Source organism: Typopeltis vanoorti, chromosome 6 (genome assembly GCF_054136105.1).
Source record: "Typopeltis vanoorti isolate ZY-2024b chromosome 6, IOZ_Tvanoo_1.0, whole genome shotgun sequence".
Taxonomy (NCBI): Eukaryota; Metazoa; Arthropoda; class Arachnida; order Uropygi; family Thelyphonidae; genus Typopeltis; species Typopeltis vanoorti.
Genome location: NC_143554.1, coordinates 124,104,263 through 124,213,442, shown reverse-complemented (window position 1 = coordinate 124,213,442; position 109,180 = coordinate 124,104,263). Strand labels below are relative to the sequence as shown.

At 36.8% G+C, this 109,180-nt stretch overlaps 4 protein-coding genes across 9 annotated transcripts; 3 read left to right on the top strand and 1 right to left on the bottom strand.

Annotated features, from left to right (window-relative positions):
* Positions 1–11,519: 11,519 nt before the first annotated feature.
* On the top strand, positions 11,520–25,539 carry LOC150105899 (acetylcholinesterase-like). Of its 3 annotated transcripts, none has more exons than XM_090394393.1 (4): positions 11,520–11,651; positions 16,243–17,815; positions 20,617–20,789; positions 25,107–25,539. In XM_090394393.1, exons 2-4 carry the CDS (start codon positions 16,293–16,295, stop codon positions 25,130–25,132), a joined length of 1,722 nt encoding a protein of 573 aa, XP_090250519.1. In that variant the 5' UTR covers positions 11,520–11,651; positions 16,243–16,292; the 3' UTR covers positions 25,133–25,539. The 3 variants fall into 3 exon arrangements, with proteins under 3 accessions (XP_090250519.1, XP_090250518.1, XP_090250521.1); XM_090394392.1 differs by having other exon boundaries at positions 11,534–11,692; XM_090394395.1 differs by lacking the exon at positions 20,617–20,789 and having other exon boundaries at positions 11,534–11,692.
* A 4,780-nt stretch (positions 25,540–30,319) lies between these two features.
* Positions 30,320–48,954, top strand: LOC150105898 (acetylcholinesterase-like). The gene is made up of 4 exons (XM_090393661.1): positions 30,320–30,339; positions 38,588–40,146; positions 46,702–46,874; positions 48,793–48,954. The coding sequence occupies exons 2-4, from the start codon at positions 38,624–38,626 to the stop codon at positions 48,816–48,818; spliced, it is 1,722 nt and encodes a 573-aa protein (XP_090249787.1). The 5' UTR covers positions 30,320–30,339; positions 38,588–38,623; the 3' UTR covers positions 48,819–48,954.
* A 7,765-nt stretch (positions 48,955–56,719) lies between these two features.
* On the top strand, positions 56,720–91,284 carry LOC150105897 (acetylcholinesterase-like). Of its 4 annotated transcripts, none has more exons than XM_090393659.1 (4): positions 56,720–56,857; positions 60,810–62,360; positions 62,563–62,734; positions 68,351–68,493. In XM_090393659.1, exons 2-3 carry the CDS (start codon positions 60,880–60,882, stop codon positions 62,732–62,734), a joined length of 1,653 nt encoding a protein of 550 aa, XP_090249785.1. In that variant the 5' UTR covers positions 56,720–56,857; positions 60,810–60,879; the 3' UTR covers positions 68,351–68,493. The 4 variants fall into 4 exon arrangements, with proteins under 4 accessions (XP_090249785.1, XP_090249786.1, XP_090249784.1 ...); XM_090393660.1 differs by lacking the exon at positions 68,351–68,493 and adding an exon at positions 81,518–81,622 and having other exon boundaries at positions 56,734–56,857; positions 60,792–62,360; XM_090393658.1 differs by having other exon boundaries at positions 56,734–56,857; positions 60,792–62,360.
* Positions 91,285–104,569: 13,285 nt separating this feature from the next.
* On the bottom strand, positions 104,570–107,227 carry LOC150105896 (uncharacterized). The gene has a single exon (XM_090394589.1). It carries the CDS (start codon positions 107,225–107,227, stop codon positions 104,570–104,572), a length of 2,658 nt encoding a protein of 885 aa, XP_090250715.1.
* Positions 107,228–109,180: the final 1,953 nt, after the last annotated feature.

Sequence of the window (109,180 nt, the reverse complement as noted above, 5' to 3'; positions counted from 1 at the left end):
ATTTAATAATTAGATATTATTAAATTATTAAGTTCTGCTGAAATTTTTGTACTCCAGGAAATATCGAACCGTATATGAACAGAGATGTCAGAACAGGCAAGTTTCAGGAACAAGGGAGGGAGTGGGGAATATTTGACTGTAGTCACATTGCAAGTATTTGTTAGTATTGATCAAAGCAGTCCGTGGAATTGTGACGAAAGAGGTGGACATACTTGATCATTTAATTCTTTAAAACAGAAGTGGGTGACACCAAGAAGCAGCACTAAAGACGTTTTGCGATACGGACTGGCTCGAGTAGGGGAATAAAAGGGGGGGGATATACATAGTTTTCTTATTATCATATCATATTAAACATGAATAAAACGCAGTGATGTCTTCGCTTTTGGATATTTGAATGAATTTTTTATTTAGCAAGTAGAATACAGGTGTGTGAAAGTTATGCGTTACCAGGGTCCAGAATAAGAAATGGAGGATAATGTGTGTGTAGAATAATTGGGGAGAAAAAGAGATATTTAATTGACCAAAATTGTGAAGCTAAAGACGTCAGTCGGGACACGAAAGTTAGAATTTGCAAGGAATGGTCTTTCCAGCGATGTGAAAGCTGAATCAGTAAGAAGGAAGCCAGAAACTTAGTCAGTTCAGTTGAATTATTATAGACGTAGATGGGCTGCAAAAAATAATTTATAACGTTTGATTCCTAACGGAAATTCTTGCACTTTGGACATAGTATGAAAGCAGATGAATCATTGGAAAAAGCAAATCGGTTTAAGGGGGGGGGGGGGGGGGGGTTGATGGCATTAAAATCAGGAAAAAAAGCGAAAGCGTAGTGGGGACAACGTAGAGGAACTTACATACGTGAAGTCACAGCTGTTGAAAGAAACGGCGTAGGGTGGAGGATAGCCTCTGTTCGTACGTTTACAAAGTGGCGGAAAGGCCCAGGTGACAACATAACAACAAATAAGTCGTTATACTTACTGATTTGTCACAAGTTGTTATACTGCTCGTATTGAGGTGGCTTGTCTTTTCTTTAAGAATATTTGAATTATGTCTGGTAAAACAGAAATCGTCTCTTGTTCAGTATTTGTACGAGGACTGCTGTAGAAACAAAAGTAATAAACGTACGAAGAACAATCGCTCTGCATCTTGAAATTATTCAGATTAAAATTAAATTCCTGATGAACAGTAAAATTTCGATTAATTCATTCTGATGTGTAATTAATAATGAGATTAAGGTATTGTTTCTTAATGGCTTTAACGTACGTAGAGAGAGAGAGAGAGAGAGAGAGAGAGAGAGAGAGAGAGAGAGAGAGAGAGAGAGAGAGTTGCTTATTCTTAAAATTTATTCATCTTCCCACCACAAGTCGGCTGGGACAAAGTATTTCAGTCTCCGCCTTGTATTACTTCAGTTTGGAATGATCAGCCAGAGTGAGGACTCATTACAAATTTGTAACACGTCCAGTTCTGCTACACCAATTTAAAAAATTTAAATTGTATTGATTTTTTTCTTTTCGTATTTCGAGTAAGAAAAATATAAACTTTTGAAATTTTGAACCAGAAAAAAAAAATCATTTTTCGAGTACTATTCCAACAATAGCACTGAAAAGCAAACAGCTTAGAAGACTTGTTAAATGAATCTGAATCGAAGAAAATTACCAATATTAATTGCAGATGGCTTCGGCTAAACGAAATCAGGAGTCACGACCAGCCATGTGCAAGTTTAGCTAATGTACTGATGCAGTAGCAATGAAAATAATGAAATTGAGAATTTTTTGTAATTCTTTGACTGTCATTTTCAGATTCATCGGCAAATATGCGAAGTTAACGAGAGAACAAATTGCATCTTCAGACTTCATCAAAACGATGGTCTGAAGATTAACGATGCGACAAAATAAGTTTGTTTCTTGGGATCTGTCCCATATTACTGGGTTCAGCGAAGGAAGGATCCGTTGCTGCGATACATTAGTATCATAGCAACAGGTGCAAATGGCTTTACCTTCTCTAACATCTCTAGAAATTTTAATAAATTTCTAGAGATGTTAGAGATGTTTCTAGAAATTTTAATAAATTTCTAGTTTATTAAAATGAATGGCATTTTAATAAACTAGAGGATTACGTCATCAGTTTACTTCAATAGAGGACGTTGAAGTCCCTTCGGCGAGTACTTTAATAAACATTACTTCAAACGCATCGAATTTGAACCTCGTGGCAGTTAACAGGCTCATTATTCTTCTGAAGATTAACGATGCTATGGCGGACGCACCAGGAGCAGATATGAATAAGGCCTTTGAACCGTTAGCTTATCTGAACAGCACATCCAGATACATAAACGATGATTAAGCAGTGAACTAGAATTACTTTAACGGTGATTCTAGTTCACTGCCTAATAAGGAAATTTGGAATTATCTCGTGGTGATCGTTCTCTTGAATGATCACTACAACATTTGTCATTTCTTCCAGGCAAAAGAAATGAACTCTGAATTGTTTCATCTGGATGGACATAATCCGTCTAATTCGATGGATTAGACATAATTCTTTTAATTGTATCTGTGAAGAGCAAAACCAGGGAGAAGTGGCTCAAAGCAGAATTCATTCCATTTGTGCTGAATATCTTTGGATCGATCATCAACATGCGAATAAAGTACAGGAGTTTATCGACTTATGTGAATGAGGAATATCAAGCAGAAGTACACCTACATAACTTGCATATGACGGAAAAGGTAACGTATTGGGGTCAGGGCCGTCGCGATTAGATCGCGCCCTAAGGCAAACAGTTAAATATCGCCCCTGATGGATTATAAGACAAAAATATAAGAAAATCTCCAATTACGATTTTGTTTTTATAACAAGGGAAACATTAATGCAAGACTATTGCATAATAATATCAATTAAATGTTTGCTCTAAGGTGATATCGCACAATAAAACTGTTTTATGAGCTCTTCTAAATTTAAATTATAAGTTATGTCCACCATTATCGATCTAGTTGCTAGACCAACCAATCTTTCTTGCGTCACTGCTGTTCGCAAATAGTTTTTAATCAGTTTAAGCTTAGATAAACTTCTTTCCGCACTTGCTACACTAACAGGAATTGAGGCAGGCTGCCTCTATGCTACACCCTGTCGACGGTACTGATTGCGGTACGTACGTCTTAACATTTCGATCTCCAAGAACATGCAGCTGTTGTCGGAGTCGCAGCAATCACGAAACCTCGTCGAAGTACGAAGTTTTGTTTGTCGAGGTTTATGGAACCCGTGTTATCAACGATGCTGTTATTTCAAGTCAATGCGAGGTTAAAAGAAATAATGGGACATGATGATAATGTCTCCTTAGATTTATTACTTGAGTCTTTAAGAAAAGGATGTGCTGCAGGACGCTGATGTTAAAAACAGAATTCAATTGAAGCGGTTGCATCGCTTTTGAATTCTGAACTTCTTGTTGTTTGGGAAAAAATCATTTGAAAAAGAAAAAAAAATTATGACGAGTTATATTTAGAAGAAATAAACTGTACTAAACGGAAACTAATGGGACACTAATGTGAAGGTGAAACTGGCTAAACCTGCCTTAACGAGATGTAGCCAGTTTCCATAAAGCGATCCCCTGCTCTATCACAGAGTAATCCTGCTGGTGAAAGATACCTTCCTACTTACCGGCAGTGGCAGTGGCAGATAATAGGAACCCTTCATTTGCCAGAGACACACCACCCATCCACACACCACAACCACCTTTCTTGTCGATGCCTTCAGGATTTCAAGTTATATTTGGTCCCCAGATCAGTTTCTTAAATAACACCTTATAACATCCATGGTAAGTACATTTCTAAGACACCCTTCAAACATGCTGTGCAAATCCACTGTCCTCCCCAATCTGATCTCAGAGTCCTTTTCTATCTCCCAGTCTTTGCTATTATTCGGGCTAAATAGGATTAAGTTCAATATGAGAGAGGACATGAAAGGATTGCTGGAAGAGGCGAGAGGGAAGAGTGAGAAAGTGAAAATCGTAAGTATATTACCTCGAAATGATAAAAATGAATTAAGAAGAAGGGCTATGATGGCAAATAATTCGATGCGTAGGCTGTGTAGAAGGAATGGATTCGAGTTTTTGGATGTGTGAGTGAATTTGAGGGAAGATTGGATTTGTAAAAGGAGACGTCCTTCAGTTGAATGCGTTTGCTATGAGAGGCGTTGAGAAATTATTAATTGGTAAGAGGCCTAACACACCAAGAGTCAGCAAAACTAGATGATGAATGAATCTTCAGTATCTGTAAGAGCAACAATGTCCTTCAATTGCGTTAATGATGGGAATGTGCATGATCATGGAAATGATTATGAGGAAAATGATGTGGTTGCAATTCTTGTTTTTATAAGTTTGGGTCATTTGACTGGTAAATAAATTTCTATTGGATATTTGGAATTTGCATGCCAGAATGCCGCTTACATCAAATACTCGTTTCCGAAGAAAATGATAAAAATAAAGCATTCATGAAAAACGTTTCGTACTCTTAATTTTGTAGAGTAGTGTATATATCTTCGTGGAATAGGCCTACTGGGGATTCCACGTTAAAAAAAGCGCGCCTAATACTCTACCTCAGAGGTGGTGTGGAAAAGAGTACATCCGTTCCTTGATCTATATGGCTATCCTTAAAACGGCACTGTCAATAAAGAGGCATTTTTCTTATTTAATAACCTTACAAACTAACATGAACTTGTAACAGAACAGCACACCTGAATAATTTTCTAGAATATTTTTGTACTGGTTTTTCTTTAAAAAAAAGTTCATGTTAATATTATATTGTGTCATAGGTTAAAAGGATATCCTGAAAAATATTCCTAATTGCAGTTTTTCCAATTACGGCACACTTCGGATACTTCAATGCTTTTTATATATTATTAAAGAATTCATTTTGAATCTCTTTACAAAATATCTGCAGCAGCTTTAAGTGATTTTTGATCGTTGTTTTTTTCTTAATTTTTTAGTGTTATTCATCGCCAACTAGGTCTGAACATACTTCCAGGTATCTTATTATGTTGTAATATTCTTAGCAATAGGAAAACGTTTGTATTGATAGAAGTAACAAGAAACTTTCTTTAGTATTTTTGATAGTTCTTCGAGATATACTTAGCCATTTTCTCTGTCAAAAAAAAACGACATCAGTTTCTTGGTTCCATGAAAATTCACCGAAAACGAGTTCACCGAAAGACAGTTAATCGAATGCAATTTATCAAACGACAATTTAAGGAATAGCAATTCGTCGAATAGGCAATTCATCGAACGACAATTCGTCGAAAATGCAATTCATCGAAAACTCAATTCACCGAAACCTTTTCGATGAATTATGAAAGAATTCATCGAAAAGTCATTTTTCTTGCAAACTACTGTTTAAAAGCGTTCAGGATTCCGACAACATATGGAAGTGGTCCTTGAAACGTAATAATTATTTTCTTGCATATTATAACACTTTATGTAAGTGTACATACTGCTTCATTGGGCAGATAGCGATTTGCCTGTAGAGAAAAAATTTTGTCCTACCATATTTTGTCACAATAACACTATTCAGACTTAAATTAAAAGTTTAATATATATCTTAAGAGTAAAATGTCATTAAAATTCATCCAGCCAGAGCGGAATTACTAATATCGTTTCGAAACTTATTTACGAAAATGTTATGATAAAAGTGTTGCATTTGGATGGAACTAAAACTGAACCGTAGAAAACTTCATGTACCGACAACTTCTGCTAATTTAGATAAGTCAGCGAGTTATTGTAAAATACACAATTTCGAATGTTTCTTTGTAGCCCCGAATTAGTTGAACTGAAAACTGGAAGTGTTTCTTTTTTTTTTTTTTTTTTTTTGTAACAGTTTCAAATACCGCATCTGAATAAAGTTCATTGCATAACATTTGCTGTGCTGACGTCGCATATTACTACTAGTAAAAAAAAATTAATAATGGAGCTCCCCCCCCCCAAAGTTCAATCAGTATAAACGAAGCCCTTTAGTTAGAAAGAACTGGGTTGGAATCCCCCATGCTGTTCATCAAACCAATTCTGAATCCTGATCGCCACTACCCTCTCTAATAAATTAACCACAACCCAAGAAAAACAGATTGGCGTGTAATTCGAAGTCATAGTCTTATCGTTCACTTTATGAAGAGGAACAATTTTCTTCTCTTTCCCCTCATTTCGACCTTGAGAAAATCTAAGACTCATGTCGAAGAGGTAAATTAAAGCTGTTGGTAACTCTTGGAAACATTCCCTCAAGACACACGGTGAAATATCAACGTCCTACATCCTGATTGACATCGACTTTGCTCAATTCCTCACGTATACCAACAGCTCACTCACCATCAGTGTTCCTCCTCCCTCCCCACTGACCTTAAATTTTACAGGATGTTATTTTCACGAGAATGAAATACCTTTATGAAATGTTCATTTAACATCTCTACTATTTATGCATCAGTGGCTTCACTGCAACCAGTAGAGCTAGTTAACGATGCTTCATATCCAAAACAAAATATTGTCACACATTATCTTCACTCCACATGGCTTATAATTAATTTTTTCGGTGAACTGTATTTTCGATGAATTGTGATTTTTCGATCAATTGCGTTTCGATGAATTGTGTTTTCGATTGACTGCTGATCGGTGAATTGCTTTTTTCGGGGAACTGCCTTTCAATTAAATGCTTTTTTTCGATAATCGGTTATTCTATGAAGTATGTTCGATAAATTGTTTATTCGATAATTTTTTTTTTCCATAAATTGCCATTCGGTAATTGTCGTTCGTTAAATTGTCTTTCGATAAACTGTTTTCGGTGAACTCTCCGGACACCGACATATTAATAGTGATGTCATAATGTGGTTGACATAATAATAATGATGTATCGAATGAATTATAACATTCGAGTTTTATTGCAATTGCCATGGCGTGTGTCAATGACGTCACACTTTAATTATTTCATTTACACAACAGGAAACGTAGACAGACACTCATCCAGGCAGTGCATTCCAATTTAGTGCGTTGGGAAAATAACAATAGAACAGTGAATGCTCAGACACTGCTTTGGAATGTTGCTTGTGGAACGAAGGTTTCCTAGTGGCTATGTTTTTTTATTTATTTATTTATTTTTATTGCAAACTTCATATTCAAATATAATATTACATACTATTGCAATATAATTACATAATAAAATCACAGAAGACATGCTAATATGTACAGAGAAAGTTGCATAGCAATTAATTAGGAACAAAATAAAACGAAATTGTTTAAAGCATTTCAATCTTTTACATTTTACATCTGAAATGGAATGTTTTGAATGCAAATATGCTAAAAACCAATCATTTATATTATTATTTTCAACAAAGCTTCCTCATTTCTGCGTGAAAATAAATACTCTTTGATTAGAGTTTTGTATTTGTTTGGGTTTGTTTCATTTCTTATTGTTAAAGGTAGTGTGTTGAATATTTTTGGCGCTAAATAAATATAATGTTTGTGTATTACTTCTTCATTTGCTTTAGGAACTATATATTTTAGACTCTTAGGTCTACAAAGGAAAGCATCTTGTTTAATATTTACGTATTCGTTGTCTTTTTTATGAATAGTAGTACCCTATAGGCGTATATATATGTAAGGGACAGTATCACACATTGCAGTATCCTTGTATTTCTTTCTAATTAAGATTTCAATTACTTTATTCTGAGTCGAGACGAAAGGTTTCAGCATACTGCGATAGATTCCTCCCCAATTTAATATACCGTATTGTAGTGTGCTTTGAATCCAGGCAGAATATAATATTTTTAACATACTTAAATTTAAGAATCTTTTTAGGTAGTAAAATCTGTTTAACATAATCTAAAAATACTGCTAATGTTAGTTTATATTCTTTTAGGGAGGTATTAACTGTGTTTGTGAAGCTCGGATAAAGTATGTTCTGTGCTAAACGTTTGCCTGAACCCAAATTGATTCTTTGAAAAGAAGTTGTTTTTGTCCAAAAATTTCACGAGTCTAATTTTTACCAATTTCGCTAATATTTTCGAAAAGACCGCTAGAAGGGAGATTCTGTAATTTTTTAAATTATTTTTGTTTCCCCATTTGTAAATCGGTACAACTACGGCCTTCTTTGCACCACTGAACACGATGCTGCATTCGGTGGGGTAATGTGGGGGCTTGGATATTGCGGTCCTACAGTGAAAATCCATCTTGAGAGCCTCGGTTCCGAATGTTTGATGCAGATCGTGTTGCAGTCGCTGCTCGGAATTCCACATTCAATGCGACGTCCGACGAATGGCGATTTTTACATATTATCCTTCGTGGCACCCTGTTGTCACGTTCTGTGAGTGTGGTGAGTCGTCCACTGCAGGTAGCATTTGCAGTTGACTCCGTGCGCTTCCATCTCAGTATGATATCTGACAGTTGACCTGCAATGGCTCCATTTCTTAAAATGCTAATTTTGCTGTTCCACTTATAAAAGTTTATTTCAGTGCGATTTCTTCTATTCCAGTTGGTTTTCAAGAATCCACTTCATTTTTATATCTTAAACGAGAACGTTTTGATGGAAAAAGCATGAAGGGTTTGCTAATAGATATTTACAGTACTCGAGATATCCACTACGAAGATTTCTTTAGGAGTCGTGGGGCTGCCATTACAGTATGTGAAACAGCTGTTCCAAGAGCAGTATTCGAAGGCATCAGGGCATCCCTTGTATTATTTTCCGAACGCATGAAATTGGAATGCACTCCCCTAGATACTCGAATGTGTGTGCCTAAGCTTACTGTTTTGTAAATGAAAGAATTCAAGGGTGACGTCATTGGTGCACGTCATGGCCATTACAATGCAATTCGAATGGTAAATTTCATTCCAAAGTGAATACATTCTTATTATGTTAAGCACATTATTACGTCACTATTAATACGTCTCATGGAAATGAGTAAAATATTGGGGTTCGTTCTGTGTTTCTCTGGGTGAAGAATACTGAAAAGATTCGGTGCATTTTCTTTTGGTATTTGAGTTTGGAGTGGAAGGAATGCGATAGCAGACGACTCTTTACAAGGATCTCTCAGAGAGTTGTGCTGATTCTCAAGGGGGTGCTATTATCGACACGTACTTGCAGACGACTCTCTATAAGCATCTCTCGTCGTACGGTTCTACTGAACTGAGTGTTTATGACACTTACTTGCAGACGACTGAACTACGAGGGCTTTTCATACAGTTTCGTTGGAGCTGAATTAGGTGTTATTTCTGGCTTGCTTTCTTTAAAACATCAAACCATCTTTATTTCTACTCAAACTTCGCCCACTGCAAGTTTGCATACGAATGGTTTCTTATTTGCGATGTTTTAATGAAAGCCCCCATGGAACCATAACCATAAGACGGTTATGGTTCCATGGGGGCAGTTGGTCACCCGCTGACTAACCTGTCCTCGTTGTTGGTAGAAGTTAGAGTAACAGGGCGGTTGGCAGTTGGTTTGCTCGGTGGAGAAGGGAGATTTAGGTTTCTCGAGGTCTAATAAAAAGGCGGAGTTGAAGTCAGTGTAGTGCCGGGCTGTCTTTGCACTTCGCCTCGACCTTTTTCTAGTCTGTTTCAGAGAAGTCGACCCTTTGATGCAGGATGGCAATCTTGTAATCCCGTAAAAATAATAGTATTTATTATTGATTGCTGAATCAAACAAAACAACACCAGCTGTTCGTTCGGAGGTGTGGTGCGGCAGTGTTCCCTACCCAGGTTCTGTGTTCTGTATTTCTGCAGGTCGACGATTTTTCAGTCGACGATTTTTAGTGAAAATGATAAATTAAATATGGAAATAGACAACAGAATCAACAAAGCTGGTATGGTGGGAAGTCAATTGAATAAATTCATGTGGAATAAGAGAGAAATTAGTCGGAACACTGAATAAGCTGTATACAAGACAGTGTTCAAACCAGTTTTAACTTATGAACCTGAGAGGTGTGTTAGATGTAAAACACTTGACCGAAGACTAGAGACCACAAATATGAGAGTCCTGAGAAAAATTAGGGCATGAACAGATGGCATCAATGGCATCATATTAAAAACCAGGATATTAGCAAATAACTTGCTGCTATCAGCATCCAGGAATGTATTAGAAAAGCTAAACTCAGGTGGTATGATCATGAAATGGGAGAGGAAAGATTAGCAAAACAAGTGTTCTCTGCCAGGTTGGCAGGAAAAAGACCCAGAGGAAGACCAAGATATAGGTGGATTGATACGGTACAAAGTGCCTTAGACGATAGAAATATAAGATCTGATAATGTTGGAGTCTTGACAAGTAACAAACTGATTTGTCGGAAAATTGTAGATAGGAAGTTAGTAATGATGTAAATTTTTCATGTAGTACTATCATTTACACTCCCTTGAGGGTAAATGTCAGGAATTTGATGATGATGAGGAGGAGGAATAGGTTCAGAAAAATGATAGAGAAGGCAGAGTATTAGACATCATGTGAGGTACATTAGATACACCTTAGCGTTAATCGCTTTGTTTGAGGCTCATCAATCCATTTGGTTGCACCTCACAAATAAACATGATTCTTGTTTCTTTTATGTTCATTCTCAAAATAATTACACTGCTGTTTTAACTGAATAACCGTTTTTTTTTTCTGTTTTTTTTTAAGTCAAGTTAAAGTACAATTGCAGGAATTGAAATATATTAAGAACAGATACAGAATGTATCTGTTCTGATCATTATTTCAAAGGTCAGTTGACCTTTTAGTATGTTTTTATCACCGACCTCATATCCATGTCCATCCTCTGAAGGCATTGCCTTCATCTAGTGCCAGCTATAGAGGTCCTGGATCCCCGGTGCAATTTTAAATTGAGCACCCGTTACTTTTGTTTTCACGTACTTAAAATTTAAATGTTATAAAATCCAAACATATATTTTATGAAAAAGTGTGGACTTTGAAAATTACATTATCGCACATATATATATATATATGTGCGATAATCCTTAACGCTGAAGAGAACACTTAACCAGATTATCTCGCGATCATAGCTGCGTCCCAGTAGCCTCTAACAAAAAACGCAGTTCGTTGTTCTATGCTGGGTAACTAGACTATTAGTTATATTGGATAGACTAAAAATATAGAATTTATTTTTCTTTTCTCCTTTTATTGTACAAGTTTTAATTCCACAATAAAATAAGAGATTCTTGCATGCTTTATTCGCTTGAAAATATTGCATTATCTTGGAAGTCCAATGTCATTTTTCATTTTTTATGCTAATTTTGACTAGTCGACAATGCATTTTATTTGTTCTGGAAGAAATAATTCAAGATAATTATTTTTAAAAAAAATAAAATTAACAAAAAAACGGGCTGTCGACGTTCCAAATTATGTTATTGTTTTTCAACTGCGAGTTCATTTGAAATACTGCAGAATATAATTTTGCGATATTTTAAAATTAGCTTTGAAATAAGAATGTACTTAAATTCAACATGTTGTTTATTGTTTGTTGTTTAACATGTTGTTTATACGAGGTGAACCGCGAGAGGTGATAGTGAAGCATATCCAGTGCGAAAAACGAATCTTTACGTAATATATTACAACAGTGGTTTACGCTGGTTTTTAGTGTGCAACTCTTTAAATTGAAAGAATGTACCTTTATAAGTGTGTAACTCTCAATTAGATGCTCACTGGAAGTTAAATGTATATATATATTTTTTTGTATTGGGTATAGTATCAGATTTGTAAGTATGAATAGTTGTTGTTAAGCCTAAAATCTCGTTATTGTGGCAGTTGAGGTAGCACGTTATACTTTCATGTATAGTAGGTTTAGGCTGGTTTTTAGCGTACTTCCTTTTAAATTGAAAAATGTTACTCTATAAATGTTTTATATCCATTTGGAAGCTTATTTGAAGTTACGGATGTAATTTCTGTGATAGATATTTTTGAATTTATATGTGTAAAATTGTGTACAGGGTATACTTGGATTGTTTATTGTTTATATCTGACTTAGTATCAGATGCGTAAACATTGGATAGTTGTTGTTAGGCCCAACCTTGTATCTTTCTCATTTGCACATTACTTAAAGGTTACGCATAATAGTTTAATTGCATTATGAGTTAGTTTTTATGAGAGAGTATGAAAATGGAGACGAAGTTGCTTTTGAAGTGGGATCATCAGGCCACTATGTCCAATGTTTATAAGTGCTTGCTTTCTAGTGAAACGGTTGTTGATGTATCTTTATCATGTGAAGGATTAAGTTTAAAAGTTCATAAAATAGTTCTTGCAGCGTGTAGTCTCTTGTTTCAAACTTTGTTTGTGGAAAATCCATATAGGCATCCTATTGTAATGATGAAAGATGGTCGCTTGCCTGAACTTTTAAAAATTTTGAAATGCTTAAGTTGAGCAGCCTTGTACAAGTCATCGGCATTAATTGCCAAGGCTGTAAGGAGAATCGAATTTCATCACAAGTGGATAAATCGGAATCACCACATGCAGAAGAAGATGCTAGGAATATGGAGGAATGTGGTCAAACTTATACACACACGCGAATGAATCGGACTCACGACATACTGAAGAAGATACTAGTGATGCGACCTCTGCTACTTTGTGATCTGCTGGTTTGCTGGATGCTAAGGTTGTGGACGAGTCTGTATTCAGTGGTGGAGAATATCAGGTGGAGTCCTCGGAGTTGGAAGAAGTTGTCCAGACCTTATTAGGAGAAAAATGATCATTACATGACTAGCCACGGATTCTGATATCGATTCGTTTGGCAGATCTGCAGCGAGCGATTACACCGAGGGAATCCACTGTTGCCAGATCAACAATATCAGGCTTTCCCTTGGTGCCTTGCGAGGGAAACTTGCAAGAGGACCTCCAAATCGTGGGATGCTATTTTAGATGGTGGTGGCATTAAAGAAACTGAGTGAACTGTTTTAAATACGCAAAACTCAAATGTATTAGCAACATCATACAAGAGAAAAAAATCAGATTAATCGGGCAAATGGGATTACTGAGACAACGTCAGGCAATTCGAAGGACTTTAGTGGACGTGCGCAAAATTTGATTAATGGAGTAACTGAGAGTACATCTCTTTTTTCCCGTTCACCAGTATTTAAGGATAGAGTGTTCAAAAATAATGTTAGATGTTTTGTTTGTTTGATGTATGTCTCAGGCTTAAAAAAAACATGTGGTATGAGGTTAAGATGGATTTGTATATATGTGAGAAATGAAAACTAATTGAAGAGATGATACATGAAAACATAAAGCAAAATATGGATGAAAATGAGAAAATTCTGGTATGAATTAAGAGCGGAAACGAGATTTTAGAGAGATTTGGGGCTTTCTATATTCGAATTGATATCAAAAAGGCACGGATGGTAATTTAATTACCACAAAAGATTTCCAGCAGAGGTATTTAAAAATTCCCAAAATGCAGTTACTGCAGTGCCAGCACAGAAGGCTTTTGTTGTTGTTGTTGTTGTTGTTATTAATAGAAAAGTTATTGCTTGAAATGTGTACTTCGGTGGAGGCGCATTTGCTTTTACAGCGCTTGGCTACCCAAAGAAAGATCTTAGTTCATTCTTTCAGCCGACAAATGGAACTTTGTTTTTCTAAGCCTTTCTTCGATCGGTTCCCTATTTCTGATACTGGCAAGCGAGTCTTTTTTCTCTCTTGGATTTTTCGTCCCGTAAATGAAACAGAAAAAAAAAATCGAACATATTACCTACACTGTTTCAGGCAATAAATACATTGTGTTAGAGTTAGGGACCACTAGATGGCGCCGCTTCTCTACCGTCTCTTCACTGAATACCGCTTAAAATTAGCGAGTCTTGGGCCGGATCATGGCTATATCTGATTGACTATTTGTGGAGATTAAACTGTCTATGAGTCTCCAAAACTTAGATACTGGTAAGACGGTCTTGTGCACTTCCTATAGGGGAATAAAAGGCGTTGGAGGATTTTTTTTATTGCGAGTATTTTGTGCGCCATTTTGTAGACTATGAACATTTTTCGGCTAGTTGGTGGAGTAATTAGCGTTCTTCTCTCCAAGAGAAGCTGAGGGTTCAAATCTTGCCAAAAATGGGCATGAATGTTTGAGTCGTCTTTAGATGGGAGATGATTTTCTTGCGCAGCTGTGAGACCCTCTCTCGGCTTACTGGAGATATGAAGTGAAAGCTCCATGCTAGGTCTCGAATAATAATAGAATAAAAAAATCAGCCAACGCCTTTTATTCGGTTTAGCCTAATTTGATTGTAATTGTGAACATTTTTTCATATACAGGTACAAATTTAGTTCCTCCTTAGCTCATTTGTATTTAGTGTAACCAAGATGATAATAATAATAATAATAATAAAGATTAAAAAAGCCTTTGCTTACCGACAGTACTAATTTTCTATAGGATTTGTTTACCAATTCTGATAACTCGGGCTCAGAAGGACTCGATCATGGATCCGTATTTAGTGTTTGGAAAATTTAAAATAAAAGAAAAAAAATTAGTGAAAATGATTTTTAATAATAACGTTTAATAATAAACATGTTTTCTAGTTTTTAATATTTTAACCTAGATTCTATTATATCGTGTTAAATACAATCATAATAATTGAAACAAACACTGGAACAACACGTGTTTTGCTGGGAGGAATTTTATTATTATTATTACGGGCGACTCCAGAGAGTCTTTAGACTCATCGAGGGAGGCCCTAAACATCATGTCCACACAACTATTCGACATTCTCACAGTATCTATCACACCTTGCCTTGAACTCGCTCACTGTCATAGCACCCACAACAGACTCTGGTAGCTTATTCCACTCATTTACCACTCTAAAAGTAAAGAACCCAGCTCTAAAACCCTTGCTAACCACACTCCTGCCCAGCTTCCATAGGTGTCCCCTAGTTCTCCAACCACCAGTCCTGATCTCAAAAATATCCTCTGAATTAATCCTATAGAAACTTATTAGCAATTTGAATGTCTCAATCATATCACCCGTTTTCCGCCTATCAACCAATTTCTGCAACCCGCAAATCTTCATCCTGTACTCATAAGGTTCATTCCATAGACCTGCTATCATCTTGGTCACTCGCTTCTGGATCCTCTCCACCTCCTCCCCATCAAGAAGAAACCTAGGTGACCAAATCTGGGCACAGTAGTCGAGATGAGGTCTTATCAAGTCTTTGTACAATAACTTGCTTGTCTCCGCTCGTCAAAGTATTTTTGCAATGTGCCCCCTAAACTTGATCTCCCTATCCACCAACACTCCCAAGTCCCTGACCTCATCAATCTCCTGGACTACAGATCCACCAATGTGGTATACTGCTGCTAATCTTTTCACCCCAAAATGCATAACTTTACATTTTGCACATTAAATTGACATCGATTCTCCTTAGCCTAGAACTCCAATCTATCCAAGTCGTCCTGCAAGATTTTGACATCTTCTGCATACACTATTGCCCTACCCAACTTTGCATCATCAGCGAACAAATGAACTGTTCCTCTTAGATCCTTCCCTATATCTTTCATGAACAAATTAAACAGCAGTGGTCCAAGAACAGAACACTGCGGCACACCACTAGTCACAGGCCGTCTTTTGGACTCGACTCCTGAATAAACTACACTCTGATATCTCTCCATCAACCACCCACCTATACATCTCACCAACCCTATATCCATTACCATATGTTGCAGTTTACGGATTAGAATTCCATGTGGTATCCTGTCAAATGTCTTAGCCAGGTCCAGTAGTATCACTGTAAACCCATTACCCATTACAGTTCAGACGTCACTGTGTTATAAAACTTGAGCAAGCTACTGAGGCATGATTGACCCTTCACAAAGCCGTGCTGTCTCCCCTCCCCTCATACACTATATCGTTTTCATCAATCCATTTCTGTATTTTTCCCTTGACTACTTTCTCCAAGACCTTGACAACGACTCCTAATATGCTGATCGGTCGGTAATTTGCAACAGTAATCTTGGATCCTCCTTTAAACATAAACTATAAAAGCCAAAGCTTAAGATTTCACATAAAAAGACCACCACTGGAACAGAGATAACCTAGCATTTACATGTTACTGAGACCTACTAAAAGTCGCATTTTAATCACCAAATTTTACTTGACTGAGTTCATTAATTTTCAAACACCATATCTTTGGAATACGGTAAAAATTGATGCATGGTTCTCACCCATTTTTTTAATTCAGTAATGATTCGTGATAAACATTATTTGTAATGATCATGGGAATATGGATTCTTTTAAACAATCTGAAAACAGCTTATTTTTCTTATATTTAGAAAAGACGACGACACAAGGACACTGCAAAAAGGACACCGCAAAGATAAGGATGGCTACTTCGGATTCAAAAACCAAGAGACTTGGAAGAATGAGAGTGCCACATTTAATCTTCTGCCTTCTCATCTCTATCTTTGTGTCATCAGCACACGCAGATGATATGCTCATTCAGACAAACAAGGGACCAATAAGAGGGAAAACAATTTCAACAACAAACGGAAAATCTGTGGATGCTTTTCTTGGTATTCCTTTCGCAATTCCACCAGTTGGCGAACGTCGATTTCGTGCACCAGAACCAGCAGAACCTTGGACCACAGTCTTTAATGCCATAGATCTGCCAAAGGCTTGTATACAAACGAAGTCAAATGTTTTCGAAACATTTAAAGTCCTACAATTGAACAGACAAACCAGCGAAGATTGCTTGCAATTAAGTCTGTGGATACCCCGTCCCAGACCACAAAACGCAAATGTTATGGTTTGGATACATGGAGGTGGATTTACAATCGGATATTCAACACTGCCTTTATATGATCTTCGTATTCTAGTATCGGAAGAGGAGGTCATCGTTGTACAAATAAATTATAGAGTTGGTGTCCTAGGCTTTTTGTATTTCGGAACACCTGAAGCTCCAGGTAACATGGCAATTCTTGACCAGCAACTAGCACTTCAATGGATTAAGGATAATATCCAGTTGTTTGGTGGTGATCCAGAAAAGATAACTTTGTTTGGGGAAAGTGCTGGAGCGGGCAGTGTATCTTATCATCTTCTACTACGAGGAAGCTGGAATCTCTTTAATCGGGCAATCCTTGAAAGTGGATCTGCAAATGCCCCATGGGGTTTAAGAGATAAAAATCAAAGTGTAAGTGAGGGATTGACGTTAGCTCACATGCTTAACTGTCCTCACAGTCCTCAAAATATAAAAGCTGTTTTGAAATGTCTGAGGGAAAGAGATATCAAACAAATAGCTGAAATGCAACCACCAATTGAAGTCGTTTTTAAATTCAACTTCGGTCCAGTACTCGATGGCAACCTTATTACAGAAACAGCTGCCCAATCGTTATCAAGAAGAAATTTCAAAAATACTAGTATTTTAATTGGAACCAACTTGAACGAAGGAACTGCATTTTTAAATTTAGGATTCCCCCATATTTTCCCCTTAATTGATAATATTGAAATTTCTCATAAAGAATTCATGCAGGTTGCGCGTGAACTAATTCCATCAGACAATGAAGTTATTCAAGACTTTTTTCTATACGAGTACACGCCATTCAGAGATATCAATAATTCCACTCTGAACATTGGTGGACTCGAAAGACTGCTCGCAGATGGCCTATTTACTTGTCCTTCTGTTGTTCATGCACTACACTATGCACAAGCCAACAATCCAGTTTACCAATATCTCCTCACTCATCATGCTAGGTTGAATGTCTATCCAAGATGGTTCGGAGCACCACATATGTATGAACTAGCTTATGTGTTTGGTCTGCCTTTAAATCCTGAATATAGATTTGCTCCGGAAGAAAAAGTATTGAGCAAGAGAATAATGAGATATTGGACTAATTTTGCAAGAACAGGGTAAGTAGGTTTTTCTATGCTGTAATAAAAATGGATTCTTGCAATTATTTTTCGCAGACAGCTCTTCTCACACTTTTTTTAATTTTAAGAATTAAATCCTTTGGTGACTGATCTTTCCTTTATTATCGTCTAAATTTAGTATGTTTTTTCCGCCATATTTTTGTGTTATTTTTCCTGACAGTATGTTTCAAGGTCAATTTTATTCCACGCATATCAACATCTTCTAGAGCAATAGGTATTCGTGTTACAAAGGGATCTTTATAAATCGTGGTGAGAGGATAACATTGGATCTATGCAGTGGCCAACACCGAAATCCGACCAAAACATAGAAAATTTAAGTAGGAGGTAAAATCCGAACCACTAATTAAAAATAAAACAAGATTTTATTATTTAAGTGGAGCAACTCATTATTAATTTCCACAAATGAAGATATATTTTGATCATGCAGACTTAAATATATGCATACATATTTTTGATTTGATATACACATTTTTCCAATAATTCAATTTAGAAAGAACAGGGTAAGTAAAGTGACAGAAAGAACATGTATACATGTTCTTTCTGTCACTTCTTCCTCCAGTTGGTGGTGACAGTGATCATTACCCAAGTGATCACTTGGGTAATGTCTAGCCATATCAGGACTTTTGTGAGAAAGAGTTATATGTGGAAGTATAAGGCAGGTGATTATGACAAACTCAGGAGATTGCGTAAACCAATATCATGGAATGAGTAATTGCATGGGAAGAAAATCAATACTGCTTTCTCTTCACCTCTACAGTCATTTATTTTACACATGCTCTATTTAATCTCTTGACCTAGGCATACACTCAATATTTGCTGAGTGGAGATTGACATTAGCTCACCGCGCAATCTGGAAGAAAAGGCATTATGTAGGCAGCAGAAGATGAGATAATGGCCACATATCGAAAAGTAATCCTATTGAGTTATTTTTCGATATGTGGCCATTAGGTGGAAGAATAATTATGGGAGGATGATGTGAGTCAGTGATAATGGGAGAATGATAAACACTGAGGAGTAAATATTAGAAGTGTTAACTGAGCTGTTCATTGTAGTATTCCATCCTTGAGATTGTAACATAATGCAGAACTTGAGAGCAGTGGAAATTGGAAAGAACCACTGATCAAAGTGAGCAGGAGGTATATGAGGAATTGAGTAAACTTGATGCAATAAGGCCATGGGACTTGATGGTATAACACCGCGTGTCTTGAGATAATGGTCCAGGGAGTTCACAACACCCTTCATGTACACTTTCAACATGAGTTTTAGATTATCCCAGATCCCAAAGGAGTGGAAAGACGGCAACATCATTCTGCTTCATTAAGAGGTTAATAAGAATAAGGCTTCGAATTTTAGGCCAATCTGCTTCTGGAGTTGTGGTCAAGGTGTTGGAGAAGCTAGCGAGGACAAACATTCAAAACTGGGTTGACAGCAGCAGAATTCTCTTTAATTGAAAAAAGAATTCTCTTTAATTGAAAAAAGAATTCTCTTTAATAAAAAAGAACATCATGTTTTAGCAATCTGCTTACTTCTTATAACAAGGTGACGAATACATTAGACAAGAGGGATGCATATATAAGAGTATAATTTGAGTTTGCAAAGGTTTCTGATAGACTGCCACAAATGCGAAACTAGTAGTTAAAATGGAACATACGGGATTGAATAGAAGATTGGTGCGTTCGTGTTGTATCATTGTAGATTGGCGCGTTGGATTGGAGGTTGGCTGTTTGATATGTATCAGCAGGTTTTGTATGGGGAGAGTGATATTCCAGAAGAGGAACGTCACTAGTGGTGTGTTCCTGGAGCCTGTTTTGGAACCATATTGTTTAATTTGTATGTAAATGGCTTAAATGTTGATATACAGCTTTTTACAGATGTTGAAAAGATCGATCAGGACCTAATTAGAATTTGTAGCTTTGCAAGAGGTCCTAATTAGACCATCTGAATGGGCGAGTGTGTGGGAAGCTTCGTTTAATGTTGCAAAGTGTAAGGTGTCAAGATTTGGGAAGCAAAGATTGGATGCAGAGAACAGGATTGGTGGGGATATTTTAGAGGAGGCAGAGGAGATGAAAGATTTAGGAGTTGTGTTGGATAAGGCCTTGAAATTTCGTGGATATTTTGCCAAAATTGAGATAATGGTCCTGGGAGTTCACAACACCCTTCATGTACACTTTCAACATGAGTTTTAGATTAGGAGGACAGCACAGCGAATTATGGCAATGATGCGAAGAAAACTGACGTGTAGAAGTAAGGAAGTTTGGATTTCATTGTAAAAGGCTTTGATCAGGCTGCATACGGATTACTCTGCACAGATTTTGTCACTGGGTTTTCAAAAGGATGACGAGATGTTGGAGGGTTCAGAGACGATTGACGAAGTTGGTTTCTGGTCTCTGGAATGTGGATTTGAGGATATTGAGAGAATGCAAATTACAGAACCTACTGGAGAGAAGGAAGACGAGAGATATGATCGAGACGTATTAGTTGGTAAAGGGTCATTACCAAATTAACATGCATGAGATTTTTCATAGAATATCTGGAGATGGAGGGAATGAGAGGCTGTCACTGAAAGCTGTTAAGGTAGGTATGTGAAGTAGATTTTTTGCATGGAGAGTGCAGGATGATTGGAATGTATTCCCCGAGAATGTGATGAGTGCATTATACTTCGACTTAAATGCAGTGAATGCATTTAAGTCGAAGTATAATGAGCTGTGCATGTGAGAGTAGGACCTCTCCATGGAGGTCTGTTAATAATAATAATAATAATGTTTTCCGTTATTCGTCAGAAATCCCAATATTTCGCCAGATGGTTCGAACCTCAACGATTGGCCCCAGTATACTGCATCAACTCAAAAATACCTAATTCTTGACGTAGGACGTAAAGATGTAGGAAACAAACTGAGGGTGCGGAGATGTTTTTTGTGGAACAGTCTCATACCACACTTAAAGGACTTGTTAGGTAAATACCTCGTTTGTATCACTGTTATAATGATAAGAATACTGTGGTAAGAATTTTATAGTTAGAAAAGCATTTTACAAAAAATATGTTGTGATGAAATTTCAAAGGGATTTTAGGTAAATTTATAAAAAATATTGAAAAGCCTTTTAGACTTTTAGATTTGTTTTTGTCCTTCCATGCTCATATAAAAAGTTCTACCTGGACAAATTTCATTATCAGGTGGTATTAAATTAAATATAAATAAATAAATTCAGCCTTGTGTAGCTTAGTTAATGTGGTGCTTGCATCCTCTGCGCTAGGCCACCGAAAGATAGGGTTATAGTTCAAGTCTAACTGCCAAATTGAGGATCTTTTTCTATGTCTTTCTTGTACCGGTTCCCGAGTTAGTGGCAAGTGGGTTTTTTTACTGCCAAAAACTCGGGTGTTTTGTCCCGTAAACTCAAGAAAATTGACAGAGATCCCACATTATTTCAGACAGTAACACATCCTGTTAGGTTACGTACCAAGAGATGTCAGCACAAGAGATGTTTATCGGTCTCCTCATTTATGGGCGCCTACAACTAGTGATGGTCACGTGTCAGCTATCTCTGATTGCCCACTGGTTGAGATTGAACTACCCACTCAGTCTCCAAAAGCTGCATATGGCTAAAAGGCCTCGCCTCATCCCTATTAGGGAATAAGAGGCGTTAGCATATTATTATTATTATTATTATTATTATTATTATTATTATTATTATTATTATTATTATTATTATTATTATTATTATTGTAAATAAATCCTTAACTCCATTTATTCCACAAATGGAGTTGACAACCCCAGACCTGTTATAATTTTGAGACAGATCGAGAGTCATTTTCCGTTCTTAGTTTCAGAGATACAGATGGCGGACAAAAAAAATTAAAACCATGACACATTTCTATTAATCTGGCGTTGGTTCGTGTCTTGGGAGTTTAGAACAGCCTGTATTTTTTCAGGGAGAGACTCTGCCAGTGTTTGGAAGTCAACAAGATGAATTTTACAGGAATTTTATACCATTCGTCTGAGAGAAAGTACACCAATTTGCCTTTGTCCTTTGACCTGAGAAACGATGCGTGAAAGTGTGCTCCTAAATGATCCATAAATGTTTTCCAGGATTTACGTTTGGAGGTTGGAATGGCCATGGCTGACAGGATATCTCATCGTCATGTTCTTCAAACCAATGAGTGACCACATTTGCTCAAAGAATGGAAGCATTATGCTGTTGAAACAGGGATGGCTGCGTAAGAGAAAAGCATGCCAACATGGGATGAACATGATCATTATGATTGAAATATAACGTACAGCATCAACATTGCCTTCCAATACAACAATTGGACCCAATCTATGCTATGAGAATGCACCATAGACCATTACAGAACCACCAAAACATTTCACAGTTAGAAACAAGCACTCTGGCTTGTAAACTTCCTTCTGCTGACGCCACAAACGTATTTGTCCGTTTGCAACAAAAAGTGCGAACGTGGATTCATTGGACCATATCACGTCCCTCCACTCTTATGTAGTCCACATCGTATTATCTTTGCGCCATTGGAGATGATCACTTGCGTTGACGGGAGTGATCAAAGTCTTGTGCAAGGCTTTGATCACTCCCGTAATATCCAACTCTGTGTAGTTACCAGCAAGTGGTTATGTTAAAGTGGGTTTCTCATGACCAGTGTTGAATTTTTCACAAAATTGCTCAGCAGTGGCTCTTCTATTTTTTTGTAGTACAGCGCACTAATGCTCAAAAGTCCCTCTCTTGCACTAGACTAGGCGCTTTCGATCACTATTGCATTTCGCTGATGATGTTTATCCTGTCGAATGCTATCCTGACATAACCTTAGAGACTGTTCCTCGACTATCATGTGCAATTTCAGCTGTTCTGGTCACAAATGCACCTGCCAGCCTTCTTATATGTATACGTTGATCAAAATTAAAGTATCCATGTTCAAAGCCTTGTGGAGCACCATGTTGTATTCCAAATGCTACAAAACTTTGCATTAATACATTGTGTGTTATGTGTGAGCGATATCTGAGAAAAATTAATTTAAAAATTCACCACCAAAGGCGCTGTGTGGTGAACTGAATATAAATGTAGTAATTTTTCTGTGTGCGGAAGAATAAGAAATTCGACACAAGCATAAATAATCCATCTTTATTTACTTCTATTATGCATACCCAATATGCCACAAACTGAATCCTTTGCACAGTTTTCAGAGCTGGTCGAGATTAATATTGCGCTTATGCTGCGTTATGCTGTCTTTTAGCTCCAGCTAGTTATCATCCCAATAACCCTGCCTTTGAGAAATCCCAAGAGCCAGAAGTCATATGACGTGAGACAGATGAACCAGGCGGCCATGTCGTGGGAAACATATGGCAGATCACTCTGTCTTCCGTGAAATGTTCTCGAAGAACCTCCTGTACGGACTGATGAATGTGTGGAGGGGTCCAATCTGCGTGAATATGACTGAATCCATGCACAGGCGCTGCTGTAGCTGTCGTACAGTAAAATTGATTACCATATCGTGATTCCCCTCGGCAGTAACTGAACAGGTCACAGGACCCGAATGGCGAATGTCCTCAGAGAAGAATGGACCAATGATAAATGCAGCAGGAAGCTGTAAAACCACATGAGGCAGTACGGTCCGGTGAATGCAAAGAAATTTGTTGGAGAGCATGCGGATTTTGTGTATCCCATCGCCGAAAAGTGTCAGTATTCACAGATCCGTTCAGTTGAAAGTGAGCCTCATGTTCCCCAGAAAATCATCCATGGCCACTCAGCATCCAACTCCACTTGAGCAAGGAATGTTAAAGCGAATGTCAGTCGACATTCAAAGTCGTGCGGGCATAACTCGTGTGTTAGGATTATCTTGAGTGGATGGCAATGCAGAATCTTCCATAAAATTTTCCAGCCAGTTGTGTAAGGCGCATCCATGTGTCTTGATGCAGCACGTGCACTACAGGAACCAACGCTGTTATTTATGGTCTACTTCACAATAGCAGTAGCTGCTTCATTTGTAGTGAATTTATTGGTTTGCGACCTCTGCCAGGTCTAACTCCCAACGATACTGTTTCTTCAAAACTAGTCATTTGTCGCAGAGCACATGGAGATAGCGGACCTCGTGAACATTTGTTCAGGCGACAAAATCCGCAGAGTGCTGCAACAGCATTGCAGTTGTTTAGGTAGCCTTGGTCCAGCTATCTCTGATTGGCTACCAGTGGAGATTGAACTGCCAACTCAGTCTCCAAACGTTAGACAGGACTAAACGGCCCTCCTACTCCCTATACAGGAATAAAAAAAAGGCGTTAGTTCATTTTTTTTTTAAATATTATACCAGGAATGAATCATTTCGCAAATTTTCTGAGCGTGATATTTCGTCTGTCAAGTGCACTTTAAAACCACGCCTCCTTCACCATGGTAACAAAGCTGAAATAAAAGCCTGCGTGTTGTCTCTATTTTAGCACAGTAGGGATTACGTCACAATTTTAATTGCAACTTGGTTCAGCTGGGAGTGATTATGAAGTCTTGTGCACATATCTCCACAGACCAGTTCTCAGCACAAGAACCCTGGGATATCATTGCTGCGTATTTCGTATTCTATGAATGATTTATAAAGATGGAGGACAATTCTCAAACGTTGGATTTGTATATTCCTTTACATATAATAATATGATTCGTCTGATTGGCGTACTTTTTTGTTTTGTGACCAGCGTTAGAAAAGATTTGCGGTGGGCGTAGTGAATCATTTTAATCCAAAATTAGCTTCATCATCGATGACTTCAGTAAGTATTGAAGACAATCTCAAAAAAAATAATAATAATAATAATAAAAATAAATAAATTTGGCAGCAACAAAATAAATCCGAAATCACAAAATATCGAAATTACTGAAATAGTTTTCAAACTAATACCTTCACCTTTCACCTTTTGACTTGATCGGAAACACACACACACACACACACACACACACACACACACACACACACGATTGCTATTAATAAAGATTAGCAACTTACAATGACTGAACATGCAATAGTACTAATCTCTACTCACTTTCATTTCTTAAATCTTTACACAGGAATCTACTGCTTCCTCCTGGAAGAACACAGGATAAATATGCCAATCGGATTTTTACTCTCGACTGTTTTTAGTGATTCATAGTTTGTCGTAGTTTCCAGCTCGCTTCCCACACAACATAAACGATTCGCTCTCTCTCTCTCTCTCTCTGTATCTAATATGTGATCACTATGTGTCCATTTTACTACTTTAGATTTATTTGACTTTTCATTTCTTTTTAGATCAGTCGAAGAGCTGCAAAAAATAGGAGGTCCATTTGTGCAATGCAATATTCTAAAGGATACGCTTTTCAATGAGAAAATCAGTTCATGTTACCTGCATGGTTTTGAACGAACATAGTCATTGTTTTCTTAAATAAAATATTTCAACCTAAGCAAGGATTAAGGACGGGGGGACATGTTCATGCATTTTAGCGTAAAATAGTAGCAAACGTTTATCTACACCAACAATGCAACGTATCTAAAAGAGAACAAAATGTTGTTATATCTGATGATGTTGGAACTCTTACGTAAATATTTTTTTTTCTGGCATGATTTCTTTATTAATTATAATGTAATCAATTTACAGATTTCTGTCCTCTTGTATCACCCATGTGCAGTGATTTCTTCTTTGTATTACAAGAAAAATAATAATAATAAAATAACAGATGAAAAATGTGTGTATTTTCTTTTTCATTGGGTGAACTTACAATGTTATTTCTTTGTATTTTGAAAGGAAAGTGCAAATGATTATTTTCCTACTATTTTTACCAACAGAACATCTGATATAATTATAAGAGGAACATTTTATCATTTTTCTTCCACACACTAGAAAAGGGAATAAGGCAATAATATGGTTGAATCTGTTGAACTTTATTCTAGCGGAAATTTGTATTATAAACCTTTGCTTTGTTGTAATAAAAAAAATATTATTAGTGCTGTTTTGAAATTTTCTAATCCCTGGCACACACTGCTATGAAAATTCAATAGCCAAAGTTTCACTTTTAACAAACTGTGTTCTTGTTTACTAAAAAAATCTTATAATAAGCAAATTTCAAAAATAGTTGCAATAATCGAGATTATGGCTCGCAAAATGTTTCAAAAATTAAGAAATTAAACATCTGAGAAAATGATTTTGCCTAATATTCAGAATTGTTTGGAATATAATTATATATCTATATCTATATATATATAGAGAGAGACAGATATAGATATATATATATATATATATATGTAATAAATTTTTTAACTTCTTGGGGATATTGTATATTAGGATAACCAAGTTATTTTATAAACTTGGTTATTTTAACACTCCTAATCCCAAGTATGCAAACAATTAAGTTTGCACCTGAAACAAAGTTCAAGTCTAAAGATGTTACAACACCAGGGCAACTCATGGTTGAATTGTTGAAATGTTGAAACGATATGGTGTATAAAATTACTAAGAATAGTGATCAGACTTTACCCACCTTTACAATAAGTTGCCCTGGTGTTGTACCATCTTTTGACTTGCACTTTGTTTCAGGCGCATTATATATATATATATATATATATATATATATATATATATATATATATATATATATTATAAAAAATTGAATGACTAGAACCGAGATTTAAGTAAAAAGGTTTTAATATAAAAACACGACTAGTTTTCGGCTTGTAGCAGCCTTCATCAGGTGACATTATGAAAGAAAGAAAAAAGAAAAAACACTGCAACACTGAAGCTTAAATAAACTATGAACATCGTAGACTCTCTACGTAAGAAACAAATAGATTCAAAGGCAATATATCAATTCCTTACATAAGTACAGTTTCACATAAATCATAAATTAGCAAAAGTTCTAAGAAAATACAATACTAGAACCTTGTTCACTCCACTTCCAAAGATCCGTTCCTTAATTAGCCACCCAAAACCTTGTCATCATCAACTCAAATACCCTGGTGTATATAAAATATTGTGTGATTGTGATATTCCTTATTTCGGGCAGACAGACAAATCTGACAAATTGCGTATGGAAGAACATATGAGGGACATTACTTACAAGAGACAGCGAGCGAGTGCATTATCAAGTCATATCCTTTTCTCGGCTAATCCTAATGATGAAAACCACAAAAGTCACAAAGTCTGCTGGGAAAAATCTACTAACATCTTCCGTTGCAATGATGAACTAGAGAGAAAAACTGTGGAATCTAGAGAAATCATCTTCAATCCTGCTCATCTAAATAATAACTCGAGCTACAACCTCCCAGATTGTCATTCAGCTATAATCGTGTGCAGGCGTTCACGAGATACTACTAGCACGCACTTTCCCAACGATTTATTGTCAATTATGTATAGAGACTCTCTACGATGTTCATAGTTTATTTAAGCTTCAGTGTTTTAGTGTGTTTTTCTTTTTTCTTTCTTTTATAATGTCACCTGATGAAGGCTGTTCCGAGCCGAAACTAGTCGTGTTTTTATATTAAAACCATTTTACTAAAATCTCGGTTCTAGTCATTCCATTCTTTATAAAAATATGTATGTTATCCGAGTTAATGATCATTCTTTCGTATATATATATATATATATATACAGTATATATATAGTTGATTTTATTTCACTCGTGAATGAATGCGTGAAAGAGAATAAAAAAATATTATATTATTGTTATTGTTACGTAACTGTCGTTATTATCACTATGCTGTTATTATAGAAGACAGTTTACAAACAATAATAACACTATTTACATATTCCTATTAATTATTCTATTAATAGTTAGAATAGTTATTAGGGAGAACAAAATATTTAAGAATAATTAGGGGAAAAGAGTGCAATATTTAAGAATATTTATTCTTCTAAAGGAACTTTTACAAAGTCTTTTTTCGACCGATTCCCGAATTAGTCGATTTTTGGCAAGGACAAGAGTGTTCCCCCCCCCAGAAACTCGGGATTTTAGTCCCATAAACTCAAGAAAATCGACCGTAGAACCCACACTCTTTTCAGACAGCAAATATAGTGTTAGGATCAGGGACCATGAGATGGCGGCACTTGCCAGTCGCCTCTGTTCACCGGACGCCACGATATTAGTGATAGCCTTGGGCCAGCTAATATATGCCGTATATCCCCGAAAATAAGAACTAACCGGAAAATAAGCCCTAGCATGATTTTTCAAGATGCTCTTAATATAAGCACTACCCCAAAAATAAGCCCTAGTTAAGATCGTCAGCCAGACGGACGCATTTAGTACGTCCGTTGCAACACACGACGAACGTATTGAATTATAAAATAATAATATTAATATATAATTAAATATAAATAAATAATATTATTAACATTAATACTTAAAATAAATGATAATATGAATTATAATTAAGTATTTATTTGTAAATACCCAAGCGGGCGCCTTTGGACGAGAGGTAAACGCCTATGTAAACAGATGAACTCGAGACTTATTGTTGAATGACCAATCGGAGTACAGACACAACGCACCAATAACGTGCGCACTTGATAACGAACGGACGTGGTTGTGCCTAATATGAATCTTCATAATTCAATACGTCGTGTGTTGTAACGGACGTACTTAATACACTCGTGTGAAATAAAGAAATGTTTTTTCTGAATTTTGGTGCCTGCAATTTTTCGTCGCTTTTGTGTGGACCATCATTCTTAACTGTCATCATTTTTGTTGTCACTCCTGTCTCGTAAATCTTCAATTAATACTTGGTTTAATGGTAGATTTGAAGGGAATAACATTTTGACCCCCAGACAAGATGAGTGCAAAAAGAAAGACTTATTCCGTCGAGTACAAGAAAGGAATTGTGGAGAACTCCCGGGGCAAGAATCTTATAGCTTTCTGCAAAGAGAAGAAGTTGGATCTCCGAATGGTCCGAAAATGGCGAGCAGAGTACGATAACCTCAGTCAACAGGTGGACGGGGGAAATGCTAAGAAGCGCAAGTGTGGATCAGGTCGGCAACCATTATTTCCTAAGCGGAAAGACATCATCTGTGAATGGATTACTGACAGGAGAGCAAAGGCTTTGGTTGTGTGCAGAGCTGATATTCACGTACTTGCACTTGCAATGGCACCAGAGTTAGAAATATCCCCAGATGAATTCAAAGCATCACAACATTGGCTGGATGGTTTCCTTCAACGATATGAACTGTCTCTAAGAAGATGGACAACACTGTTCAAACTGGAAGAGATACTAAAGTTATTAAACGTGCACTTGCATTCAAGTTCTTTGTTGATGGCATCGACTTTTCAAAATACCAACTCTCCAACATGGATGACACTGCAGTGTTTATGAGCCAAGGATCACAAACGACAATTGATCAAAGGGGTACCTCGTCAATCTAAATTCCCTCCACTGGTTACGAGAATGCACGTGTTACCTGTATTTTTGGCAATTCGTCTGGATGGCAAGAAAGTCCCGCCTCTAGTCATCACTAAGGGCAAGAAAGATAAGATTGAACGTGTTTCAGGCATTTATGTTCTTGAAGCCGAAAAAGCCTGGTGCACGCAAGCAGTTATAAGGAAGTGGGTCGATTTAATGTTGCCACTTGTTTTGCGAGGTGACCAGTCTGGGAATCAGCCAGCACTCACCGCGCTAAAGACATGAAGAACTTACTTGCAGAGAGAGAGAAGAATAGATCAAATAATGATTCCCGCAGGAATGACTGCCTATCTCCAGACTCTTGATATTGCAATAAGCAAGGCATTCAAGGACCATTTGCTCTTGGAAATCAATCACTACGTTGAAAATAGAATGGAGAGAAATCAGCGTGGAAATTTTGTGAAGCCTAACCTGCAAGAGGTCGCGACTTGGGTGAAGAATTCATGGGATAAAATCACTGACAGCTGTGTTGCCAATACACTATGAGCAGGCTACATGGACAAGAAGAGCCCATTTAAGGAGAGCTCTATTGCTGGACATGACAGATTGGGGCCAATGGTTCTACAGGAAATAGAGTCGTAAGAAATTCAGCCAGGAATTCGGGGTTTGGAAAGTTATGACGATGTTCCAGAAGAAGATGACTGTATTTGAATAAATGTAGATTTTTATACATGAAAAATAAGACATCCACTGAAAATAAGCCGTAATGCGTCTTTTGGAGCAAAAATTAATATAAGACCCGGTCTTATTTTCGGGGAAATACGGTATTAAAATAGGCATGTTTACCCTTTATACCCGTGGTTGCTAAGCTAATGCGATAAAAGTTTATTTTTGTATCTGATTTTGATTAGATGCCCGAATACAAAGAGTGCATGGTGATGATATCTAATTGGACTTTCTACGTAAGATCGTATTTTTTTAACAGAAATACGATCTCAATTAGAGAAAAAGACAATGCATTGAAGTTAATCCTCTGGCATAGTTTCAAAGGTGAACCGAAATCGCATTCCTGATAAACTTCGTTCATAAATATAAGTAGATAATGTGCGTGAGATTATACACAGGTTAAAAAATTTTGCCGCTTAAACTGTGCAGAAAGGTGAGCGTAATTATTTCCACTGAATTTCTGTCAATTTACTATCAAATTATATATTAGAAGAAGTAACTGATTTATTATAATCACTCGTTTCAAAATAATCATATTCTAGTGGTCCTTTTTGTCGTAAATCGGATTGCTTTTTGATTTTCTGGTTGAGCGTGTGACAGGGGGATGTGGCTGGATAATTCTGAAGGTATCGAACGGTAGTTGACGTACTGCATGTCGTTCTCTTTTCGGTTTGCATGTCATGCTGACGAAAAATACGTTTCGAAGAGGAATAGACTCTGGTATCTCCAACTATGGCTGGAACTCATCTTGGGGAATCAAATCCATTTGTTCCCAACTAAAGCACACTATTATATGGGGGTATGGAGGCCCTGCTATCTTTACAAGAAGTCAGGAATCCTTCCTACCTTCTTAAAGACACCGAATGAAGATCAGAAGACATAGCATATCATTCATAAAGAAGAGTTTTTATCTAGAAATCGAGAGAAACTGCTTTCTATATTCGAATTGATGTCAAAAAGGCATGAATTAGAATTTATAATTATCATAAAAGATTTTCAGCAGTGGTATTTAAAAATTCCCAAAATGCATTTACTAAAGTACCAGCAAAGAAGACTTCGTTGTTGTTAATCGAAAAGTTATTGCTTGGCATATGTACTTCGGTGGAAGCGCATTTGCTTCTACATCGCTAGGCTATTCAAAGAAAGACCAAACAAAAATCTAGTAGCAGAAAAGTAGAATTTTTTCGAAGCCTTTCTTCGCCTGGTTCCCAATGTATAGCACGGGCAGGCAAGTCTTATTTATCTCTCCGAAACTCGGGGTTTTCGTCTCGTAATTAAAAAAAAAATCGACCTTAGAACCCACACTATTTCAGGGTTAGAGACCACGAGATGGCGGCACTTCCCTGCGTCTCTTCACTGGATACCGCTTAAAATTAGTGAGTCTGTCTTGGACCAGCTATCTCTGATTGGCTACTTCTGGAGATTAAACTGTCTATGAGTTAGATACTGGTAAGACATTCTCGCTAACTTCCTATAAAAGAATAAAACGTGTTGGAGGATTTTTTTTATTGCTAGTATTTTAATAAACTATATTTTTGGCTATGAACATTTTCCGGCCTGGTTGGTTGAATAGTTAGCGTTCTACTCTTCAACAGAAGCTGAGGTTTCAAATCTTGCTATAGGAATGAATGTTTTGAGTTTTCTTTATATGAGCGATGATTTTCATAATAATAGAAGTGTTTTATAATTTTTAACACTGTTACCTAGATTGTCTTATTTAATTAAAAATACAATCATAATAATTGAAACAAACGTGTTTTTTGTTGGGCTGGATGTAATCATAAACTATTCAGGCTACAGCTTAAGATTTTACGTAAAAAGACCTCCACCAGAATAAAGATACTGTAACTTAAAATTTACAAATACAGGGAACCTGGGCCAGCGGAAGCGGGCATACAGAGCATGCGATGCATGCCAGCGCTTCTACGAAGCAGGAGCCGCAGTCAGGGCACGGATCATAAGTTCATTTTAAGAAACAAAATTTTTATCATGAAAACAAAAAATTCTTAGAATGATCAATATTAAAATAAATAAGGTCGGATACACCGAATAAAAGTTTTGAAAAATTGTATACTGCCGCCTCTTTGATCAGCAGGCTGTTCACAATTTTGCAGCTAGAGCAGGCTAAATGCTTGCCTGTAGAATTTTGTGTCTACTGCAGTCTATCTAAAGTGAATCGGTGGACGGTGTTTATGCGCAGAAACTAATTTTCGTACAAAACATTTGTTGCTAGTTAACCAGTCATATGGTACGCATCTCAGTAGGCTACCGACAGTAGCGCAGTGCGGACTATTATTTCGTCTCTGTGTCGTGTTGTGTAATAATTTCTTGTCGGTATAAAACAGAAATGGAATCAAAAATTGAAAAAAAAACTTATCCGGTGTACAAAATTGTAAGCGTCATGCTGCGAAAGAAGCAGATATTAAGAAACAAACTGGGGCTCTTAATAAATTTGTTAAAATATTTTGATGTAGATTGTAACCAACTCGATACATCAGAAATCAGAGTTGAAGAACAGTGCACATCATCCAGTTTGCATGAAAGTACTGTTGCAACTATTGAACAAGATAACAAGACGCATGATTTAAGTGAAAAGCAGTTAGGAGAAGATTTAGTTGTAGTTGACCACGAAACTAACACCTTTTTAGTCTCTGTAAATTTAGAAGATCCAGGTGAATGGGGAAATATTGATGAAAAATTACCAGTTGTTTTAATGGGAATGGGGCCTGTTCAAAAGAAAAATATAATATATCCCAGAGATACATATGGACGTAAATTTGGTGACACGTATTATAATAGAAAAATGGAAAACGAGGAGCTTGTGCCAAGAACATGGCTCATTTATTCCGAAACTTTAAATTCTGTATTTTGCTTTGGTTACAAACTTTTCGCACCTACTGAATCAAGTAGTCTTGTAGAAGGTTATAAAGATTGGAGAAATGTAAGTACAACTTTGCATAGACATGAGACTAGTTTAACGCACATGAAAAATTTCTTAAAATGGAAGCAACTTGATAAAAATTTAAAAACAAAACTACTATTGATTGATTGCCAGACTCAAAGCATGTATGAAATGGGAAAGAAACATTGGACGAGTGTTTTAGAGTGCTTGATTGAAATTATAAAATTCCTTGGTAGCCAAAATTTAGCTTTTCCCGGATCATCTGATAAATTATATAAAAGGAACAACGGCAATTTTTTTTTAATTAGTCGAACTGTTTGCGAAGTTTCATCCCGTTATTGAAAATCATGTTGAAATGGTCCTAAAATGAAACAATAGAGTACACTATTTGAGTAAAGACAGTCAAAATGAAATATTTGAAACTTTAAGTAACGCAATCAGGAATACAATTTTATTATCAATTCGAAAATTTAAATATTATTCCATAATTTTAGACTGCACACCTGATTTAAGTACAACAGAACAAATGACCATTATTATTCGCTTTGTTTCCTGTGACAATGGAATTGTCAAGATCAGGGAAACGTTTTAGGTTTTGCAGATATATCAGATTCTACAGGACGTGGTTTATGTGCAACAATAATGGAACAACTGAAAAAATGGAACATTCCCATTGAAGACATGCGAGGTCAAGGGTATGACAATGAGACAAATATGAAAGGAAAAAAATATGGACTCCAAAATTTGCTTTTGAACAAAAATCCTCGAGCTTTTTACGTGCCATGTGCTGCTCATACTCTAAATTTAACCATTAACGATGCAGCCAAAGTGAATGCAGATACAATTAGTTTCTTTGCAATTATTCAAGAAATATACAATTTCTTTTCATTCTCTTACGAACGTTGCCGAATCCTTCTAAAGTTTCTAAAAAATTTAACATTGAAACGGCCATCAGAAACGCGATGGGAAAGTAAAAGTAATGCAATCCGCCCTCTATGATATCAATTAGGAGAAATTTACGATACCTTTTGAAATTTTAAATAATGAAAATTTCAATAAAGAAACTCAGCATGAAGCATAAACATTATGTATTCAAATGAAGGACTACAAATTTATTTGCTCTCTTATAACTTGGAATGATTTACTTAACAGAATAAACTCTGTGACTAAAATGCTTCAAGACAAAAATATGAACATTGCACTTGTTTTAGAATCTATCGAAAACTTAAAAATATTCTTACAAGAGTATCGATCAGATACAAATTTTAAAGAAGTTCTAAAAACGTCAAAAGAACTGAGTGAAGAGGTGGACGGAGAACAAGAATTTATAACTGGTACTGAAGTCCGACGACGAAAGAAGACACGGCAATTTGACTACGTGCATCATAACGAAACGCCACAATCGCCAGAAGATTAATTTAGAGTGATTGTGTTTTATACACTTCCAGACGTTGCAATGTTTTCGGTAATAGAATGGTTTGAACAACTAAAAACATATTATGATAATTTCAATTTCTTGTATAGATTACTACAAATTAATAACGAAGATTTACGATAAAATTGTGACGATTTAGAGATTCTCTTGAAGGATGGCGACAATAAAGACGTAAATGCAATAGAACTATATGACGAGTTATGTGCTTTCCGGGATATTTTTAGAAGGATAATTTAAATATTCAAAACCCTTTCGATATTCTTAATTTTATTTTGTCCAATAATTTATCTTTCCTTAACTTTTCAATTGGTTTAAGAATACGATTAACCTTACCTGTTAGTGTAGCGAGCGGTGAACGTTCCTTTTCCAAGTTGAAATTGATTAAAACCTATTTTAGAACAAGTATGCCACAAAAAAAAGCTTGTTAGTTTGGGTTTGGCATTAGTAGCTATTGAAAATGATGTATGTGCGGAATTAGACGTTAAGACTATTATTTCTAATTTTGTGAATATGAAATCAAAACCCCTAAAATTTTAATTAAAAAAGTTCAAGTACATTTACGTAATTTAATTTATTTTCTGTTATTCTGTAAAGATGTTATTTTTTGAATAATTATATTAAATGTTCTAATTATTTCTGAATTCTTTTCTTATTTTCTCATCTATCTTGAGTTTCTTTTATTTTCCTAAAAGATAGTTCCACTTATAAAAATTATTAAAAAAATTTTACAAGTTACTAAGAATTTACTAACTTGTAAAATGCAAGAATTTTTTAAACTTTAGTTCAAATAAATCTTAACTTTAATTAAAATTCATTTTAATTTTGTTAGTAGGGCTTTCTTCGACCAAGATGAGAGGCTCTGGAACTGTCGACCTGGAAGAGGGGGTGGAAGCTCTACTACTACTACTCTGGTGTGAGCCCGACAATGTCTGCTCAGGCGGGTGTGGGGATACTCACAAGCCCCCAGCTGTCAGACTGTGTTGCTGAGTGGATCCCATTGGGGGGACGGGTATGTGTATTAAGGCTTCAGATGAAAAACCATGATTTGGCTGTGGTGCAAGCCTATGCACCTAATCTGGAGTCAGAATACTCTGCCTTCCTAGAGGAAGTGGATGCTGCTTATGACAGGGTGGCAGACATGGAATCAGTCTTGCTAATGGGTGACTTCAATTCACATGTTGGAACAGATGACCAAACATGGAGGGATGTGGTTGGGAGGAACGGTGCCCCTGACCTTAACGTGAATGGGTTGAAATTATTGGACTTCTGCTATACTAATAGCTTGTCCATAATGAATACCTTCTTCCAGCACCGAGAAGTCCATAAGTATATCTGGTACAGGGATACACTAGAACAAAGGTCTCTAATTGACTTCTTTATAGTCTCAGCAGACCTATTTTCCTCAGTGTTGGACGTTCGTATGAGAAGAGGGGCAGAACTGTCAACTGACCACCACCTTGTTGTGTGCACTCTACGGCTTCAGAAACCAGATGCTACCATCAACGCTGGTAGGCCTAAGCAGCTATACCGCGTGAAATGGGAGACATTGGAAAATAAGGCTGTGAGGAAGAATTTTGCAGATGACATTTCCTCCAGGTTCAAAGAGATTCCCAAGCATACTGCAGATGTTGAGGAGGAATGGAAGCTATTCAGAACAGCTGTCACTGCCTCTGCACTCTAATGGTGTGGCAGAAAGTGGCTCGGCGTGGCAATGGGCAGTGAGAAAAGGACACCTTGGTGGAACCAAGAAATCCAAAAAACTGTCCGGGCAAAAAAGGAGTCCTACCTAACATGGCTTAGAGTCAGGTCGCCTGAGATGCGTTTGCAGTATGCTGAGGCACCTAAAGCTGCTGCTAAGGCAGTAAAGACAGCAAAGAAGAAGGCTTGGGAATCCTTTGGAGAAAGATTAGATTCATCCTATGCAAATGCAAAGTATTCTGGCAAACCATCCGCCGCCTTCGAGGGAGGAAATCGTGCACAGCAAGGATAATTAAGGCCTCTGATGGTGCACTTTTAACAACCGAGAAGGATATCCTCCACAGATGGAGGGAATACTTTGAGAGCCTTCTTAACCCGGGTGGCCCAGCAGTTGTGGACATCCAAAATGGGCAGATCGGGGCAATAACTAGTCTCACAGCAGAAGAGGTCCATTTAGCAATAAAATCGCTAAAATCTGGCAAGGCTGCTGGCAATGATGAAATTCGGCCCGAAATGCTAAAAGCCTTAAATCGAGACGGTGTTCTCTGGCTGACTCGAGTGTGTCAGGCTGCTTGGATATCTGGGCGAGCACCAAAGCAATGGCAGACAGGCATAATAATACCAGTCTTTAAGAAGGGAGACCAGAAGGATTGCAGTAACTATCGTAGCATCTCTCTGCTCAGCCTGCCTGGGAAAGTATATGCTAAGTGCTTGGAAAGACGGTGCAGGAGCATAGTTGAGTCAAAGTTCCAGGAAGAACAATGTGGCTTTCGTCCTGGTAGAAGCACAACTGACCAAATCTTCACTTTAAGGCAAGTTTTTGAGAAATCTTGGGAATATGCCAAGAATGTCTACACATGTTTTGTGGACTTGGAGAAGGCATATGACCGGGTTCCTCGGGATAAGCTTTGGCAAGTAGTACAGGAGTATGGAGTGGATGGTCAACTATTAGCTGCCATCAAGTCCCTGTATGAATACCCAGAGTTTTGTGTCAGGGTAAACAGCACAAAGTCTGAACCTTTCACAGTCTCCGTTGGCCTCCGCCAAGGGTGTGTTCTGTCACCCCTCCTTTTCATAATATTTATGGACTGGATTGATAGGCACAGCCGAGGCAGTGAGTGTATCAGAATTGGAAAATATAGCATTAAACGTCTGCTTTTTGCAGATGACCTACTTCTGCTTAGTTCTTCCACAGATGAGCTTGGCCTTTCGGTAGTATTGAAGCGGGAGTTAAGCCAGAAGGCAAAGCTAGCTGTCCTCAATACAGTCTATGTCCCCATCCTCACCTATGGTCATGAGAGTTGGGTAATGACCGAAAGAATGCGGACACGAATCCAAGCGGCTGAAATGAGGTTCCTTCGAGGGGTTGCGGGGCTGACAAAACTCGACAGAATCAGAAGCTCTGCAATTCGGGAAACCTCAATACTCAACCGCTGCTTCTCCGTGTTGAGAGATCAGAGTTACGCTGGTACGGGCACCTGGTCAGAATGCCACAAGAGAGGCTCCCTCAGCAGGCCCTCTTTGCCAAGCCAGAGGGTGGGAGGCCACGTGGAAGGCCAAGGACTCGCTGGATAGATTATATCCAAAACCTTGGGTCAACACGTTTGGGAATCCCCCCCCCCCAGAACACGTGAGCTTGGTGGCAATCGTGACCATTGGAAGTTCCTCTTGCAGCTTTTGCCCCCGCAACCCAATTAGGAAGAGTGGGCCTTGAAGATGTATGTATGTATGTATGTATGTATGTATGTATGTTTAATTTTGTTAGCGATTCGGGTCGGTGAGAAGGCTATAATCCCTGTATCATTATATTCAACGATTAAAGTGAAGTGGCTTTATCAAAATTTGCTTTAACTTTTGAGAATTTTTTGAATATTCGGGTTTTTAATGATTATCCTGCCTAGGCAACCCCCCCCCCCCCCCGGTTCGTTACATTTAGCGAACCAACGTGTGGCTGTACTCTCAAAATTTATTTAAGAAATTTCAAATAATTTAAATTTTTTTTATTATCGTAAAAGAACCACACACTCCCGGATCGGTACCGTGGCGCTTAGATAGAATTTGCATGCGAGCAGCAAAGACCCTAGCGCCGGCTCTGCAGGGAACTATTAAAAGACACATCTTACCGAACAAAACATCCTTAAGTCCGGTAATGTTTTTTTTTTCCTTATTCTTTTTGCTCCTAATACCTGAACCTTAGAACTTTACTCCTCATCGCCCCCCCCCCCATGCAATCTTCCGAGTGATAGCATTAAACTCATACACTTCCAATACCCAGTCACTTCATAATCGAGACTTGACTCGCCATTTACAATACGGACCTAAGACGGAAAATCGATTATAAGAATTTATTGCAAAATGATTAATTTTCAACTCTTTTACGGTTATTCGTAACAAATCCGACACTTTAATCATTAAATTTTAATGATTAAAGTGACATAAAAATTAAATTTTACTTGACTGAGTTCATTAATTTTTAAACACGCCATTTATGGCATACCGCAAAAATCGATGCATTGTTCTCACCCGCCTAGATTTTTTTTTTAAATTTAGTAATGATCATCATTTGATTTGCATTATTTATAATAATCATGAGAATAAGAACTGTTTATAAAAACAAAATCTCAAAACAGCTTATTTTTCTTGTAGCAGGCACGCAGACACAAGGACACTGCAAAGATAAGGATGGCTACTGCAAACTCGAAAACCAAGAGAATTAGAAGAATGAGAGTGTCACATTTAGCCTTCTCTCTTCTCGTCTCTATTTTTGTGTCATCAGCAGAAGCAGATGATATGCTCATTCAGACAAACAAGGGACCAATAAGAGGGAAAACAATTTCAACACCAAACGGAAAATCTGTGGATGCTTTTCTTGGTATTCCTTACGCAATTCCACCAATTGGTGAACGTCGATTTCGTGCACCAGAACCAGCAGAACCTTGGACCACAGTCTTTGATGCCACAGAACTGCCCAACGCATGTATACAAACTAAGTCAAATGCATTCGAAACATTCAAGGTCCTACAATTGAACAGACAAACCAGCGAAGATTGCTTGCAATTAAGTGTGTTTATACCCCGTCCCAGACCACAAAATGCAAATGTTATGGTTTGGATACATGGAGGTGGTTTCACAATCGGGTATTCAGCACTACCTTTATATGATCCTGGTATTCTAGTATCGGAAGAGGAGGTCATCGTTGTAGAAATAAATTATAGACTTGGTGTCCTAGGCTTTTTGTATTTAGGAACACCTGAAGCTCCAGGTAACATGGCAATTCTTGACCAGCAACTAGCACTTCAATGGATTAAGGATAATATCCAGTTGTTTGGTGGTGATCCAGAAAAGATAACTTTGTTTGGGGAAAGTGCTGGGGCATGCAGTGTGTCCTATCATCTTCTGCTTCCAGGAAGCCGGAATCTCTTCAATAGAGCTATCCTTGAGAGTGGGTCTGCAAATGCCCCATGGGGTTTAAGAGATAAAAATCAAACTGCAAATGAGGGATTGACGTTAGCTCACTTGCTAAACTGTCCTCACAGTCCTCAAAATATAAAAGCTGTTTTGAAATGTCTGAGGCAAAGAGATGCCAAACAAATAGGAGAAATGCAACCACCAATTGAAGCAGTTTTTAAATTCAATTTCGGTCCAGTACTTGATGGCAACCTTATTACAGAAACAGCTGCCCAATCGTTATCAAGAAAAAATTTCAAAAATACTAGTATTTTAATTGGAACCAACTTGAACGAAGGAACTGCATTTTTAAATTTTGGATTCCCTCATATCTTTCCAGTAGCTGATAATATTGAAATTTCTCACAAAGAATTCATGGAGGTTGCTCGTCATCTAATTCCCTCAGACAATGAAATTATTCAAGACCTTTTTCTATACGAGTACACGCCATTGAGAGATATCAATAATTCGACTCTGAACATTGTTGGACTCGGAAGACTGCTAGCAGATGGTGCACTTACTTGTCCTTCTGTTGATCACGCACTACACTATGCACAAGCCAACAATCCAGTTTACCAATATCTCTTCACTCATCTTGCTAGTATGAATGTCTATCCAAGATGGTTCGGAGTGCCACATATGTATGAACTAGCTTATGTGTTTGGACTATCTTTAAACCCTGAGTATAGATTTGTTCCAGAAGAAAAAATATTGAGCAAGAGGATAATGAGATATTGGACTAATTTTGCAAGAACAGGGTAAGTATATTTCTTATGCTGTAATAAAAATTGCTGATTCTTGCAGTGTCATTTTATTGTTTTCCACAGACAGTTTTTCGCCAAACTTTTTTTAACATTAAAAATAAATAAACAAATAAATCCTTTGGTGACTCATTATTTCCTTTGTTATCGTTCTCGAAATTCCTGACAGTATGTTTCAAAGTCAGTTTTATGCCACGGATGTCTACATTTTTCAGAGAGATTGGTGCTTGTGTCAGAAAGGGATCATTGTTTATCTGGGGGGGTGAGAGGATAACGTTGGATCATTGCAGTGATCAACACTGAAATACGACAAAAACAAAATAGTAAACTTTAAGTAGGATGTAATGCCTGATCTCATAATTAAAAATAAAACAACATATTATTAATTAGAATCCGTGTGTGGAGGCTTAAATGCTGTGAAATTTTCATGCTGGAGGTTTAATGAAATATTATCAGCACTGAGAAAGGATTAAAACTAATTTTAATGCTTCCAATATTTCGCTGAGTCACAGAGACATCTTCAGGGATTACAAATAACTCTTTGTAACAACACACACAAATGCAATACAATGATAAGTAAAACATGTGAGTGAAACTAACTTCCTATCTAGGTGGTGTGCCCTCTATGGGTGTTTTGCAGGTTTATGGGAAATAAATCAATGGTGCTTGGTCTCTACACAGAAAGTAATGGCACAGGTAATGACTGAGTGAATTCCAAAGGTCAAGAGATTGTATAGAGCATGTGTAAATTGCAGAACTGAAGAGATGAAGCATGCAATATGGAAGAAAAGGCATGATGTAGACAGCATAATATGACTGGAGATAATCAGCTACATCAGGAGTACAAAGAGTAATCAAGAAAGATACCTCACTTCGTAACGGTAGCAAAAGTATGATATGAGGGACAGTTAGCAAACAACGCTAAAAGAATCCTAGGGAGTTTTTTTTTATATGGGGTCAGTAGAAGGAAGAATGTTTATGGGAGGATAATGTTGGTCAGTGATAATGGGAGAATGATAATCCTCCTCAGTGTTATCTGTATTAATTGAGGTGTTAATTGAGCAGTTCATTGAAATATTCCTTCCTTGCAATTGTGATATAATGCAAAACTTGACAGCAGTGGGAATGAGGAGGAAACTCTGATGGAAAGTGAGCAGGAGATATACGAGGAACGGAGAAAACTTGATGACACCAATGCTATGGGATTTCATGGTATATAATGTTGGTCAGTGATAATGGGAGAATGATAATCCTCCTCAGTGTTATCTGGCGAGGTATGATAGATACTGTATGAATGTCAGATAGTTGTGATGAATATGATTTGGGACCTCCCTCGATGAGTCTAATGACTCCCTGGAGTTGCCCGTAATAATAGTAATAGTAATAATAACGCATGCCTTGAGGGAATGTTCCAGTGAGTGGACAACAGCTTTAACGTACATTTTCAACATGAGTCTTAGATGATTCCAAGTCTCAAAGTAGTGGAACGATGGCAAAATCGTTCAGCTTCATAAAGGGGCGATAATAAGACTAAGACTTTGATTTACAGGCCGATCTGCTTGTCTGAAGTTCTGATCGAGATTTTGGAGAAGCTAGTGAGGACAAGGATTCATAACTGGGTTGACAGCAGCTGAATTATCTTTAATGGACAGCATGTGTTTGCAAAAGAAAGATCGTGTTTTAGAATTCTGTTTACTTATTATAACAAGGTGACGAACACAATAGACAAGCGGGATGCTTATATAATAGTATATTTTGACTTTGTAACGGCTTTTGATAGGCTGCCACATGACAAACTAGTAGTTAAATTGGAACAGAGGGGTTTGCTTTGTAGATTGGTGCGTTGGTGTTGCAGCTTTGTAAATTGGTGCGTTGGATTGGAAATTGGATGTATGATATGAATCAGCAGGTTGTGAATGGGGGGGGAGTGATAACCCAGAAGAGGAAAGTGATTAGTGGTGTGTCCCAGGAGTCTGTTTTGAGGTTATATTGCTTAATTTGTATGTAAATGATTGGAAAGAGCTTAAATGGTGAAATACTGCTGTTTGTGGATGATGGAAATTTGAAGAGGACCTAATTAGATTGTCTGAATTGGGGAGTGTGTGGGGGGATGTTCGTTTAATGTTGCAAAGTGTAAGGTTTTGAAATATGGGAAGCAAAGATTGGATGCAGAGTATGGGATTGATTGGGATATTTTAGAGGAAGTGGAGGAGATGAAAGATTTGAAGGGATAAGGACTTGAAATTTCGCGGATATTTTGCCAAAATTGTGAGGACAACACAGCGAATTGTGCGAATGATGCGGAGACCATTGACGTGTAGAAGTAAGGATGTTTGGATTTCATTGTGAAAGACTTTGATCAGGCTGAATGTGAATTACTATGCATAGATTTGGTCGCAGGTTTTTAAAAGGGTGATGAGAATGGAATGTGGAGGACGACTGGAATGCATTGCCTGAGAGTATGGTGAGTGCAGGACAGTGAATGCATTTAAGTCGAGGTACGGTGAGCTGTGCATATGAGAACAGGACCTCCCACAATGAGTAGGGTGACCATATTTCCATGAGACCAAAACGGGACATTAGGATGGCAAAAACGGGACGGTGGTTATGTTCTGGACTGTAAATTCTAGCTAAAATATTACCTTTTTCAAGTAAACTAATGTATGTTTGGAACGTAGACACTTGATCTCTTGTAAATGACAACCACAATTTCAAACAGAGATCTTCGAACAATTTTTGCAACATAACTGGGCGTTCTTATTTTCTTGAGAAAGAAAATAAGAACGAAGACCATCAAACATGCTTACAATTGATGGACTCAAGGACAAAAATCTTGTATTTCCATGCTCTAACAATTCAGCGTAATTGTTTCCTGTAAAGTCATAAATTTTTTTCTGTTCTTCAACTCTGACTGGGTACATATTGGTAAGTAGTCGACAGCACACTGGAGACAAATGTGTATATTGTGTGCCCCGCAACCAATACTGATAATCTGCCTCTTCAGTTCAATTTCAAATTTTTGCCACACGTTATTTTTGCAAGTCTTTTACAATCACCAAAATTGTTGTTTTTGTTATCTGCACACACACACACACACACACACACACACACACACACACACACACACACACACACACACACACACACACACACACACACACACACACACACACACACACACACACACACACACACACACACAAAAACAATTCTGTTTTGTAAGGTAAATTTGTCACTTAGTTCCTTCAACAAAGCATTCTATAGGTCGGATGTTTCACCAGGAAAGGAAATAAAGTATAATTTTGCCTTGAACACCACAATTTGGCAAAAGGTACCGCATAACAATTGGAAAACGTTTGATGTCTTTTTTGTTTATGCCTCTAAACTGACTGTAATGCTTTTTTTTTGTTTTATCAAATCCTCTATTACTTCACCCAATATGTATGGCGATAAAAAGTTGGTAATTATTGCTTCTGATTTGGTACGCGCTGAAGAAAATTTTGGTTCATTGATAAAATTATTTATCAATGTTGACAAGCAATCATTTGCGCAAAAACTTTGGCCGTGACCCACAGCAACAAGATGAGCAACATACGATAAGCAACAAGAGCTTCACTTGCTGCAATTTTATCGCTTTCCCTATCACCATAAACAAGCTGATGTTTTTAACTGAAGCCAAAGTCTTTTCAACATCCTTATGTGTTCTGGTTATGTGGATGTTGGTTGATGTCGATTTTACCTCCATGATCAACGGAAAAATGAACATTACAATGTTGGCATACCACTTTTGTTCCATCACTACACAGCTTGTTCAGTTTAATAAATTTGAATTCTTTCTGGAGATCGTCATCAAAACTGCAGCTTCGCCTCTTTGACATTGCAGGGATAGACTTATAGCTTTAAAAATAAGATTAAAACTTTAAAAATATGAACTTTAAACCACCGGCATTGAATAACAAAGCCATCGGTTAGCATACAGGCAAAACAAAAACTAACGCTACAGAAGAACAGATGCAGCGTCTGAGACGTGCAAGTGTTGCCAACTTTTTTTTATTTCTCTGAATAAATCACTGCAGATATCAAACAATGCGACTCAATGGTACCATGATGTTGATATGCGATTATAAGTTATGAATAATAATTTATGATTGACCAATATTAAAGTATATTTATAGTTTTTATTAAAAAACGCAAAAGGGGAAAAGTAGAATAGACAGAAGTGGTGGGTACAGAGGAGAATAAAGTGGTGGAAATTGGAAGAGGAAGGACCAAGGAATAAGTTTAAAGAAGAGGTATTGAAAGAAATGAAGTTACCAGAGGATGTGGAAGAATGGTGGGACGTTAATAGTCGGAATATTAGAAAAATTGGAGAAGAGGTGGTGCTTGGTATAACATCAGGAAAGGGACCACCTGAGGATAAGGAGGCATGGTGGTAGAATGAGGAGGTGCAGTTGGAGATCAAGGAAAAGAAAGAGGCAAACAAAAAATGGGACATGACTGCAACTAGAGCCGACAAGGAGGCATATAGATTAGCAAAGAAAAATGCAAAGAGAGCTGTGGCAAGGGCGAAAGCGAGGGCAGTTGATGAGGTTTATGAAGAACTGGAGAGAAACGGTGGCGAAGCTCAGTTGTTGAGAATAGCGAAAGCCAAAGATAAGGCCTCGAAAGACATAACATCAGTCAAGCAGATAAAGGATGCCTCAGGAGTAGTATTACAAGACGAGGACAAAATCAGAGGAAGATGGAAAGAATATTTCCGAAAACTACTAAATGAGGAGAATCCAAGAGAGAGGCGAGGATGGAGAGGTAAATGAGAGAACGGTGCAAGACATAAGTAGAGAGGAAGTGGTTTGGGTACTGAGAAAAATTAAGAATGGAAAGGCTGTTGGAGCAGACCAGATACCTGGGGAAGTATGGAAAAGTTTGGGCAGTGAGGGTGTGGATATGTTATGGGATCTGATGTGTAAAATAGCCTAACAGGAAAAGATACCAAAGGAATGGAGGAAAAGTATTCTCGTCCCAATCTACAAAGGAAGAGGAGATGTTCAAGACTGTGGCAACTATAAAGGAATCAAGCTGATGTCACACACATTAAAAATATGGGAAAGAGTAATTGAAGCAAAGTTACGGCAGGAAACGAAAATTGGTGAGGAGCAGTTTGGATTTATGCCAGGAAGAGGGACAACAGATGCAATATTTGCGCTAAGGCGATTGATGGAGAAATATAGAGAGATGCAAGTGGATCTGCACATGGTGTTTATAGGTATGGAAAAGGCATACGACAGAGTGGCCAGGCAGGAGGTATGGAGGTGTATGAGGAAGAAGGGGTGACGGAGAAGTACGTGAGGTTGGTGAAGGAGATGTATGAGAGAACAGAAACTCAGGTCAGGTCTAGTGTCGGCATGACAGAAGGGTTCCCTATTGTCGTAGGGTCAGCTCTGAGCCCCTACCTCTTTGACCTGGTCATGGATGTCCTAGTGGAGGATGTCAAGAAGGAGGCACCATTGAGCATGCTGTTTGCCGATGGCATTGTTCTATGCGAATCATCCCGAGAGAAGCTTGAAAATACCCTGGAAGAGTGGAGAAAGGCATTGGAGGAGAGCGGCATGAGAATTAACCGGGTGAAGACTGAATATATATCAACGGGGAGTGATGAGGATATCGTCATACGACTCCAGGGTGAAAGGCTAATTTCAGGGAAAAAATTCAAGTACCTTGGGTCGGTTGTCGAGAGGAATGGTGACCTGGATGAGGAAATACAGCACCGAATAACATGCGGTTGGATGAATTGGAGGAAGATGAGCGGGGTCCTGTGCGACAAGAGAGTGAGTTATAAGAGGAAAGGAAAGCTCTATAAGATGGTGGTGAGGCCGGCGATGCTCCATGGTGCGGAGACGTGGCCTATAACCAAGGCACAGGAGAGGAAGATGGAGGTAGCGGAGATGCGGATGTTGAGATGGATGAGTGGTGTGACAAAGAAGGACAGAATAAGGAATGACTACATCAGAGGGACGGTTAAGGTGGGACCAATTGGCAAGAAGATACAAGAAAGTAGGCTGAGGTGGTTTGGACATGTTGAGAGGAAGGGTGAGGAGTATGTTGGTAAACGAGTGGAGTATATGGAGTGGGAAGGAAGGAGGAAAAGAGGTTGGCCAAAGCTCAGGTGGAGGGATAAGATGACAGAGGATCTTAGGGAGAAAGGATGGAGTCCGAAGGATGCCCTGGACTGGAGAACTTGGAAGAGGAAGGCTAAAGATTGGTGCGCCGACCCCGTTTAACATGGGATAAGGTAGAGTGAAAGAAGAAAAAGATTAAAAAACGCAACAAAATTGACAATTTTATTAAAACGACGGGACGGCCGGGAAATATGAATAAAATGGTACTCTCCCGTTCAAAACGGTACGTATGGTCACCCTAACAATGAGTCTTCTGACTCCATGTAGGTCTGTTGATAATAATAATAATAATAATAATAATAATAATAATAATAATAATAATAATAATAATAATAATAATAATAATAATAATAATAATAATATTTTCTCTTCTCAGAAATCCCAATATTTCGCCAGATGGTTCGAACCTCAACGATTGGCCCCAGTATACTGCATCAACTCAAAAATACCTGATTCTTGACGCAGGACGTAAAGATGTAGGAGACAAACTAAGGATGCGCAAGTGTTTTTTCTTGAACAGTCTCATTCCGCATTTGAAGGACTTGTTAGGTAAATGTCTCGTTTGTATAATCTGTTAAAATGATAAAAATAACGTGATAAGTATTTTACATTTAGAAAAGCAGGTTACAAAAACATGTTGCAATGAAATTTCAAAGGGATTTTAGGTAAATTTATAAAAAAATATTGAAAAACATTTTAGATTTTTATATTTGTTTTTGTTCTTCTGTGCTCATATATAAAAACTTGACCTGGACAAATTTCATTAGCAGTTGGAATTAAATTAAATTAAAAATCAATACATAAATTCGGAACTTGCATCCTCTGCGCTAGGCCTCCAGGAGCTTTTTCAAAGCCGTTCTTCGACTGGTTCTCGAGTTAGTCGATCTCTGACACAGGCAAGTGGGTTTTTTCTTCCGGAAACTGGGGTTTTTCGTCCTGTAAAGTCAAGATACTCGACCGTAGAACCCACATTATTTCAGACAGTAACATATCCTGTTAGGGTTAGGAACCAAGAGATGGCAGCACTTGTTTGCCGGTCTCCTCATCGGTGGCTGCCTATAATTAGTGAGAGTCATGTGCCAGCTATCTCTGATTGGCTACTGGTGGAGACTGAACTGCTTACTCAGTCTCCAAAAGCTAGATAGAGTCAAAAGCACTTGCCTACTCCATATTAGGGAATAAAAGGCGTTAGCATAATATTATTATTATAAATAAATTCGCTAACACCATTTATTCTGCAAACCCAGTATGTATGTTTTTGGAGACTAAGCAACAGTAGTTTTCCATTAAAAATGTTCAAAACAGTCTGGAGTCTTTAAGGGAGACAATCTGTCAGTGTTTGGAACTCAACGCGAGGAATTTTACACTATTCGTCCGACAGAAACTGGACCAGTTTGCCTTTGTTCTTTGGAGCTGGGAAATGTTGCCCGAAAGTCAAGAATGGCCCCGATTAACCCCTTTCTTTGAGAAATCCACAGAACCAGAAGTGGGGTTAGATGAGGTGAAGGAGGCAGCCATACAGTGGGAAACGCACGGATGGTTACTCTGCCTTCCGTGACATGTTCTCAAAGAACCTCCTTCATGGATTGACCGATGTGCTGAAGGTTGAAGATAGTGAACGATTAATCACTATCTTGCATGAAAATGATTGAATCCATGTACAGCCGCTGCTGTAGCTGTGGCATAACAAAATTGTTTATCATATCGTCACACCTCTAGGCACTAACTAAGAAGGTCACAGGACCAGACTGGGGAATCCTCAAAGAAGAAGGGTCCAATGATAAGCGAAGCTGTAAACCTGCACCAGACATCACCTTTTGGGTGAACGCCAAGGAATTTGTAGATTGCATGCTGGTTTTGCGTAGCCCAGACCCGGCAATTGTGGGTGTTCACAACTCCGTTAAGACGAAAGTGCACCTCATCTCCCCACAAAATCATCGGAGCGGTGTTGCGTTCAACTCCACTTGAACAAGGAATGTCAAAGCGAATGTCGGTCGACTTTCAAATATTCTGTAGAATTTTCCAGACAGTTGTCTAACAGACATCCATGTGTTTTGATACAGCACGTGCACTGTAGGAATCAACGCCTGTTATTCATGCTACTCTTCCAGGTCTAACTCCCAACGATTCCGTTTCTTCAGAACGATTAATCATTCTTCGCAGAGCACATGGGAATACTTGAACCTCGAAAGAAATATGTTCAGGCGACAAAATTCGCGCAGTGCAGCAACAGCATTAATGCAATTGCTTTGGTAATACGAGGACAGTTTCACGAGCAATTTAATCGCTACTGTATCAAGGATAATGTGGTTGGCCCTATGCCTCCCGGTGTGTCCTATGTCTGTAGATGCGTGTGTTCACTGGCCCGTTTGCCTGTGCTGGAAGCCGAAAACTCGATTTTTTCGTCTACTACTTTTACTAATTTTACTACTGTAAATTGATTTGACTTTATTTCATTTATTTTCAGATCAGTCGAAGAGTTGCAAAAAGTAGGAAGAAAATCCTGTTCGTGCAATGGAATATTCTGAAGGATACGCTTTTCACTGAAAACATCAGTTTATGTGATCTGCACTGTTTGAATGAACCCAGTAATTGTATTGGTTTTCTTAAATAAAATATTTCAACTTAAGCAACGATAACTTTCCAGTTCATTTGAAACAGATAAGTTTTCTCGAGAAGTATTTATCTTCGAACATGGATTGGAAGGGGGGGGGGGACATCAAATGAGCGGGATAAAATGGAATTAATGTAGCTATTATGGAATTATTATGTAAGAAAGTAATAGACATGAGAAGAGCCGATGTGGAAATAGAGTTAGATAAAATAGAGGTTTATACGACATTCCTCGTTGTGAATACAGCTATGGGATTAGATGGGAGGTCATCTCGCATCATCACGAGAATGTTCTGGATTAATGGCAGCGCCTTTCACCAAATTGCTTAATTTTAATCCAAAGCGCTGCCAATACCCCAGCACATTCTCGTAGTAGAGTCCAAAGAGTTTTTAAGAGAAGAAAATTAGTTCCCTTTCATACACGAGGCTCTAAGGCTGATGTCGCAAATAATCACTCGAACTGCATATCTGGAAGGTGGTTACTCCATTGAAGAAGTTGATTAAAGGCAAATTTAAGTATGGATGGATGGCCAAGAATGGTATGGGAACAGCATGGTTTTGTGAATGATAGCTCATACTTAAGTAATTTACTTACTTTTTATTACAACAAATTACAGCTAAGATATTGAATAAGAATGCCATCCAACGATACGACTGGATTTTCAAAAGAATTGGACAGAGTATCGCACTGAGCACTCATATAAATGGAAGTAAACTGGTTTCGATATGAAACTGGTTGCATGGAGTGCTTCTCGCCACATATCCAAACGCATGAAGGCATAACACTAGCAACGTCTGTTTCCAAAGGTATTCATAGGGCTTTGTTCTCAGGCAGTGCTATTTCACTTGTACATTAATAATATAAAAATGATCTGAGGGCAAATACTCAGTTATTTATTGATTATCCGTAGTTGCTCTACCAGTTGGTGAGAATCCATCCTAGAATTCTTTATTCAGTAGACTCAACATAATGGATGTTACCACGAACCTACGCAACAACAGTAAAGGCTTTGAATGTGTTATTGAAAAATAACACATTCATTTGCATCTTGATCTGGAAAAAAGTTCAATGCTTCAGTATTATTAATATGTCGTTGACTAAGAAAACCCTTCCGTGATCAGGGGAAGAATATTATGATGCTTTTTCAGGAAAAATATATCTCTCCTGTACTACCTACACATCGGTCTTAGTGTGCTTCATGACGAATTGCCATGCAATATTCTTTCAACAGTAATAATTTTTAGTGGCAATTATAATATTCCTTCATTAGTACCTCGCCTAAAAGTAACCTTCGTGTTAGAAAGCCAACTTAGCCTTCTAATACGAAGAGTTCCTTTCTTAACGAGAGCAAGATAGATGTCGGTCCGTTTCAAACAAGTTGAATATCAAATAAGCGAACAAGTGTCGTTTAAAAATAATAAAAATATATTCAAAATGAAAGACAGCTCCCGGGAATACTAAATATTTTCCAAAAATTCGTTTTTGCAATTGATAACTTCGGTAACTTTTTTTATTTTTGGATGATTATATTTTTAAATTGAATTTTTGAACACATTCTAAATAAATTTGGGCAGTAAAGCTTCCAATTATAACACGACTGTGTTAATCCGAGGAATAAATTCATTTTTAAAAAACAAAATGGTGATAATAATAATCTTTGTGTGTGTGTGTGTGTGTGTGTGTGTGTGTGTGTGTGTGTGTGTGTGTGTGTGTGTGTGTGTGTGTGTGTGTGTGTGTGTGCCTACCCATCGAACATGAAAGAACTTTTCTTCAGCACACAGTGAAGACAAGATCCCTTCCTGAAATCCTCCTGGAACCTATCTTCCACAACACGATGGTAGGGAACCCCCCCCCCCATCACTCAAATAGACATTTTCTTTTTTTCTTTCCTCCGTAGAGCTGGCGAAACATGAGGGTCTTTGGTGACATTCTTCCTCCGAGCCTCACTTGGTATTTTCCAAAATCACTCGCAAACTTTGAATACGGGAATCAGGCCGAGCAGATACACATTGTGTAATCTGCTTTTCAAGCATCTATGGCTGATAGTATAACAGATGAGGGGTCTGAGGCCTCCCTAGACAGAAGACACGATGCTTATCTTTTTGATGAAAAAACCAGCAATGCATGAGAGAGTCTTACACTCTCCAATGGAAATCTAATCTACAGTACCTTAATGCAACAGTCCAAACAAAGAACTTCATTGGATAATCCCCTATCATCCCAGCAAACACCAATACGACGACACCTGCCACTAGAGCCACTAAACCCGACTCTGGCATTCAGTGGAAAATGTTCCGCATTTTCCACTGAATGCCGGATCGCTATTCCCACTCCTGCTATTATACAAATTCAACCCGAATTTTTTGGATAAATGTGTCTTCTGCTCCCGAACAGGGAACAGTCCGGCATGTCTGCTTGGAATTCCTAATAGATAGCAAAATAATCCATTCGCCTGGGGAAATGGCAGCTTTAATCTGCAATGACCTTCATTCAGAAGAGAAATATCTTAATCTTATATACATTCACAGTCAAAAAAAAAACAAAAACATTTGGTCTGCAACTATCTCTTCGGTACACAACAGCAGATAGTAGAATACTTTGAGAGGCAACTGGCCATCTGAATGGTGAATCTCAGTTGCAGACTTTTCTTGCAGCACGAAAAACTCGATGACGGGCCGCACCTCTGTGTCTTCGTGAGGTGTTCATCAGAACTTTTCGTCACCCCCTTCTCCTTGTATACTTCATAGTTCCTCTCAATCTGATTCTCGCGATATTCTATCCACATCATTTTGTTATGAATCTTTCCTTTAATGAGATTACACATCGATTTCTAAACTTTAGGGACACGTTCAGAAACCTCATGATTTAAACATCTTTTCAAAGATTTCCATGCATTGCTGACATTTTTCTTCAGCAACTGATACCGTAAACCCCAATATAGTATTTTGCTGAGTTTGTCATAATTCAAGATTTGTAGTTCAGCATATATCCTGTCCAGATTGAAACATCCATATAGTTGATCACTTCCCACGTCAATACGTCATGATCACTGTCCAACTGAGTGAAAAATAATCACACCCTTAACTGAGACATCTTCTGACACTGTTCACTTCTAACACTTTGTCCTTTAGTTGTTTCTTTCACATTCTGCTTGAGATGGTTGTCACGCAGAAGTTGACACGCTGACAAGCTGTCCTAAAAACGCTAAGGTGGTCGTAGTTACTTTCTCAATTTTCTCAATTGGATAAAAAATTACTTTGTGATCAACAGCAGCATCAGCACTAGTGGCCCAAGGCGAACAGGTCTGATATTAAGCAAAAGCAAAATTATAATCAAGTAGGTTTGTTAAGTGTCTGGAAGAAAAAAATTCCCATAAAGTAGGCTTTGTGATTGGTTTGGAAACTTCCGTTAATTATTCTTTTTTCTAACATATTTCTGATGGAAGAAAGACAGTTTTCGCTATCGTTTAAATTTGGAGTTATAAAGTCACAATTAGAACATGGCAATGTAAATAAACTCGTGAATAAATTGATATTAAAAACAAAAATATTTTATATTTTATCCAAGAAAAAAAAAAAGAGAAAGGGAAGATCTTATTCTTCATCCTAGAACCCATGAAACTTTTCTCCATTCCTCAGGAATCCAGTATCGGTATTCTTGCAACCACTGCGTTTATAAGTGGGAGAAATGGAACTCGCTGAAGTTGGTTGCTGATATATTGCATTCAGAACAGGATACGTAACACTAGGCCTTCTCTCGCTCTCTCTCTCTGGTGATAGATTTCGTAGATCGCTGGAGTTTACTTAACAAATTGGTCACGTGATGTATTTATATAATTTTTAAAATATATATGCTTTATAAAATTCAAAACAAATCATTAAAATATTTTTAAATTCAAAGCCCTCTTTAAGCACTTCCTGCATCGTAAAAGATGGTTATAAAAAAACACGACCATTAAATTTCTTTTTCTTTTTTCTTTATAAGACGTGCCAATGATTATTTCTTTCCAAATGAAAGGGTATCAAAGGGGAATCCTAAATATTATCTATTTACTCATGGCTATAAGGCGACGCTGTAAAATCTCACACGATAACTTCATTTAGTTAAATTATTGAGCTCGGTTTTACAAGGGTGTCAAATCAAAATATTAAAGAAAATTCGATGTATTGTTTAGTTTTAAAAAAATGAATTAACTACTTTGTGTAATGTATTCGATGTTACCTATGTAACTATAGTATAGTTTAAAAACGGCGGAAAGGGATTATGCCTTATTACTATAGTGAGTCAGCAAAAGAAAAAAAAAAAGGATATCAAGGTACCTGCCAGCTTGGTTGGCAGAGTGGTTAGCGTATCCGCTCTCTATTCAAAAGTCTGCGGGTTCAAATCACGCTGTGGGCATGGATGTTTGTTACTAGTCGTGGTGCTGGGCGGTAGATGGCGTTGGTGCGGTTAGAATGAACTGTCGAGTAAACAGAGTTGTAGAGGAGGTGCCCTCCCTCAATGAGTCTTTGGACTCCCTGGAGGCGTCATATAATAATAATAAAAACAAAGACTTTCGGCAAAAGAGGAGAACGAGTGACGTCGTCATGCCAGAGGGTGATCGCGGACACTTAGGGAATTCGAAACAAAGAACGAGGAGGATTTTTAAGGGGCTGACGAGCAAGAGAAAAAAAAAGGGGGGGGGGAAGAGAAGAGGAAGGAAGGCCGAGATGACTGCAAGTTCTTGGCTGAAAGTTCTGTAGCTCGGACGTCGTGACCTTGAGAGTACACTCATGCTTTATCATTGCAGTTTCATCGATGGTTCTTTTTTCTGAAGTTCTCTGGACAGCTCCCAAGGGCACGTCCACCGATGTGTCCTTCAGTATAGAAGGCCGCGCTCCCGGCGATCTGAAGCGCAACAAATCAGGATCCAATGGGCATACGTCGAAGGCGAAATCATAGTATCTCAACTACCTACTACTGTAAAGAACAGGCAGTCGCCAACCGAGGAAGGAGAAAGAATATCGTTTGCTGCTCGGGCCAGGACAACTGCGACGGTATATAGTGTACTGAAACGTCCAATATCAAGGAAAAGACACGAGATGTTCCAATGGAAACTTTGTTCATAGTAAAGGAACTGTTCACAAAGGAAAAACTGTGAGTAACCAAGAGTGTGTCCTAATTCTGTAAAATGCTGAGTAGTGTAGAGATGCGTCTAGGCAGATGTATATATATATATATATATATATATATATATATATATATATATATATGCTTTATTGTGCAATGTATTTTTCTGAAGTTAGTTAAGCTGGGAGAAACAGCTATTCTCCATTACTTGTCTAGTGTGTAATTACGACTTTCTAGTTAAACTAAATGTTTTGATGAACAACATTCTGTTCTGATCATTGCCAATGCACTATGTTTAAAAAAATACTAGCCCGTGTGTTAATTAGATATTGCCACGATCTGTTGTAAGGATAAGAGAAATTAGACTAGATGTTGCCTTTAATCCATTTTTCGATTCCTCACTCTCTATTGTTCAGTTTGACTGGCGCAGTCGAGAAATAAATAAATTTGTCAGACTGAACAGTGTGAGAAATTGAATAAGCTGTAAACGTGTAGATTCTCATAATAATACTTATGTCACTAGACTTCATTAGGCTGAACATAACACTGAAATCAACACATCTCTTACTATGGCAACACCAACACACCAAGAAAAACTTAAAATGTTACGAATTTTGCTTATTCCAAAATGTAGAGTCACACAGAATGTTACCACAGAGGGTTGTAACTGAGAACAGCTTCTGACTAAAATAAGTATGGTCATATCCAGCTTTACGATGTTTCGCTTTAGGGCGATTACGACGCTTTTCAATTATGTTGTCCATTTATACGACATAGCATTCCCTCATACTTGTTGTCTGTGAATCAACTAATGGGCAGTTTTCGTAAACTTTATTGCTCGCTGCATCTGTCTATCTGTGTTTTGGTGTTTCACTATGAATTACAAAACTACTTATAGCTATTATTTTATTGTTGTTAATAATGGTAGATAAAATTCAAAATAAGGGTGCTGTTGCTCTAGCGAAAAGAAAATGTGTAAACTTATTATTCCATTACATGATAAGATTAAAATTATTACATTTATCAACGATAGTGTATAATTTTTAGATTATTAAAATACATAAATATCTTATATATTAATTATATTAAAAAAAATCAACCAACGCCCTTTTTTCTTACCGTAGGAAGTAGGCGAGACCATTTTAGCCCTAACTTTTGGAAACTCAGTTTAATATCCACTGATAGCCAATCAGAAATAGCTGGCACAAGGCTATCACAAAGCAAACATCACTCGGTCAACAGGCAGCTAACGAGTGCCGCCATCTCGTGGTATCTGACCCTAACACAATATTTTTAATGTGTGAAAATAAAGGTCGATTTTCTTGAGTTTTACGGGACGAAAAACCCGAGTTTCCAGAAGAAAAAAATTTGTCCTTGTCAGAGATCGACTAATTCGGGAACCGTCGAAAAAATCCTTAGAAAAAGTGCCTGTAGTCAAGGAGTGTAAACACCACTTCCATTAAGCTACACAGGTGCTCATATATTAACTAATATAAAAATAAAAGTATTTTAATAAAGTAAAAAAAAAAATAAATCAAAATAATTTAAAAAAATATAATTTTTTTTAATTATATAAATTAAATTATATTATATACATTTTAAATTAAAAATGCTGACTACAACTTATCAAGTAGGATAGGAAGACATACTATAGACGTGAGTCTATGCGCGTGCGCACATTGAATTACGTTCATATATGATTACTGACACGATTACGTAATTAAAGGTAATTTTTTTTTAAATTTTCAGACTTCAAACGCGCCAAGTGGCATCATCGGGCAGGTTGAATGAGAAAGTTATAATTAGTCAATTTCTCACAAAGTACTGTTTATACATATTTGTAATGACGTTTGTAAAACAAATAATCAACTACAGCATTGAGTGTATTTTTTATATTACTATGTACATATTTTTGAATATGCATTGTCAATTATATTTTGTGTAGCCATTTCAGGGATTTTTTTTTTTTTTTGTAGTAAATTTTGACATATAACTGTTGTCGCTTACAAAATCTAATCAAAATCACACGGTGATGTAATTTTGATTAGATTCCCTATTTAATCCAAGTTGATGGTGTCTAATCCCGCTTTATCAATAAGATTAAATCCATTGTATTTAACCGAAATAATGAATCAATATTCGAGACAAGCAGCGGACAATGCATTAAGTCTAACCGTTTGCCATAGTCTCAAAGTTGAACAGAATCATTAATCATAACAAACTTGGCTTACAAATATAAGCAGTTAACGGGCAAGCGAAATAAAGGTCAGATAAATTTTGACGCCTGAACGGTACAAAGAGGTGAGTATCCTTTCAGTGAATATCCAACTGAATTCAAATTTAAAGATATCTTAAATGGAAGTAAGTTCTATAGCAAATTTACTTGTCGAATTTCAGTTTCATTGTATTGCAAATTAAATTTAAGCAACTCTTCTCTGAATATTTTTAGCAAGGTCAAGGAAATATGTTTTAAAGTAACATAACCAGGATTTGACATATAACCGTTAACGCTTAGAAAATTTAATCACAATCATACGATTGTGTAATATGATTAAGGTGCTAATAAAAAGCATCCAAGTTGACGATATCTAAATCCTCTTTATCAATAAGATTACTTGTATTGTATTTAAGAGAAATAAACTCAATTGTATTTAGACAAGCAAAGGACAATGCATGAAACTTAATCGTTTGTTAAAGTCTCAAAGTTGAACTGAAATCGCATTCATGATTATAAACTTGGCTCATAACATTATAAATAACGCCCATGCGATATAAAGTCAAGGTAAAGTCTGACGCGTAAACAGGATAGGTGAGTTTATTTCTATTGAATTTATATTATATATATATATATATATATATATATAAGATTATATTATATATATATATATATATATATATATATATATATATATATATATATATATATATATATATATATATATATATATATATATATATATATATATATATATATATATAAATAAATTTATATATAAATATATATATAAATTTTGAGAGGAAACACCATTGGACCTACGTAGGTGGCCATCTGATTCACTTCTAGTTGAAGAACTCTTATAAATGATCCTTCTGTACTATGATTTAAATTGAGCCTAACTCATTTCATCTGAATCTAATTGTAGCCACCCTAACGACTATATATATATATATATATATATATATATATATAAGAAGTGGAAAGATTTTAATATTTAGGTAGCTGGATCTCAGAGAAAGGAACTTCAGAGTTGGACATTAGAAATAGAATAGGAAAAGCTAAATCGGCATTTATGTAAATGAAGAGAATTTTAATAAACAAGAACAGTAAAATAGGTGTTAGAATTGGAATAGTTAAAGCAACAGTTTGGAGTATTGCAAGTTATGGAAGTGTGTCATGGACACTCAGAAAGAGAGAAATAGAAAGAATTAATGAATTGGAAATGTGGTGTTATAGAAAGATGGAAAAGATTAGCTATACAGAGAGAATATCAAATCAAGAAATTTTAAGAAGGATTGGGATGGAAAGGACACTGCTCAAGAATATTATGGAAAGAAAGACCAGATTTCCAGGACATCTTCTGAGAGGTTCTTCGGGACATCTGACAAGAACTATATTACAAGGGAAAGTTGAGAGGAAGAGAAGACATGGAAGACCAACTAGAGAGTGGTTCAATGACATCGTAGAATTGACTGGTTTAAGAATGACGGAGGCGACAGACCTAGATAAATGGAGAAGAGCTGCTCATCTGCTGCAACCCTCTTGCTAGAGGATGCTACCGGAAGACGACGAACGACTATATAGACAATTCTGCTTCGAAAAGGATGGTGCACATTCTGCTTACCTTCAACTGCCAAGCCTTATTATAGATACCCTTATATCGAGCATGCTATCCGGCTGTTTAAAGGGAATCATATGCCGTACAGGAGTTATATAATCATATTTTGCAGAATATTGAGTCGACTCCTGTAATGTGATTGGAGGAAATTCTTATATACTCCTGTGTAATGTCTGTTGTTGTATCCTCGTTTCATTGTTATATTTCTATACACCACCACCACACCCAACTTTGCCCTACTTCATTGCAATCTCCATGAATTATAACCACATTTTCAAAGTGTTTTTTTTATTTTTGTCGAGTCCTGTCATTAATCCAAATTTCCATCAGTTACTTGCAGAATTTTCAAACTGTATTCGCTACAGAACCAGAAAGCAATTTTTTCAACAAAAAAAAGAAGAAAGAAAAAGAAAAAATCAGTTAACTCCTTCTTATTCCCGTATAGGGAGTAGTGAAGGTCATTTTAGCCCACTCTAACGTATTTTGGAGACTGAGTAGGCAGTTCCATCTCTACTAGTAGCCAATCAGAGATCGCTGGCCCAAGGCTATCACTAATTAAGCAGTCGCAGTGAAGATACGGCTCAACAAGTGCCGCCATCTAGTGATCCCTTACCCTAAAACAATATTTTTAATGTCTGAAATAGTGTGAGTTCTACGGTAGATTTTCTTGAGTTTATGGTACGAAAAAACCCGAGTTTCCGGGAGAAAAATCTCGCTTGCCCGTGCCAGAGATCGACTAACTCGGTAACTGGTCGAAAAAAGGCTTAGTAAAAGTTCCTCTGGTTGGCGACTAGATTTGCACTCGAAGTCTATCCTTGGCCTGTTTAGCACTGAGGAGTGCAAACACTTCCACTGAGCTACACAGGCAATTTTTTATGAAAATTTATTACTAGTACTTTCTTCAGTATTTTGATCTGTTATGAACATTTTAAATATATAGCAGAAGTGAAGAATAAACCCTCAATTTATTTTTAATTTTTCCGGCAGTACTTTAGGTGGTGGTACTTTAGCTATTACTTTGTTTTTCAATATATAGCTCTCTCTCTCTCTCTCTCTCTCTCTCTCTCTCTTTAAGTAGTGGTACGAGTAGGACTGAATCATCCAGATGGAGACGGTTCAATAGGATAGATGATTTTTAGTTTATTTTTAGCAAATTCCACAAAAAACTCTTATTTAGTTTATTTGGAAATCGCAAAATATCATACTTCTAAAACATTTCCAAGTTATATAATATGATATTGTTGTAGTCTTACACTTTAAAGAAAACGTGCAATCCTCATTCATTATTTCAGAAGGGATGTCGGAGCTCAGTGAATAACTCACACATTAATGTTAATACACGAACCTTTTTTTAAAATCTTTTTCTAATATTCTAATGTTACATTCGAGTCTTAGATTCGTTTTAGAATTTGGATATTCAAATTAAAAAAAAAAAAAATAATTAAATGTAACATTTCTAACATTGATTTATTTTCTTTTGTGAAAAATGGCAATATATGAATGGGGAGAATTATCACAATGAAGCGAGAAATTCTGTTTTGTTACATCTAAGCCATCTCATGCACTAAGCCACTTGAATGGTCACAACATGATTGGACACTCAACTAAGTCAGGAAATTCATAAAAAGGATTCATTTTATGCCGATACATATATTCGACAATGCAGTGCCATTATCTGCCCAAAAAATTTTAAAAAAAGTCAATATTCTCTTCTCATTTGTAACATTTATAATGATCATGTCACCGTTGTAGATCAAATAAAAAACGCTGCAAGGTGTTCTCATTTTGTTCATATGTACAAGTCAACACCATAATACACAATTCTGTCGAATGCCTTATAAAAATAAAATAACAAGAAATAAGCCCTTAATCCTTTTTATTCTCAGAGGGAGTAATCAGAGATCCTTTATGAGCTTCCCATCTCTATCTTTCTGCCTTCACTGATAATGATCTCAAGCCATTAATAGACTAAGGCATTTCGGAACAGTGCAACAGACAACTGCCGCCATTTTGTGGATCTAATCCCTCACCCAATTATTATCAGACCGTCGAGACAATATACAGTATTATTGTCTGCACGGTGTGAGTTCTATGGAATTTAAAACCCGAGTTTACTACATGAAAAAAAACTAACTGCCTATGTGAAATGATTGACTAACGGGGAATCGGACGAAGAAATCTAAAAAAAAAAAGTTCCGTTAGTCGGCTGCTAAAATCGCTGTGTAGAGGGGGTAACTCTATGTAACAGAATTGCAAAGATACCCGAGATACTTTCCTTCAAAATAAAAAACCAATCGATTTATGTGGTTTTTTTTTAATCCCAATGGGTTACATGTGGTTGCAACATTTATTTTGGGGAACCGAAAACTTTTACCACTTCTGCTAATGTGAAAAAAGTTAACGTTACTGAAATATTAATCTCTTATAATCAAGTGATTATACTTAACGACCAAATACACCTTAAAATTTTAAATATTAAGTAAACATATCAATTAGAAATATTCTCATGCACACTGTTCACTTCCTATTATCAGCTGTTCATCTTTCATCTCAACCAATTGGTGGCGAATGGCGTATTTAATGTCACGGAATAATTTTCACATACGAACAGACGGGGAGGAGTTAAAACAGGTAACGATAAAGAGAAGATTGATGGAATTTTAAAAAGAAAGCTGAATTTCGCGTTCTTCCAAGTAAAAATTTAGTGTTATGCTTCATTCAGACGATTAGTCATCTGATTGTACATCGCATCAGTCAGAATCAGCCATCGCTCAGATAAAACACCCACATTCGTAGTATAAAATCTCTACCTACTTTTTTCTAGTTATGAAGATTTTTGTTTAGAGAGTAATTAAAAGTGTATGCAATTATTTGGTGTGAATTTAAAACTTCTTAATACAATTTCAGTGTACTTACTCTTGTCAGGAACACAGAGATATACATTGCAAAGACAAGGATCGATATTGCAGTTTCAACAACAAAGATTCTTCGAAGAATGATGTCCTATCATTCAGTCATCCCTCTTCTAGTTTGTATTTTGGTGTCATCAGCACAAGCAGATGATATGGTCATTCAGACAACCAAAGGACCAATAAGAGGTAAAACATTTCCAACCTACACCGGAAAATCTGTGGATGCGTTTCTAGGTATTCCTTACGCAATTCCTCCAGTTGGAGAACGTCGATTTCGTGCACCAGAACCCGTAGAACCTTGGACAATTATTTTTAATGCCACAGAGTTTCCCAATGCCTGTGAACAACCTAGAGTTGACCTCCAAGGAATCGCTCTCATACCATTGACCACGCCAGTAAGCGAAGATTGCTTGCAGTTAAATGTCTGGATACCCCGTCCCAGACTGCAAAAGGCAAATGTTATGGTTTGGATATATGGAGGCGGCTTTACTGTCGGGTATTCAGCAATGTCTGCGTATGATCCAAGTATTCTAGTATCTGAAGAGGAAATCATAATTGTACAAATAAACTATAGAGTTGGTGCCTTAGGTTTTTTGTATTTTGGTACGTCGGATGCTCCAGGGAACATGGGATTACTTGACCAACAACTGGCACTTCAGTGGATTAAGGAAAATATTCAGTTCTTTGGTGGTGATCCAGAAAAGATAACTCTGTTTGGGCAGAGTGCTGGAGCAGGCAGTGTATCTTATCATCTTCTGCTACGAGGAAGCTGGAATCTCTTCAATAGAGCAATCCTTGAGAGTGGCTCTGCAAATTCCCCATGGGGTTTAAGAGATAAGAAACAAACTGTAAGTCAAGGATTGACTTTAGCTGACTTGCTGAACTGTCCTCACAGCTTCCAAGACTTAAATGCTGTTATGAAATGTTTGCGTCAAAGAGATGCTAAACAAATAGCTGAAATGCAACCACCTCTTCGAGAGTTTTTGCAATTCAATTTCGGTCCAGTACTTGATGGCAAACTGATTACAGAAACACCTGCCCAATCGTTATCAAGGGGAAATTTTAAAAATACTAGTATTTTAATTGGAACCAATTTGAATGAAGGAACTACATTTCTAAGTTTAGCATTTCCCCATATTTTTCCCTCAACTGATACTATTGAAGTCTCTCATAAAGAATTCATGCAGGTTGCTCGTCAACTAATTCCATCAGATAATGAAGTTATTCAAGACGTCGTTCTATATGAGTACACGCCATTGAGAGATATCAATAATTCAACTGCTAATATTGACGGCCTCGACGGTCTGCTTGGAGACAGCCTATTTAATTGTCCTTCCATTGTTCAAGCACTTGACTACGCAGAAGCCAATAATCCGGTTTACCAATATCTCTTCACTCATCGTTCCAGTGTAGCTATATGGCCAAAATGGTGCGGTGTTCCTCATGGTGAAGAAGTACTTTATGTGTTTGGATTGCCTTTAATTCCTGAATCTAGATTTCTTCCTGAAGAAAAAGAACTCAGTCAGAGAATAATTAAATATTGGACTAATTTTGCAAGAACAGGGTCAGTATAATTATTTCCTTTCTAATAAAATTATATAAATCTTCTACTTTCTTTCATTGCAATCTCCTCAGAAATCTTTTATTTTTTCCACCATCAGACGTTCAATTTGTGAATGAGAAACGTAAAGATTGTGGAGCAACCAATCTTTATGTTTCTCATCCTCGAAGATGTATCTAATATTATCTCTTTCTGTCTTCTATAGAAATCCCAATATTTCGCCAGATGGTTCGAACCTTAACGATTGGCCTCAGTGTACTGCATCAACACAAAAATACCTAATGCTTGACGTAGGACGTAATGATGAAGGAGACAAACTCAGGGTTCGGAGGTGTGTTTTGTGGAACAGTCTCATACCGAATTTAAAGGATTGTTAGGTAAATATCTCGTTAGTATAATCTGTTATAATGATAAGAATAATATGGTAAACATTTTGTAGTCAGCAAAGCATATTACAAAATACAGGGTGTCCCAAAATTCACGCAAGAAGTAATTTTAATAGAAAACACAGGTTTTTAATTAAATATTGTAATAACTTATTGATTCATAAAGTATACAGTATAGGGTTATGCATGGAAGAGCATATCGGGTAAATGGCCTCCACGGCTTTGCTGGCACATACGCATTATTTTGTCGAAATTTTCCATGACCGTTTTGCATAAATGTGGCTGAATTTCGTTGATACAGCGATCAATTTCCTCCTTCACGGCGTGGGTGGTCGTGGGCTTGTTGGCATAAACCTTACATTTCAAAAAACCGCAAAGAAAAAAGTCCAACGGCGTTAAGTCACATGATCGGCGGCCAATTCTGATCACCAAAACGGGAAATTACACGAAGAGGAAATGACTCATGCAGTAATTGAATTGTTTCTCAGGCTGTATGGGTTATGGCACCGTCTTGTTAAAACCACATGTCGTCCACATCCATATCTTGCAATTTAGGTACAAAAAACTGGATTATCATGTCGCGATAGCGAGCACCATTAACTGTTATTGCCTTACCAGCCGCATTTTCGAAGAAGAATGGACCGATGATGCCTCCAGCCCAAACTCCGCACCAAACAGTGACACGTTGTGGATGCATTTGTTTCTCAATAATCACTCGTGGATTTTCTGAACCCCAAATGCGACAATTTTGTGGATTAAACGAAGCCATCAAGATGAAAAGAGCCTCATCGCTGAAGATGATTTTGTTCGAAAAATAAGCATCCACTTGTTGTTGTTCCATAACCCCTTCAACGAACTCTCTTCGCTGTGTGTGGTCAGTAGGCTTCAGTTCTTGAGTCAATTGCACTTTGTAAACATAAAGATGCAAATCTTTCGTGAGAATACGCTGTAGAGAGCTTCTCGAAATGCCCAATTCAAGACCACGGTGCCGAATTTATGTTCCCAAACTCTCAGCAACACTCTCATGAACTGCTTCGATGTTTTCTGTTGAACGACTTGTTGAAGGACGGCCAGAATGTATAAGATCACTAATTGATCCAGTTTCCTTGAATTTTTTAATTAATCTTTTCACAGTTGATGAAGTTAAATCACTGTTCCGACCATATTTTGTACGAAAATTGCGAACTGTAGCTGCCAAACCTTCATTATTTTTAAATATTGCTCAGCAATGAAAATGCGTTGTTCTTTCGTGTAGCGCTCCATTTTTAATAACCCTGAACTGTCAGCTGTCACGCTGTCTTTTTTTTCTCGTTGGCAACACTTTACCGCACAAATGGCGCTAAATTTAAATCTTGCATGAATTTTGGGACACCCTATAGTTATAATAATTAATATATAATAATAAGAATAATAATTAATTATAATTATAATAATTAATATAAGGTACACTAGACTTCATGAACTTTAACTAAAGTAATTGAGTTTAAAAGATGTGTACGAGTATTTGGATTTGTTCATCCATACAAATTTTGCCTCTGAAGGCACAAATTTAATTAAAATTTCATATGAAATTTAAAAAACAAATATTTAAGAAAATTAACTGATAGTACCTTTTATTCCTTAAGGAGAGTAGATGATATCCTTTTAGCCCTGTCTAACGTTTGGAGAGGTATAAAGAATTAATCTCCAACCTTAGCTAATCAGACACAGCTGCCTTCAACTGTCAACATATAAAACAGGCATCCAGAGTAAAGAATACAGCTAACGTACACCTATTGTCCCTTCTCGTGGACACTTTAACCATAGCTTAATATATAATCTGAAATTGTGTGGCTTATGCGGTCAATCTTCTTGTTAATTGCGACTTGATATTAGGGACAATGGCTTTAGCATCCATAGAAATCCCCAAAGAAAGAGCCATCTTAGTTTGATTCTGATTGCTGACTAGAGGTTCTTTTGCTAAGCCTTTCCTGGACCAATTCCAGAGTCTTCCGCAAAGATAAGTTGGGTTGTCTACTGGGAATTCTGGATTTTAATCGACCGTAGAACGTATACTATTTCAGACAATAATGTATTACGTTGTGGTTAGGATGCACGAGTCTTGTGCTTTGTTCTCTTCTGCAGATACCATTTCTAAGCATTGAGACTTTGGGACAGTTATCTCTGATTGGCTGAAAGGTGGAGTTTGACTTCCCCTCAGTCACTTGAAGTTACATAGGATTAAAATGGTCTCATCTACTTTATTTGAAAAATAAAATGCTGGTATTCAACTAGCATTCATTATCCTTATAACTGAACTTAGTCATTTGGGTTTATGGATTATGTATAATATATGCCCACTTTTCCTAATTGGGGTGAAAATAATTTACAAAAATTAATAAAAATATATTTGAAATATTAGATATATGAAGAGCCAAAGGCTTCAGTTCGGTGACATATGACTTGTTTAAGTTAAGGGATATTACATAGACATCATATGGGATGTAATATCCCTTAACTTAAACAAATATTTAAAATATTTAGCTTACCCACTATCATAATTTACAATAGCTTTACAACGTTTTGTGTGGGTGGGTGGGTGGGTAAGTGGGTGTTTTTACTGGATCAAAGTGCTGACGTTGATCCATTAAAAAAAGGTCTCTAATATATTAGTGCTGCCATTTTGAGATCTGCTTCAGTTGCTCTAACACCAAGAGGAACTTGAATCATCATGTTAAAACATCTGAGAAAATGGGAAATGTATTATTTTCAATTTTCTGGATGGGATATTTCTTCTGCAATTTGTATTTGAAAACAACACCATGGCCTTCCCTAACATCTCGTTGACAGTCAGGAACTTTGGGAGAGGGATTAAATTTTATTAAATTTAAATTTATAAAAATTTCTCCAAATTTATGAAATTTTGCAATTTCACTTTAAAAAATTGAATTTAAACTTGTTCGAAGATTTGCAGTCTCATTACATTCTCGATATGATTTCGTACATATGAGCTTATGGAATTTCTTCACTGTATACTAAACAATGCAAAATGGAAATTTTAAAATACTTTTGACTGTTAATTAGAAAGTTAATGGCTACCACTCATGCCAAGAGATGAAAGTTATCTGCCAGCTAAACGGTTTTTACAAACAGTCATAGTATAGTGGGATTCAAACGAGTATTTTAGCTGGAAAGCAGATGTTATCCATTAATACACGGTTGAATTACGATGGTCCTTATGAGATACCAATGGAACGAATGCCTGTTATGAAGCACTTGCTTACATCATGATTATGCCAACAGCAACTTTTGCAGTGGACAGAAAAACCCATTGCATTGCAGGTACATTGTGGGTGACTATATGCATCACAATCATAGCGCATAGGTATAAAAGGAAAAACACACGGGCTTGCAATCTTCATGGACAAAAATTAGCAGTAAAATAGGGTATACTGAAAGTAAGGACCATTCAAAGACTTTCGAAAATTTGTCCTGCAGCAGGACAGAAAATGGGAAATTTCTGTCCTGCTGCAGTTTTCCATCATTTCTAAGTGATGTCATTGTGAATTGGAAACACTTCGTATCGACAACAGCATGACAGCGACTAGCTAGGCCACATGAACTCACAGGAGCTATCCAGTGCTGAAACGTGTGGAGAAATAAATCGCCTTTTCTGGATTGAAAAGGCGCTACTCAGTTCCTAAATCCCCCTTAAAGTAAAGCCAGCACCACAACTGTTCATTGAAGCTGAAGAAAATGGATTTCTCATGGCTGCGCAGCCACACACAAGACCTAACACCAGTAAGGACAACCCCAAACGTCGAGCAGAGTGGTGACAGCTTCATGCCGTTGGTGTCTGGGGCAGTGGAAAAGCGTTCTTTGATAATGAATCATGCTTTACCATCTGTCATTCAGACGGTACTCTGAGTCTAGAGGATGACATGAGAATGCAACCCCCCAAAATGCGTTGTGCTAGCTGTGAAGTTTGGTGGAGGAGGCATCATAGTCTTGGGACTGTTTTCATTGTTCTGACTGGGACATCCTAGTTCCATTTATGGGATCTTAACACTGCTGCCAATAATGACATTCTAGACAATTCTGTGCTTTCAACAGTATGGCAACAGTTCTTCGAAGTCCATTTCCTATATCAACACGGCATTACTCCAGTCCACGAAACGAGGTCTGTACAGGAATGGTTTCAAGAAATCGGTGTTGAATAAGTTCATTCACCTTCACAGAGACCTACTCTCAACGTCATCGAACACCTGCCGGAATTAGAATGGCGATTGAGAGCCAGGCCAAAGCGCCCAACATCGGTGAACTATATCACTAATGCTATTCCAGAGGAATGGAAGGGAATTACCACAGCAACATACCAAAATCTAATAGAAAGTCTTCTCAGAAGATTGAAGACCATTATAGCAGCAAAAGGTGGACCAACTCAATATTAATGTCTTTTGCATCAGAGCGAGAACTGAGATTAGCATGCGTTTTACGAGACCGTTTTAGCCCTATCTAATTTTTGGAGACTGAGTGGGCAGTTCAATCTCCACTGGCAATCAATGAGAGATAGCTAGCCCAAATCTATCACTAAGTTAATCTCCACGGGGTGACGAGACAGCTAATAAGTTCAGCCATCTCATGGTCCCTAATTCTACTACCATATTTTTTATGTCTGAAAATAGTGTGGGTTCGACGGCCGATTTTCTTGAGTTTACGAGACGAAAAATCCCAGTTTCCGGGAGAAAAAAAACCGCTTGCCGGTGCCAGAAATTGACTAACTCGGGAGCCTGTTGAAATAAGCCGTAGAAAATGTTTCTCTAGTCGGCGACTTAGATTTGAACCAAAGCCTTCATTCCTGCGATCAAGCGTCGTGGAGTACAAACGCCACTTCTGCTAAGCTACATTTTTCTCGACTCATTTTTAAAATCTGCACCACTCCTATTACATCATTACTGATATCACCTAAAGTGTTTGTTTCTGATTTTATGAATGATTTACAAAGAAGATGAACAATTGCTGTACATTGCATTCTTATATTTCTGTACATATTATATGATCCTAACTGCTATGAGTGACGTAGTTTTTGTTGTATGATCAGTATTAGGAACGATTTCCAGTGGATGCAGGGATTTAACACTCATAATCAGTATCTTTCCTACACCTTTCAAACAACTCAAAATAATTAAAAAAAATTAAAAACATAAGCAAATTTGGGGAGAAAAAATAAGAAAACGCAAAAAATCTGAAGTACTGAAACAGTTTCCAAACCAATACCTCCAGCATGTAACTTTGACCTGATCGGAAATAGAATTAATTTTGAAGAGGATTACGATCTTATCTTCCATGAGCTAATAACACCATTAAGCTTTGTCCACTTTCATTTCAGCACACACAGTATACTACTTACTCCTGCAATAACACAGGATCCATTTGTCTACATTTTATGCACTGACGACTGTTTTCCGCGATCCATGATTTATCATCATTGCCCCTACCTCAAGCTTCACACAATGTATAAATAAATGACTCTGATTCTCTCTCTCTCTTTCCTTCTACTATGTGATCGTTGTGTCTATACTCATTACCTATATTCATTGGACTTTATTTTATTTCGTTTCTTTTTAGATCGCTCGGAGAACTGCAAAAAGTAAGAAGAAAACATTTGTACACGTAATGTTCTGAAGGATGGATTTGTCAGTGAAATTACGAGATTATTTCAATCCCATGGATTGAACAAACAATAATTGTATTGATTTTCTTGAATAAAATATTTTGATCACACATCCGACCTTGATGTGCATCCACGTTAATGTTGCCATGGGTGCGAAGTGCATTTTAAAATTGCAATTTAATTCATAACACATTGACATATCATGAATCCCAAGCACAGAGGGAATGGTATTTCATCCACATAGACGTTGATGTGGTTAAGCAAGGCTAATCTTCCATTTCATTTGAAATCGATGAAGGTTCGTGAATAGTATAAAACGTCACACGGGAAGAAGGAAATGGAATTTATGCAGTCAAGGTACATAACGCAACATGTGATGGATAGTTATTGGTCACTGAGACTGGATTCTATGATTGTATCAGAGCATTTCTTTTTGTATTGCATAAACGAAGCTCCAAGATTAAGGCAAAATGGTAGGTAATGTATTGGATAAGTTAGTTAAAGGGAAAATTCAGGAATGGTGGAGAGTAATAGGGTAATGTACGGAGCAGCGTGGTTTTGTGATGGGGAGTTCATCACCGGCAATTTACTCACTTTTTATGATAAAATAACAAATAAATTGGATCTCGCGAATACCTATAATGATACTCGTATTCTTTACAAAAGCATTTTCACAAGGTACCGCTAGAAACGCATTGTTATAAACGAGCAAGTGGATTTGGATATCAAATTGGTGACATAGATACAATAATGTAGACATCTGAGAATAATAGTTCGTGAAGGAATAGAATCCAAGAGATGTTTGATCAGAGGTGTGCCACAGGAGTGTGTACTGGGATCAACAATACTTAATTTATACGGGAGTTAATATAGGAATGATTTGAGAGGAAATATTCAGTGATTTGCAGATGAAGTCAAACAAAGTAGAGCAACAGTAAATGTGGTCGATGTGTAGATCTTGCAGGACTATTTTATTAACTCTCAGTATCGGCAAAGATGAATGATTTTCAGTTCAATGCCGAGAAATGTGAAGTTATGCATTTTGGAATGAAAGGATTATCAGCTGTATGCTACATTGCAAAAGTGTATTATGCATTTAATATTTCATTAAATATTTTAACTAAATTCTTCTATCGTTTTTATTATATGTTCTCAAAAAAAAAAAAAACCTAATCACTTTAAAGTTAATTTTTAAAAAATTTCCGTTATAAAATAAAATAATCTTATTAAAATCGTATCGTATTAAGTTTGAGATATATCATCATTATCATCATCATTTGATCTCTATGGAGTCAAAAGACATCGTGGGAGGTCAGTCTGTTCAATACACAGCTCATCCTGTGGGCCTAAAATGCACTCGCCATAATCTCGGGCAATGCGTTCCAATAATCTACCACTTCCCATACAGAAAACCTGGTCCTCACCCCTCTGATTACGTCCTCCTTCTACAACTTCCAGAGATGGCGTCTTTGTCTCTCCTAGTCTTTCCCCATTCTATGCAGAGCTTTATTCACATTAATGGGAAAAGACAAGGAGAGAACATGGCACCATTTCTGGAAGTTGTATAAGAAGGACGTAATCAGAGGGGTGAGGACCAGGTTTTTTAAATTAATTTAAATTTAATTTTTTTTAATTTAATAATCCCTTACCAACATATGTCTCAGTTCTATCCCCTTCTTCTCTAGTGCTAGCCATGTGCAAACTGCAGTTCCTCAATCTGCTTTCAAATTCACTGTTCCGGAACTACAAACCATTTAATCAATCGTCTCTGGACCCTTTCCAGTATTTATTCATGCTTCTGATACTATCATAGGCTGCAGGATCAGAGCTGATACAATGGAACCCTAAAATTCTTACTTCTGTATGCTAGAAGGTAAAATGGTACAGTCCGCTGTGCTATACTCACAATTTTAGGAATGTGTTCCATATCGAATTACGCCCTTGTACAACACCACCTCCAGAATCCTCATCTCCTCAAACTTCTCTAATATATCCCTACAAATTGTATACTCTTCTTCTCTATTTAGCTGCCCAAATTTTAAAACCTTAGCCTTTACGATACCGAACTGGTAATCCCACTCACTGGCGTTGTTCATACAATCTATTCAAGTCCTCTTGCAAATCCACAACACCTATCCACTCATTGTAGCTTTCCCCCATTTCAGAAGAGAATCCATCTTGATATATCTTTTTTTTTTTGCTTGAAATCATGCAAGGAATCAATTCATGAAGTTTTACAGATTCATTCTGACTCACCTTATACATATTGAGGTTATCAAAGTGAAGAAGCAAGTAAATAAATAAGCAAATTAAATAAAATCACAGTAATCTACAACAAAAAGAGCAATGAGTCGTCATACAATGCAGAATTTATATTCCAACTATATAAATGAAATAATTCGGCTATGATCAATGTTCAGAAATGCTATTAGACATTAGGGGTCACCAAAAACATGCAACATTTTTGTGACCTTCAGTGAGTACTTTCTTAATATGTCTAGTTAAACAAACACAAATAGTGTAGCGATTTTGATAACTTAATGATATTTTTTTATTCTGAACACGTAAAATAAAACGAGACCTGTGTAGCTCAGTGGAAGTGAGCTTGCAACCTCCCCCCCCCCTCTGAGCTAGGTAGTCAAAGAGAGGCTTAAAGGCAAGTCTAGTCACTAAATGGGGGAACTTTTTCTAAATTTTTCATAGACTGGTTTCGGAGCTAGTCGATCTCTGGCACTAACAAGTGAATATTTTTTCTCATAGAAAATCGGGTGTTTTGTCCCATAAACTTAAGAAAAGCTACCGTAGAACGCATACTACTTCAGACGAAAATATACAGGGTGTTCGGGATAAATTTGACATATTTATAATTAATTATATTTTTCCGTAAGTTACATGTATTAACACACAATTCTCTTCATTTAAAAGTTTGGACCCTTCTTCATTCATATACAAGATGTCAGAAAGGATGGATAGCTGGAACCCACCTGAATCATGGAAGAGAATAACTTGTATCATGATGATTCGTGCCCGCCATCAAAATAAGGATATTACGACTGCTGCCCAATGCTCCCTGAATACAGTAAAAACAATCAGGCATGAACTAGTGACTTGCAATGGTGACTACGAGGATGTAGCAAGAAGAAAGATCCCTAGCAGACGATCTGATTGCGTTCGTACAGCAGAATTCCTCGCAAATCTGCAGGAACAGGTGTTGAAGAACCCTGGCATTGGAATTCGGGCTTTGTTCGTGGAGTTGCTAACTGTAGTCAAGCCCTGGATAACAAGGGTAGGCAATGGTAGGCCGTATGTATGGCAGCAGGATTCGGCCCCTTGCCACACCTCTGGGAAAAGTCAAAAATGGTTGTCTGAAAATTTCTACGACTTCACCAGTCCAAATGTTTGACCTCCAAACTCCCCAGACCTTAACCCCATGGATTATTTTGTATGGGGCGCAGTTGAAAAAGACACCAATCGCACTTCCAGTAATACAAAAGCCCAGTTAATGGATAAAATTAAAACAGTTTTTGCGGCCCTTCCCAGGGAGACTGTAGCATCAGCTTGTTCGAGGTTCCGAAGCAGAATTGAAGCTGTGATCGATGCTAATGGTGGTTATTTTGAGTAAATCTTGTTGATAGTATTGTAATTAACTCTGCCTGTAATGTTTTTTTGTCAATTCATTAAATTTAATAGATACAAAGAAGATTTTCTTTTTCCTTACGAAACTGTCAAATTTATCCCGAACACCCTGTATCTTGTTTGAGTTAGGTACCAAAAGATTGCAGCCCATTTTTGCCCATCTCTTCATCGGTTACCACTTATAATTAGGGATAGTCTTGGACCAGTTATCTCTGATTGTCTACAGGTGGAGATTTAAATGCCCGCTCAGTCTCCCAAAGCTAGATAGGGTTAAAAGGCCTCGCCTACTCCCTATAAGGTAGTATTTCCTTATAGGTAAAATATTTTAGAGTATTCCCACTCCTTGGAGATGATGTTCCCTAATAGGAAAGGGAAAGATCCACTTCTTCCATAGTGACTCTGTCCATCTCGTGAGAGTGTATATTTTGTAAGTATGTGAAATAGAATCAAACATCCATGTTCAAGGTGGGACTCTAATGTGCAGTCTTTTGAGTGAAGAGCAGGTATGTTTGAAGTGTGAGATTCAGGAGCTCATAGGAAAAGAAAATTCGTGGGGAGGGGGTGGTGAGAGATCAGTTCATTCAGAACGGCATCTAGAATGCATTAAATAACGCATGTAGTTAATAGCTAAAAAGATTACTCTAATGAATGGAGAAGTTTTGGCCTTAGTGGAGTCAACATGAGTGCGAACATTTCAACAGGACCCGCTGTTCAGCCTGTTCTTTTCTGAAGGTTTCTTAGCAACTGAACATGATCTGAAAAATGTGAAGAGAGAGAGAGATAGTAAATTCGGCCAGGTTTATATATATATATACAGGGTGGTTCAAAATTCCACGTACAAACTTTGAGGGGAGGTAGAGAACATCAAAATCAACCATATTCACATAGGAAAGCATGACCGGAAACGCCACCCGAAAGTGATAGATGGCGCTGTTCGTCAGAGCTCCAAGTGAGTAATTGGAGCTTCCTCGTTCAAGCTTTCGATGTCGTACAAAGAACATGCGTCGCTTTAAGAACGCTGAGATGGCAGACACGCACCTCGTTTACCATATTAGATAGCCAACTACTATTGAACTGTTCAGTTACGCCTAATAAAGTGTTTTACACTACTTACTGCCTTGTGTTATTTCTGTATCTTTGCGTCCCTGTTAGTACCTTCCGGTGGAGTTTCCGGTCATGCTTTCCTATGTGAATATGGTTGAATTTGATGTTCTCTACCTCCCCTCAAAGTATGTACGTGGAATTTTGAACCACCCTGGTATATATATATAAAATCAAAGCAAGTAAACCAAATTCCCGAAACTAGGCTTGCCAAGTATCGGAAATGAAAAATTCCCAATGAAACTTTTTTTTTATGATTGTTTTGGAACTTTGGTTAATTTCGATAAACTTCAATGCTTTTTTCCACATTTATTCATATGGAGTTTCCTCCCTTTTCTCCCCCGTCCCTGGGGCGAGCTGAGCCCCCTCATGGGGAGTTAAGCATTTATGGCTGTAGATCCGTGTGTGTTCACGGGACCGGTTTGCCTGCTTGCTGGAAGAAAAACCCCCAGATAAACTAGGGGGGAAACCTATGCTGTTCACGCCCAAGACCGGCTAACTTGGCTATGGCAGATCCTTAAGCTCCTCGCGTCTGCGACGGGAATCGAACCCAGGACACTCCTTCCCCAGGCACATGGTTGCGAAGCGGAAAGCCACTAGGCTAACTGCGTAGACTGTATTACAGTGAAGATGCACATTGAAACCATTAAAGGAAACCAACTTCCTTTACAAATTAGACATAAACAAACAAATAACGTGGCTTCTTATGACCATGAATTTGGTAAAAAAAAAAAGCGGACCATTAATCTTATTTCTGTAGTCTTGTCGCTGTGAATCTATGTGCAGACATCCATTTTGTCTAGTTTGTATGTATACGGGGATAACAATACCTCTGCTTAAGTTCGGCTAACTCATCTTAAGATTAAAAGAGCTAATTTCTTGCTGGTCTAGTTGGTCAAGTGGACAGCGTATTCAATCTCTGGCCAATACGTTGTGTGTTCCATAACATCCAAAGCATGAATGTTTGTGAAAGGATTCAAGTGAGAGATAATTTTCCAGCATCCTACGAGACATTACCATCATACTTATTGGAGGTATGAAGTCGCTTGAATTATTTAACCCTCAACTACGATACAACACAAATATTTTATATGTTGTCCCATGATCTGACAACATCTAAAATTTTAATCAACACACACACAATTTGATACCTGGTTTCTTGTTTTAAGCAAGTAACTTGGAAACATCATTTTACATCATGCATACATATATATATTTGAACTAATTTTTTTTTGAACCAATGGAATGGAATTTTTAAAATAAAGTAAACATTTTGACATACATTATCACTTAAAATAAACATCAAGGTAAAAGTTTACTCTCATGTGTGATTTTGATTAGATGCCCTAATGAAAACAACGTGAAGTTGATGCTATCTAATTCGATTATATCAGTAAGATTATTATTTTATCTATTTATTTTATTTTTATTTATTTATTTATTTTTGTATTTATCAAAAATAATGAATTCAATTGGTTTGAGCATCTTGTGATAATGGGATTATCACAAGCTGCTGACAATGCATTAAATATAATCACTTGCCATAGGCTCAAAGTTCAACTGAAATCTCATTAATGATAACAAACATAGTTTATAAATATATGTGGAGATAACATGCAAGTACAGTATATAAGGCCAAATAAATTTTGACGCTTCAACTGTGCTGAGAGGTGAGTATATTTGAATTTTTTCTGTTAATTTAATTTCAAATATATTTTAGGGAAAGTAAATGCAGAATTTCTTGTCCGATTTCAGATTATTCTCAAATTTTATTATAGAACACGTTTCAAAATAATCCTATTCTAGTACTTTATTATCGTAAATCTGATTGCTTTGTGACTATGATTGTCTGAGCTCATGTTAGATGGGTGTAGCCGGATAATTTTGATTATAGAGAAACGAGACCTTATATTTTGCTTGCACACTTCTAGTATTGGATGATTTGGTGATCCAAAAATTTTTTTTTTCTTAGAAATACATACTCGTTTTCTTGAAATAAAAAAAAAAAAAAAAAAAAAAAAAAAAAAAAAACGTAATGAGTTATGGAGTCGTTGCTAGCCAGGGGCGTAGCTAGAGGGGGGGGGGGGAGGTCTCCCCGGGCAGCACTTTGCTTTTAAGAAATCTGGCCATAATGTCTATAGAACACCAACTGAGAAATGAAAGAGACTTCGCCAATGTCATCGACGATTTTGCTAACAGAAAAGCAAGAAAAATAACATTTTAGAATGTCGAAATTAAAGTTTTCCTTCAAAAATAAACATAGGGTTTTAATTTATAAGTTTTAATTTAATTTATTTCCCTATATGTCGTTTTGATTTTTTGTAGTATTTTTCGTGTGTATTAAAAGAGACGGCAAACTAAAAGATCTCCCCAGGCGGCAAAAGTTCTAGCTATGGCACTGCTGCTATAATACGCCCACACTTTCTAGAGCTTCGCTTGGCTTTGTGCCAAGAATAGTCGATTCATGCTGAAGGGGAAAAAGAAATGAAGGATGTACTAATTGGTCGCCAACACGCGAAACCACGTGTTTCATAGATAAAATTTTCCTGTTATACAAGCAAAATAGTTATCACTTAAAAATTACGGTGATCATAAAAGAGAAGTTAATTTTCTGACGTGTAATAATAAACAACTCATCCCACAATACAGATTGATTACCCTATTATCGGAATGGATTCTCCTTCTTCTGACATGCGCAGAAGTATCGAAGGGTCTCGTATCTGTGGACGTACATTAGCTGAAGAAGAAAAGCAGGCATTTGCCTTTTTTTCTGAAGTATTGTTATATCTTTAAGAAGAAATGCATCCTGGCTACCTTTATAGAGACAGGAAATGAAGATAAGAAACCATATCGTATCGTGAGTGAAGAGCATTTTATCCAGTAGAGGTATTTACAAAATCTCAAAAATGCATTAAGTTTAATAACATCGACTGAGCAAATGTCAGTCGATGTTATGCCCTCCGACGAATGATCAGTTGTTTTGAAGAAACAAGGTTTGTTGGGAGCTGACTGAGGTCGCAAACCAGTCAGTTCACGACAAGTGAATGAAGTTGTTACTGCCGTTGTGGAGCAGGCCATGAATAACAGCGTTGGTTTCTGCAGTGCACGTGCTGTACCGAGACACATGGATGTACTTTACACAACTGTCTGGAAAATTCTAAGGAAGATTCTGCATTTCTACCCAGTTAAGATAACCATAACGTAGGACTCTGAAATTTAACTGACATTCGCTTGTAAAATTCTTTGCTCCAGTGGAGTTGGACGCGTGGGTGATTTTGCGGATGAGGCTCGCTTTCACCCGAACTCTGAACACTCCCAATTATCAGGCATGAGCTACGCAAAACCTTCATGTAATCCATCATTGCTTTGAGGACAATCGCCAGTCGGGTACTTTAACCTGCTCAGTTACGGCCAAAGAGGTATCGCGATATGATAAACAATTTTGTTGTGCCACAGCTACAGAAGCACCTGTACACGGATTCAGTTATTTTCATGCAGGATTGGGCCCCCTCCACACATCGGTCAATCAGTATTCGATCAGACTTTCTGGCTCTGGGATTTCTCAAAGACAAGGTATATCGGGATCATCCGGAAAGCTTGCCAGTGCTGAAAGACAGAATAACCCACACGTACGCAACATCAGTCCCGAGGAGCTGCGTTGTGCCGTTGAATGCACTGTGCAAATGATGCAATTTTCGACGCCACAATTTATAAATTTAATTATAAAGAAGACAATTCCAGACTTCCCGAAATATCTTTCTTGTAAAGGACAACCAATCACGTCACCCCTCCCCCTAGGAATTACATATGACACTGGAGATACGTTTTGTCATGAAAACGTATTTCTTTTATGTCAAGTTATTTATTTATTTATCATTATTATTATTATTTAGATGAGTCTTTTGACCCCACGGATGACATATTTAATGTTATTATATCCATTGGAGTCTTTTATTCAACCTTTATTCGACCGTTCTCCTGGCACTCTCGTTCTCAACGAGAGTGCCAGGAGAACGGTCGTATTTTCAGGGAGCTCCCGAAAGCTAAGTACAATTTTGAATGGAAATTAGAATAAATGTTAAAAATCATAACGTAATATTGTCTAAATTTGGTAGCGTGTTGTGTCTGTGTGATTTTGGTGTAAATTCCGTAAATTAATTTAGTCTTTAACGATACGTTTCATATATTTGAATATGGCGCCAATGCGACGTAAGATAATGGCGTCCAAAAATACGACGCCATTGTTCAAAAACTGTAGTGTGAGAGAGTTTGTCCGTTGTGATGTGTGTGGAATGTATGCATTCCCGAATGAGTCTGGAGTATGGGTTGAAAGTGATAGTGGTGGGAGAATGTGTAGAAAGTGTATGCAAAGTGAGGAGTCGAAGTATGTGTCAGGTTGTGAGACAGTTATGGTCGAAGAAAGCCAGAATGCAAGTGAAAATAGTGGCTCGATAGGGAATTGCGGTGTACAAGATGGCAATGTGAGCGGTGATCTAAGAAAGAGTGAGAGCAATTATACAGAAAGAGAAAATGGTTTGAATGATAAAAAAAATGAGGAATTATTTGTAGGAAGTGAGATCGCTAGGCTGCGCGCAGTGATACAAGATGCGCAGCGGCAATTAGAGCACCTGCAAAACTCTTTCCAGAGTGATTCGGCTAACGGAAATAAACAGCGTGGGCGAGTTTCCGAAATGAAGGAGAGAGTATTGTATGGTGACTCGTTATTAAGAGGAGTAATAGATGGGAGTGTAACTAAATCGTACTTGCCGGGTGCGAAATTTAAGGATGTAAGTGAGAGCATTAGAGTGCAAAAACAGAGGGTGAAAGAAATAACAATTGTGGCTGGTACGAATGAATTGAAAGGTGATAAATTTTTTATGAGAGAGGACTTGAAAGTATTGTTAAAGGTAGCGAAAGAAAAGAGTGACAGAGTTAGAATGGTGAGTCTGTTACCGCGGTATGACAGAGAGGAGTTTAGAAGGAGGGCCATAATCGCAAATGATATTATGCGCAGGTTATGCGGACGGTGTGGTGTGGAATTTGTGGACGTGTGGAATGAGTTTGATGGGCGAAAGGACTTATATAAGATGGATGGACTGCATTTGAATGGACTTGGTGTGCGGAGACTGGAAAAAGTGTTGCTGAATGAAGTGAAAATGGATGTGCAGAACCAGGGAAACTAGAACTACCAAGGAGGGGGGGAAGTGGATATCCAGACATCAGTGAGACAGTTGAGTGTAAAAATGTATATAATGTACCTGAGCCAGCAATAAGGACAAAAAATGGGAATGGGATATTTAGAATAACGCATCAAGATAGGGGTGGGACAAAGGGAACACTGCAATTCATGTATACTAATGCCAGGAGTATTAGGAACAAGAAGGAAGAATTTTTGGCCTTGATTGGCTCTTCCTGGCCACAGGTTATTGGCATTAGTGAAACATGGCTGACGGAAGATGATATAGTTAGTGGGATAGAATGTGTAGGTTATAGTATGTTTAGGAGGGACAGAGAGAATAAAATTGGGGGAGGGGTGTTATTGATGATAGCTGATGAACTGCAGCCAAGGAGAATTGAAGTATTGCAGGATAGTGAAAGGAGCTCATTTGAGGCTATTTGGTGTGAGATTGATACTGGCAGAATAAAATATACAGTTGGGTGCTGCTATAGACCAGGTGATGGAATAGATGGTGGAGATGGTATGCATAAACAAATTGATGAAATGAGTGGAAGGAGGGTAATTATTATGGGGGATTTCAACTATGGTAACATTGATTGGAAGGAGGAGAGGACACATGTGAGGAAGGAAATGGATTTTATTCAATTATTAAGGGATAACTATCTGAAACAGCATGTAATTGAAAATACTAGGGGTGTGAGAGTGCTTGTCCTGGTAATAGTATCTGAGAATTTGACTGTAATGAATATGACCATGTTGCCACCTATTGGTGAGAGTGATCATAAGGTTTTGACCTGGGAGGTGGCTAAAGGTGTGAAATTTGTGATTAAGACAGGGTATATGTGGAATTACCGTGCTGGCAAGTATGACAAGCTTAGGAGATTGCTTGGATCAGTGCCATGGCATGTACAACTGCAAGGGCTGGAAGTCGATAGAGCATGGGAAGTGATCAAAGAGCATTTACAAGAGGTTATGGCTGATTGTATACCTAAGGTCCGAATAGTGAAACAAGGAGAGGTTAAATGGATGAATAACACCATTAAGCTTGAGCTGCAAAAAAAGAAACAACTATGGAGGGAATTTAAAGAAAGGGGTGACCTGCAGGCACACGAACGGTATAAAGTACAGGCTAGAAGGGTAACGAGTGTGGTAAAAACAGCAAAAGCCGATTATGAAAGGAAACTAGCTATGCAAGCAAAAGAGAATCCCAAACAGTTCTTTCAATATGCTGCAAGCAAGAGAAAAACTTTACATGGCAAAATGATTTTAAGGAATGACGATGGTAAAGAGTTCACTGAACCAGTCGATATAGTGGAGTTACTGAGCGCGCACTTTGCAAAAGTATATCATCCAGGTGGTGACGTTGAAAAAATGAAGGAACCATTAGTTTATATGGGAATTGTGATGAATGAAGTGGAGGTGAATAGTCTATTACAGAACCTTAATGTGAATACATCTGTGGGATTGGATGGTATACCGGCACGGGTCTTGCATGAAGCGGCTAATGAATTATCAGTGCCCTTGACCATGTTGTTTAATCTGAGTCTCAGGTCTGGCTTAGTCCCGAAGGCGTGGAAAGAGGGGAAAATAGCTCCACTGCATAAAGGAGGATCCAAGACTATGGTTGCAAATTACCGACCGATCAGCATATCAGGAGTTGTTGTCAAGGTCTTGGAGAAAGTAGTCAAGGGAAAAATACAGGAATGGATTGATGAAAATGAGATACTGTACAGAGGACAGCATGGCTTTGTGAAGGGTAGATCATGCCTCAGTAACTTGCTCAAGTTTTATAACAGGGTGACGGCTGAACTGGATAAGGGAAATGGGTTTACAGTGATACTGCTGGACCTGGCAAAGGCGTTTGACAGGATACCACATGGAATTCTAATCCTTAAACTACAACATATGGGAATGGATATAGGGTTGGTGAGATGGATAGCTGGGTGGTTGATGGAGAGATATCAAAGAGTAGTTTATTCAGGAGTAGAGTCCAAAAAACGGCCTGTGACTAGTGGTGTGCCACAGGGTTCTGTTCTTGGACCACTGCTGTTTAATCTGTTCATTAACGATATAGGGAATGGTCTAAGTGGGACAGTTCATTTGTTCGCTGATGATGCAAAGTTGGGTAGAGCGATAGTGAATGCAGAAGATGTCAAAGTCTTGCAAGATGACTTAGATAGATTGGAGTTCTGGACTAAGGAGAATGGATGTCAATTTAATGTGACAAAATGTAAGGTTATGCATTTCGGAGTGAAAAGATTAGCAGCAGTATACCACATTGGTGGAACTGTACTCCAAGAGATTGATGAGGCAAGGGACTTGGGAGTGTTGGTGGATAGGGAGATGAAGTTTAGGGGGCACATTGCGAAAGTAGCTAAATCAGCTCATCAACTCACTTGGTTGTTGAAAAATACCTTGACGAGCAGAGAAAAACAAGTTATTGTACCTCTGTACCGAGCCCTGATAAGACCTCATCTCGACTACTGTGCCCAGATTTGGTCACCTCGGTTCCTTCTTGATGGGGAGGAGGTTGAGAGGATCCAGAAGCGAGTTACTAAGATGATAGCAGGTCTATGGAATGCACCATATGAGAACAGGTTGAAAATTTGTGGGTTGCAGAACTAGTTGATAGGCGAAAAAGGGGAGATATGATTGAGACATTCAAATTGCTAAAAGGATTCTATAGGATTAATTCAGATGATATTTTTGAGATCAGGACTGGTGGTGGGAGAACTAGGGGACACCCATGGAAGCTGGGCAAGAGCGTGGTTAGCAGGGGTGTTAGAGCTGGGTTCTTTACTTTTAGAGTGGTAAATGAGTGGAATAAGCTGCCAGAGTCTGTTGTGGGTGCTATGACAGTGAGCGAGTTCAAGGCAAGGTATGATAGATACTGTGAGAATGTTGAACAGCTGTGTGAACATGATGTTTAGGGCCTCCGTCGATGAGTCTAAGGACTCCTGGAGTAGCCCGTGGTAATAATAATAATAATAATAATAATAACTTTTGAAGGGTGTTGAGCAGCTAGTCTCCGCTCTTAGCCAATCTCAAAATAGCTCATCCAGGATTATCAGTAATTTTAATCTGTGCTTTTATATTTCTTCCAAGTTATAAATTTTTCCATTTTAAGAAAAACATTAAAAATGTATTTCCTTGATGTGAATTTTAACCTTCTTAAGACATTTTTAATATTCTTTCTTTTGGGCAGTGACAAAGACCTTTCGAAATTCAGGATAGCTATTGCGCTCTCAGAAACCAAGATTCTTCGAAGAATGAAGCTGTTCCATGTGATCATTCCTCTTCTAGTTTCTGCTGTTGTGTCATCAGCACAAGCGGATGATTTGGTCGTTCAGACAACCAAAGGAGCTGTAAGAGGGAAAACATTTTCAACTCCCACCGGAAAATCTGTGGATGCTTTTCTAGGTATTCCTTACGCAAAACCACCAGTTGGCGAACGTCGATTTCGTGCACCAGAACCCGCAGAACCTTGGACAACTGTCTTTAATGCCACAGAACTTCCAAACACTTGTGTACAACCTGTGGTAGATGTATTTCAAAAAATCAAAGTCCTATCATTAACCCAGCCAATAAGCGAGGATTGCTTGCAATTAAGTGTGTGGGTACCCCGTCCCAGACCTCAAAAGGCAAATGTTATGGTTTGGATACATGAAGGTGGTTTTACTCTTGGGTATTCAGCAAAGCCTATATATGATCCTCGTGTTCTAGTATCGGAGGAGGAGGTTATAGTAGTACCAATAAATTACAGAATCGGTGCCCTTGGCTTTTTGTATTTCGGTACTTCTGAAGCGCCAGGTAACATGGCACTACTTGACCAGCAACTAGCACTTCAGTGGATTAATGAAAATATCCACTTCTTTGGTGGGGATCCAGAAAAGGTAACTTTGTTTGGGCAGAGTGCTGGATCAGGCAGTGTATCTTATCATCTTCTGCTACGAGGAAGCTGGAATCTCTTTAATCGGGCAATCCTTGAAAGTGGCTCTGCAAATGCCCCATGGGGTTTAAGAGATAAGAATCAAACTGTAAATGAGGGATTGACGTTAGCTCACTTACTTAACTGTCCTCACGATGAAAAAAATACAAATGCTATTTTGAAATGTCTGAGACAAAGAGATGCCAAACAAATCGCTGAATTGCAACCACCAATTCAAGACTCTTTTAGATTCAATTTTGGGCCAGTACTTGATGGTAAACTCATAACCGAAACGCCCACACGATCGCTATCAAGAAGAAATTTCAAAAATACTAGTATTTTAATTGGAACTAATTTTAACGAAGGGACAGTATTTCTTCATTTAGGCTTTCCTCATATCTTACCCTTAACAGATCCTATTAACGTTACTCACAAGGAATTCGTGCAGGTTGCTCGTCAATTAATTCCATCTAATAATGAAGTCATCCAGGATGTCGTTCTATATGAGTATACGCCACTGAGGGATATCAATAATTCGACATTGAACGTTGATGGGCTCGATAAACTACTTGCAGATGGGCAATTTACTTGCCCATCGATTGTTAATGCACATGACTACGCAGAAGCCAACAATCCGGTTTACCAATATCTGTTCACTCATCGTACTAATACGAACATATGGCCAAAATGGTGCGGAGCGGCACACGGTGATGAAGTATTTTATGTGTTTGGGTTGCCGTTTAATCCTGAATATAACTTTCAGCCTGAAGAAAAAGAACTCAGTAGGAGGATAATTAAATATTGGACTAATTTTGCAAGAACAGGGTGAGTATAATATTCTCTCTCTCTCTCTCTTCTTAATAATAATAAGAAGAAAAAACGTGTTTTATTATATGTCATGAGGACTACTTTACCAATCTGCTTATCGCTTGTTTCCCACAAAGGTTTACAGTGATCTGCAAGCAGTGGAGCGCCAGTAGTTTCCGGCACTTGTGTGCAAAACTTTAGTTGGCGCCCTTATACCCCTCCCCACAATAAAAAAATTACTTTCTAAAAACGTATCAGTGAGTAAAAATGAAATACGAAATATATTAATTATAAGTTTATTAAACAAAAAGCGGTAATTACAAAAAAAAATGTATAAAAAACAATAAACATACAAGAAGAGTACAAAAACAAAAACAACCAAAATAATTTGAAAAAATTTTAAATAATTTATGTTATTTGACAAGCAAATCATTCGCCAGTTGCACCTTGTATAGTTTTATGTTTAACAGATAAACTTACAGTTTTATAAAAACAAAAATATTAAATATTTTTGGTACAAAATTAAACTAACTATATTTTATTTGTTTTTATATATACAAAATATTTGTTTTGTTGACACGGGTTAATAATATTATTTTTAATATTTAATGCCAATAAAGTGAGCATTTCATTTTGAATTTTATATTTCGAATTTTACCTGAATTTAAAAATATGCCCTCCTAAACAGGAGGGCATATTTTTAAAGTCAGGATCATTAGCTACACGTCGCGTGTATTCCGATATAAAAGGATCAAACTTTTCTAACATCTTAATGCATTTTAATAAATTGCCTTTGTTGCGATTGTAGAGTTTATTACTTTTACCACGAAGAGCTAGATTTTGTTTGCCTAAAAACTGTACTACAAAAATTATTCTTTTTATAACTTCATACCAACGTTTCCTTTCATTATCTAAAACTGTTTGTTGCAAATGATCAATACAAGTTTTATTTTTTAAGGATGCAATTAATTCTGTCCATTTTTTGTAATTGTTCAAATGATTTACATTTTTTCTCATGGCGATTCAGGTACATTGAAAGATGTTGCTAGTCATTAAGTCCCTGAATAAATTTATTATGTTCGGAATTTAAAGTTCGAAAAGTTTGCCGCAAAAACAATAAACTGCGTTTTTTGAAACTGAATGAATTAATCAGTTTCTATTGTGTTCTTCGCCATTTTTTAAATGCCTTTTATAATATGTATGTGAAAATTTTCGTCCGGAAGAATCGCGTGGAAAATTAAAATCTTTTATTTATTAAATTTTGATACCCGAAAAGTTTCTTCTTCTTTTCCTCTTGGGAAATCTGATTAAAGTAAAAATACTTAATTATAATAAATTTTATTATAATTGAGTAAAATTCGAAAGTAAAATAATATTCGAAATTAGGTATATTTTTTTATAATATTAATAAAAACAAACAGTACAAAACACAATTTTTACAATGAAAATATTTCATGTATAAATTTACTAACTTAAATAAAAATTAATATTAAATGAAAATGTCGAATTATTAAATATATATATATATATATATATATATATATATATATATATATATATATATATATATATATATATATATATATATATATATTAATTTCTATATATATATATATATATATATATTAGGATAACCAAGCAATTTTATATGCTTGGTTATTTTATTCCCATATATATATAGAAATATATATATATATATATATATATATTAATTTCTTTAGCGAAATATTTAAAAGCGTGAAAATTTATTTTATTTTTTTCATGATAGTTTAACAAAATTAAAAACTAAGAAATGTATTATGTTAAATGTACGGGAAAAGAATGAATAACTTACCTTAGATCTTATTTCAAATTCAAATTTACTTCTTGTTCTTATTATTATGTTATTAGTGATATACTGCACTTTACTGTCCTTTGTCTAATTACAAAAACTTACAACTGATATCTTTTTTGATTAGTGATACGATACAGTACGTACACTATAACAGCAGAATATAGAATAAAGTTAAAAACTTCAGCAGATTTTCTTATATATGTTCAGAGCAAATGCGAGTGTGAACAAGAATAAACAAATTCAAACGCGCGTCATCCTGTAAACAGTAAACTCACGCAAGTTCAAGATTTTACTTGTTTACGCTAAACTACTTGTTAGACCTAGGATCAGAATAAAATAAGATCTTAAGGAATAATAACAAATAAATGATTATAAATAATTTGTTTAAGACAAATCTATAAAATATAATTAAAATTTAAACAAAAATGTAATTTATTTTAATATAATTAATGAATAATTTTTTTTTAAAATATTTCCTCCTCGCCTGAAAACATTGGCGCCTTTACTATCCAGGCGCCTGTGTGCGTCGCACGTATTGCACACTGTGCCGGCGCGCTCCTGTCTGCAAGCTGTCTTTCGTTGCAGTCACAAGCACCGAACACCAATATGAACATTGTAGAATTTCGGTAGAATGAAATTTTCTACGGAATTACTGCAGTGACGCTCTTCATGATGTGGAACAGCTCATGTTAATTAAGTAGAATAACACGTTAATTTTTTTCAGGAGCCTCCGTAGCTTATCTCTTTAGGGGGTTAATTAATAATGGAGTCTGGCATGGGCGTTTCATATTTTTAATGAAAATCATTTTTTTTTAATTATTATTACAGTAGAAAATGCCATTTAGGTGTGAAGGTCGCTCACCATATCCAGTAAAATGCATCAAGCAGCCCGAAGATATGGTTTTGAAATACCAATTTCTTTACCTCAGACAAATAGACTTAATCGTACTCTAGAAATTCTTGTCAAAGACTTTAAGGATGAATTTCACGATTCTTTGGATAAAATGTTTGAAGAATTGCCCTTTAAACATTAAATTCTTTCAACAGTATTTTGGGGAACAGCAAATGAAATGTCTAATCAAGGCATAACATAGGCAAGAATTGTAGGCCTAATTGTATTTGCGTGTGAATTTGGAGTTCAAGAAATGGATTTAATGTGTGTGTTGTTACTGATATTATTCATATGCTGAGTAGCTATATCAGTAAAAATCTCATGCCATGGATAAATGACAATCGAGGTTGGGTAAGAGGGTCTTATAATATTCGCTGAAAAGCAGAAAACTGGTCAACCTGAGAATCATCCACTGAGAAATATGGCCTGCAATGTCGTGAAACTATTTGGCTTGTATGCTTCTGTGACAAATATGATATCTGCTTAATCTGATATTTAGATATATGATTTGTCTAATGACTTTATCATACTATTGATAAAAACAGTGATAAATCAGAATTCAGTTGTTTATTAATGTCAAGATGAATATCCAAGATTATTTCTATTAAACATAATTTCATAGGATTTATGCTGTCATAATTTTGGCTTTTATGTTACAAGAACTTTGTTAATGCTTCTAATTTGGTTTGTATATTGATTAATGTGGTTTGTATATTGATGACAATCTTCTCATTATTGTTACTGCAAAACTTCTTTCCTACTTTCAATTTTTTTTCTATTAGTTACAATGCGCAGTTTTTAAATTATCTCAAATTATGTCATTTTAAGGGAACGGAATTTTAAAATGTACAGTAATCTTTTACATGGCAGTCTTGGGCAGTTGGTTTTCTAGTCAGTAAATTGAACTTACTAGCTAATTGAAAAAATATTTTCAATTATCCACTACCTCCTATCTTTATGGAGTTATTCCTAAAGTATTTAAAGAATGTTCATTCATTTTACAATTGAAAATTCAAAAATCAGCTAACGCCTATTTGTTCCAGTATAGGGAGTAGACGGGACCGTTTACTCTATCTAACTTTTTGGAGACTGAGTGGGCAGTTCAATATCTCCACTGGTAGCCAATCAGAGAGATAGCTAGCCCAAGGCTATGACTGATTCATCGGTACGCAGTGAAGAAGGCGGCAAGCTAGTGCCGCCATCTCGTGGTTCCTAAGCCTAACACAATATTCTTAATGTCTGAAAATAGTGTGGGTTCGACGGTCGATATTCTTGAGTTTACCGGACGAAAAAACCCGAGTTTCCGGGAGAAACAAAAACCCGCTAGCCCGTGCCAGAGATCGACTTACTCGGGAATCGGTCGAAAAAAGGCTTAGAAAAATTTCCTCTAGTCGGCGATTAGATTTGAACAACCACCAAATCCTTTCTTCGTGCGGTCAAGTGCTGTGGAGTGCAAACGCCACTTCTACTGAGCTACACAAATTGAATAAAATATAATTGGAAACTTTCAAAAAAAAAAAAAAAAAAACCTCAGTCAGTATAGACGAAACCCTTTGGTAAGAATGACCTGGGTTCAATTCTCGTCAGTGACACGAAGAAACTTTATTTGGTCTCTTTCGACTAAAAGGTAATTTAACTGATCTCATACAGAGACTTTTTTTTTTCTCCTCGTAACTCGGGTTTTTCATCCTTCACAACAGGCAAAACGGTCCAGTGAACACACACGGCTAGTCATAAAATATCCTACGGCAAGGAAGGCAAGGGAAAACCACCTTGCTCGTAATCATCTCCCTAGTATGGTAGCATACGGCTATCCCCACCAGCCGTATGGCTGAGGGAACAGGATACGATAGGAATTTCTGTCAAATAAACAATCCAGATGCATTGTTTTCAAAGAATTCAGTTCAACGAAGGAATTTTGACTCTCCGACTACGAGGACTAATTTCTATTGTTACAGTGTTATAAAAAGTGTTATAAACAGTGCATAAAAAAACTTTTTAACTAAATCCGCTGGTGCCTTTTATTTTCCAAAGGGAAGTAGGCAAAGGCCGTTTAGCCCTACCTAATTTTTATCGAGACTGACTGTTGGCCATTTTATTCACTCTTACCCGTCACTGACAGCTGGCCTAAAACTATCAGTGGTTTTCTTAGGCAACCAAGGAAGAGAGCACGGTATACAACTGTCATCATTTTAATGAAAATCATTACTTTCCTCTGACAAAGATGAGCAACTGAACACTGATGCTCGGTATTTCTGGTAAGAATGCCAAATAATTTCCTTTTTTAAATATAATTCCTTAGATATGGGATTTTGCAGATTTTATTATTTTTTTCTTTGCATACCAATGTTTTTGGTATTATCATTTATTTAATTATATCTTTCTACAGAAATCCCAATATTTCTCCGGATGGTACGAATCTCAACGAGTGGCCTCAGCACACTGCATCAACACAAAAGTACCTAATTCTTGACGCAGGAAGTAAAAATGTACGAGACAAGCTTCGAACACGAAGATGTTTTTTCTGGTACAACCTCGTACCACATTTAAAAGATTTGTTAGGTAAATAGTTCGTTTATGTCTTCTGTTTGAATGATAAAGAATAAGAAGATATATTTTGTAGCTTTCAAAATAATTATAAGCAAATAACATAAGTTGCTTTACTGATATTTCTTGCGCCAACTTCACAAACCATAAATAATTTGACTGAAAAAAAAGTGAAGTTTATATTTCAACGGTTTTCCGGTACGTTGGGAGAAATGTATGCGCTTATTAACTTTGCCTTTTTCCTATGGCTCTGTAGCCCAAGTCGAACCTTGCCGACTGAAATTGTTGCCTCAATTTCTAACCCTACTTCACCAGTTTGGACATTGGATGTTGCTATCTTCGTTAACGGTATCTATCACTATCGTTCTTGGTTTTCTTTAAGTCTTTTAACAAGAATTTTACTATTTAAAGTGTTGTCAAGAATACTGTCATTTTCTATACTTCATCCCAGATGTTTTTTTTTTATCTGGGACTTGAAAAATATTATGGAAACCTGATGTTTGAGATCATTAATAACATTGATCAAGTAATCTCAAGAAGAGGTTGGAGAGGAGGTGGTGTGCTACTAATGATATCAGAATGACTTAAGTCTAGTTATGGTAGAAACACAAGAAAACAATGGTAATAGCAATGTCACATGTAGCGTTAAGTTGAGTCTATCTGGTGTGTAGTGGAGGCTAACAGAATGAAATATATAGTGGGGTGTTGCTACAGACCTGGCAGCTCAGTTGCAGGGGACGAAGAAATGCATCGCCAATTTAGCCTTATGGGTACCAAAGGAACAATCATTATGGGTGACTTTAATTTCCCAAACATTGATTGGGTAGACGAGAAATCTCATGATAAGAAAGAAGTGTAATTTATTGAATTGTTGGGAGATAACGTTCTCAAGCAGCATGTGAAAGCAAGAACTCGAGGTCAAAGAGTGTTGGATTTGCTATATAGTCAGAAGGGAGATGTCTGTCAAGAATATGGCTATTTTACCACGAATTGGTGACACTGATCATGCTGTGCTTTCTTGGGAAGTATCAAACTGTATTGATGTTCTCATTAAAACAGGTTACAATGCTGAACTACAAAGATGAAATTATGATCAACTTAGGAGAATACTATCTTTGGTCCCATTGTATCAGTTACTCAATGGGGAAAATGTCAGAAATGCATGGGAATCTTTGAAAAATTGCTTAAATGAGGGGGTATCTGAATATATCCCTAATGTTCGAAGAATAAATAGGTTGGAAGGGAAATGGATGTACAACCTTATTAAGCAAGAGATCCACAAGAAGAAGATGATGTGGAAAGAATATCGTGAGAATAAGAGTGAGGTGAGTTATGATATATAAAGCTCAGGCCAGAACAGTAGAGAGTATTGTGAGGAAAGCTAAATCGGAGTATGAAAAGAAACTGGCAATCCAAAAGAATTTTATCGTTATGCCGCAAGCGAAAGAAAGAATGAATGTGGAAGAATAACTTTATTGAATGCAGATGGTACTCGAATATCGAAGCTAATGAGATTGTTCAGTTAATGCTCACTTTTCTAAGATAGATCAACCGGTGTACGTAACAGGGTGCACAGTACTACTGTTACATTGGATGAAGAGTTAGAGATTCATGAAAATGAAGTTAAAGAGCTGTTGCATAACCTGGATAAGAATTTGTCTATAGGGACAGGTGGAATAATAGTCCGTTTGCTAAAGGAATGTTCGGACGAATTGTCAACGCCTTTGACATGTTTGTATAACTTGAGTCTCTGCTCGGAAATCATACCACAGGAATGGAAGGAATGTATGATAATTCCATTGCACAACGGTGGTGCGAAAACCGATGTGTCTAGCTCCCAACCTATCAGTATCTCTGGAGTGGTAGTGAAGATTTTAGAGAAGTTGATAAGATCTCGAATACAAAATGGGTACACAAACATGCTATACTCTATAAGGAACAACATGGGTTTACTAAAGGAAAGGCATGCTTTAGTAATTTGCTTATCTACATATAGGTATAAAAAGATAAGCCAAAATTTGAAACGTTTTTATATCACGTTTTTTGTCTCTTCATTGTTTTGAGCCGGGTTAAACTGATAAGTCGAAATTTGAAACGTTTCACGTCCAACAATGTGTTTGCCTTCATGAGACAACAATTTGTTGGTCGTTTCAACATCCTTGAGATGGTCGTGGTTGTAAAGTCTACAGCTAAAGAAACTCAATGGTTCGTGAAAAGCTTAAGGCAAGACAGTGTCCAATTATGCCGCTGCTGATGTCACTAAAGTCTTTGTTTTTGCTTGTATTAATGATTTACAAAGAAGGTAAATAATTGTCGAATCTAATATTTGCTGCCATAATACTTGATGTTTGGTTTTAGATGCATGTGATAACAATCCTGATTTGGTTTTCCTTTCGTTCTTCTTGTCGTTGATGTGTTCAGATTGGCATGCTAGACTACCTGTCTGTCCTACATAGTGCAAACCACAATTGTGCTTGTGGTTTGCTCTTAATGCAAGTCTAAGCTTGCAACTTTCGATCTGATCTGAAATGCAAAGGAGTGCTTCGGATAAGAATTAGAACTTCAATAAACAAGCTAAAACATTAAGCTATATTGCTTCTAGTTTTAGTCTTCCAATATACTATTTCTTATTCCTTTAAGAACTGAGGATACATTATGATGTTCTCTCTCTCTCTCTCTCTCTCTCTCTCTCTCTCTCTCTCTCTCTCTCTCTCTCCCTCTCTCTCTCTCTCGAATGCGTAGTCAATTATATATCCATGTTTCTAATTTTTATTTAATGGACTTTATTTTATTATTTTAGATCAGTCTGGAAGCTGCAGAAAATAATAGAAGAAAACGTCATTTGAACAATTTAATATTCTAAAGCATTTCTTTGTTAGTAAAAGTATCAGTTCATACTTGCATATTTTAAACAAGCAAAGTAATTGTATTGGTTTTCTCGAATAAAATATCTTGACTTCTGGATTCGATGAATCTCCACGAATATCATCCGGTATATAAAATAAATTACCATTTTGATTATTAACAGCAACGAAACGTAAAACACAACACAAAAAACATAGGAACACAATTTTATGCTAAGACATAAGATGTGTACCGTTTGAAATCTATTTACAGACCGCCCTCTAGGAGGAAATCTACAAAACTTTAGGAATATAATAATTGTTAGAAAAAATATACAGAATAAACAAACAAACAAACATAGAATATTCTGTTGAACTTTCATTTAAGATTGTAACTTATAAAATGTTTTAATATCATATTAAAGTTTACTCGAAATTTGGAAAAATCGAGCTTCTCTAAGAGATAAACATCAATATAGCTTTAAAGATACCAAGTAATTTCATTAACTTGGTTTTAATCCTTTTTCCCAAGTAAGCAAACAGACTGGTAAGCCAAGTTTGCACCGGAAGTATTTTCAGGTCTGAGGCAACTTGTGGTTGCCTCAGAGAGACCAGAACGAGAGGTCATCCCTAAAAGTTGAACAATGGTGTGATTAGTACGAGTGTAACACTGTTAGGCTTGTACTAACCACATATTGTGTAATGGTTAATATTGTGTTATGGTTAGCGACCACGAGATGGCGGCACGTGTTGAACCGTAAAGTTACGACTCAACAAGTGCCGCCATCTCGTGGTGGATAACCATAACACAATATTTTTAACGTCTGAAAGAGTGTGGATTCTACTGTCGATTTTCATTTTCTTGAGTTTACGTGTCGAAAAATCCGAGTTTAGGGGAGAAAATATCCGGTTGCCTCTGAGAGAGATCAACTAACTCGGGAATCGGTCGAAAATAAGACTTAGAAAAAGTTCCTCTAGTAGTAGTAATAGCCTTGGGCCAGATATCCCTTATTGGCTACCGTGAAGATTGAACTGCCCGCTCAGTCTCCGAAAGTTAGATATGGCTAAAACTGACTCGCCTCCTCGCTATATGGGAATAAAAGACGTTAGCTGATTTTTTTTTAATTATTATTTATTTATTTATTTATTATTTTTTTTTGATAAACTCAATCAATGCAACAATTTAGATATCCTTATTTCGAATACTCGTGGTATTAGTAAACAAATAAATCATTTCTGGTTCTACAAGCCCTAATTAATTAATTAATTTTTATTTTGTATTTTATTTTATGATTTTCAAAAAATCTAAATCAGGCCCTCGTGATGCTCTAATAAATTACTATGTATGCGCCATCTCTTGCTCGGAAGATAAACTAGGAGATATTTTTGAAATTGTATAATTCTGAATTAAACTATGCAATTGTACAGCTCCGAATAAGGTGCGAGGTCTATAAGGTACGTATAAAATGCATTGGCGATGCAAGTACATAATATGGTATGTTTTCTCTACATTTTATAATCCTTTGTATTCTTTAAAACAAGCGGTTCTCAATTGGAATGCTGGATCGTCACATACCACTGATTTAGTTCACGAGAAATAATAACGGACAAGGAAAAAAAAAAAAAAAAAAAGCAGGTTTAATTTAAGTTTCCCATTTTGCTTGTTTTTTCTTCCTTCGCTGTTTTTATATTTAACTTGGGTATACATCTTTGGATCTTGCAGCTCCCTCAAACACAATAAATAAAACATTGCTGTAAGTGTTGATTAGCCGCCGTGACATGAAATATAACAGCAACGAACCTGTCATCAGTTTAATTAAAATAAAATTTTTCGTTTATTTCGAATAGAACAAACACATATTTGGGATTTTACTCAGTATATGCAGGATAATTCACTTCATTTCAAATGAAATGTCTTGATATTTTGTAAGAAGAGAGTGTCAGATGTGTGGGGCGGGAGAGAGAGAAGAAGAAATGGTTGTGTTTGTTTCTCTGTATGAATTGTTGTTTTTATTATTATTATTATTATTATTACGTGACACCTACAAGAACTCATCGAGGCAGGTCACCTACTCTACGACTCTCCGTCTCCACCATTCAATCCGCAAGCTACAACAAACGGCAACTATTTCTTCTTCTGCAGCTTGTCCCACTTAAGTAGGTTCGCTGTTTGTAGTGAGTCTCCTCCACAACCTCCTGTCTTAGGATATAGCCACATTCAAGTTCTATATCCTCAAGTCCTTCTCCATCATCTCCCTCCGTCTCTTCTTTGGCAGCCCGCGCTTCCTCCTCCCCTGCACATCCATCTGCATGACCTTTCTTTCCACATACTCTTCCTCCCTCCTCATCACATCAGGTGTCATGTGAAGAGGGAACTTTCACCTTTCCCCTTACATAATCATTTCTCAGACAATCCTTTCTGGTCACACCGCACATCCACCTAAGCATTCTCATTTCCGTTACCTCCATCCTGCTGATGTTACTTTTCCTCAGGGCCACAGTTTCCATAGAATACGTCATAGCTGGTCTCACTACTGTCCTGTAGATTTTGCCTTTAAGATTAATCGGTACTCTCTTATCGCATAGCACTACAACCATCCCTCTCCAGTTCCTCCATCCTGCTTGTATCCTGCATCCCACTTCATTTTCAGCCTTACCCTCTTTCATTATTGAACCTAGGTATCTAAAGTCACTGACCCTTCTGATGACATTTCTTTACAGCTCCAGATCTGTCTCCTGGCTGGCATCCAATTTGCCACACATATACTCTGTCTTACTTCTGCTCAGTCTCATACCTCTCTCTTCCAGTACTTTCCTCCAACTTTCCAGTTTAGCTGCCACTTCTCTTGATTCTGCACACAGCACGATGTCATCTGCATACAACATAGTCCAAGGCGCGTCTTCTGTCACCTCCATCACAATAATAAACAGGAACGGACTTAATGCTGACCTTTGATGCAAGCCAACTGTCACTGGAAAACTTTCAGTCTCTCCCAGGCAGGTCCGAACTGTTGTCTTCACATTTCTGTACATCTCCTGCACCAGCCTGACATATTTCTCCGCTACTTTCTTCTCCCTCAGACAGCTCCGAACTTCTTGCATTGGCATTCTATTATACGCTTTCTCCAGATCAATAAAGAGCAGATGTAGCTCCCGTTGCTTCTCTCGAAACTTTTCCGCCATCTGCCGTAACCCAAAGATTGCATCTGTCGTCCATCGACCAGGCATGAAGCCAAATTACTCCTTTGCAATTTCCACCTCCTTCCTCGGTCTTCCATCAAGAACTCTCTCCAGGATTTTCATTGTGTGGGACATCAACTTTATTCCTCTGTAATTGTTACAGTCTTGTGCATTCCCTTTACTCTTGTAGATGGGGACAAGAGTCCTTTCCCCCCATCCTCGGGTATATTTTCCTTTTGACAAACGTTTCTGAACAGATCCCACTATAGGTCAATTCCCTCTTCCCCCAGTGCCTTCCATGCCTTCACTGGGATCCTCTCACGGCCCACTAATTTTCCATTCTTCATCCTCTTTATGGACTCCTTCACTTCCACTCTACTAATGTTCTGCACCATCCCCAAGGTTCCTCCATGTTCTCTGTGAGTCCTTGCATTTTCTTCATTCAAAAGCTCTTCAAAGTATATTCTCCATCTGTTTCTTATATCCACATCCCTCCTTAATACCCTTCCTCCAGAGTCTTTGATCTGCCTCACATGTACGATGTCCTTTGATGCCTTATTTCTACATTTTGCTAATCGATAAATCTTTCTCTGTCCTTCATTTGTTTCTAATTGATCATAAGGGTCTTGATATTCCATGGCCTTCGCCTGTGCAACAATTCTCTTGGCTTCTCGCTTTTTCTCTCTGTCCTCTTCCACTCTTGACTCATCCCACTTCTGTTTTGCCTTCCTCTTAGCCGTCACTGCTTCTTCTACATTATTATTCCACCACCAACCCTACTTCTACTCTCTAATTTTTCCGGATGTTTCAACAAGCACCTCAACTGCAAGCTTAGAATTACTTTTGAATTATGTCTCCACCAATCTTGTACACTTTCTAGGCCATCAGAAATCCTCTCTAACACCTTCTCACTAAAACTGTTCCTCACACTCTCTTCTTTTAAGCGAAACAACTTAATTGTCTTCCTCCCATAGCTTCCAAAGGTTCTCATCTTCAACCTTACAGCAGCCAGTGTTGCTACGCCACTTGATCTGTTGGGATTACCTTACAATTTCTTACTGCCTTAAGATGTTTTGTCGAAATGTAGTCAATCTGTATACTGTTGTTGCCACTTCTAAATGTTATTAAATGCTCTTCTCTCTCTCTCTTATAGAAAAAAGAGTTCACAATTGCCAGATCAAACGCTACTGTGAAGTCCAAAATCCTCTCTCCTTCCTGGTTCATTATTCCCACTCCATGGCCACTATGCATCCTTTCACAGTCCCGATTCTGTCTCTCTATATGTCCGTTGAAATTTCCTCCGATAATCACCATCTCGTTTTCTTCCAGTTACCTCATTTCTTCATCTACCAATCCAGAATTCATCTTTCTCTTCTGCTGTATAGCCAACTTGTGGGACATATACACATAAGACGACCACTTGCTCTTCTCCAAGACCCAGTTTCATTCGCATGATCCTGTCGTTCCTCCTACCCACTTCCACTACTTCGATCTTCATTCTGCCACACACCACAATTCCGAGACCATTTCTTCCCCCTTTATTCGCTCCAGAGTAGAACAATTTATACCTGTCACCTAATTCCTTCGCCTTTCCCCACTTCCACCCTGTCTCATGTAAGCATAAAATGTCCAACTTCCTCCTCCTCATGTCTGTCACCTCTCTACCTCTTCCAGTCATGCTTCCAACATTCAACGTTCCCACTGGCAACATTCTCTCCACTTGCTGGGCTTGCTTCTTTAACCGCACCCTTCCTTGATTGCGTTGGGGTAGCCCTCGTCCACTTCTCACAGCTGTAGGGCGATGTGAGTGCGCGTCGCTTAAAGGGTACGCTCTAGCCCTTGTATCACTTTCTTTTCGACTTATTTGATCATAGTTAGAGCTGGCAGTGAAGTTTTACCACCGGATGATGCCCTTCCTGACGTCAACCCTCGCCATTTATCCTGGGCTTGGGACCGGCACCTATTGGGGCTAGCTTGCTCCCTTCGGTGGCTGCATAAGGCGAAATGACATAGCAAGATAGAAAAGATTCACCCCTAGCCCTCGACTACTCTAATAGCATTTGGGGTAAGGAGCAAGAAGAGAAGAAAGAAGCAAAGAAAGAAGGGTAGAGGACCAGTCTACAGATAATATAACATATGTATATTCCATGAAGTCAGGCATGGTCCAGCATCAGGTACCTTGGGTTAGCTATGCCCGTACTCACTAAAGTGAGCCCATGAGGAATACAACAAACAGCAACTACCATCATCATCATCATCTACACCACTGCCATCTATTGCCCACCACCACCACTAGTATTTTCACAGACAATCACAACATCCATGCCCAAGTCGGATTCTCGTAATTTATTAATATTGACCATACCTGCATATTGTATGTATTTTATATTTTTAAATACATCTTTTTTTTTTTTTTTTTTTTTTTTACAAAGAGCTGTATTTAAAATAAATAAATAAAGGTGAAAAGATCAAAAACAAAATTTTCCCGATTTTTAAAATGTGCTTCTCTGCAACTGTTCAGAATTGAAACACAGAGCAATTTTTTCTAAAAATATTTTATTCTCAATTCCAAGAATTATTTTATAAATACAATATGTATTTATAAAGAAAAAAAAAGCAGTACAATTTCTTATTTAATAAAATATACAGTATAATAAATATTACACGTGACAGCTTTTATAAATAAATAAATAAATATTTTTAAATAACTTTTTACTAAAATAAAGAGCCGAAATGCTTCTCTTCGGCGATTCAAGTTTATAATAATTAATCCTTTTATGCCAGTGAAACCTTTTGGCTCTTTATTTTAGTAAATACTTTTTAAGCACCGACCGAGAGTTCGCTTACGAAAAATACACCTGTCGGATGTTTCAAGTTCCTTAGTACTCACAGTTTTTGCTCTCTTAAGGTTTCTTCCCAATTTCTAACGAAAACCAACCAGTTTCAAACCAGTGAAACCTTTTCAAAATGGACCAATAGGAGTGGAATATATGGACGCTTGGGCAGCGATCATCTCTCCTATAAGGTCCGGCTAGGGCGACTCGTAAATATCGGCGAGTGTATTCCCGTTAGCTCTCTGGTCTCATACGAAACTTTTGTGGTTTCTGTATTCGGCTTTGAAATAATTCGGGATTTAATTTCCACTTAATTTTTATAAATTTTTAAATAGCTGCCAGTATACATCAATGATCAGAGTTTCCTGTAAGAAGATTGAGAGATTTCGTTAGGCGCCTTTTTGTGTCATTTTGAATTACACATTTATAAAATATTCATATTGATATATACATGTCTGCAGGTTCTAGTACTTTTTTTTAATTTTTTTTTTTTTAATGTTGGGCCCATTTACGAGAGGTTGGCTGGTCAACCTATAGTACTTTAGTACGTATATATGTAGTGGGATGGGAAAGGAGAAACTTGTTGCCATTCCATTTAAAAGGCTGTGTATTGTATTCCTTGAGAAACACAACAGGGGAAGAGTGTTCCACAATCCAGCAGTAGCAGTGATGAAGGAGGAGGAAAAGAAACTTGTTCTGAGGGTTTCAAGGTGTACTGTGAAGGGATGTTGGGAGGTGGGTTCAGACAGAGTGGGGTAGTTATTGATGTTGTTTCAGATGAGCATTTTCCATGAAAATATTTGCAAAATATACAAATTGCAGAGACTAAACGTCTATGTGAAAGTGGGGGGAGTGCCTCGATAAGAGATGGATCATTTATCAGTCTAATTGCTCCCCTCTGTATTGAGTCAAGAATTTTGAGGGAGCCCCACTCCAAATGTGAGAACAGTATTCGATAGCTGGGCGGATTTGCGATTTGTATAAGGTTAACAGCTGTTTTGAAGAGAAGTAACGTCTTGAGCGAAAGAGAAAGCCTAGTTTTTTGGAAGCTGAGGATGCAATGGTTGTGATGTGTTTATGCCAGGAGAGGCCTGATGTCATGGTAATTCCGAGAAGGGAAATTTCATCTTGTCTGGGAATTTGAGTGTTATCAAAAATAATACTGGGAGGAAATGGTCCTTTTTTGTGGGAAATAAGACAGAACTTGGTTTTACTAGATTTGAAGTCGAAGAGGTTATCTCTTGTCCATGTGTGACTGTGTAAGCGTTGTTGCATGGGGCAGGAGATGAGCACTAGGTTGTGGTCAGAAATCCCCAAGGTTGGGGGAGGGCTCACTATATTCACTGTATATTTGGAAGGGGTCATTGGAAAAGAAGAGAGATCTAGGGTATTTGGGGAGTGATTTCGGTTATCTGGTATTCTGGTCGCCTTGTGAACAATTTGTGGAATGTCGTTGGTGATGGCTAATATTTCAGCGTGTCTGCCTGCAGAATCTGTACAACTGGAAGAGGAAAGCCAGTTGGTGTTATGGACATTAAAGTCACCTAGGAGGACGATTTCACTATTAGGAGAGTGGGACTAGAGAAAATCAACTTTTGAGGAAAGGAAATTAAAGAGTTCGGAGTGGTTGGTGGTATTAGGAGAGCGATAGAGACAGCAGAGGAATTTGACTGAGTGGGGGAGGGATATTTTGACCCAAAGAAGGTCAAAGTTGGGCGATTCTAGGTTAGGTGCTTTCTGACGGGGTATGTCAGAACGGATATATGCGCACTCACCACCCTTGGGTCGAAAGGAGTTAAATAGTGTATAGTTAGGATGGTTGAGATGGATAGTGCATGAGGAAGGTGAAATTGGAGTTTCTGTTAGGAAACGTTGGTGGGGTTTGGTTGGTTGAGATGATATATATGTCTCCATATATATGGAGAGAAACAATTAGAAAATATTTATCGATCATACACAGAACATATTTAATGCCTAAGAATGGCGGCAACATTGTCATTATTTTGATATTAGATCGTTGTAGTTCTATATTTCTGGAAGAAGTAGTTATTTTGACAGAGCCTATTTTGACTGTTAGTTGGTTTCTTGTATGAATATACTGTGTTTATATTTGGGTGTCATTAAGTGATTTTTGTTTTTTTTTTGAATCTCTTCGAAAGATTGATCTTGACGACTTTTCTGTTTTAATATTTTGCTCTTTACCAGGTGTTTACGTCTGTTTTCTTTCATTTTTTTAAAAAAACAATTTGGTGATTTTTTTTTTTTTTTTTTGTATATTTCTTTTATATGGAAGAGAAGTCATTGATATGAAGTTTTTGAATTTAAAGTAAGTAGACTGTTCAGGGCTTGCATATTAGATTTTTTTTTTTCCAACTATCCAGTGTTTCATTAACATTGGTTTTTTAGAGATTTTTGTTTGAACGTGTTTACTTGGGTTTTAAAAATAATTTAATTATGATAAAATTCTAATATTTTTAAAATATTATTCTCCTTCAAAGAAATTACATGTATACAAAAGTATATAAACAAAATTAGCACCGAAATGCAAACATTTTTACAATAGGTATAATTGATATATGTTAAAAATTACAATAAAATTTTAATAACAATATCAATAATAATTCTACGTATCATTGTATTTATAATTGTATAATTGTATTATTGTATTGTATAATTATAGGTAATATTATATTTCCTACAATTTCGTACAATCATACAATACAAAGTAAATTCATTAATTAAAACATTTTTAGTAATATTAATGTTTTATTTTATTCTATTTTCATATATATTGCATGGGAATATTATTCCATTAGCATAGTAATATGGATATATTACATAATAAGATTGTTACACGATATGTAGAAATAGTAATGGTTTACATAATAATATTATTACATTACATTTAGTAATTTTAATATTAGTATTAATTTAATTATATTTTATTGATTAAATACTTCGTATTTTGGTTCATTTAGAATAAGGTTTATAAAAGACTAAGAACATTATTTGAGTAATTAAGTATGTTTGTGTGTGTGGGACGGAGTTACTAACCTCGTAATGATAGTAATAATGATTTTTATTGATTGCCAAAATATTTTCACATACAATAAACATCTTCAGTGGCATTGCAACTTATAATTTTAAAGAATTCAGCTCTAAGTGCTGCATTTTCTGCATTGGAATTCAATTAAAATTTTAATAGTATTTTTTGGCCGCTATATTATGGAATTACAACACATGTTCTTCTAATGTTAACAATGAAGATTAAACAGATTTTTTTTGTATAATATTTTTTTGTTGTTTATATAATTCTTTTAATTATAAGAATAATTTATAACATTTTTTTTTCATGTTACATAAGAGTATTATATTAATAATATTATCACATAATAATCAGTATCTTCTTTATTGTTGTATACTTTACTAACTGTTTTATTACATAATCTGCTTCTTTGGTTACAAGGATTACGTGTGGTTGAGTGAGGCAAGTTAATCCCACCTATTATTATTATTATTATTATTATTATTATTATTATTATTATTATTATTATTATTATTATTATTATTATTATTATTATTTTTGCATATTAACATCAGAAGCATCCGAAAACATTGGTTATTATTGCAGGCTTATCTGAGGAATTACACTGATATTATTGATATATTAATTCTTACAGAAGTATCCATAACTAATGACGAAGCGACTGCTTTACAAATTCCATGCTTCCAACAACATAGATCATGCCGCCAAACAAGAAGAGGGGACGGAATACTAATATTTATCAAACAAAAATTAATAGCAAAAGAAAAGGCCTATCAGTTTGAGCATGCTGAAACCCTCTGCCTCGAAATCATTAATACCACGAATACACAGCATCCCATAATACTAAATGCTATTTACAGGCCACCAAACCTAAACATGATAAAATTCTTGTACGAACTCAATTGCTGGCTTTCAAGCCAAGAAATATGCTCAACCGAACACCTAATGATAATTGGCGACATAAATATAAATATTGCAAACGAAAACCAGAATAACACTGTACAATACCTAGACACACTATCCATGTATAATCTAATACCAACAATAACATCATGTACTACAGAAGAAATATTCGGAAATACTATCACTGCCTCCTGTCTAGATCATATAAACGTCCGAGCACCACCAAATAGTTACACTGCATCAGTCATAAAGTGCAAAGTAGCAGACCATTACTTCACCGCTCTAAACCTGTACACCAATACAATATCCATGCAATGTCCCACAGATGAAAAGCGACAGAAAACAATAATAGACGAAGAAATAGTCAACCACGAAATAAGAAAAACAGACTGGGAACACCTGGCATCAGATTCAGCAGACATCTTATACAACAACATTAAACTCACACTGGAGGAAATATATAAGAAAGCTACGAAGAAAGTCCGAATTCGTTCAAAAACAACACAAAATCCTTGGATAACACAAAACTTAATCCTAGAAATACACAGAAAGGACGCTTTATGGAAAGAATTAAAGCGATATCCAAATAACGCAGCTTTAAAAACTGAATATAAGATAACAAGGAAATCGCCTTACAACACAAATCAGAAATGCAAAAAGAAGCTACTACAGAGACAAACTAACCTCCGCACAAAACAACATGAAACAAACCTGGCATCTGATCAATGAGATGCTAGATTTTGTTCCCAACACCACCGCCTCCGAAAACATAAAACACAGCTTCATGAAAGACGCAAAACCTATCCAACAACTAGCAAATGACTTTAACCAATACTTTGCAGACTCCGTCCAAGAACTACACAGAAATATTCCCCCAATCACAAAACGAGACCCTCCACTTGGACCACAATCAAAACAGACATTATGGTTCCCAACCATAAAAAAAGCAGAACTTCTCTCAACAATACATCAAATCAAACCAAACAAAGGCCCAGGAATAGATGGTATTAGACCTAAAGATATAAAGCAACATGCAACTAGTTTAAGTCCTATCCTACTAAAATTAATAAATAAAATATTTAAAACAGGACAGATACCAAGTATGCTAAAGGCCGCCATAATCACACCCATATACAAACAAAGAAAAAGAAATTTAATCAACAATTACAGACCCATAGCAACATTACCAATTATCAATCAAATTATGGAGCGGATCATACTGAAGAAACTCACAGCATATACTGAGATCTTTCATATTATCCCCAAATGGTTTTCAGAAAAATAAGGGAACAACATCTCTCTTGGAAGACTTTACAGACGTAATTAATACCGCCTTAGACAAAAACAAAATTGCCATGGTAGTCTTTATAGATCTAACTAAAGCATTCGATACACTTACACATCAAACCTTGTTAGAAAAGCTGAGGCATGTTGGAATAGACGGGCCTCTTCACAGGTGGTTTACAAACTACCTCCAAAATAGAAAGTATACCACACGTATCGGGTCAAAACGAAGCAGAGAGCTACCAGTAACCTGTGGAGTGCCACAGGGAGCTGTACTCTCCCCAACTCTATTCAACATTTACACGCACGATATTAATCAGTTACCACTCAAAGCTAAGATATTCCAATACGCAGACGATACTGCAATAATATCCATCCATAATAACGCAAGCATAACCCAAACAAATATGCAACATGATATAAATCTGATCATAGACTGGCTCACGAAAAACTCCATACACCTAAACTCAGAAAAGACAAAATTAATGATATTCAGAAATCCACTGACTCGACCAGTTGATAACAAATATATAACTATCCAACATCCACTTCCCAACATAAAAAACACACAGAACAGCAAAACCACTACAATCACTCAGGTTGAAACAATACGATACCTTGGAATTTACTTCGATGCAGATATGAACTGGAATAGCCACATAAACCATCTACACAACAAACTCCGAACCATGCGGCAAACTCTACAGGTTAAAAGACATAGTTCCTATACGCCTAAAAACACTAATATACAAAGCACTATGCCAAAATATACTAAGATACGCTATAACAACGTATGCTTTCGGTGCACCCTACAAATTAAATAGATTAATGTCGCTACAATACAAAATGGCAAAACTGATCTTTTGGGAGCAAAGAGAAAATCACGACCTTATAAACATTGCAATGTCAGAACACAAAATACTGACAGCAAAACATTTATGCCACTATGCAGCCTTGCTAAAACATTATTTCGATGCCAACTACAGGACAGTCAGAAATACATACCGTATAACAAGACCTCAGACTACTAATTATATCCCATATAAATACAATAATCACCACGGAAAGGCCACGCGAAATTTCTACATCCCAGACGTGATAAACAAATTACCTTTTGAATACAGAAACCTTACAAACTACAATAGCCTGAAAAGAGCTCTAAGGACATACTATGAACAAGAAACACGACCCCAAAATACCATACAAACTAAATGAAACACAATATATTCGTTCCGGCTTCCAGTTCTGCGACGCATCAATACATTCCAATTTTCGTGTGTGTGCATGCGTGCGTGCGTGCGTGCGTGTGTGTGTGTGTGTGTGTGTGTGTGTGTGTGTGTGTGTGTGTGTGTGTGTGTGTGTGTGTGTGTGTGTGTGTGTGTGTGTGTGTGTGTGTGTGTGTGTGTGTGTGTGTGTGTGTGTGTGTGTGTGTGTGTGTGTGTGTGTGTGTGTGTGTGTGTGTGTGTGTGTGTGTGTGTGTGTGTGTGTGTGTGTGTGTGTGAACGCGCGCGTGCGCGCGAATTTCTCAATCATAGATTTCGTCCCAACACAGAAAAAAAAAAAAAAAAAAACAATACATAATAACGAACTGGTGTCATCCTCAGATAAGCTTACATATAAGCTTCGAGGATGAAAGCAAAGAAATTAGTTCTCATCCAAGATGTATCATATGTAACCAAATACATGCAATGTACGTATCACATGTAAACCAAAGTATGTAATGTAAATATCGCATGTAAACAAATGTATGTAATGTATATAATAACGGTAACAAATGTATGCAATGTAAAAAAAAAATTATTTTAAATGTAAATCATGAGTTTACAATGTTTGTGAGAATAAGAAAACATAATATTCAGATTGCATATGAGTAAATACTGTTGTATAATCACACCTTTTCAAACTTGAAAAAAAAATAGTAAACTAGAACATGTAATATTATACAACTTATGTAACTCTGAACAATATAATTGTAAATTATTATTATGATTGTTATAAAAAAAAACTGTTATCACCATTACAATTTAAATCTCATTATATTTAGCACAAAGTGCTGAACCTTGTAAAATAATATACAGAATAGATGATCATTGTACATATGTAAATATTTGAAAGAACAATAAAAAAAATAAATTATTATTATTATTACGTATTTACTTTTATTCTTTGTTTTCTGATAAGCCTCTTTCAACGGCTGCCTCTCTAAAAGTGCCAAAAAGACAACCATTAACGGTTCTAATTTCTTCAAATGTTTTAGCACCAGGTGTATGAAGTAACAGCAGCCGAAGATAAAACTGTTCTAAGTTCCTTTCATCAACATCAGAAATTCTCGAAATTATGTTATTTTTTATTTGTCGCTTCTTCCATACATCCACTTTATATTCGTAGCCATAGGGTATTTCAGTATAAAGGAGATTCCGAGCATCAGGATCAGATTGGTTTAAATTAAACCAAGCTTTTAAAGTTGTCATTCTGTATCTCTTTTCTGAAGGAAGATGAACATCAAGCCAAATAACTCTATGGGAGTGATCATGTAATTCAAATCCTAGTAATCTCCACATCGATTCACAAGCAGTTAAGTATCTTTTATTTAAGTAATCCTTTACTGGAGTTCTGGTGGAAGTCTGCATATATCGCTTTTGGACTTTGTTGTTATTCTGTTTCTTTCGTTTCGCATAATTGCGCCAGGAAGGACCGTTCCCCTTATATATATAGCTGACGAGATTGGAGATGGAATTTTTATTTGTAATAAAACTGCAAATCTCTACATTTATATGAGCATTATATTTCAAAAGTAAATACGTATTATATGGAACTACGTATCTGCTGTCAAGGGAAAATTGTTGACCATCTTTAAAGAAATCTATTGATCTCCCCGGAGATCTTTTATATAACGGATAGCTATTATGTTTCACTTCTGTTTGATTTTGATATTTTTTAGGGAAATTTTTTGTACAATGTCCGTGACTCATACAGAAAGCTTCCTTATTCATACTACAATAGTGATGGATCATTCTTTTTTTCACTATTTGATGCAAACGTGAATTGTTAGCAGCATCAGGTATTTCGGCTGAAACATATCGATCAACCATATCTACATCGACAAATTTACAATCCTCCTTCAGTATTATGAAAATATGAGCGTGTGGTAAACCTCTTTTCTGAAACTCAATTGTATACATATAGGCAACAGTTTCTCCAAAAAGTCGATTTATAATAATATCTTCTAGCAGAGATTTCAACTTCAGTTTGAATACTCGCACTTCCAAGTCGGGTCTGTCAGATGGACACTGCCCTGGCTCCAGATTTTCTCGAATTTCCTTCCAATCTGGATTGCACGTAAATGTAATGAAAAGATCTGGGCTTCCAAATTTAGATACAATTGCCATTGCATCATCATAACAATCGTTCATATACTTAGGAGAGCCTGGATATGAAAAGGAATATTTAGTTTTGCTAAGACTGTCTAGTGTCATTTTCTCATATTGAGCATATGAACTTATGATATATTGTTGAGTTAGATTTCCAGCATTTAAAATAGGATTAAACTCATCTCGTACAGCCAGTTGAGCAAGTTTGTACTGGTGTAGCGTAACTTTATGTACAGTGCTTCCTTCATATCCACTCCACGACATGGTCTCAGCCCAACCATGTTCCCCATATGGGAAAAGCAGCACAAAAGTGTAGGGATCAAGATTTGGATTTCGGACATCTAGATTTTCAAACTGATTTTTCTTCCGTGCCTGAGAACGAATTGTTATAGTAGGTTCCAAAGGGAGATTGATCATTTTATTTCTACATGTCATGCCAGTTTCATCGATATTTGGTGAACTATGATTTTTATTATTATGGCGATTTTCTTGCACGTCTTTTTGTCGCTTTGTGTTTGCAGGTCCAGCCAAACTGCGATAAATGCGAGCAATACGATTTTTCTCACGAATTAATTTAAACAATTTTTGCACTTCGTAAAATTCAATGGATTTATTTTCTGCAATCATTTTTAGTTCTCGAAGAGCTACATTTTCATCAGCGGCATACAGCTGAGATAATCGCGGTGCCACACCGACAGGTGGATTGTGATGAGGGGTCTTATAATCAACAGGCCCTTTAATACGAATGATATCTGGTTTACGAAATGTGTATAATTTGCATTTCATGAATGCAAATGACAAAACTTTATTGTACACATCAATATATCTTCTAAAATTTATGCATTCTGAAACGTTTACTTTTGTCATAAGATTTTTCAAATTCGGAGGAAAATCACTTCTACTTTCCAACTTCAATTTGTCTCTGTTGCAACACTTTTTAAACTTCCCATCATCTGGTTCTTCTTTCTCGAAATTTCTTGATCCACAATATCCACAAATAGAGGACATTTCCCCGCAGTAATGTTCTATAATTTCTTTATCTGAGTTTATTTGTTGTTCCAATGACCTTCCTTCTGATATTCTGTTTCTATGGGATTCAGACAAATTCGTAAAGCTTTTCAATGGGGTTTTAATAGCTTCTGCAGCGTGTCCTGAAATCAAAGTGTCTTCAGCAGTGAGCACCATATCACTTTGCCTTGTAATTCCGGCTGCTGGAATTTCATTATATAATATTTTGGGCTCGCGACTCTGCGTTACATTCCAGTTGGATTTTCTCTTTCGAGAAAGGCCTCTTTTATCAGCTTGTTCCTCAGATCTAATAGTTGGTGCTTCGCTGGTGCCATTCACATATTGTGGTTGGACCTGTGATGATCTAGCTCTTGCATAGTTTCTGAAAACTTCTAGAATGTCATCTATATCTCTTGGATCTTTTATTACGAACTTCATGCTGTTACCTTCACTTGACTCTCCTAATAAATAAGAACGTAGCAGAAATTAATACACGTCGGTATCAAATGATGCGTATTAATTTCTTTATATTAAAATTTTATTAAGGAAATAAATGCATTTTTATATCTCTAAATTATAACAATCAGCATAAGGAAAAGAACTTTATTCTTTATTAAATTTCAAAATCGAGATGAACAATCTACAAAACTGAAAACAAACGCATATTTTCTAAAATTCTCCATTAAGCATTGTAGGCCTATTAACTAATACTTTATCATTTAATTTTCTCTTATTTTTTAATTTCGTGAAATATTAAATTTATATTTTTTATTTAGGTCTATAAAATTTAGAAAATGAAACCTAAATTTAGAAAATTTAGGTTTATAAATATTATTTATATTTGAAAAGTTTAAATTAGGCTAAATATATTTGAATTGAAATTTGGATAAAAAAAATTAGAATAAATTAGAATTAGAATAAAATTATCAGTTTAAATTTTGAAATTAGAAATTTAATTATTTGTTTATAAAATATTCGTTTTTTTAGATGTATATCATTTGCTAATTGATAAATTACTGTATTTTACAAGTTTACCATTTGAAAATGCTTAAAATGTATCCTACAATTATATAGAAGTCTGAGTTTGCTTGTGCTGCGGTTTTCAAAATTTTTATAGAGGATACCCTTTTTTTTTGTTAAAAAAATTCTAAGGTGTATTTTTCGCAAAAAAATATATCTTAGAATATATTATATTTTATTTTAGTAAAACTGAAATATTGTTATAATTTTTCTTAAATAGTACACAATTCAAACCACATTAAACATGAAATAGCACATAGTGATATTTTAAAATTACAAAGTTTGCATTTATAACTTACGCATATTTAGAACGAAGGTATTTAATAAAAATAAATAAGATAGACCATTGCTTCTCGCTGTCCCAAAAAGGTCTCACGTTTTCCTGGAGGAGAGGAAGGGGGTCACGCCCTATTAATAACCACTCTGCTAGAGCGATGAAATACGACATTGTTTAGTAAACACATTTAAAAAATAATGAAATACTACGTAGCATTTGCAAAAATTAAATGTATGCAGCATATTTTAAGTAATGATTATTGTTAGTAGAATAGATAGCAGTAAACTTACTTGCATTCGCTTCTTCAGTTCTTAAGTATAAAAAGCGTTGTAATACAGGAATATATTCTTCTGGTAACAGTGGTAGCATTTCATTTATTTTTCTTTCAATACTTCGGATCGACTTTTCTATTTCAATGTTAGAAATTTCTAACAAAATGTAACATTGCGATAGCAAGTCCATCGTTATTTATTCTTCTGTTCTGATAATTTCAAGACTTGGTTTCTACAATTTTCCTAAATATTCAGAAAATAAAAATAAATTGTACATGAATATAGAGAATTCTTTATTTAAATGGACTTCAAAATAAAGTTTGACACATATTCTCAATGCATAAGAAAATAGTAAATTGCAATCAGATTGAAAGCAAATCCTTCAGACGAACAAAAAAGGTTCTCTGGATGTTGAAGAATACAATCACAAGCCGAGGTAAGATGGTGATGGTTGTTATTATATATATTTATAAGGTTTTCGTTTGCGGCCACATCTGGACTACTGTGCAAAGATTTGGTTATATAGGATCATTGAGGAGTGTATCCTTTGAGAAGAGACTGAAGGCTTGTGGTTTTATAAATTTACTTCATAGACAGAAGTAGTAGAGGTGTCACTCTGAACAAGATCAAGATCAAGATAAGATAAGGAATCGTGACGTCTTTGTGTGATAAGATCATTGACGTCATTGTGAGGGAGGAGTGGCGTGACGTCATCAGTTTGGAATGTTTGAAATTTTCCTCGTGGCATATGTGTCACTGAGGTCAGGTCATATGTTTTGTTTCGCGTATGGCCTTGTGAGTGATGGTTAGAGATAAGAAATC

What these genes read in the sequence shown, in the direction of transcription:
- LOC150105899 (XM_090394393.1), top strand. Translation starts at nt 16,293, where the DNA reads ATGGCTACTTCGGATTCAAAAACCAAGAGACTTGGAAGAATGAGAGTG. An exon ending in ACTAATTTTGCAAGAACAGG is followed by an intron (nt 17,816 to 20,616) that starts GTAAGTAGGTTT and finishes GTTATTCGTCAG; the next exon opens with AAATCCCAATATTTCGCCAG. An exon ending in ACACTTAAAGGACTTGTTAG is followed by an intron (nt 20,790 to 25,106) that starts GTAAATACCTCG and finishes ATTTCTTTTTAG; the next exon opens with ATCAGTCGAAGAGCTGCAAA.
- LOC150105898 (XM_090393661.1), top strand. Translation starts at nt 38,624, where the DNA reads ATGGCTACTGCAAACTCGAAAACCAAGAGAATTAGAAGAATGAGAGTG. An exon ending in ACTAATTTTGCAAGAACAGG is followed by an intron (nt 40,147 to 46,701) that starts GTAAGTATATTT and finishes TTCTCTTCTCAG; the next exon opens with AAATCCCAATATTTCGCCAG. An exon ending in GCATTTGAAGGACTTGTTAG is followed by an intron (nt 46,875 to 48,792) that starts GTAAATGTCTCG and finishes ATTTATTTTCAG; the next exon opens with ATCAGTCGAAGAGTTGCAAA.
- LOC150105897 (XM_090393657.1), top strand. Translation starts at nt 81,582, where the DNA reads ATGAAGCTGTTCCATGTGATCATTCCTCTTCTAGTTTCTGCTGTTGTG. An exon ending in ACTAATTTTGCAAGAACAGG is followed by an intron (nt 83,066 to 88,162) that starts GTGAGTATAATA and finishes ATCTTTCTACAG; the next exon opens with AAATCCCAATATTTCTCCGG. An exon ending in ACATTTAAAAGATTTGTTAG is followed by an intron (nt 88,336 to 91,120) that starts GTAAATAGTTCG and finishes TTATTATTTTAG; the next exon opens with ATCAGTCTGGAAGCTGCAGA.
- LOC150105896 (XM_090394589.1), bottom strand. Translation starts at nt 107,227, where the DNA reads ATGAAGTTCGTAATAAAAGATCCAAGAGATATAGATGACATTCTAGAA.